This window comes from Staurois parvus, unplaced genomic scaffold (assembly GCF_062004578.1).
Source record: "Staurois parvus isolate SC_StPar_1 unplaced genomic scaffold, SC_StPar_1.0 ptg000221l, whole genome shotgun sequence".
NCBI classification, from domain to species: domain Eukaryota; kingdom Metazoa; phylum Chordata; class Amphibia; order Anura; family Ranidae; genus Staurois; species Staurois parvus.
In genome coordinates, this window is record NW_028318017.1 from 2,946,148 (window position 1) to 3,085,343 (window position 139,196).

Here is a 139,196-nt window from a genome sequence, read left to right on the forward strand (position 1 = left end):
GCCGGGACCGTGACTTCCGGAATCAGATCCGGTAAGAATACGGGGTGGAATCCATAATTCACGAAAAATGGTGATTGCTTTGTAGCCGAATGACTCGCGTTGTTATACGCAAATTCCGCTAGTGGCAGGAGGGACAACCAGTCGTCTTGGAGGAAGGTGGTATAGCACCTGAGGTACTGCTCCAAGGTCTGATTCGTTCGCTCCATCTGGCCATTGGTTTGTGGGTGGTATGCCGAGGAGAACAACAGCTTAATCCCGAGCGTTTCACATAGAGCCTTCCAAAATCTAGATGTGAACTGAACCCCCCTGTCTGACACAATATCCTTAGGAATCCCATGGAGTCTCACTAACTCCCTGATAAAAACCTGGGCTGTTTCAGAGACTGTAGGTGTGTCTTTTAAGGGTACAAAATGGGCCATTTTGGACAAACGGTCCACGATCACAAAGATCGCCGTATGGTCCCGAGAGGGTGGAAGTTCCACAATAAAATCGATGGAGATCATATTCCATGGTCTGTCAGGAATTGGTAATGGGCGTAATAGGCCCCAGGCCTTGCTCCTAGTAGGCTTATTCCTTTGGCAAACGGTGCAAGTCTTAACATATGACTCGCAATCCTTGGCCATATTGGGCCACTAAAATGTACGCTGCAACAGTTCCAGGGTCTTGCATACCCCGAAATGCCCTGCTAATGGGTGGTCATGGCAATATCCAAGTACCATAGTACGGGCTTTCTTGGGAACCACAATCTGATTTTCTTTCCAAAGAAGCCCCTCCCTATTCAATAAGGGGATACCGGGTGGACCTGGCATACCTACGGATGCGGTCTGCAGTCTAGAGTGGAGGTCAGATTGTAGGGCCAGAAAATTTCCCGAGGACAGAATGGTGTCAGGTTTGGGAGTCTCGTCAGGGTCCCCGAACATGCGGGAGAGCGCATCGGGCTTAGTATTTTTTGACCCTGGCCTATAGGTGATGTGAAAGACAAATCGCAAAAAGAAGAGTGCCCACCTGGCCTGACGTGGTCTTTGGCACTTGGCTGTCCTCAAATATTCTAGATTCTTGTGGTCAGTAAATATTAATATTGGGTGTAAGGCCCCCTCTTGTAAATACCTCCATTCCTCTAGTGCTACTTTAATCGCCAGAAGCTCCCAGTCCCCGATATCGTAATTCCTTTCTGCTGAAGTCAGTTTCCTAGAGAAAAGGGCCACTGGGTGCATGAGCTCCTTAATGCCCTTCCTCTGCGACAGAATTGCCCCAACTGCGTTCTCAGACGCATCTACCTCCAGGATATAGGGTAATGATGTGTCAGGATGGGTCAGAATAGGGGCTTCAGTGAACAACTTCTTTAAGGATATGAAGGCTTCCTGCGCTTCCGGCGTCCACTGAAAATGGACCCCCTGTCTGGTCAACTGGGTGATTGGGGAAACTTTCTATAGAAGTTTGCGAAGCCAATGAAGCATTGGACCGCCATTTTGTCAGTAGGTACTGGCCAATCCAAAATAGCCAAGACCTTTTGAGGATCCATGGCTATTCCCGTGGTGGAGATGGTCAGACCCAAAAAAGAGATACTATGCTGTTCAAAACAGCACTTGTCTGCCTTGGCATATAGGCCGTGTTGGCGGAGCCGCTCCAACACGCACCTCACATGACCTCTATGGACCTCAAATGACGGGGAAAAGATCAGGATGTAGTCCAGGTAGACGACAACAAAGATGTCCAGATAGTCCCTGAACACGTCGTTTATGAAGTGCTGGAAGGTGGCAGGCGCATTACAAAGGCCGAATGGCATGACCAAATATTCAAAATGCCCGAACCTGGTACGGAATGCTGTTTTCCATTCGTCCCCCTCTCTGATACGGACTAGATTGTATGCACCCCTCAAATCCAGCTTAGTAAAGACGGAAGCTTACTTCAATCTTTGAAAAAGTTCAGGGACCAGAGGTAGCGGGTAACGATTTTTGACAGTCACTTTATTCATTGCTCAGTAGTCTACACAGGGTCGTAAGGATTTATCTTTCTTCTCCACAAAGAAAATGCCAGCCCCAGCTGGTGATGTGGAGGGCCGAATAAACCCCTTGCGGAGGCTCTCGTCTATATATTCCTTTAGAGCCCCTAACTCCCGTTCGGACAAAGAGAATATTCTCCCAAATGGTATTTCCAAACCTGGGAGAAGATCAAATCGGGCAGTCATATGTTCGGTGCGGGGGGCAGGACATGTCCTGCCCCCCGCTTGCTAAACATGCCCAAGTAGCTGTGGTAGGCCAAAAGAATGATTTGGGCCAGTCCTGCATCTGCATCCAGACATAGCAAGGCCTGCGGCGCCGGGGGCATTCTAGGGAGGCAATGCTGCTGGCAATAGGGTGACTGGAAACAAATTGATCCCGCCTTCCAATCAATCTGTGGGTCGTGGGCTTGTAACCAAGGGAGTCCCAGGATAACCGGGAACAGAGGGGATGCAATGGCATCCAGGCGGAGGAACTCTTGGTGATGGTTTGCTACTGTAGTGCAAATAGGTGGGGTTTCATGGTCCACCACCCCTGACCGAATACAGGAACCGTCAGCTAAAAATATATTTAACTCCACCTCTTTTGTCTGTAAGGGGATCTGCTGCTGAGCTGCAAAGTCAAGATCTATAAAGCAGCTACATGCTCCAGAGTCCACAATTGCCGTGGTTACCACAGTTCTCCCCGGCAGCTGAAGTGAAATAGGCACTGCTAAATAACTGATGTTGCTTCTATTTTTACAAGTAACCGTAGAAAACACAGCAGAGCACTTACCCATCTTGGCTGGACAGGTACGCACTATATGGCCTGCTCCCCCACATTAGAGGCACAGACGGTTTACCTGACGCCTCTGACGTTCCTCAAGCGCAAGTGGTGGCTGAATACTTCCCGATAACCCAAATCCAGATGTATCCGCAACCTCCTGATTCTGGTTGACCCATAGTGACTTAGGCTGGGCTGCAGCATGAGGTGATATCCAGGTTGGTCTCTGATCTTGGTTGGACCTTTCCTGCCTGCGCTCCCACAACCGGCGGTCAATCTGAATACATAAGGTTATCAGGCCCTCAAGAGTATCGGGTATGTCTACTCGGGCCAACTCGTCCTTCAATGTTTCAGCTAAACCCATGCGGAACTGGTGATGCAGGGCCACCTCGTTCCATTGGGTGTCACTACCCCAACACCTGAATTCGGCTGCGTAGTCCTCCACTGCTCGGTGACCTTGCCTCAGTGTATGTAGGGACATCTCGGCCGTTGCGGCCTGTTGTGGGTCATCGTACAAAAGCGCCATTGCTTTAAAAAATAACGTTACCGTTTCTAACTGTGGGTCTCGGGTCTCTAGTAGTTGGTGGGCCCAGTTTTGGGGTTCATCCTGTAATAAGGAAATAATGAACCCGACCCTCGCGGTTTCTGACAAAAACGTTCGAGGCTGGAGGTCGAAGTATAACTGACAGGAAGTACGGAAACTCCTGAATTTACCTCGATCCCCGTTAAAACGTTCCGGTATGGGGACACAGTGTTCCGGTGCAGGTAATGAAACTAGTACTCCCCCAGAGGTGTCCCCAGACTGTCTGGTAGGTGTGGCTAAAGTCTGTATGTGGTCACCCAATTCTGTATAACCCTCCTGCAGGGCCCTAACCCCCTCTGTGAGGGTTACCAAATGTTGACGTATGTCATCCAGAGGGGAAGTTCCCCTTCCAGGCTCAGTCATAGCCGCAAGGTACTGTCAGGCACCGCCCAGCGGAATCTCTAGTCATCCACAGAACGGGATTCCCCAGGACACGGAGTCTAAGTCCCAGTCTGCCTTTTCACCAGAGCCCCTGATGGTGGGGATGGACTTGGTGCGAGACTGAAACCAGGTCACGACCCCTGAGTGCACCCAACTGTGGTAGAGGGGTCCCGCCGAGGGTACGTGCCGGGGGGGGGGGGGGGTGAGCCTGCTGTGAAGAGGCTGACAAGTCCAGGTCCCGAGCGGGATGGATGGATGACAGTCAGGAATGAGCATAGTCAGACTAGCCAGGTCGGTAACGGTGGAGGCAGGTAGGTACCAAACAGTAGACAGAGAGCAGCCGGGCCACGAGCCAAGGTTCAGCAACGGGAGGTCCAATAGTAATATAACAACAGGCAGGAGAGTAGTCAGGGACGAGCCGGGGGTCAGAGCAGGAGAAGGTCAACACAAATCAGGACAAGCAGGATCGGCAACAGGACCACACTTCAGAACACGGGTACAGGAACTAGACCTTGCGGCAACCTAGTCTCCATCTGGCCAGTTTAAATAGTGCGCCCTGCACCGTCATTGGTGCAATTGTCGACGCCCAGGTCCTAGTGCCTGCACATTAGTGCACCTAGGCAATCTGTGTATGTGCAGACCTGTGCGCCGCTGCGAGACCCGCAGTCCCTGACAGGAATCCTTCCCTTTGTTACAGCAGCAGTACGCTAGAAGGTTTTTGTAGGTTTGGAGTTGTTACACATAGCGCGGGTTTTATCCATTTATAGTGATGACATCATTGCCCAAATCTGGGGGTCACCAGCCATTTCCACCCTTTACTCCCAGCTGGGGGGCTTTGTATCCATATACCAGATGTTCTACAGGACTAAATCTGCAATCAATGTTACTGCAAAATCAAAGGGGCCAAAATCCCTCCCCCGAGCAGTCATATATTTCTGTCCCCCTTGGTGGGAGTGGAGGTGACCCCTCTATAAGGATCTACAGTCCATACACACCCAGCACAAGGCCGGGGTCACACTACCAGACGCTTCTCGGGGCTGCAGTTCCTCTGAGCTCCACAAGGTGGTGATCTCACTTCTACCCACACAGAAAGTCTCTATGGAAGACAGACAGGAAGTGATGTCAGGTACAGACAGGAAGTATAGAGGAGACGTTGCTGGAAGTAGCAGCAGAGGAGGTAATAAGATGTTATTTCCTATTTACACCCAGTAACCCCCCCCCCCCGTCATGTCTGTCCTCTTCCTCCATAGTCACGTTTGTCCTCTTCCTCCTTAGTCATATCCGTCCTCTTCCTCCATAGTCACTGTGACATCTTTTATGTCCAGCAGATGATGATACACACATATATAGTGTGGGAACCCAGATGAACCCCTTCAGGGGCAGAACATTCCCCCACTTCCGGGGCCGGAACATTCTCCTCATTGTGGAGATAAATTCTAGTAATATGGTCCTCTAAACAAACAGCACTGACAATAAATAGACAAGACAAGGACCATCCTGACCATACATGGCCTACAAAGGACAATGATGACACTACACAGGCAGCCAATGGGCAATCATTACACTATGCAGCCAACACAATGATGGAGTGCCGGGGTCAGGAGTATGGAGCATAGAGCCCCTTACATTGCTGCTCAGGAGGAAGAAAACATTCCCCAGCCGGCCATGAAGAATATGTTCCATCATTGGTGTCAGAGGGAGGGAAATACTGAGGGGTCTGAGGGAAGTAGAGGAGCTGAGGGGTCTCTCAGGCAGTACTGAGGATGAGGAACTTTGGGGCCTCTGAGGGGGTAGTGAAGCCCAAGGCTCTGAGGAGGTAGAGTAGTTGAAGAACTCTGGGCCCTTGGCGGGCACTCTTCTTAGAGGAGATCTGTTTCTGCAGCATTACCTAAAAGGTAGTCAGGGGTCAGTGCTATACATCTTCAGGAGACAGTCCAATACCTCCCATGACACAGGCTGTCAGGGATCCCCTCGATCCCCGCCGCGATGGTCCTGGCGCAGGCGCAGTGCACCGCCCTGTGCAGGGACATGGGCACTAGGTCCGGGCCGGCCGCGGCGTTCGAGTTCGCGCATGCGCAGTAGAAGCCGCGGCCGCCCGCTGGGCACCAATGGCAGCGCAGGGCGGGATATTTAAATGTCCCTGAGCTGTCATTTCAGTGCCTTCTGGTCTTACTTGTATCCTGCGAATCTGTACCTGTGCCTAGTAAGTTATTTGACCCGGACTGCTCTTGACCTGCTGATTTCTCCTGCCCAGACCCTTGCTTTGCCTGACCTCTCTTCTGAATGCCCCTCATTAGATCTGACCTGCTGTTGCTGACCTGGCGTGTGACCCGACGATTCTCTGTCGGCTCCCTTGTACCATATCGTCCTCTACGTTACCAACTCGGCCCGTCTGACTTCGCACTTGCTCAGCCATCCATCCCATCGGGGTCACCCGACCTCCTCACATCTGGCTCTCCCTGGTTGGAGCCCCTGGCGGACACCCCTACCACTGACAGGTGTGCTCAGTAGTGGCGACCTGGTCCCGGGGTACTCCAAGTCCATCCCCACCATCAGGGGCTCTGGTGAACAAGTACCCTGGGGCTTAGACTCCGCGCTCTGGGCACGCCTGACCAGTGGAGTGCTAGTGGTGCCGCTCGGCGGTCCCTCACACAGGCTCTGGCAGTGCCCGGTGCTGGAATTCAGAGCCCCAGGAACCCACCACCACTCTGTACAATGTCCTGAATACCAGAAAATACTTGGCAACCAAGAGAACCCCCCATTGTCCTCCTACCCACACTGAGCTGCCATTGGAGGGAAGAGAACGGACTCCTCTCCCATAGCTCTATACTCTACCAGCACCATCCTCCTGCTATCCAATCCTTTCTCTTATTGCAGAGAGTGACAGCGACATCACTCCTGTCAGTGAGCAGGCTGCCGGAGATTAGAGCCTTACAGCCGGAGTTCTTCCAATTATCCTGATTATCCAGCAACTCCATCCAAAAGTCATCAAGTTCCCCTTCCTGGACCTCATGATGAGCTGACATTGACCTCACAGCACTGCCTCAGAGCAAACAAGTCATAGGAAGGATCATATTTATCATTCCTTGTCTGCAGATCTAATACTAATCAAAAGCAGTTCAGAAACTAAACAAACCCAACAAAGAAAATAGAATTTCTGATCTGACAGGACAAGAGGGTCTCGGGACCTCAAATATGCATCAAACACTAAACAGTCCAAACTAAATGTGTTTCCAGGAGGACAGAAGTTCTGAACTGGTTCCCACCCGGCCTATTGTACAATGACGGCCGGACAGGACCTCTCTCCTTCTGGAAGGACGTTATATGGCATCTTCCCACTCTTGCTGCACAGGTAGAAGGGGGGCGCAGCATGGTGATTGGTGGTGAGCTGTGTCCCTTGGACACAGTGCATCAGTGATCAGGGAGAGCCAATGATCTTGGCTCTTTACCATGTGATTAACTGTATCCAATCACAGCTGATTGCATGTAAACAAAAGCCGGTTATCAGCATTTCCTCTCCTCAGCGCTGTCACTGTCTGAGGAAAGGAAAGGAAAAACAATAACTGGCTTTCCTGTGACAGGGGAAATTACTGATTATTAGTGCCCACCAGTGCAGCCCCATCAGTGCAGCATATCAGTGCCCATTAGTGCAGCCCCATCAGTGCCGCATATCAGTGCCCACCAGTGTAGCCCCATCAGTGCAGCATATCAGTGCCCATCAGTACAGCCCCATCAGTGCAGCATATCAGTGCCCATCAGTACAGCCCCATCAGTGCAGCATATCAGTGCCCATCAGTACAGCCCCATCAGTACCACATATCAGTGCCCACCAGTGTAGCCCCATCAGTGCAGCATATCAGTGCCCATCAGTGCAGCCCCATCAATGCAGCATATCAGTGCCCATTAGTGAAGCCCCATCAGTGCAGCATATCAGTGCCCATCAGTGTGGCATATTAGTGCAGCATATCAGTGACCATTAGTGCAGCATATCAGTGCCACCTATGAGTGCCTCTTCATCAATGCAGCTACTTCAGTGCCCATCAATGAAGGAGAAAAATAACTTTTTTGCTAAATTTTATAACAAACGAAGAAAATAGTTTTTTTCTTGTTTTGTTTGTTTAGCAATAAATGAACCCCCCTTAGTGGTGAATAAATACTGCACCACCAAATGAAAGCTCTGTCTGTCTAAAAAATGATACAAATGTCATTTGGGTTCAGTGTTGCATGACCACGCAAGGCCACGGGAGGAAACGGAGGTGACACCGGGTTAGGACAGGAAGGGGAAGTGGGCTCGGAGATATGGAGACACACAGTATAAATAAGACCATCTACCACCACCAGCCAATCCTCTTAGAGCCCCCTAGAGGAGGGGAAATGCGTCAGTGACGTCTGCGGTGATGTAATTCCCGAATGGTGGGACTCATGTGGATGGGCCACTTTCAGTCGGACATTTTGCTTGTATATTATGTACAAATGTGAGTGTATATGGTTTGCTGTAAAGGAAGTTTGTAATAAATGGAATGACACCATGTGGGTGATTGTTGTTATCTCCTCCCTGCATACATCATGAGATGAACCATCAGTTGTATGATATATTGGGGGGGAATTGTACACAATCATCCAGGAGGACTACAAGCTCCAGACTAACCAGGACCATGACACAGCACATAGGACTTTTATTCCAGTGTAAGAGTCCACATTCTGTGGGGGAGAGGGGAGCACTGGAGGGGGGGGGACTGGAGGGGGGCACTGGAGGGGGAGCACGGGATCTGCACTTTGATGAAAGGAGAAGCACAAGGCACTTTATTCCGCACGGTTGGTTGGCGCAGTGTGATTGGAGGAGCACAAGGCACATTATTCCGCACGGTCGGTTGGCGCAGTGTGATTGGAGGAGCACAAGGCACTTTATTCCGCACGGTCGGTTGGCGCAGTGTGATTGGAGAGGCACAAGCACATCAACTGATATAAAAGAACTATTAATATTGATGATTTTATTTTTCTATTCAGTATTTCTGAGGGATTTATATTGAATTTGGATGGATTTTCATGCAGTTGGACACGTTGGGAATGGGACACAATTTTTGCACAGACTAGGCAGCGCCTAGAATAGTACTGTATATGACCGCACAATTGTCATCCAAACTGCGACAGCACTGACATCTGAAAAGTGACCTGGTCAGGAAGGGGGTGGAAGTGTCCGGTATTGAGGTGGTTAGATGTCCAGCAACCCTCCTATTCCCCCCTCACATCCACATCCTATTATTGTGTGACCAATACCATCCAAATACACTCACTGGCCACCCTATCAGGTCCACCTGTTCAATTGCTGGGTAACACAAACTGCTAATCAGCCAATCACATGGCAGCAACTCAATGCATTTAGGCATCTAGACGTGGTGAAGACAACTTGCTGAAGTTCAAACTGAGCATCAGAATGGGGAAGAAAGGGGATTTAGGTGACTTTGAATGTGGTGTGGTTGTTGTTGCCAGGCAGGCTGGTCTGCATATTTAAAAAACTGCTAATCTACTGGGAATTTCACCCACATCTATCTGTAGGGTTTCCAAAGAATGGTCCAAAAAAGAGAAAATCTCCAGTGAGCATCAGTTGTGTGAAGGAAAATGCCTTGTTGATGTCAGAGGAGAATGGGCAGACTGGTTGATGCGACATTCAGATGGTAGGGTCAGAATTTGGCATAAACAACATGAAAGCATGGATCCATCCTGCCTTGTATCAACGGTTCAGGCTGGTGGTGGTGGTGTCATGGTGGGGGGGAGATTTTCTTGGCACTAGCAAGGTGGACCTAATAAAGTGGCCGGTGAGTGTAATTCTTACTTTCATTTCCCAAAGTTATCCGTCTACAAGGAGACCTGTATAGATCACATGATGGCACCAATGAGGATGGAGGAGGACCGGAGTCACATGACTGAGAAGATACTAAACCTCACCCTGGAGATCATCTACCTGCTGACCGGAGAGGTGAGGAGGATTCTGGGAGGTCACATGACATCACTCTTGTCTCTATTTACTTCCATACTGGGCACTTTTACCCCCTTCCTGCCCAGGCCAGTTTTCAGGTTTCAGCGCTCTCACACTTTGAATGACAATTGCGCGGTCATACAACATTGTACCCAAACTAAAATTTTATCATTTTCTTCACACAACTAGAGCTTTCTTTTGGTGGTATTTAATCACCGCTGGGGTTTTTATTTTTTTGCTAAATTTACAAAAAAAGACTGAAAATTTTGAAAAACAAAAAACACGTTTTTCTTTGTTTCTGCTATAAAAGTTTGCAAATAAATAATTGTTCTTCATAAATTTAGGCCGAGATGTATTCTGCTACATGTCTTTGGTGAAAATAACCCAAATCAGTATTTATGATTTAGTATGTAGGAAAGTTATAGAGTTCACAAACTATGGGAGATATCTGAAAATCAATCAATCCTGAAGTACTGACTGCCAATCTAATTTCTTGAGGGCCAAAAATGTCAGAACAGTACAGATATCCCCAAATGTCAGGACAGTACAGATATTCCCCAAATGTCAGGACGGTACAGATACCCCCCAAATGTCAGGACAGTACAGATATTCCCCAAATGTCAGGACGGTACAGATACCCCCCAAATGTCAGGACGGTACAGATACCCCCCAAATGTCAGGACAGTACAGATATCCCCAAATGTCAGAACAGGACAGATATCCCCCAAATGTCAGGACAGTACAGATATTCCCCAAATGTCAGGACGGTACAGATACCCCCCAAATGTCAGGACGGTACAGATACCCCCCAAATGTCAGGACGGTACAGATACCCCCCAAATGTCAGGACAGTACAGATATCCCCAAATGTCAGGACAATACAGATATCCCCCAAATGTCAGAACAGTACAGATATCCCCCAAATGTCAGGACAGTACAGATATCCCCCAAATGTCAGGACGGTACAGATATCCCCCAAATGTCAGCACGGTACAGATATCCCCCAAATGTCAGAACAGTACAGATATCCCCCAAATGTCAGGACAGTACAGATATCCCCCAAATGTCAGGACAGGACAGATATCCCCCAAATGTCAGAACGGTACAGATATCCCCCAAATGTCAGGACAGTACAGATATCCCCCAAATGTCAGGACAGTACCGATATCCCCCAAATGTCAGGACAGTACAGATATCCCCCAAATGTCAGAACAGTACAGATATCCCCCAAATGTCAGCACGGTACAGATATCCCCCAAATGTCAGAACGGTACAGATATCCCCCAAATGTCAGCACAGTACAGATATCCCCCAAATGTCAGAATAGTACAGATATCCCCCAAATGTCAGAACGGTACAGATATCCCCCAAATGTCAGCACAGTACAGATATCCCCCAAATGTCATAACGGTACAGATATCCCCCAAATGTCAGGACAGTACCGATATCCCCCAAATGTCAGGACAGTACAGATATCCCCCAAATGTCAGAACAGTACAGATATCCCCCAAATGTCAGCACGGTACAGATATCCCCCAAATGTCAGAACGGTACAGATATCCCCCAAATGTCAGAACGGTACAGATATCCCCCAAATGTCAGCACAGTACAGATATCCCCCAAATGTCAGAATAGTACAGATATCCCCCAAATGTCAGAACGGTACAGATATCCCCCAAATGTCAGAATAGTACAGATATCCCCCAAATGACCCCTTTTTGCAAAGTAGACAGTCTGACGTATTTCATAAGAGGAATGGCGAGTTTTTTGAAGTTGCAATTTTTTTGTCATAATTTTTCAGAAATTGAAATTAAATAAATTATTTTCACAATTTTTTTTACATATTGTCACCAGTGCAGTACAGCGTCATCATATAACTGGCATGGCGTGATCAGGGACACTGACTGGTGACAGTACGAAAAAAAAAAATTGATAATTTTTTTAATTAAATTTTTTCTCTTTTTTTAAGTTTTTTTTTCATATTACACTATGACCAAAGTAGTATAATATTACCATAGTAACATTGTACTACTTTGGAGAAGTGATCAGTATATTTTTTTTTTACACAATTTGATTGCTTATAGCAAATAATTTTTTTTGCTATAAGCAAGCATTTAACTGAATGAAATCGATCCATTCAGGTTTTTTTGTTATGATTAGCTGTGATTGGCCCAGCCTGTGCATGTGATCACTGTGACCATTCATAGCTAGACACACTTGTATACAATAGATGGCATGAAAGGAAGCCATCCATTGTATGCAACTGTCATGTGACCTGCTGTGATTGGTCACAGCAGGTCACATGGTACTGGCAACTGTGTTGGTACACAGATCTGTCATTGTCCGTGTCCGAGGTACACGGCTGGTGACAGATCTCACCAAAACACGGTCCTGAGGGCACGCACAATGCATGATCCGGGAAGGACGTCATGTGACACCATCCCAGAGGAACGAAGTGTTTGCCCGGCTGTTCTTTGATTATAGGTCGGACGGCAACTGGTTAATAATACACAGACCTGACCGGGGAGGTGAGGAGGATTCTGGGAGGTCACATGACATCACCCTTATCTCTATTAATAAAACACAGACCTGACCGGAGAGGTGAGGAGGATTCTGGGAGGTCACATGACATCACTCTTATCTCTATTAATAAAACACAGACCTGACCGGAGAGGTGAGGAGGATTCTGGGAGGTCACATGACATCACTCTTATCTCTATTAATAAAACACAGACCTGACCAGAGAGGTGAGGAGGATTCTGGGCGGTCACATGACATCACTCTCATCTCTATTAATAAAACACAGACCTGATTGGAGAGGTGAGGAGGATTTTGGGAGGTCACATGACATAACTCTTATCTCTTAATAAAACACAGACCTGACCGGAGAGGTGAGGAGGATTCTGGGATTCTAACATGATGTTCCTATTGGTTCTTCAATACAGAGATTTCCTCTTCTGAAGTCAGGTGACCATATGACCATCACAGTGCCTCCATGTGACTCCCTAAACCCCGGGAGACATAACATGCAGAAGATTCTAGAAGTCACCAAGAAGATGATGGAGCTGCTGACAGGAGAGGTGAGCGGTGCCGGGAATTCTGGGACATTCTCCAGTAACAGACAAGGGATGTGTCTGGATGGTGACTGTATCATTGTGTGTGTCAGGTTCCTATAAGGTGTCAGGGTGTCACTGTCTATTTCTCCATGGAGGAGTGGGAGTATTTAGAAGGACACAAGGACCTCTACAAGGACGTCATGATGGACAATCAGCAGACTTTGGGTTTTGTGAAGATTGTAAGGAAGGAATTTCCCCGGAATGAGACGATATTGAAGCTCACCCTGGAGATCCTCAGCCTGCTGACTGGAGAGGTGAGTGTAATGAAGGGGTTAAATCTGACTCGGCTGTACACTGGGAGGTATTCAGAGTCACTTGAAGTCTTCTGATGTTCTGTAATCAATAACGACATCCACACAAGAACTATGAATACATAAAGTGTCCGGACTCTATGAGATTTGGTTATAGCACAAGATGGCGGCATTGGTTATAGAAGAGAGCAATCACAGCTTTAGTCCAATCAGAGAGACCCATGATTACCAGCATGCCACGCCCACTGACCACTAAATCCATGGGTGACATTTCTGGGTGGGTCAGTGAGCCTTACTAGTAAACCATTAGTGACTCTATTATATGACTTCTAGAAGGAGCTATAAATCTGACCCCATTGTCATCATATCATTGGATGGAGATGTCTGTCCTTTGCTGAGTCGGCACATTGTGGCCAATCCCTGGAGAATAAATCTAGAGCTGACCAGAGAAGTGAGGGATTATGGGAGAGCAGGGTACTGCCCAGGGGCCCCTTGATAATCTTGCATTACATTTTACCAATTTTCCGGGATAGTCAGTCAAGCTTTTTACTAAACTGTCCCAAGATGGCCGTGTCCCGGGCAGTGTCCCGGAATCTGGGCTGCGGGTACAGCAGCAGCCTGTCACTGGGCTCCATCTACAATCAGAATGACATCTCCTCCTTCTACTTTCTTCTGCTTTGCAGGAGTTCAGGAACTCTGAGACGGAGCATCTTACTGCTGCTGCTGCTTGTGTGGGCGGGATATGTACAACTCCGATCCCCATGGCCCTCCTCTCCTGTTCATCCCATGTGATCGGAGCAGTACATATCCCGCCCACACAAGCAGCAGCAGTAGTAAGATGCTCCACCTCTTCCTTAACCCCTACAAAGTGCTGGAACTGTGGGAGGAAGGTACAGGTGGGGAGATGTTATTTTGATTGTAAATTTAAAGCAGAACTCAAATCAAACCATTAATTCTCTTTGGTTTCCTGTTTGTAAGACCGATGGCTGCTCCGCCTCCTTTACTCCTAGCCACTGGTCTTGGCACATCCCTTCTGTAGTTCTTTCTGCAGGAAGCAGAGATGTCATTCAGCCCCACTTGCAGTGGTGGGCAGACAGAGACTCTCAGACACATTCAACACATACAGGCCTAGTGTACTCGCCCACATTCACCTGTAATTGATGGGAATTGTAGTTTCCTTTTACTGCAGAGGGAGGAGAGGATATGATGTCATCCCGGCTGTTACACCTCCTCCTTGGCACAGCAGATGATGTTATCTTTTGGGTTACAGAGATGAGGTCATAAAAATTAAGTTAGACTTTTCTCCACAATGGGAAGGATTTTCAACATTTTATGGACTATTTAGTGATTTGTGTAGGGGGGTGTACTATTGGGGGGTTTATTGCCTATCCCAGAGTTCTTTAACCCAGTGACAGGCTGTCAGAACAGGCAAGATCTGTGACAGCAACTTCCCTGTGTTGCTGTGCTTGAGGAGACCATTTCTACTGTATTATACATTACTGCACCCTGTAATGTACCTTCTAACCCCTCTGTACTGTACTCAGCCCTCCATCCCTCCTGTATTGTGACCTCCTGCCCCACGTAGTGTGCCCTCCTGATCCCCCTGTGCTGTGACCTCCTGATCCCCCTGTACTGTGCCCTCCTGCCCCATGTACTGTGCCCTCCTGACCCCCTTGTACTGTGCCCTCCTGATCCCCCTGTACTGTGCCCTTCTGCCCCCCCTCCCCATACTGTGCCCTCCTGCCCCTCTGTACTGTGCCATCCTACTCCCCCTGTACTGTGCCCTCCTGATCCCCCTGTACTATGCCCTTCTGCCCCCCCTCCCCATACTGTGCCCTCCTGCCCCTCTGTACTGTGCCCTCCTGATCCCCCTGTACTGTGCCCTCCTGACCCCCTTGTACAGTGACCTCCTGATCCCCCTGTACTGTGCCCTCCTGACCCCCTTGTACTGTGCCCTCCTGATCCCCCTGTACTATGCCCTTCTGCCCCCCTCCCCATACTGTGCCCTCCTGCCCCCCCCCCCCCTGTACTGTGCCCTTCTGCCCCCCTGTACTGTGCCCTCCTTCCACCTATACTGTGCATTGCTGTCCCCCATACCCTGCACTCCTCTCCCCCGTCTACTGTACTCTCTTGCTTCCCTGTGCACTTCTGCAGCAATCTACTGTGCCCTCCTGATCCCCCCCTCTACTGTGCCCTCCTGCCCCCCCTGTACTGTGCCCTCCTGATCCCCCCTCTACTGTGCCCTCCTGATCCCCCTGTACTGTGCCCTCCTGATCCCCCTGTACTGTGCTCTCCTGCCCCCCTGTACTGTGCCCTCTTGACCCCCTGTACTGTGCCCTCTTGACCCCCTGTACTGTGCCCTCCTGATCCCCCTGTACTGTGCCCTCCTGATCCCCCTGTACTGTGCCCTCCTGATCCCCCTGTACTGTGCTCTCCTGCCCCCCTGTACTGTGCCCTCCTGATCCCCCTGTACTGTGCCCTCCTGATCCCCCTGTACTCTGCCCTCCTGATCCCCCTGTACTGTGCTCTCCTGCCCCCCTGTACTGTGCCCTCCTGATCCCCCTGTACTGTGCCCTCCTGATCCCCCTGTACTCTGCCCTCCTGCCCCCCCTGTACTCTGCCCTCCTGCCCCCCCTGTACTCTGCCCTCCTTTCTCCTGTACTGTGCCCTCTTGCCTCCATGTACCCTCCTGCCCCCCTGTACAGTGCTCTCCTGCCCCCCCTGTACTGTGCCCTCCTGCCCCCCCTGTACTGCGCCTTCCTGATCCCCCTGTACTGTGCCTCTGTCCCCCCTGTACTGTGCCCTCCTGATCCTCCTGTACTGTGCCCTTCTGATCCCCTGTACTGTGCCCTCCTGATCCCCTGTACTGTGCCCTCCTGCCTCCCTGTACTGTGCCCTCCTGCCTCCCTGTACTGTGCCCTCCTGCCTCCCTGTACTGTGCCCTCCTGATTCCCCTGTACTGTGCCCTCCTGATCCCCTGTACTGTGCCCTCCTGCCTCCCTGTACTGTGCCCTCCTGCCTCCCTGTACTGTGCCCTCCTGATCCCCTGTACTGTGCCCTCCTGATCCCCTGTACTGTGCCCTCCTGCCTCCCTGTACTCTGCCCTCCTGCCTCCCTGTACTGTGCCCTCCTGATCCCCCTGTACTGAGTCCACTTGATCCCCCATGTATTGTGCCGTCCAGCCTTCCCTGTACTGTGCCCTCCCCCCTGTACTGTGCCCTCCCCCCTGTACTGTGCCCTGTGTTGATTAGATTTTGGTTTATGCCATGTTTTCTTCTTGTTTAATATTGATTATATTGAAAGTCCTAATAAATATATGTTTCATTCTATCAATTATTTATACTTTACTTTTTGAGAGTATGTGCGGAAATTTGGGCAGTCTGGTAGGGGCCCCAGTGAATGATTTCCTCCAGGGGCCCATGATGTTACATTCCTGTGGGAGAGTGAGATTTCTCTTTGTATCACACAGAACTGTACAGGAGTCATGAAGAAATCTACCGACAATGACACCAGAAGGAGATCTCATCGTATGACCACAAGATCCTCGAGAATCCAGAATCCCATCACCATCCCCCCACCTCCATCCCTGATCCCTACAAGGCAGAAGACACAGAAGATTCTAGAAGTCACCAAGAAGATGATGGAGCTGCTGACAGGAGAGGTGAGCAGTGCCGGGAATTCTGGGACATTCTCCAGTAACAGACAAGGGATGTGTCTGGATGGTGACTGTATCATTGTGTGTGTCAGGTTCCTATAAGGTGTCAGGGTGTCACTGTCTATTTCTCCATGGAGGAGTGGGAGTATTTAGAAGGACACAAGGATCTCTACAAGGACGTCATGATGGACAATCAGCCGCCCCTCACATCACCGGGTAAGAGGAGACTTTATTGTAAAGGAGAGAGCAGTACGGAGGATCCACCTAGATCCCCCATCATCTGATAAACACATAGAAACAATGGATTCAGTCTCAGGAGATGGGAGGCAGCGGTGTGGGACCTCTGCAGCTTGTCTCATGTGGACATCTAGGCCACCACTGAGTGCTGAATATTATGAGTCCTGACCCTTACACTTTATAATTTATATTGTACATTACATACTCCTGACCCCTGCACTATATACTCTATGTTGTACATTACATACTCCTGACCCCTGCACTATATACTCTATGTTGTACATTACATACTCCTGACCCCTGCACTATATACTCTATGTTGTACATTACATACTCCTGACCCTGCACTATATACTCTATGCTGTACATTACATACTCCTGACCCCTGCACTATATACTCTGTGTTGTACATTACATACTCCTGACCCCATCATTCTGATACTATACAGTCCAATCTATTGTATCTTATACAATATGTTGTACATTCCATAGTCCTGACTTCTGCTCTCCACCCTCCACCCACTGCTATACACAGTGAAGGAAATGTGTATTTGATCCCCTGCTGATGTTGAATGTTCGCCCCTCACAAAGAAATGATCGGTCCATTGCCCCGTCCATCGTCGCTTTGATGCGGTGCAGTTGTCCTGTCCCCTTAGCAGAAAAACACCCCCAAAGCAGAATGTTTCCACCACCATGTTTCACAGTTGGGATGGTGTTCTTGGGGTCATAGGCAGCATTCCTCCTCCTCCTCCAAACACGACGAGTTGAGTTGATGCCAAAGAGCTGGATTTTGGTCTCATCTGACCACAACACTTCCCACCAGTCCTCCTCTGCATCATTCCGATGTTCCGTAGCAAACTTCAGACGGGCCTGGACATGTGCTTTCTTGAGCAGAGGGACCTTGCGGGCACTGCAGGATTTCAGTCCTTGTCGGCGTAGTGTGTTACCAATTGTTTTCTTGGTGAATGTGGTCCCAGCTGCCTGGAGATCATTGACAAGATCCTCACGTGTAGTTCTGGGATGATTCCTCACTGTTCTCATGATCATTGACACTCCACGAGGTGAGATCTTGCATGGTGCACCAGACCTAGGGAGACTGACACTTGTTTTGTGTTTCTTCCATTTGTGAATGATTGCACCAACTGTTGTCACCTTCTCACCAAGCTGCTTGGCCATAGTTTGGTAGCCCAGTCCAGCCTTATGTAGGTCTACAATCTTGTCCCTGACATCCTTGGACAGCTCTTTGGTCTTTGCCATGGTGAAGAGTTTGGAATCTGATGGTTTGATTGCTCCTGTGGACAGGTGTCTTTTATACAGGTAACACAATGAGATTAGCAGCACTCCCTTTAAGAGACTGCTTCTAATCTCAGCTTGTTACCTGTATGAAAGACACCTGGTAGCCAGAAATCCTGCTGAATGATAGGGGATCAAATACTTATTTCCCTCATGAACATGCAGATCAGTCATCATTTGTTAGACGCATTTCTGCTGAATTTGTTGTTGCTATTTTGTCTCTCAGTGTTACAATACACCGAACATTCGATTTTTAGACCGATCATGTCTTTGTGAGTGGGCAAACATTAAAAATCAGCAGGGGAGCAAATACACATTTCCTTTACTGTATATAGTGGAGGGTGGAGAGCAGAAGTCAGGACTATAGAATGTACAACATATTGTATAAGATACAACAGATAGGACTGTATAGTATCATAGTATCAGAAAGATGGGGTCAGGACTATGTACTGTACAGCATAGGGTATACACATAATATGGATTCTCTTTTGTTACACCCATTTCCTACCAGCTGGAAATTTTATAACGGATAATTAACAATTTGATTTTTTACACGCTATATGTGGTTAAATACCACTGAATATAAAATTAAAGCAGCCAGCACAGTATCGCAGGTGTCAATACATAAAACTAATAAACAAAAAAGTGCAGCGCTATACATTCAAAAGTACTAATAACCATAAAAAATACATAAAAAATTATAATGTGCAAAAAAATAATAAAAAAATAATAAACAAAAAAAATGAAAGTTCAAAGAATTCCAGAAAAAATTGTGATTCCAAAAAAATATATATGCAAAATATATAAAAATAATGTTTTTAATTTTTTCATTTTCCGAAAAATTATGACAAAAAGAATACAACTTCAAAAAACTCGCCATGCCTCTTATGAAGTACGTCGGACTGTCTACTCTGCAAAAAGGGGTAATTTGGGGGATATCTGTACCGTCCTGACATTTGGGGGATATCTGTCCTGTCCTGACATTTGGGGGATATCTGTCCTGTCCTGACATTTGGGGGATATCTGTCCTGTCCTGACATTTGGGGGATATCTGTACTGTTCTGACATTTGGGGGATATCTGTACTATTCTGACATTTGGGGGATATCTGTATTGTCCTGACATTTGGGGGATATCTGTACCGTCCTGACATTTGGGGGATATCTGTCCTGTTCTGACATTTGGGGGATATCTGTCCTGTTCTGACATTTGGGGGATATCTGTTCTGTCCTGACATTTGGGGGATATCTGTACTGTCCTGACATTTGGGGGATATCTGTACCGTCCTGACATTTGGGGGATATCTGTACTGTCCTGACATTTGGGGGATATCTGTACTGTCCTGACATTTGGGGGGTATCTGTACCGTCCTGACATTTGGGGGATATCTGTACTGTTCTGACATTTGGGGGATATCTGTACTGTCCTGACATTTGGGGGATATCTGTCCTGTTCTGACATTTGGGGGATATCTGTACTGTTCTGACATTTGTAGGATATCTGTTCTGTCCTGACATTTGGGGGATATCTGTCCTGTTCTGACATTTGTAGGATATCTGTTCTGTCCTGACATTTGGGGGATATCTGTACTGTCCTGACATTTGGGGGATATCTGTACCGTCCTGACATTTGGGGGATATCTGTACTGTCCTGACATTTGGGGGATATCTGTACCGTCCTGACATTTGGGGGATATCTGTACTGTCCTGACATTTGGGGGATATCTGTACTGTCCTGACATTTGGGGGGTATCTGTACCGTCCTGACATTTGGGGGATATCTGTACTGTCCTGACATTTGGGGGATATCTGTACCGTCCTGACATTTGGGGGATATCTGTACTGTTCTGACATTTGGGGGATATCTGTACTGTCCTGACATTTGGGGGATATCTGTCCTGTTCTGACATTTGGGGGATATCTGTCCTGTTCTGACATTTGTAGGATATCTGTTCTGTCCTGACATTTGGGGGATATCTGTACTGTCCTGACATTTGGGGGATATCTGTACTGTCCTGACATTTGGGGGATATCTGTACTGTCCTGACATTTGGGGGATATCTGTACCGTCCTGACATTTGGGGGGTATCTGTACTGTCCTGACATTTGGGGGATATCTGTACCGTTCTGACATTTGGGGGATATCTGTACCGTCCTGACATTTGGGGGATATCTGTCCTGTTCTGACATTTGGGGGATATCTGTCCTGTTCTGACATTTGTAGGATATCTGTTCTGTCCTGACATTTGGGGGATATCTGTACCGTCCTGACATTTGGGGGATATCTGTACCGTCCTGACATTTGGGGGATATCTGTACCGTCCTGACATTTGGGGGGTATCTGTACCGTCCTGACATTTGGGGGGTATCTGTACCGTCCTGACATTTGGGGGATATCTGTACCGTTCTGACATTTGGGGGGTATCTGTACCGTCCTGACATTTGGGGGATATCTGTACCGTCCTGACATTTGGGGGATATCTGTACCGTCCTGACATTTGGGGGATATCTGTACTGTTCTGACATTCTTGGACCTCAAGAAATTAGATTGGCTGTCAGTACTTCAGGATTGATCAATAATCAGATCTATACCATAGTTTGTGAACTCTATAACTTCAGACTACAGACTAAATCATAAATACTAATTTGGGTTATTTTCACCAAAGACATGTAGCAGAATACATCTCGGCCTAAATTTATGAAGAACAATTATTTATTTGCAATCATCGATGTTCCTTTTCCAATAGATTATTTGTGGATATTTAGAACCATAAATAACTTCTTCCTCCCATTTGGCCATAAAGAGGTTGGCCATACTCGGGCCAAATTTTCCACCCATGGCCACCCTTTTTTGGAATCACAATTTTTTCTTGAATTATTTGAACTTTAATTTTACACTAAAGACTTTTTGTTTATTTTTTTTTGCACATTAGTGGACATTATACATTTTTATGTATTATTTTTTATGGTTCTTAGTATTTTATATCGGATGATGTGATTGGAGCACAGACTTTTACATGGTGATAATAATGTGATAACATCCTCACACTTTGGACCCTTAAACAGAAAGTGATAATGAGGGAGGAGTCAATACCCCAATGATGGTGGTCTTCAGGATCAGTCCAGTCTTCATCTTGGTTGTTCTCCCCCCATCCTCACTCTCTGACCTCTGGTGGGGCTCAGACCCGCTGTTCTTCATGACTAAATCATGGACTAAATAAGGAAGTGCAGTACTTCTTGTGTTGGGAAGATGGTGATGAGTGATAGAGGGGGTGGGGACCCTCATCCTATAATCCCCTCATCACTGTCCCTCCTATAAAATACAGTTCTGGTTGTGTCCTCACTCTCTGACTAAGGTCCATGAATAAAGAAATGACCTGGTAGGAGATCAGAGGAGCCATTTCCTAGTTCCCTTGAGGGTGGAATTGTAAGCTCCTCAGAGACCAAGCTGCCTGATGTGGGCGGAGTCCTGGTTTGGGGGAACCAATCATCTCCTGTCTAGTAATCCTCTTTGTCTTTGTATTTTAGTCCATGGCCGGGAGATGAGGAAAACCTCCGAGGATTGTCTCACTTTGTCTCCAGACTGGAAAGTAGAAGATGAGGACATCACACAGTATAGTCCAGGAGAAAACCCAGGTCCCTCCAATGTCCATCCGGCACCACCCAGTGTAGATGGACCATCGGATTCCTCGTATCCTGAGGAACTTCAGACTGTGCGGGACCGGGCCGGCCTTCCAACAGGAAAGAGCTTCTCCTGTACTGAATGCGGGAAATGTTTTCGTTCTAAATACAATCTTAATGTGCATAAAAGATCTCACACGGGGGAAAAGCCGTATTCCTGTCTTAAGTGCGGGAAATGTTTCAGTTCTAAATATAACCTTAAAGTTCATAAAAGATCTCACACAGGAGAAAAGCCATATTCCTGTCCTAAGTGCGGGAAATGTTTTGTAATAAAATCAAATCTTGTTGCACATCAAAGGCTTCACACGGGGGAAAAACCATACTCCTGTTCTGTGTGCGGGAAATGTTTTTCAGACAAGTCCTTTTATCACAGACATCAAACATCTCACATGGAGGAGAAGCCACATTCCTGTCCTGAGTGTGGGAAATGTTTTGTACAAAAATCAGAACTTGTCACACATCAGAGATTTCACACGGGAGAAAAGCCGTATTTGTGTCTTGACTGCGGGAAACGTTTTTCAAGAAAGTGCTATCTTTACATACATCAGAGATCTCACACAGGGGAGAAGCCTTATTCCTGTCCTGAGTGTGGGAAATGTTTTTCACAGAAATCCAGTTTTTCCATACATCAGAGATCTCACACAGAGGAGAAGCCGTATTCATGTCCTGAGTGCGGGAAATGTTTTTCAGTGAAGTGCAGTCTTTACAAGCATCAGAGATCTCACACGGGGGAGAAGCCATATTCTTGTCCAGTGTGTGGGAAATGTTTTTCCCAGAAGTCCAATCTTTCCGAACATCAGAGATCTCACACAAGGAAGAAACAACTTTCCTGTGCTGAGTGCGGGAAATGTTTTTTAGTGAAGTCCCATCTTTATACACACCAGAGATCCCACACAGGGGAGCAGACATATTCCTGTTCTGAGTGCGGGAAATGTTTTGTATACAAATCAGAACTTGTTATACATCAGAGATCTCACACAGGAGAGAAGCCGTATTGCTGTCCTGAGTGCGGGAAATGTTATTCACAGAAGTCCCATCTTTCCAGACATCAGAGATCTCACATGAGGGAGAAGCCACTTTCCTATCCTGAGTGAGGGAAATGTTCCTCACTGAAGTCCTGTCTTCCTTTACATCAGGGGTCCCACACAACCCTGGAGGTGTATTAGTGCCTTGAGTGCGGGAAATGTCGTCTAGATGAATGTTGCTGGACATCCCAGCTCTCATGTGGGGAAGAAGCACACCCTGATATACACCTCAGATATACTCCATGGCTGATCTTCATCATGGAAGAAACAGTTGATAAGGAGATCAGAGGTCCCCAAAGACATGGATGAAGTGTGGGACCGGGTTGGCCATTGATAGCAGGAGAAGAAAATGGAGTCATTACTTTCCATCCATTTTGTAAGGTTTTGTAAATATTTAGAGGTCTATTAGGGGCCCCTCCTCCAACTTCTCTGTCCAAAGCAATGGCACAACCATCAACCCATGTCAGGGTGTGAGGGGTCATCCTGGACTCTGAACTCTCCTTTCAGCCCCACATCCAATCCCTGTCCAAATCATGCTGCCTCAACCTCCGCAACATCTCCGGAATATGCCCCTTCCTGACCAATCACACCACAAAGCTTCCGACTCACTCTTCCACTATGGCAACCCCCTCTTCATTGGATGACCTTTACATAGGCCATCCCCCCTCCAGTCCATCATGAATGCTGCCAGACTCCTCCACCTTACCAACCATTCAGTGTCCTCCACCCCTCTCTGCCATTCCTTCCACTGGCCTCCATTTAGTGTCCTCCACCACTCTCTTCCAATCCCTCCACTGGCCTTCATTCAGTGTCCTCCATCCCTCTCTGCCATTCCTTCCACTGGCCTCCATTTAGTGTCCTCCACCACTCTCTTCCAATCCCTCCACTGGCCTTCATTCAGTGTCCTCCACCCCTCTCTGCCAATCCCTCCACTCACCTGCATTTTGTGTCCTCCACCCCTCTCTACTAATCCTAGTAGACACCATTCAGTGTCCTCCACCCCTCTCTTCCAATCCCTCCACTGGCCTCCGTTCAGTGTCCTCCACCCCTCTCTTCCAATCCCTCCACTGGCCTCCATTCCATGTCCTCCACCCCTCTCTGCCAATCCCTCCACTGGCCTCCATTCAGTGTCCTCCACCTCTCTCTGTCAATCCCTCCACTGGCCTCCATTCAGTGTCCTCCACCCCTGTCTGCCAATCCCTGCACTCATCTCCACTCAGTGTCCTCCACCCCTCTCTACCAATCCCTCCGGTGGCTGCCACTCACCAAATAAATTAAATTGAAAATACTAACAACTTACAAATCCATCCACAACTCTTCCCCGGCTACATCACCAACCGAGTCTCAAAATACCAACCAAATAGCGCTTTTCATTCCTCCCAAGGACTCCTGCTCTCTAGTTCTTTTGTCACCTCCTCCCATGCTTGCCTTCAGGACTTCTCCTGAGCTTCTCCCATCCAATGGAATTCCCTACCCCAATCTGACTATCTCCTACTTTGTCCACTTTTAGATCCATGAAAACTCTTCTCTTCAGAGAAACCTATCCTGCCCCCACCTAACAAAAGTAGATGTATCTTCTGCATCAGCCCATCCTCCACACTTGCTACCTTTTCTATCACTTGACCCTCCCCTTTTAGATTGTAAGCTCTAAGGAGCAGGTCCGTCTGATTCCTCCTGTATTGTATTGTAACTGTACTGTCTGCCCTCATGTAGTAAAGTGCTGTGCTAACTGCTGGTGCTATATAAATCCTGTATAATAATCATTAAAATGGATAAATGAATGTTGCTCACATTCCCCCGGACGTGATAAATTTCAGAAGATATTTAGAGAAGAGGTGAAGTTCCAGGGGCCCGAGGGCCTAGGAATACACAGGGGTGCAGTGAATACAATCATCAGGAACATCGATTTGTAGAAACAATACTCAGCAGAATAAAGACCGGTCAAATCTGCTGATATTCAGAGACTGTGATAGGCTGAGAGTCTGGTCTCTATCACCGACATCTCAGAGCGCGGTGGAGGAAAGAACACCCAGGAATCATTGTAGAAAATTGTGTGCTGAGCTGTAGTCTTGGAGGAAAAGACAGGGGAGACAGAGCAGAATTCTCTGGATGGATGAGGACAGTGGGGGGTGATCTTCATCCTTCATCCCAATTCTCCTCTGTGGAGGGATGAGGACAGTGGGGGGTGATCTCCATCCTTCTTCCAAATTCTCCTCTGTGGATGGATGAGGACAGTGGGGGGCGATCTTCATCCTTCATCCCAATTCTCCTCTGTGGAGGGATGAGGACAGTGAGGGGCGATCTCCATCCTTCTTCCCAATTCTCCTCTGTGGAGGGATGAGGACAGTGGGGGGTGATCTTCATCCTTCATCCCAATTCTCCTCTGTGGAGGGATGAGGACAGTGGGGGGTGATCTCCATCCTTCTTCCAAATTCTCCTCTGTGGACGGATGAGGAGAGTGGGGGGCGATCTCCATCCTTCATCCTAATTCTCCTCTGTGGAGGGATGAGGACAGTGGGGGCAATCTCCATCCTTCATCCTAATTCTCCTCTGTGGAGGGATGAGGACAGTGGGGGGTGATCTCCATCCTTCTTCCAAATTCTCCTCTGTGGATGGATGAGGACAGTGGGGGGTGATCTTCATCCCAATTCTCCTCTGTGGAGGGATGAGGACAGTGGGGGGTGATCTCCATCCTTCTTCCAAATTCTCCTCTGTGGATGGATGAGGACAGTGGGGGGTGATCTTCATCCTTCATCCCAATTCTCCTCTGTGGAGGGATGAGGACAGTGAGGGGCGATCTCCATCCTTCTTCCCAATTCTCCTCTGTGGACGGATGAGGAGAGTGGGGGGCGATCTCCATCCTTCATCCTAATTCTCCTCTGTGGACGGATGAGGACAGTGGGGGCAATCTCCATCCTTCATCCTAATTCTCCTCTGTGGAGGGATGAGGACAGTGGGGGGTGATCTTCATCCTTCATCCTAATTCTCCTCTGTGGAGGTATGAGGACAGTGGGGGGTGATCTCCATCCTTCTTCCAAATTCTCCTCTGTGGATGGATGAGGACAGTGAGGGGCGATCTCCATCCTTCTTCCCAATTCTCCTCTGTGGAGGGATGAGGACAGTGGGGGGTGATCTTCATCCTTCATCCCAATTCTCCTCTGTGGAGGGATGAGGACAGTGGGGGGTGATCTCCATCCTTCTTCCAAATTCTCCTCTGTGGACGGATGAGGAGAGTGGGGGGCGATCTCCATCCTTCATCCTAATTCTCCTCTGTGGACGGATGAGGACAGTGGGGGCAATCTCCATCCTTCATCCTAATTCTCATCTGTGGAGTGATGAGGACAGTGGGGGGCGATCTCCATCCTTCATCCTAATTCTCCTCTGTGGATAGATAAGGACAGTGGGGGGTGATCTCCATTCTTCATCCCAATTCTCCTCTGTGGAGGAATGAGGACAGTGGGGGGTGATCTCCATCCTTCATCCCAATTCTCCTCTGTGGAGGGATGAGGACAGTTGGGGGGGGGTGATCTCCATCCTTCATCCTAATTCTCCTCTGTGGAGGGATGAGGACAGTGGGGCGATCTCCATCTTTCATCCTAATTCTCCTCTGTGGGGGGATAAGGACAGTGGGGGTGATCTCCATCTTTCATCCTAATTCTCTTCTGTGGATAGATGAGGACAGTGGGGGGCAATTTCCATCCTTCATCCCAATTCTCCTCTGTGGATGGATGAGGACAGTGGGGGCGATTTCCATCATTCATCCCAATTCTCCTCTGTGAACGGATAAGGACAGTGGGGGGCGATCTCCATCCTTCTTCCCAATTCTCCTCAGTGGAGGGATGAGGACAGTGAGGGGCGATCTCCATCCTTCATCCCAATTCTTCTCTGTGGATGGATGAGGACAGTCGGGGGTGAAATCCATCCTTCATCCTAATTCTCTTCTGTGGAGGGATGAGGACAGTGGGGGGTGAAATCCATCCTTCATCCTAATTCTCCTCTGTGTATAGATAAGGACAGTGGGGGGTGATCTCCATCCTTCATCCTAATTCTGCTCTGATGATGGATGAGGACAGTGGGGGGCTATTTCCATCCTTCATCCCAATTCTCCTAAGTGGATGGATGAGGACAGTGGGGGGGCGATCTCCATCCTTCATCCCAATTCTTCTCTGTGGAGGGATGAGGACAGTGGGAGGTGCTCTCCATCATTCATCCCAATTCTCCTCTGTGGAGGGATGAGGACAGTGGGGGGTGAAATCCATCCTTCATCCTAATTCTCCTCTGTGGATAGATAAGGACAGTGGGGGTGATCTCCATCCTTCATCCTAATTCTGCTCTGTGGATAGATAAGGACAGTGGGGGTGATCTCCATCCTTCATCCTAATTCTGCTCTGTGGATGGATGAGGACAGTGGGGGGCAATCTCCATCCTTCATCCCAATTCTTCTCTGTGGATGGATGAGGACAGGGGGGGCGATCTCCATCCTTCATCCCAATTCTCCTCTGTGGATGGATGAGGACACACCGAAATTTCTTCTTGGATCTGAAGAAGCTCCAACCACCAGTCTCTGTATTCCTTTACAGAGGTCTACGAAATACAAGTCCCACCCATAGAACAATATTGGAGATAACAGCAGTACTGTCCTCACCAATCACAGCCCAGATATTTCCCAGTACAGGTCAGGAGGGGTTATAGTACAATAAGGGGCCCATAGACATGACAGAGACCCTCATAGATACGAATTTCTCATCTGATCTATCAGGAAATAACCAGATTGGAGGACAGTCTCATGTCTGGGGGGTACCACACACAGTGGGGGCTCCTCAGGGGATATTGTGATTGGACAGGGCAGAATACCCTATAGGTCCTCTCATAAACCAACAAGGTGTTTGCCTAAGGCGGCAGTTTACAGGGGGCGGCACGCCCCCCCAGGCAGAAGGAACACTGTGTGTGCAGGGCCAAGGGATCGACTGCAGAGGAGAGTGGAGTTGTGGGCGGATCCCCGGTGTGCGCTCAGAGGGTGTGAGGGCCGGGGCCCACTGTCAGTGTGCTGGGATGTGCAGGATGGCCAGAAGGTGCCACAGAGGAGGAAGAAGAGGACAAGGTCAGGATGGAGGAGCCCCCCGCTCTTTTGCAGCCACCACCAGAGATCCTGGGGAAGATGGAACACAGGCGCCCCTCCTTGAGTGATGCTGACACCATCTGGAGGAGCCCCTGCTGGACAGGTAAGTGCTTGGAGGACTGGTGCTTCCCCACTCCTGTCTCACTGTCCCCCCGACACACTGCCCCCCACCTGTTCTACTTCCCCACTCCTGTCTCACTGTCCCCCGACACACTGCCCCCACCTGTCACCCTGCCCCACACCTGTTCCACTCCCCCCTCCTGTCCCTAACATTGTCCCACTACCCCCCATCTCTCCCCACTACCCCCCACCTGTCCCTCTGCACTCTTCCTGTCCCACTGCCCTTATCCTGTCCCATGCCCCCTGTCACGCTGCCCCCCACCTGTCCCTCTGCGCTCCTCCTGTCCCACTACCCCTCACCTCTCCCTCTGCGTTACTCTTGTCCCACTGCCCCTATCCTGTCCCATGCCCCCCATCATGCTGCCCCCCACCTGTCCCTCTGTGCTCCTCCTGTCCCACTGCCTTAATCCTGTCCTATGCCCCCCATCTGTCCATCTACGCTCCTGTCCCATATCCCCCATCACGCTATCCCCCACCTGTCCCTCTGTGCTCCTCCTGTCCTGCTGCCTCAGTCTTGTCCCATGCCCCCGTCACACTGCTCCCACCTTTCCCTCTGTGCTCCTCCTCTCCCACTGCCCCCACCTATCCCTCTGCACTCCTCCTGTCCCACTGCCCCTTACCTGTTCCTCTGCGCTCCTTCTCTCTCACTGCCCCCACCTATCCCTCTGCACTCCTCCTGTCCCACTGCCCCTTACCTGTTCCTCTGCGCTCCTCCTCTCTCACTGCCCCCACCTATCCCTCTGCACTCCTCCTGTCCCACTGCCTTGATCTTGTCCCATATCCCCATCACACTTTCCCTGACCTGTCCCTCTGTGCTCCTCCTGTCCCACTGCCCATCACCTGTCCCTTTGTGCTCCTCCTGTCCCGCTGCCTCAGTCCTGTCCCATGACCCTCACCTGTCCCTCTGCGCTCCTCCTGTCCCACTGCCTCAATCTTGTCCCATATCCCCATCATGCTGCCCCCCACCTTTCCCTCTGTGCTCCTCCTGTCCCACTGCCCCTCACCTGTCCCTCTGTGCTCTCCCTGTCCCACTGCCCATCACCTGTCCCTTTGCACTCCTCTTGTCCCGCTGCCCCTATCCTGTCCCATGCCCCCCATCATGCTGCCCACCACCTGTCCCTCTGTGCTCCTCCTGTCCCACTGCCTTAATCCTGTCCTATGCCCCCCATCTGTCCATCTACGCTCCTGTCCCATATCCCCCATCACGCTATCCCCCACCTGTCCCTCTGTGCTCCTCCTGTCCTGCTGCCTCAGTCTTGTCCCATGCCCCCGTCACACTGCTCCCACCTTTCCCTCTGTGCTCCTCCTCTCCCACTGCCCCCACCTATCCCTCTGCACTCCTCCTGTCCCACTGCCCCTTACCTGTTCCTCTGCGCTCCTCCTCTCTCACTGCCCCCACCTATCCCTCTGCACTCCTCCTGTCCCACTGCCCCTTACCTGTTCCTCTGCGCTCCTCCTCTCTCACTGCCCCCACCTATCCCTCTGCACTCCTCCTGTCCCACTGCCTTGATCTTGTCCCATATCCCCATCACACTTTCCCTGACCTGTCCCTCTGTGCTCCTCCTGTCCCACTGCCCATCACCTGTCCCTTTGTGCTCCTCCTGTCCCGCTGCCTCAGTCCTGTCCCATGACCCTCACCTGTCCCTCTGCGCTCCTCCTGTCCCACTGCCTCAATCTTGTCCCATATCCCCATCATGCTGCCCCCCACCTTTCCCTCTGTGCTCCTCCTGTCCCACTGCCCCTCACCTGTCCCTCTGTGCTCTCCCTGTCCCACTGCCCATCACCTGTCCCTTTGCACTCCTCTTGTCCCGCTGCCCCTATCCTGTCCCATGCCCCCCATCATGCTGCCCACCACCTGTCCCTCTGTGCTCCTCCTGTCCCACTGCCCCTCACCTGTCCCTCTGTGCTCTCCCTGTCCCACTGCCCATCACCTGTCCCTTTGCACTCCTCTTGTCCCGCTGCCCCTATCCTGTCCCATGCCCCCCATCATGCTGCCCACCACCTGTCCCTCTGTGCTCCTCCTGTCCCACTGCCCCTCACCTGTCCCTCTGTGCTCCTCCTGTCCCAGTGCCCCTCACCTGTCCCTCTGCACTCCTCCTGTCCCACTGCCCCTCACCTGTCCCTCTGCGCTCCTCCTCCTGTCCTGTGCCCCCTGTCATGCTGCCCCTCACCTGTAACTCTGCCCCCCACCGAGCACACTGCCCCCCATAATGCTGCCCTCCCCCTGTCATGCTGCCTCCCTCTTGTCCTGCTACCCTCCTACCTTTCCCAATGGCCTACTCCTGTCCTGATATCCCCCGTCATGCTGCCCCCCCTCCTATCCCACTTTCCCTTCCTGTCCTGCAGCCCCCATCATGCTGCCTCCCTCCTGTCCCACGACACCGCCCCATGTCACACTGCCCTCCATTATGCTTCTGTCCTGAAGAGGTGGATCTTAAACAGCAAAGGGAGGGACACATTTAGATGGGGGTGCCTGATTTCAATCTTGCCTAGGGCAGCACAAAACCAAAATATGCCACGGACTGGGAGGAGTCTGTATACTCCTCCCCCTCCCCTCTGCATACAATTAAAGTAGACCTGTCATGAGAGTAATATGAAGAAATCCTCCAAACCATCAGGAGACAGGAAAAGAGGATAGAAGACCATGGGAGAGATGGGACTGAGTGTAGTGATGGATACCAGAAGGTGGGAGATGGTTCTAGAAGATGGGGAGAAGTACGGTGCATGTACTCACATCTGGGAGGTTGTGGGGAACCCATCCAGGGATCAGACAACCTATCTGAGGACTTGTGGAGAATATGTCTGTCTCCTCACTGAAGTCAATGGGTGGTCACCCTCCATGGTCATCGGGGAATTCCGGATCATCATATACTAAGCAGGATTTGGATCCCGGTGGAGAACTTTCACCCCAAGAAAAAATGAGGGTGAGGTCAGCAGAGGAGCCCATAGTAAAGGAGGAAACTCTGAAATGTTTTCTTCAGAAGGTCGGTGTTTACTGGACAAGTGAATGTAAAATACACCATCAACGCGTTTCATGGCTTCAAAGTGTCACTTCATCAGGACAGGTGTAAGAAGACGATATAAAAATAGGGAATGAAGTAACAGTCCAGTATATGGTATTATAAAGACCCGAGTCACATACAATTCATGGACAGGACTGAGATTTATAGCATTCAGGATTTGTATGATGTTAGACAAGGTGAAGAGATATATGGAGAGGATGATCAATACATGGAGAAATCAATCTATTCTATCATAGAAGGGAATCAATAGATCAATCAATGACATCAACCAATCAATAAGAGCCATTTCATGGGATAGATTTATCATTCTGTGCACTGGTTATGTTGGAGGATCAAACCGTGATCACTGGATATTGGAAACATTCCTATTGATCTGATGATTGCTGGCATGGATTCCTGATTGATTATTGCTGGGAATAAAGTCCAATAAACACGCAGATTTGATGGGATTATTGATAGAAAAATCTCTTCATATTCCATGGAATAAATATGTGTAGAATAGTTTGGATTTGATGGAATAAATCTCTATAAAAAGACTTTGTGGGGTTTGTTGGTTCTTTTCTATTCCTCTCTAGGTCTGGATTTGAGGAAGAAGAAACAATTCCTCCAATTTCTAGTGGATGGTGAGGAGGGGAGAGATTTGGGGGAGTTTTGTACATACAGGAGGTAATAGAGAGAATCCGACTAGTAATTGATGAGAGATTTCACTGGAGAGTTCCATTGGTGAGAATTCAGGGCTGGGGGCACTGCTGGGGCCTGGAGGGTTCTGATTGGACCACCAGTACATGTGTCATATAAATCTGGGGGTGTGCACTGCTGGGACCTGGAGGGTTCTGATTGGACCACCAGTACATGTGACGTATTAATCTGGGGGTGTGCACAGCTGGGGCCTGGAGGGTTCTGATTGGATCACCAGTACATGTGACGTATTAATCTGGGGGTGTGCACAGCTGGGGCCTGGAGGGTTCTGATTGGACCACCAGTACGTGACGTATTTATCTGGGGGCACTGCTAGGGCCTGGAGGGTTCTGATTGGACCACCAGTACATGTGACGTATTAATCTGGGGGCACTGCTAGGGCCTGGAGGGTCCTGATTGGACCACCAGTACATGTGACGTATTAATCTGGGGGGGTGCACAGCTGGGGCCTGGAGGGTTCTGATTGGACCACCAGTACACGTGTCGTATTACTCTGGCAGTGTGCGTTCCATCAGTGGAATGATTCAGGCTACAGGCAGTTGAATGGTTGATTTAAAGGCCAAGGTCAGTTCAGGTGGAAGGCAGAAAAGTGGTCAATACACAGGCCAGGGTCAGTTCAGGCAGCAGGCAGAGGCATGGTCAGTGCAGGCAGCAGGCAAATGATCATTGTGACAGACCCAACCGGGACAGGGGCTTTTGGAAGAGACTAGAGGCTAGCCTTCTGCCCACTGATTATGGCCCATGGAGAGTACAGACCACTCTCTAATGATGGACAGCATGATGAACACTGACAGCGAGGCTGGGAGGAATTCTCTGCATAAAGAAAATAAATCTTCCCCTCAGGAGTGAATGGAAAGATGTCATATTAATCTTGTACAGGTTAAAGGTCAGAGGAAATATAGTGGCCCTCGTGCTGACTGGGTTGGAGAAGATCCTTTATTTGGGGCAGAAATATCTATCAACAATCTCCCTCAAGAAATTTATGAAGCTAGAGTAATTCCACTCTTCAGACTGTTGGAATATTGTACGAGTTTTGTCTGATGATGGACAGATTATACAAGTGATAGACAGCATGGATAATGGACGTGGTGTATTCAGGGGTGGGTTTGTTGTCGGGCTGTCTGGGGTGGGCTCTCTGATTAATCAAAGCATTGACTGAATATCTGTGATGTTTATCTCAATGTGTAACATTTGTTTTATTGTTCATGTGGGGGCTGCCCCTATTTCTGGATTGTATAAAAACCTGTGTTTTCTGTTCAATAAAGAGTTCCAGTTTGGCATCTAAGCTGGTGTCATCTAGTCTTGGGTGCAACGCCTGGCTGTAATACCTCGGTCCTGTGTCCTAGCAGTGAGGAAGCGGTTCTCTGATGGAATCACCTAATCGGAGTGACAGGCAATCCATCACAATCATCACAGAGGACATTGGAAATGAGGAAATGGCAGGCTGTCAGAAATACGCTCACCATACCTCCTATAATATCTTCGTGATGGGTAGTAATGTCTGAAGTAGTCACCTATGCATAGGCCCAGTTGGGAGGGACATTCGGGACAATGGAGACTGTGCCTCGCCTAACTCCCCCTCGGCTGCATACCTGACATCTTTTTTGGTGTCTTCGGCCTGTTTCTGTGGGTGGAATATTCTTTGGGAAATGTCATGAAGTCACAGCATCAGAGAGAATGTTTTCTTGTATTTGTTCACTAGCTGGTGCTAAATCCTAAGATACTCGGCGCCACCTAATGGCCAAATGCAATTTACAATTTTAAATCAATGGTTGGTTTAAGTTTGATTAACTTTGAATGTCCTTCAGCGTCCATGGTACTCACAAGTGCGGGAGTATGACCTATTAGTATGAAACCGTGCCTGGCGAAGGAAACTAAGGGGGCTACTTACAGAAAATTCATTGGACAAATGTGACAATCATTCATCCAGTCGTTACAAATTCTGGCCTTAACCACTTGCCGCCCTGCCACTGTAGAAATACAGCGGCAGGGCGGCACTGGCAGGCAAAACCACGTTTTAAAATGCGTGTTTTGTAAACAGATAGGGGGCGCGCGCGAGGCGCGCTGCTGCTCTATCTGTCCCGCCAATCACCGCTGCGGATGTCAGTCGCCGGGTCACAGCCGGTCTTTACCGGCTGTTTCCCGGCGATCGGCGGCAAACAGTGACAGACAGCACAGCTGCAGTAGCTGTGCTGTCTGTCACTTCCCTGACAGCTCGAGGACGAGCTGATCGAGAAAGAACAGTTTCTCTCTCCCGATCAGTGGTGTCCCATCCAGCACACACCCCGCCCCCTAGTAAAACACTCCCCCTCACACAGTTAACCCTTTCCCTGCAAAATAAAGTTAACCCCTTCCTCCCCAGTGCCATTAGTACAGTGTCAGTGTTTTTTTTTTTGCACTGATCACTGTATTAGTGTTTTTGGGGATGTCAGTGACCCCAAGTCAGTACCCCCCAATGTCATAATGTCCGCCGCAGTCCCGCCATAAGTCGCTGGTCACTGCCATAAGTCCCTGATCGCCGCCATAAGTCGCTGATCGCCGCCATTATTAGTATAAAAAAAAAACTAAAAATCCCAGTATCTTTCCCGCCATTTGTAAACGCTATAACTTTCACGTAAACCAATTAATTTACACGTATTGGGGTTTTTTTTTAGCAAAGACATGTCGCAGAATGCATTTTGGTAGAAATTTATGACTAAATTTGATTTTTGCATTTTTTTTTACTGGACATGTTTTATAGCAAAAAGTCCAAAATATTGTTTTTTTTTCTTCAAAATTGTCAGCCTTTCTTTTTATAGCGCAAAAAATAAAAAGTGCACAGGCGATCAAATACCACCAAAAGAAAGCTCAATTTGTGGGAAAAAAAAGGATGTAAATTTCATTTATGTACCGTATTGCATGACCGCGCAATTGCCCGTTAAACTAGCACAGCGCTGTATAGCAGAAAAATGGTGTAAATTGCAGTATCTATACCATAGTTTGTAGACGCTATAACTTCCACACAAAGCAATCAATATACACTTACTGGGATTTTTTTTACCAAAAACATGGAGCAGAATACATTTTGGCCTAAATTTATAACCAACTTTGAGTTTACTATATATTTTTTATAGCTGAAAGTAAAAAATATTGTTTTTCTTCAAAATGTTTGGCTTTTTTTTGTTTATAGCGTGAAAAATAAAAAGCGCACAGGTGATCAAATACCACTGAAAGAAAGCTCTATTTGTGTGAAAAAAAGGACGTAAATTTAGTTTGGGTGCAGCATTGCATGACCGCGCAATTATCAGTTGAATTAGTGCAGCGCCGAGTAGCAAAAAGAGGCGTGGTCATTAAGGGGGGTAAATCCTCAGGAGGTCAAGTGGTTAATTTACCAGAGTGATTTCCTATGACAGGGGTAGGCAACCTGAGAGCCGCAGGACTACAAGTTCCATCATGCCTCTGCAAGTCATAGCTGTAACTGTCAGTTTTGTCATCTTTGCAATGCCTCATGGGAAATGTAGTTCCACAACAGCTAGAGAGCCACAGGTTGCCTACCCCTGTCCTATGATCATCAGTTCCATCTAGTGGCCATGATCTGGTATTTTTCCTGAAATGCCTCCATCAGTAAAAGTAGCACAATACACAATTATGGCCACTAGATGGAGCCAATGATCCTATGAAATAAAATATGGCAAAAACTCATCACAGCTGGGCGCATGCTGATTACATTTGTTCAACTTTTTTTTTTTAAATAGACCTCTAAATGTTTGAGAAATCTTCCACCACAAAATGTACAATGAAAGGTAATTACTTCATTTTTATTGTTCTCCTGCAATCAATCGCTAACCCGGTCCCACACTTCATCCATGTCTTTGGTGACCTCTGATCTCATGGACTGTTTCTTCCATGATGAAGATCAGCCATGAAGTATATCTGAGGTGTATATCAGGGTGTGCTTCTTCCCCACATGAGAGCTGGGATGTCCAGCAACATTCCTCTAGAAGACATTTCCCGCACTCAAGGCACTAATACACCTTCAGGGTTCTGTGGGCCTCCTGATGTACAGGAAGACAGGACTTCAGTGAGGAACATTTCCCTCACTCAGGACAGGAAAGTGGCTTCTCCTCCGCGTGCAATCTCTGATGTCTGTAAAGACTGGACATCTGTGAAAAACATTTCCCGCACTCAGGACAGGAATAAGGCTTCTCCCCAGTGTGCAACCTCTGATGTCGATAAAGACCGGACTTTTGTGAAAAAAATTTCCCGCACGCTGGACAGGAATATGACTTCTCTCCTGTGTGCGATCTTTGATGTCTGTAAAGATGGGATTTGCTTGAAAAATATTTACTGCACTCAGGACAGGAATACAGCTTCTCCCCTGTGTGAGATCTCTGATGTCTGTGAAGATTTGACTTTTGTGAAAATATTTTCCCGCACTCAGGACAGGAATGCTGCTTCTTCCCCGTGTGAGATCTCTGATGTGTGTAAAAACTGGACTTGTCTGAAAAACATTTCCCGCACTCAGGACAGGAATATTGTGTCTCACTCATGTGCAATCTCTGATGTGTAACAAGTTGTGATTTTAGTAGAAAATATTTCCCGCACTCAGGACAGGGATACGGCTTCTCCCCCGTGTGAGATTTCTGATGTATGGAAAGATTAGACTTCTGTGAAAAACATTTCCCGCACTCAGGACAGGAATACGGCTTCTCTCCTGTGTGAGATCTTTTATGCACATTAAGTTTGGATATATAACGGAAACTCTTCCCGCACTCAGTACAGAAGAAGCTCTTCCCTGTTGGAAGGCCGGCCCGGTCCCACACAGTCTGAGGTTCCTCAGGATACGAGGAATCCGATGGTCCATCTACACTGGGTGGTGCCGGATGGACATTGGAGGGAGCCGGGTTTTCTCCTGGACTATACTGTGTGATGTCCTCATCTTCTACTTTCCAGTCTGGAGACAAAGTGAGACAATCCTCGGAGGTTTTCCTCATCTCCCGGCCATGGACTAAAATACAAAGACAAAGAGGATTACTAGACAGGAGCTGATTGGTTCCCCCAACCAGGACTCTGCCCACATCAGGCAGGATGGGGAACACAGCTCAGAAAAGTGACCAGGGGATTACAGGCTGATATCACCCAGTCCCCGCCCTACTCTGGACCAATCAGTGAGCAGTATGGGTGGAGGAATGGATTTAGTGTTCATGACCCACCTGTGCTGATCTCTGTAGGAGTGTCCTCCTCTATAAATGTCCCCGTTATTCCATCCTCCTCCATAGACTGCTGATCATCCCTCACATACGCCTCTTCTTCTTCTGCTTTCACCTCAACTTTTATATCTATCAGATCTTCACCCTAAACCAAGAGAATGAGAGAAAATATCATCTATAAAATATAAGCTTACATAAAAAATCCACACATTGTCTCTACAAGTCCATGTTCTAGATGCTCCATCCCACCAACCTTGTAATGATGAGGGATGGTGTGACCTTCCTGTGTGGAATCCCAGGAATACAGAGGACGGGGACATCTCTCTGGTGGGTTCCTGGTATTAGGTGGCTCCATCATATCCTTGTGTCCTTCTGAAAACTCCTCCATCACTCCATACTCCTCATCCTCCTCTTTATACTCTTCTTTAACATCAATATTCTCATCCCCGAGGATTCCACTCTGAAAGATATAATAAAACATTCATTGTAACAAACATGCTGTGTATAAATCACAACTACCAATAATTGTCATCATCTACCTGATGATGGTGAGGGATGGTGTGACCTTCCTGTGTGGAATCCCAGGAATACAGAGGACGGGGACATCTCTCTGGTGGGTTCCTGTAGCTGGATGACTCCACCATGGTGTCCTGGTACAGATCTTTGTGTTCTTTAGTGATATCTGGCTCCTCCATCACCCACTCTTCATCATTTTCCTCTTTTATCTCTTCTTTAACCTCAACTTTAGGATCTCTCAGGTTTCCACTCTGAATATATAATAAAATGCCATCAATGGTAACAATGCAGATAATGTACGGATCCTAATGATACTATCAGTGATTGTTCCTCATCTACCTGATGATGGTGAGGGATGGTGTGACCTTCCTGTGTGGAATCCCGGGAATACAGAGGACGGGGACATCTCTCTGGTGGGTTCCCATGACTGGATCCATCTACCTGATGATGGTGAGGGATGGTGTGACCTTCCTGTGTGGAATCCCGGGAATACAGAGGACGGGGACATCTCTCTGGTGGGTTCCCATGACTGGATCCATCTACCTGATGATGGTGAGGGGTGGTGTGACCTTCCTGTGTGGAATCCCGGGAATACAGAGGACGGGGACATCTCTCTGGTGGGTTCCCATGACTGGATCCATCTACCTGATGATGGTGAGGGATGGTGTGACCTTCCTGTGTGGAATCCCGGGAATACAGAGGACGGGGACATCTCTCTGGTGGGTTCCCATGACTGGATCCATCTACCTGATGATGGTGAGGGGTGGTGTGACCTTCCTGTGTGGAATCCCGGGAATACAGAGGACGGGGACATCTCTCTGGTGGGTTCCCATGACTGGATCCATCTGTAGGAAACACACACACTGACTGAATCCATTGTTTCTATGTGTTTATCAGATGATGGGGGATCTAGGTGGATCCTCCGTACTGCTCTCTCCTTTACAATAAAGTCTCCTCTTACCCGGTGATGTGAGGGGCGGCTGATTGTCCATCATGACGTCCTTGTAGAGATCCTTGTGTCCTTCTAAATACTCCCACTCCTCCATGGAGAAATAGACAGTGACATCCTGACACCTTATAGGAACCTGACACACACAATGATACAGTCACCATCCAGACACATCCCTTGTCTGTTACTGGAGAATGTCCCAGAATTCCCGGCACCGCTCACCTCTCCTGTCAGCAGCTCAGTGATCTCTCTGGTGACTTCTAGAATCTTCTTCTTCTTTCTCTCTTCTATCAGGGAGGGAGGTGGAGGCAATGTGATGTCATATGATCTCCAGACTTCACAGGAGGAAAACTCTACATCTGAACACAAATAGTAAAATCAAATGATATTCCCAGAATCCTCCTCACCTCTCCATTCAGGTCTCCATTTTATTAAAGCCCCACTTCAGGCTGAGGTATAATTCCCCCCACAGGACCCCCACACTACGCAGGTAAAAGTTTATTCTGACTGTTGAGAATGCCAAGGGACCCCCACATCCTAAGAGCATCAGAAAAAAAAGCCAGACGAAGGGACATTGGGAGAAGGAGCTGTGAGGTCAGTGTGATGTCATAGGATTCTCTGACTCTGGATGGAGGGACATTGGGAGAAGGAGCTGTGAGGTCAGTGTGATGTCATAGGATTCTCTGGTTCTGGATGGAGGGACATTGGGGGAGGAGCTGTGAGGTCAGTGTGATGTCATAGGATTATCTGACTCTGGTTGGAGGGACATTGGCAGGAGGAGCTGTGAGGTCAGTGTGATGTCATAGGATTATCTGACTCTGGTTGGAGGGACATTGGGAGGAGGAGCTGTGAGGTCAGTGTGATGTCATATGACATATAGACTCTGGATGGAGGGACATTTGGATGGGGAGATTTGAGGGGTCCTCTATATGAGGCTCCCATGAAAACCAAATCCTTGTTCCTGGGTGCGTCCTACCTCTCCTAAACTGAAGAGTGAACTTTGACCTTTACCATCCAGAAATCTGTCCGGAATCTGTGGAAGTAAGCTGTCATGTGATCAGGTGACGTGCGGAGGAATGTATTGTAAATAGAAGACAATTGTCTCCAGAGCTCCTAATGGTGGGGATGGATTTGGCGGCGTGCTGGTGCCAAGTTTCCACCCCCCAGTGGCCACTCCCCCAGCAGCTGCAGCCAATAGCTTCAGTGCTGATCTGTGTATTCTGAGAGCGGAGGAGTCCCCCCATTATCACAATACAAGAGTGCAGCGGGGAGGATTCCCCCATCCACCTCCAATGTGTGGATGGGGGAATTGGTTCAGTTCTGCTGGCTGAACGATAAAACTGAACCATGTAGGCCAGCTTTGGGAGCAAATATATTATCATCAACTCCTCCCCCTGAAGGGGTTAATCTGAGTTTTCACACTATATATGTGTGTATCAGCATCTGCCCAACCTTTACTTATCATTTCATTCCCCCCACATACAATGTCTGGAACCGGCATTTCATGACATCAATACCCCCCCTTGTGGTACAGATGTGAAATTCTCTCATTTGAATATATGTGGTTAATATGGGTTCCCACACTATATATGTGTGTATCATCATCTGCTGGAGATGACTATGGAGGAAGAGGACGGACGTGACTATGGAGGAAGAGGACGGACGTGACTATGGAGGAAGAGGACGGACATGACTATGGGGGAAGAGGACGGACGTGACTATGGAGGAAGAGGACGGACGTGACTATGGAGGAAGAGGACGGACAGGACTATGGAGGAAGAGGACGGACTTGATTATGAAGGAAGAGGACGGACATGACTATGGAGGAAGAGGACGGACAGGACGGGGGGTTACTGGGTGTAAATAGAACATAACATCTTATTACCTCCTCTGCTGCCACTTCCACCAACGTCTCCTCTCTACTTCCTGTCTGTACCTGACATCACTTCCTGTCTGTACCTGACATCACTTCCTGTATCCCATAGAGACTTCCTGTCTGGGTAGAAGTGAGATCCCCACCTTGTGGAGATCAGAGGAACTGCAGCCCCGAGAAGCGTCTGGTAGTGTGACCCCGGCCTTGTGCTGGGTGTGTATGGACTGTAGATCCTTATAGAGGGGTCACCTCCACTCCCACCAAGGGGGACAGAAATATATGACTGCTCGGGGGAGGGGTTTTGGCCCCTCTGATTTTGCAGTAAAATGTAATTGCAGATTTTGTCATGTCACAAATCTGTTATATGGATACAAGGAACCTCAGTTGAGAAATGGCCCCGATCCTCATATTACATCAGATTTTTCCTTTCAGTGGGCATCAGACTTCATGATTGACATTGATGTACAGCATAGGACATTTTTGATCATTCTTTTTCTTTAAAATTTATGTTTTTGTGAGTGAATAGAAGTATAGAGGAAGAGACCCTTGCCCTTGTCCCCCCTCGCAAGTTCTCCCCATGTTGAGGGCATGTCACCTGGTATGGTCCAAGTGGGAGGACTTACACCCCCCCTCCCCTTTCCTAGCCTGGCCAGCATGCTCAGATAAGGGTCTGGTATGGAATGTTGGCAGAACCTTCTGGAACATAGCTCAGATAGTCTCTGTAAGGTGACCATAGACATGGAGGACACCAGCAATGGTTGGGATGTAACATCCCCTGTAAAGGTGGCATGATATGACAGATATTCCTGGAATTCAATGTTCAGTATTACAGATACAGTGTTCTCTTCATCTAGTGGTCAGTAGAAGACAAATGTTCACAACTCATAAATCTGAATAGTTGGCTCTGGGGTGTGAAGATTGGAGGAATGAACACCTAGATGGCAATAATGATCTGACATCCCTGTAGACATAGATACGGATGAATGATCCGTCACCTCGCTGAGCCTCAAAGGAAATATTTTGATGTGTTGACTATGACCTCAGTGGGGAGAAGAGATTTGTGCACATTGGGCTCCCCACTGGCTGAAAAGGATTGTCCTTCTTATATAAAATGGTATTTGCCGGGAGTACAGAATCCCATAGGGGCCCCCAACATGGTTCTATGGGGTCTGCTCATGACAGCCATGCTGTGAATGAATATGTTGTGATCAGACTGAAGCAATGGTGTTGGAAATCACATCACCAACCCAGACACCAGAAACGGTGAGTCCATGTAGCCCATGGCACCTTCAGAAGACAGAACCAACCCCAGGGCTGAGGAGGGAACACCCCCCAGAGGTGATTGGATAGGGTTAGAGCCCCCATACTTATCTCTATAAATTAGGAAGCATGAGATATGGACTTGGTCTCCTGTGTTCTCATCTGTGACTATACCGTCTACAAGAAGATGAAGAGTCACACTCCGTAATCAGCCCATTCTTCATATTTTATTCTGTGTGTCACCCCAATGGGCTCGTTCACAAGGATAGAGTGGCCCCAACCCTACTCTATGTGAGCGAGCCCATATGGGTGAAACATATTTCAGGAGGTAGAGATTATGTGTATGGAGTTATTTCATCATCAACAGAATGAAATATCAAGATGGAGATAATTACAGAGTGCAGCTCTTCATCTTTCTGTTCCTATTCATGATTTCATGTTGGAGAGAAGACGGGCTACAAGTGCTATCACCTGGATGGTCCGTGGTCAATAGGAGGTGCAGGCTGGAGTGGTGCCGTGGATTTGGGTTCCTATTATACGGTCTACACTCATCATCTGTGATCTAGGAATCCCTCATACAATGTCTTCGGATGGAAACAGATGTATAGATATATATTTATTTATGACTATAGTGTAGAGTAAGCTTTATGGATGAGAATCCTTCATGTGACAAGTCACCTCCAGGTCCAACTATGGCCCCCGGTGTAGGAAATATGTTAATAGTTTTTTGTTATTCTTAAGAAAGATGGAAGCCATGGGACATTGCTGCTGAGTTATGGAGGATTTAATAGGCTGATTGCCATCATATGGATCAGATTGGATAAACCAGGTCTGTAACTTCCCCACAAAGGATAGTTAAAGGGTAAATGTTACAATAAAAAATTCAAAAAGCTGAACTCATAGCTCAAGGCCATGTTCAGAGAGACATTTCTCTAGGCTGCAGTTCCTCTGAGCTCCACAAGGTGATGTTCTCGCTTATACACAAACAGGAAGACTGTATGGTAGACAGGAAGTGATGTCAGGTAGACAGGAAGTGATGTCAGGTACAGACAGGAAGTTCCATGTGGTAGGAAGCAGAGAGGAGACATTGGTAGAAGTGGCAGCAGAGGAGGTAATAAAATGTTATTTTCTATTTACATCCAGTAACCCCCGTCACGTCCGTCCTCTTCCTCCATAGTCACGTCCGTCCTCTTCCCCCATAGTCACGTCCGTCCTCTTCCGCCATAGTCACGTCCGTCCTCTTCCTCCATAGTCACGTCCGTCCTCTTCCGCCATAGTCACGTCCGTCCTCTTCCGCCATAGTCACGTCCGTCCTCTTCCGCCATAGTCACGTCCGTCCTCTTCCCCCATAGTCACGTCCGTCCTCTTCCCCCATAGTCACGTCCGTCCTCTTCCTCCATAGTCACGTCCGTCCTCTTCCGCCATAGTCACGTCCGTCCTCTTCCGCCATAGTCACGTCCGTCCTCTTCCTCCATAGTCACGTCCGTCCTCTTCCTCCATAGTCACGTCCGTCCTCTTCCTCCATAGTCACGTCCGTCCTCTTCCTCCATAGTCACGTCCGTCCTCTTCCTCCATAGTCACGTCCGTCCTCTTCCTCCATAGTCACGTCCGTCCTCTTCCTCCATAGTCACGTCCGTCCTCTTCCGCCATAGTCACGTCCGTCCTCTTCCGCCATAGTCACGTCCGTCCTCTTCCTCCATAGTCACGTCCGTCCTCTTCCTCCATAGTCACGTCCGTCCTCTTCCGCCATAGTCACGTCCGTCCTCTTCCGCCATAGTCACGTCCGTCCTCTTCCTCCATAGTCACGTCCGTCCTCTTCCTCCATAGTCACGTCCGTCCTCTTCCGCCGTAGTCACGTCCGTCCTCTTCCGCCATAGTCACGTCCGTCCTCTTCCGCCGTAGTCACGTCCGTCCTCTTCCTCCATAGTCACGTCCGTCCTCTTCCTCCATAGTCACTGGGAGTTGTCATCCATGGTGAGTAGTCTCTGGAAATAGACCGTGTTGGTGGTCAGCATGTGTTTTCTCAGTGGACATCGTTCATTATTAATGATGTAGATCTGCATTGTTGGATGAGTGACGAGGGATTACTTTGGGGGAATCTTTGTTTATTAATAAAGGACGAGTCATGTGATGCGGGTGACGTCTTTATTTACTATTTACATTATTTCTTTATGATTGAGTAATGGTTACACATTCATGTGGGGGAGGTAGCTGAGATCCATCTTATTTGAAGGGGGATTCCAGATTCCAATATGTCCCCCACCAAGAGACCCCCAGCCAGGGTTGTGGGGAAGAGGTCCTTTACAAGATACGCTCCCCATACTGAGGGCACATGGCCTGGCATGGTTTAGGGGAGGGGCTGCGTGATCTGGGGGGACCCCAGGCCTTCTTTATTGTGTGGGCTTCCCCCATTTATATCTATACCAGACTCCCATCCAGGATAAGGGTCTGCTATGTAATTTAGAGACAACCCCACACAATGTAATGTTTTTAGTTTCAGTTTCCTATTACCATGTATAGCAGATCCTCATCTTGGACAAGGGTCCGGTATGGATACAAGAATCCCAGATCGCTCTGTTTACAAACCAGACTGAACCGGGTACATTTGTCTCCTCAATACCTTTCACTATCACCAGCTCCAATGTACTGACATCATGGCTGCTCTCAGACCCCCCACCAGGTATAGGGACCCCCTGTGATGTCTGCAGCTTCTGACTCTGTATTTAGCCTGTTGTTGCTTCATACAAATATACTGTATATGTATATATCACCCCAAACAATATATATCAATGTAAACACGCAATATCATCAGCATCACGTGACAAATCAAAAGTGTCCTAAATTATGTAAAAAGCTTTCAATATTTATTTTTATTATTTTTCAGGTACTTATATAGCGCCATCAATTTACACAGCACTTTACATATATATATATGTATATAAATGATGTATATAAAATATGTATGTTTATACAGAGATATGCAGATCCCCTGCAGCCTATTAGCACCAATTTCCCTTTCTATGGGTGCTAATAGGCTGCAGGAGATCCGCTGACACATAGAGAGGGAAATGGGTGCTAATAGGCTGCAGGAGATCCGCTGAGACATAGAGAGGGAAATGGGTGCTAATAAGCTGCAGGAGATCCGCTCAGACATAGAGAGGGAAATGAGAGCTAATAGGCTGCAGGAGACCTGCTGAGACATAGAGACGGAAATGGGAGCTAATAGGCTGCAGGACATCTGCTGAGACATAGAGAGGGAAATGGGTTCTAATAGGCTGCAGGAGATCCACTGAGGCATAGAGAGCGAAATGGGTTCTAATAGGCTGCAAGAGATCCGCTGAGACATAGAGAGGGAAATGGGAGCTAATAGGCTGCAGGGGATCCGCTGAGACATAGAGAGGGAAATGGGTGCTAATAGGCGCAGGAGATCCGCTGAGACATAGAAAGGAAAATGGGCGCTAATAGGCTGCAGGAGATCCGCTGAGACATAGAAAGGGAAATGGGAGCTAATAGGCTGCAAGAGATCCGCTGAGACATAGAGAGCGAAATGGGCGCTAATAGGCTGCAGGGGATCCGCTGAGACAGAAAGGTAAATGGGTGCTAATAGGTTGCAGGAGATCTGCTGAGACGTAGAGAGGGAAATGGGAGCTAATAAGCTGCAGGAGATCCACTGAGACATAGAGAGGGAAATGGGTGTTAATAGGCTGCAGGAGATCTGCTGAGACATAGAGAGCGAATTGGGCGCTAATAGGCTGCAGGAGATCCGCTGAGACATAGAAAGGGAAATGGGCGCTAATAGGCTGCAGGGGATCCGCTGAGACATAGAGAGCGAAATGAGTGCTAATAGGCTGCAGGAGATCCGCTGAGACAGAAAGGGAAATGGGCGCTAATAGGCTGCAGGAGATTTGCTGAGACATAGAGCGCAAAATGGGTTCTAATAGGCTGCAGGAGATCCGCTGAGACATAGAGAGCGAATTGGGCGCTAATAGGCTGCAGGAGATCCGCTGAGACATAGAAAGGGAAATGGGCGCTAATAGGCTGCAGGGGATCCGCTGAGACATAGAGAGCGAAATGGGTGTTAATAGGCTGCAGGAGATCCGCTGAGACAGAAAGGGAAATGGGCGCTAATAGGCTGCAGGAGATCTGCTGAGACGTAGAGAGGGAAATGGGCGCTAATAGACTGCGGGAGATCCGCTGAGACATAGAGAGGGAAATGGGTGTTAATAGGCTGCAGGAGATCCGCTGAGACATAGAGAGCGAAATGGGTGTTAATAGGCTGCAGGAGATCCGCTGAGGCATAGAAATGGAAATGGGTGCTAATAGGCTGCAGGAGATCTGCTGAGACATAGAGAGGGAAATGGGAGCTAATAGGCTGCAGGAGATCTGCTGAGACATAGAGAGGGAAATGGGAGCTAATAGGCTGCAGGAGATCCGCTGAGATGTAGAAAGGGAAATGGGTGCTAATAGGCTGCAGGGGATCTGCTGAGACATAGAGAGGGAAATGGGTGCTAATAGGCTGCAGGAGATTTGCTGAGACATAGAGAGGGAAATGGGTGCTAATAGGCTGCAGGAGATCTGCTGAGACGTAGAGAGGGAAATGGGAGCTAATAGGCTGCAGGAGATCCGCTGAGACATAGAGAGGGAAATGGGCGCTAATAGGCTGCAGGAGATCCGCTGAGACATAGAGAGGGAAATGGGAGCTAATAGGCTGCAGGAGATCTGCTGAGACATAGAGAGGGAAATGGGCGCTAATAGGCTGCAGGAGATCCACTGAGACATAGAGAGCGAAATGGGCGCTAATAGGCTGCAGGAGATCTGCTGAGTCATAGAGAGCGAATTGGGCGCTAATAGGCTGCAGGAGATCCGCTGAGACATAGAAAGGGAAATGGGCGCTAATAGGCTGCAGGGGATCTGCTGAGACATAGAGAGGGAAATGGGTGCTAATAGGCTGCAAGAGATCTGCTGAGACATAGAGAGGGAAATGGGCGCTAATAGGTTGCAGGAGATCTGCTGAGACATAGAGAGCGAATTGGGCGCTAATAGGCTGCAGGAGATCCGCTGAGACATAGAAATGGAAATAGGAGCTAATAGGCTGCAGGGGATCTGCTGAGACATAGAGAGCGAAATGAGTGCTAATAGGCTGCAGGAGATCCGCTGAGACATAGAGAGGGAAATGGGCGCTAATAGGCTGCAGGGGATCCGCTGAGACATAGAGAGCGAAATGGGTGTTAATAGGCTGCAGGAGATCCGCTGAGACAGAAAGGGAAATGGGCGCTAATAGGCTGCAGGAGATCTGCTGAGACGTAGAGAGGGAAATGGGCGCTAATAGGCTGCGGGAGATCCGCTGAGACGTAGAAAGGGAAATGGGAGCTAATAGACTGCGGGAGATCCGCTGAGACATAGAGAGGGAAATGGGTGTTAATAGGCTGCAGGAGATCCGCTGAGGCATAGAAATGGAAATGGGTGCTAATAGGCTGCAGGAGATCTGCTGAGACATAGAGAGGGAAATGGGAGCTAATAGGCTGCAGGAGATCTGCTGAGACATAGAGAGGGAAATGGGAGCTAATAGGCTGCAGGAGATCCGCTGAGATGTAGAAAGGGAAATGGGTGCTAATAGGCTGCAGGGGATCTGCTGAGACGTAGAGAGGGAAATGGGCGCTAATAGGCTGCAGGAGATCTGCTGAGACATAGAGAGGGAAATGGGCGCTAATAGGCTGCAGGAGATCCACTGAGACATAGAGAGCGAAATGGGCGCTAATAGGCTGCAGGAGATCTGCTGAGTCATAGAGAGCGAATTGGGCGCTAATAGGCTGCAGGAGATCCGCTGAGACATAGAAATGGAAATAGGAGCTAATAGGCTGCAGGGGATCTGCTGAGACATAGAGAGCGAAATGAGTGCTAATAGGCTGCAGGAGATCCGCTGAGACATAGAGAGGGAAATGGGAGCTAATAGGCTGCAGGAGATCCGCTGAGACATAGAGAGGGAAATGGGAGCTAATAGGCTGCAGGGGATCTGCTGAGACATAGAGAGGGAAATGGGTGCTAATAGGCTGCAAGAGATCTGCTGAGACATAGAGAGGGAAATGGGCGCTAATAGGTTGCAGGAGATCTGCTGAGACATAGAGAGCGAATTGGGCGCTAATAGGCTGCAGGAGATCCGCTGAGACATAGAAATGGAAATAGGAGCTAATAGGTTGCAGGAGATCTGCTGAGACATAGAGAGCGAAATGAGTGCTAATAGGCTGCAGGAGATCCGCTGAGACATAGAGAGGGAAATGGGAGCTAATAGGCTGCAGGAGATCCGCTGAGACATAGAGAGGGAAATGGGAGCTAATAGGCTGCAGGGGATCTGCTGAGACATAGAGAGCAAAATGGGTGCTAATAGGCTGCAGGAGATCCGCTGAGACATAGAGAGGGAAATGGGCGCTAATAGGCTGCAGGAGATCTGCTGAGACATAGAGAGCGAAATGAGTGCTAATAGGCTGCAGGGGATCCGCTGAGACATAGAGAGCGAAATGAGTGCTAATAGGCTGCAGGAGATCTGCTGAGACGTAGAGAGGGAAATGGGCGCTAATAGGCTGCAGGAGATCCGCTCAGACATAGAAATGGAAATAGGAGCTAATAGGCTGCAGGAGATCTGCTGAGACATAGAGAGGGAAATGGGCGCTAATAGGCTGCAGGAGATCCGCTGAGACATAGAGAGGGAAATGGGTGCTAATAGGCTGCGGGAGATCTGCTGAGACATAGAGAGGGAAATGAGTTCTAATAGGCTGCAGGAGATTTGCTGAGACATAGAGAGGGAAATGGGAGCTAATAGGCTGCAGGAGATCCGCTGAGATGTAGAAAGGGAAATGGGCGCTAATAGGCTGCAGGAGATCTGCTGAGACATAGAGAGGGAAATGGGCGCTAATAGGCTGCAGGAGATCTGCTGAGACATAGAGAGCAAAATGGGTGTTAATAGGCTGCAGGAGATCCGCTGAGACATAGAGAGCGAAATGGGCGCTAATAGGTTGCAGGAGATCTGCTGAGACAGAAAGGGAAATGGGCGCTAATAGGCTGCAGGAGATCCGCTGAGACGTAGAAAGGGAAATGGGAGCTAATAGGCTGCGGGAGATCCGCTGAGACATAGAGAGGGAAATGGGTGTTAATAGGCTGCAGGAGATCCGCTGAGACATAGAGAGCGAAATGGGTGTTAATAGGCTGCAGGAGATCTGCTGAGACATAGAGAGCGAAATGGGTGTTAATAGGCTGCAGGAGATCCGCTGAGACATAGAGAGCGAAATGGGCGCTAATAGGTTGCAGGAGATCTGCTGAGACATAGAGAGGGAAATGGTTCTAATAGGCTGCAGGTGATCCGCTGAGACATAGAAATGGAAATAGGAGCTAATAGGCTGCAAGAGATCCGCTGAGACATAGAGAGGGAAATGGGCGCTAATAGGCTGCAGGAGATCCGCTGAGACAGAGAGCGAAATGGGTGCTAATAGGCTGCAGGAGATCCGCTGAGACATAGAAATGGAAATAGGAGCTAATAGGCTGCAGGGGATCTGCTGAGACATAGAGAGCGAAATGGGAGCTAATAGGCTGCAGGAGATCCGCTGAGACATAGAGAGGGAAATGGGAGCTAATAGGCTGCAGGAGATCTGCTGAGACATAGAGAGCGAAATGGGTGCTAATAGGCTGCAGGAGATCTGCTGAGACATAGAGAGGGAAATGGGTGCTAATAGGCTGCAGGTGATCCGCTGAGACATAGAGAGGGAAATGGTTCTAATAGGCTGCAGGTGATCCGCTGAGACATAGAAATGGAAATAGGAGCTAATAGGCTGCAAGAGATCCGCTGAGACATAGAGAGGGAAATGGGCGCTAATAGGCTGCAGGTGATCCGCTGAGACAGAGAGCGAAATGGGCGCTAATAGGCTGCAGGAGATCTGCTGAGACATAGAGAGGGAAATGGGTGCTAATAGGCTGCAGGAGATCTGCTGAGACATAGAGAGGGAAATGGGCGCTAATAGGTTGCAGGAGATCTGCTGAGACATAGAGAGGGAAATGGTTCTAATAGGCTGCAGGTGATCTGCTGAGACATAGAGAGGGAAATGGGAGCTAATAGGCTGCAAGAGATCTGCTGAGACATAGAGAGCGAATTGGGCGCTAATAGGCTGCGGGAGATCTGCTGAGACATAGAGAGGGAAATGAGTTCTAATAGGCTGCAGGAGATCCGCTGAGACATAGAAATGGAAATAGGAGCTAATAGGCTGCAGGGGATCTGCTGAGACATAGAAATGGAAATAGGAGCTAATAGGCTGCAGGGGATCTGCTGAGACATAGAGAGGGAAATGGGCGCTAATAGGCTGCAGGAGATCCGCTGAGACAGAGAGAGGGAAATGGGCGCTAATAGGCTGCGGGAGATCCGCTGAGACATAGAGAGGGAAATGGTTCTAATAGGCTGCAGGAGATCCGCTGAGACATAGAGAGCGAAATGGGCGCTAATAGGCTGCAGGTGATCCGCTGAGACATAGAAATGGAAATAGGAGCTAATAGGCTGCAGGGGATCTGCTGAGACATAGAGAGGGAAATGGGCGCTAATAGGCTGCGGGAGATCCGCTGAGACATAGAGAGGGAAATGGTTCTAATAGGCTGCAGGAGATCCGCTGAGACATAGAGAGCGAAATGGGCGCTAATAGGCTGCAGGAGATCCGCTGAGACATAGAAATGGAAATAGGAGCTAATAGGCTGCAGGAGATCCGCTGAGACATAGAAATGGAAATAGGAGCTAATAGGCTGCAGGGGATCTGCTGAGACATAGAGAGCGAAATGGGAGCTAATAGGCTGCAGGTGATCCGCTGAGACATAGAAATGGAAATAGGAGCTAATAGGCTGCAGGAGATCCGCTGAGACATAGAAATGGAAATAGGAGCTAATAGGCTGCAGGAGATCCGCTGAGACATAGAGAGGGAAATGAGTGCTAATAGGCTGCAGGTGATCCGCTGAGACATAGAAATGGAAATAGGAGCTAATAGGCTGCAGGAGATCCGCTGAGACATAGAAATGGAAATAGGAGCTAATAGGCTGCAGGGGATCTGCTGAGACATAGAGAGCGAAATGGGAGCTAATAGGCTGCAGGAGATCTGCTGAGACATAGAGAGGGAAATGGGAGCTAATAGGCTGCAGGAGATCTGCTGAGACATAGAGAGGGAAATGGGAGCTAATAGGCTGCAGGAGATCCGCTGAGACATAGAGAGGGAAATGAGTGCTAATAGGCTGCGGGAGATCCGCTGAGACATAGAGAGGGAAATGAGTGCTAATAGGCTGCGGGAGATCCGCTGAGACATAGAAATGGAAATAGGAGCTAATAGGCTGCAGGAGATCCGCTGAGACATAGAGAGGGAAATGGGCGCTAATAGGCTGCAGGAGATCCGCTGAGACATAGAAATGGAAATAGGAGCTAATAGGCTGCAGGGGATCTGCTGAGACATAGAGAGCAAAATGGGTGCTAATAGGCTGCAGGAGATCCGCTGAGGCATAGAAAAGGAAATGGGCGCTAATAGACTGCAAGAGATCCGCTGAGACATAGAGAGGGAAATGGGCGCTAATAGGCTGCAGGAGATCTGCTGAGACATAGAGAGCGAAATAGAAGCTAATAGGCTGCAGGAGATCTGCTGAGACAGAGAGCGAAATGGGAGCTAATAGGCTGCAGGAGATCTGCTGAGACATAGAGAGCGAAATAGAAGCTAATAGGCTGCAGGAGATCTGCTGAGACATAGAGAGGGAAATGGGTGCTAATAGGCTGCAGGAGATTTGCTGAGACATAGAGAGGGAAATGGGTGCTAATAGGCTGCAGGAGATCCGCTGAGACATAGAGAGCGAAATGGGCGCTAATAGGCTGCAGGAGATCCGCTGAGACATAGAGAGGGAAATGGGTGCTAAAAGGCTGCAGGAGATCTGCTGAGACATAGAGAGCGAAATGGAAGCTAATAGGCTGCAGGGGATCTGCTGAGACATAGAGAGGGAAATGAGTGCTAATAGGCTGCGGGAGATCCGCTGAGACATAGAGAGGGAAATGGTTCTAATAGGCTGCAGGAGATCTGCTGAGACATAGAAATGGAAATAGGAGCTAATAGGCTGCAAGAGATCCGCTGAGACAGAGAGCGAAATGGGCGCTAATAGGCTGCAGGGGATCTGCTGAGACATAGAGAGGGAAATGAGTTCTAATAGGCTGCAGGAGATCTGCTGAGACATAGAGAGCGAAATGGAAGCTAATAGGCTGCAGGAGATCTGCTGAGACACAGAGAGGGAAATGGGCGCTAATAGGCTGCAGGAGATCTGCTGAGACATAGAGAGGGAAATGGGTGCTAATAGGCTGCAAGAGATCTGCTGAGACATAGAGAGCGAAATGGAAGCTAATAGGCTGCAAGAGATCTGCTGAGACATAGAGAGGGAAATGGGCGCTAATAGGCTGCAAGAGATCTGCTGAGATGTAGAAAGGGAAATGGGTGCTAATAGGCTGCAGGAGATCCGCTGAGACATAGAGAGGGAAATGGGCGCTAATAGGCTGCAAGAGATCTGCTGAGACATAGAGAGGGAAATGGGTGCTAATAGGCTGCAAGAGATCTGCTGAGACATAGAGAGGGAAATGGGTGCTAATAGGCTGCAAGAGATCTGCTGAGACATAGAGAGCGAAATGGAAGCTAATAGGCTGCAAGAGATCTGCTGAGACATAGAGAGGGAAATGGGCGCTAATAGGCTGCAAGAGATCTGCTGAGATGTAGAAAGGGAAATGGGTGCTAATAGGCTGCAGGAGATCCGCTGAGACATAGAGAGGGAAATGGGCGCTAATAGGCTGCAAGAGATCTGCTGAGATGTAGAAAGGGAAATGGGTGCTAATAGGCTGCAGGAGATCTGCTGAGACATAGAGAGCGAAATGAGTGCTAATAGGCTGCGGGAGATCCGCTGAGACATAGAGAGGGAAATGGTTCTAATAGGCTGCAGGAGATCCGCTGAGACATAGAGAGGGAAATGGGAGCTAATAGGCTGCAGGAGATCCGCTGAGACATAGAGAGGGAAATGGGAGCTAATAGGCTGCAGGAGATCCGCTGAGACATAGAGAGGGAAATGGTTCTAATAGGCTGCAGGAGATCCGCTGAGACATAGAGAGGGAAATGGGAGCTAATAGGTTGCAGGAGATCCGCTGAGACATAGAGAGGGAAATGGGAGCTAATAGGCTGCAGGAGATCCGCTGAGACATAGAGAGGGAAATGGGAGCTAATAGGCTGCAGGAGATCCGCTGAGACATAGAGAGCGAAATGGGCGCTAATAGGCTGCAGGAGATCTGCTGAGACATAGAGAGCGAATTGGGCGCTAATAGGCTGCAGGAGATCCGCTGAGACATAGAAATGGAAATAGGAGCTAATAGGCTGCAGGTGATCCGCTGAGACATAGAAATGGAAATAGGAGCTAATAGGCTGCAGGGGATCTGCTGAGACATAGAGAGCGAATTGGGCGCTAATAGGCTGCAGGTGATCCGCTGAGACATAGAGAGGGAAATGGGAGCTAATAGGCTGCAGGAGATCTGCTGAGACATAGAGAGGGAAATGGGAGCTAATAGGCTGCAGGAGATCCGCTGAGACATAGAGAGGGAAATGGGAGCTAATAGGCTGCAGGGGATCTGCTGAGACATAGAGAGGGAAATGGGAGCTAATAGGCTGCAGGAGATCCGCTGAGACATAGAGAGGGAAATGGGTGCTAATAGGCTGCAGGAGATTTGCTGAGACATAGAGAGGGAAATGGGTGCTAATAGGCTGCAGGAGATTTGCTGAGACATAGAGAGGGAAATGGGAGCTAATAGGCTGCAGGAGATCCGCTGAGATGTAGAAAGGGAAATGGGTGCTAATAGGCTGCAGGAGATCTGCTGAGACATAGAGAGCGAAATGGGCGCTAATAGGCTGCAGGAGATCTGCTGAGACAGAGAGGGAAATGGGCGCTAATAGGCTGCAGGGGATCTGCTGAGACATAGAGAGGGAAATGAGTGCTAATAGGCTGCGGGAGATCTGCTGAGACATATAAAGGGAAATGGGTGCTAATAGGCTGCAGGAGATCCGCTGAGACATAGAGAGGGAAATGGTTCTAATAGGCTGCAGGAGATCTGCTGAGACATAGAGAGCGAATTGGGCGCTAATAGGCTGCAGGTGATCCGCTGAGACATAGAAATGGAAATAGGAGCTAATAGGCTGCAAGAGATCCGCTGAGACATAGAGAGGGAAATGGGCGCTAATAGGCTGCAGGAGATCCGCTGAGACAGAGAGCGAAATGGGCGCTAATAGGCTGCAGGAGATCCGCTGAGACATAGAAATGGAAATAGGAGCTAATAGGCTGCAGGGGATCTGCTGAGACATAGAGAGCGAAATGGAAGCTAATAGGCTGCAGGAGATCCGCTGAGATGTAGAAAGGGAAATGGGTGCTAATAGGCTGCAGGAGATCCGCTGAGACATAGAGAGGGAAATGGGAGCTAATAGGCTGCAGGAGATCCGCTGAGACATAGAGAGGGAAATGGGAGCTAATAGGCTGCAGGAGATCTGCTGAGACATAGAGAGGGAAATGGGAGCTAATAGGCTGCAGGAGATCCGCTGAGACATAGAGAGGGAAATGGGCGCTAATAGGCTGCAGGAGATCTGCTGAGACATAGAGAGCGAATTGGGCGCTAATAGGCTGCAGGAGATCCGCTGAGACAGAGAGGGAAATGGGAGCTAATAGGCTGTAGGGGATCCACTGAGACATAGAGAGGGAAATGGGTGTTAATAGGCTGCAGGAGATCCGCTGAGGCATAGAAAAGGAAATGGGCGCTAATAGGCTGCAAGAGATCTGCTGAGACATAGAGAGGGAAATGAGTGCTAATAGGCTGCAGGAGATCTGCTGAGACAGAGAGGGAAATGGGTGCTAATAGGTTGCAGGAGATCTGCTGAGACATAGAGAGGGAAATGGGCGCTAATAGGCTGCAGGAGATCTGCTGAGACATAGAGAGGGAAATAGGAGCTAATAGGCTGCAGGAGATCCGGTGAGACATAGAGAGGGAAATGGGCGCTAATAGGCTGCAGGAGATCCGGTGAGACATAGAGAGGGAAATGGGAGCTAATAGGCTGCAGGAGATCCACTGAGACATAGAGAGCAAAATGGGTTCTAATAGGCTGCGGGAGATCTGTTGAGACATAGAGAGGGAACAGGGAGCTAATAGGCTGCAGGAGATCCGCTGAGACATAGAGAGCGAAATGGGAGCTAATAGGCTGCAGGAGATCTGCTGAGACATAGAGAGGGAAATGGGTGCTAATAGGCTGCAGGAGATCTGCTGAGACATAGAGAGCAAAATGGGTTCTAATAGGCTGCAGGAGATCCGCTGAGACAGAGAGCGAAATGGGCGCTAATAGACTGCAAGAGATCCGCTGAGACATAGAAAGGGAAATGGGCGCTAATAGGCTGCAGGAGATCCGCTGAGACATAGAGAGGGAAATGGGAGCTAATAGGCTGCAGGAGATCCGCTGAGATATAGAGAGGGAAATGGGAGCTAATAGGCTGCAGGAGATCCGCTGAGATATAGAGAGGGAAATGGGAGCTAATAAGCTGCAGGAGATCCGCTGAGACAGAGAGGGAAATGGGTGCTAATAGGCTGCAGGAGATCTGCTGAGATAGAGAGCAAAATGGGTGCTAATAGGCTGCGGGAGATCCGCTGAGACATAGAGAGTGAAATGGGAGCTAATAGGCTGCAGGAGATCCGCTGAGACATAGAGAGTGAAATGGGAGCTAATAGGCTGCAGGAGATCTGCTGAGACGTAGAGAGGGAAATGGGAGCTAATAGGCTGCAGGAGATCCGCTGAGACGTAATAAGGGAAATGGGTGCTAATAGGCTGCGGGAGATCCGCTGAGACATAGAAATGGAAATAGGAGCTAATAGGCTGCAGGAGATCCGCTGAGACAGAGAGGGAAATGGGTGCTAAAAGGCTGCAGGAGATCTGCTGAGATAGAGAGCGAAATGGGAGCTAATAGGCTGCAGGAGATCCGCTGAGACATAGAGAGTGAAATGGGAGCTAATAGGCTGCGGGAGATCCGCTGAGACATAGAGAGCAAAATGGAAGCTAATAGGCTGCAGGAGATCTGCTGAGACATAGAGAGGGAAATGGGAGCTAATAGGCTGCGGGAGATCCGCTGAGACATAGAGAGCGAAATGGAAGCTAATAGGCTGCAGGAGATCCGCTGAGACATAGAGAGGGAAATGAGAGCTAATAGGCTGCAGGAGATCCGCTGAGACAGAGAGGGAAATGGGTGCTAAAAGGCTGCAGGAGATCTGCTGAGATAGAGAGCGAAATGGGAGCTAATAGGCTGCAGGAGATCTGCTGTGACATAGAAATGGAAATAGGAGCTAATAGGCTGCAGGAGATCTGCTGAGACATAGAGAGGGAAATGGGAGCTAATAGGCTGCAGGAGATCCGCTGAGACGTAATAAGGGAAATGGGTGCTAATAGGCTGCGGGAGATCCGCTGAGACATAGAAATGGAAATAGGAGCTAATAGGCTGCGGGAGATCCGCTGAGACATAGAGAGCGAAATGGAAGCTAATAGGCTGCGGGAGATCCGCTGAGACATAGAGAGGGAAATGAGAGCTAATAGGCTGCAGGAGATCTGCTGAGACATAGAAAGGGAAATGGGTGCTAATAGGCTGCAGGAGATCCGCTGAGACATAGAGAGGGAAATGGGTGCTAATAGGCTGCAGGAGATCCGCTGAGACAGAGAGGGAAATGGGAGCTAATAGGCTGCAGGAGATCCGCTGAGACATAGAAATGGAAATAGGAGCTAATAGGCTGCGGGAGATCCGCTGAGACATAGAGAGCGAAATGGAAGCTAATAGGCTGCAGGAGATCTGCTGAGACATAGACAGGGAAATGAGAGCTAATAGGCTGCAATAGATCTGCTGAGACATAGAGAGGGAAATGGGAGCTAATAGGCTGCAGGAGATCCGCTGAGACATAGAGAGGGAAATGGGAGCTAATAGGCTGCAGGGGATCTGCTGAGACATAGAAAGGGAAATGGGAGCTAATAGGCTGCAGGGGATCTGCTGAGACATAGAGAGCAAAATGGGTGCTAATAGGCTGAAGGAGATCCGCTGAGGCATAGAAAAGGAAATGGGCGCTAATAGGCTGCAGGGGATCTGCTGAGACAGAGAGCGAAATGGGTGCTAATAGGCGGCAGGAGATCCGCTGAGACATAGAGAGCGAAATGGCTTCTAATAGGCTGCAGGAGATCTGCTGAGACATAGAGAGGGAAATGGGAGCTAATGGGCTGCAAGAGATCCGCTGAGACATAGAGAGGGAAATGGGAGCTAATAGGCTGCAAGAGATCCGCTGAGACATAGAGAGGGAAATGGGTTCTATTAGGCTGCAGGAGATCTGCTGAGACATAGAGAGGGAAATGGGAGCTAATAGGCTGCAGGAGATCCGCTGAGACATAGAAAGGGAAATGGGTGCTAATAGGCTGCGGGAGATCCGCTTAGACATAGAAAGGGAAATGGGTGCTAATAGGCTGCAGGAGATCCGCTGAGACATAGAAAGGGAAATGGTGGTAGTTCCCCTTTTTTATACCACTTTTTTTATGTCACATGATATTAGTGCAATGATTTAGGAATATTTGAGACAATAACACACTGAAGGTAATTTTCGGGCCCCAGACACAATAAATGACCCAATTCATGGATCCCCAACATGTGCAGGTTGAGATTTGTGGTGACAGACTGCAGTCCTCTATATCCTCCATAGGGGGCACTATAGAAGCCTCTCCAGGTCCCTCAGTGTAGAGATAACTGTGGTTAATGGGCTGAGATTTATTATCACTCTGGGGTGTGTGCTGATAGGTGACGTGTAGGATGATCGCTAGTTTGGTTTTTAGGCGTGCCCAGTGTGTGTATTTGTATGTAGCGGGGCTAAAATCATTTTTTTAGGGGATTTTAAATGCTTGGGTGGAGTTTCAATTTTTCAGTTTTACTAAACTCCTCTTCATCTCATTGGAGACAAAATGTCCGATGCGATAATTGTTTGGTGACAGGTTCTGTTTAATGAGACCTCTGGGATTCCTGATATCTTTCCTGTCCTCCAATGAAGCTGATGGACCTCTGATGTCTCCCCTGTCCTCTGATGAAGATGAAGGACCTCTGATGTCTCCCCTGTCCTCTGATGAAGATGAAGGACCTCTGATGTCTCCCCTGTCCTCTGATGAAGATGAAGGACCTCTGATGTCTCCCCTGTCCTCTGAAGATGAAGGACCTCTGATGTCTCCCCTGTCCTCTGATGAAGATGAAGGACCTCTGATGTCTCCCCTGTCCTCTGATGAAGATGAAGGACCTCTGATGTCTCCCCTGTCCTCTGATGAAGATGAAGGACCTCTGATGTCTCCCCTGTCCTCTGATGAAGATGAAGGACCTCTGATGTCTCCCGTCCTCTGAAGATGAAGGACCGCTGATATCTCCCCTATCCTTCAATAAAGCTGATGGACCTCAGATGTCTCTATTCTCCACTGATGGAGCTCATGGAGCTCAGATGCCTCCCCTGTCTTCCAGTTAAGCTGATGGACCTCTGATGTCTCCCCATCCTCCAGTAAAGCTGATTGTCCTCTGTCTCCCGATCCTATGATGAAGCTGATGGACCCCTGATGTCTCCCCTGTCCTCTGATAAAGTTGATGGACCTCTAATGTATCCCTTGTCCTACGATGAAGCTGATGGACTGCAATGTCTCCCCATCATCTGATGAAGCTGATGGACCGTTAATGTCTCCCCTGTCCTCTGATGAAGCTGATGTAACTCTGATGTCTCCCCATCCTCCAGTGAAGTTGATGGACCTCTAATGTCTCCCCATCCTATAATGAAGTTGATGGATCCCTGATGTCTCCCCTGTCCTCTGATAAAATTAATGGACCTCTAATGTATCCCTTGTCCTACAAAGAAGCTGATGGACCTCTAATGTCTCCCCATCCTATGATGAAGCTGATGGACCCCTGATGTCTCCCCTGTCCTCTGATGGACCTCTAATGTCTCCCCTGTCCTCTGATGAAGCTGATGGACCTCTAATGTCTCCCCATCCTATGATGAAGCTGATGGACCCCTGATGTCTCCCCTGTCCTCTGATAAAATTAATGTATCCCTTGTCCTACAAAAAAGCTGATGGACCTCTAATGTCTCCCCATCCTATGATGAAGCTGATGGACCCCTGATGTCTCCCCTGTCCTCTGATAAAATTAATGTATCCCTTGTCCTACAAAAAAGCTGATGGACCTCTAATGTCTCCCCTGTCCTCTGATGAAGCTGATGGACCTCTAATGTCTCCCCATCCTATGATGAAGCTGATGGACCCCTGATGTCTCCCCTGTCCTCTGATAAAATTAATGTATCCCTTGTCCTACAAAAAAGCTGATGGACCTCTAATGTCTCCCCTGTCCTCTAATGAAGCTGATGGACCTCTAATGTCTCCTGTCCTGTGATGAAGCTGATGGACCTCTGATGTCTTCTCATCCTCTGAGATCCCCCAGCAAATGTTCACTGAAGGAAGGGGGAACCAGGGGCAAATGTTCACTAAAGCAAGGGGATATGCAGGAGCAAATGTTCACTGAAGGAAGAGGAGATCTAAGAGTGAATGTTCACCCAGGGAGCGGGAAATCTAGGAGCGAATGTTCACCATGGGAAGTGAAAATCCAGGAGCAAATTTTCACTGAAGGAAGGGGAGATCAAGGAGTGAATGTCCACCTATCTCCCTCCCCTCTTAACTGGCATCACCCCCTGTGCCAATCCTAGGTCTGCTGATGGGCTCATGGCAGGGGTGTGGGGGAACCCACCTTTACCAGGGTGTGCGGTTGAAACCACCATTACTGGGGGGTGCAGGGGGAAGTCAAGTTCCCCTTCATATTCATATTAAACCTAATGCCGGATGAAGGTCAGGTATGGATAGTAAAGGAGAACCATAACGTACATGTAAGGTTTGAGTAGCTGAGATGTGACCTGTAGAAAATATGACAATGTAGATTTAGCATTCCATGTTATAATAATATAAGATGTGTTCAGAATTAAGTCAGAGACATATGGTCATCCATTAGCATCTGAAAGGGACAGAGCTTCCTCTGGAAGGAGGTGACACCTGGATGTCAATAAGATTTGTCACCTTCTGGGAAATTTGGAAGGAAAAGACTGGAGACAGTTCGGCTTCATGACACAGTGGGAGACCAGAGGTGGTTCTGATGTGTCTGGGGGCTTTGAAGTATATCAGCAGATCTCTCATAAAAGCTAAAATGTTAGTTGCAGAGAGATGAAAATACCGCCTTCTGATTGGACACACTGTAGGCTACGCCTGCATATAAAACTGTATTTGTAGCCTATGTAGAATTCCAGAGAAATGCAGAAAATGGCTGTATGGCGCCTGATTGTGACAGCTGAACAGTGATTGGTACTGTCGCTATCGGACTGATGCGCTGGTGTCGGAAATTCTATTCCCTGCCTTGGTGATTCAAACCGTTCCTGGTCCAATCGACTTTGGGCATTTTAGTACCCAGAACGTCCTGTGGGCTGGTACAGGATCACCCCCCAGAGTCGATTGGCCAAAGGCTAATGTCCATCCTACATCCATATTCCCATAAATTGAGGACCTGAGATATGAACGTGGTGATTTGTACAGAGCCGGTTCTATTTGACTGACGGATTGCGGACTTTCTCTGACTATCTCCAGTCGCAGGATAAATCTTGGTAAAAGTTTTATTTCTGTTTTTATTTCCCTTTTATTTTATAGCCAATTTTGTCTCTTGTTTTGTATTTCTGTAATTTTTTATACTTTGTACATATTTTATGCACTGCCCACTTTCGGGATATTAAATCATAAAATTAATAAGCGACTTCTGGGTACTAAGCTCGGGCTCATATCTCCGGAGAGATTCTATTGTATTGTAGTGTCTTTATATGCTCGGTCAAGTTCATTGCCAATCTGTATGCAATTGCACTGCGTATTGGCAGATTGCATGCAGATTGTAAAGGTAACAGGTCTGCCAGACGGAGATCTGTGTGTGTGTGTGTGGTGGCCCAGCAGGCCAGTAAAACTGTTGGGGGGTGACAAGCTACCATTTGTGTGTGTCTGGTGTGGGGGTGTGAACAGTGGAAGAGTGATTAACATCGGGGTTCTAGCTTGTAGGATAGCTGGAGGAATCCTAGAAGGGTGTGAAATTACTAAGCTGCTCCTCAACCCTTAGAGTGCACCAGACTGTATATAAGATTTGTATCTGCCTGTGTGTGTGGTCAGCCAGCTGGATTGGAGTGGAGTCTCCCTCTAGTGGTGGCCAGAGGTAGTGTGGGCTGTGAAAGTGTATCACGGTCAGTCTTATATATGTATATCTATTCAAATTAAGTCCCCCTTATTCCCTCTTATTCCAAGTCACAGCCGGACGTACTCGGTTAGCTAGTCGCTGTTGGCGTGTGCATGTGGGTTGGATCCGTGACAGGAACCCCACACTTTTATTTAGTTTTGAAGCAGAGTTTCCCTTTATATTGATGTTAGACAGCTGAGCTGCACTTTTACTGTCCCCTTTATCTGCAGAGACAGTGGGTAGTGTGTACACAAGAGTGATGGTTATCTTTGCAGTCACAGCAGCAATTAACCACGGGGGTGTCACTTTTGGTGGGTGTAGCTCCTGCTGAATGTGACTTACTGAAGTGAATGAGGCTGTTCTGTGACTGCCCAACAAGTGCATGCAATGTATGTGGTTGTAGCACACTAGTGCGGGGTTCAAGTTGGTGGTGAGAAGGTGATACAACTCCGACCCACCCTGCCCAATGATCTCTGAGGAATGATCTGAACACAGATCACTCTTCTCACAGGAAAGCACGAGGCTAAAAGTAAGGAATTCATTCATAAAGAGTGTGATACCGGTCTGCAGTGTGCCGAGGAGCATGACACAGGAGGGCTTATCAAAGTGGGATCCTCCATAGGAACAGGCAGAGCTCTGTGGGGGCAGGACTTGGGAGGGCAGGGCACTGTGGGGGCAGGACTTGGGAGGGTAGGGCACTGTGGGGGAAGGACTTGGGAGGGTAGGGCACTGTGGGGGAAGGACTTGGGAGGGTAGGGCACTGTGGGAGCAGGACTTGGGAGGGTAGGGCACTGTGGGGGAAGGACTTGGGAGGGCAGGGCACTGTGGGAGCAGGACTTGGGAGGGTAGGGCACTGTGGGGGAAGGACTTGGGAGGGTAGGGCACTGTGGGGGAAGGACTTGGGAGGGTAGGGCACTGTGGGGGAAGGACTTGGGAGGGTAGGGCACTGTGGGGGCAGAACTTAGGATGGCATGACTCTGTGGGGGCTGGACTCAGGAGGGCAGGGAACTGTGAGGGCTGAACTTGGGAGGTCAGGGCACTGTGGGGGCAGGACTTGGGAAGGCAGGGCTCTGTGGAGGCGAGATTATGATTAGATTTACTATTTCATTAATTTTCTGCTCATATTAATATGGAATTCAGATTTAAAGATGGGAAGTATGTAGCAGTAAATGAATAGACCTCTTAGCAGTGTTATTACCAGGCTGCAGCTAGGGGGAGCTCTAATGTTTAGAGTGTGACCACAGGAGACTGGTCCCATCTAGCCCACATTAACCCTTTCACTGCCAGAGCTGAGTTTTTTCCCCCCATTCTATAGGAGTCTGGCGTGCATTTTGTTGAGGTGGGGGAGGGGGTTATGAATTGTTTCCATTCTCACTGTAGAATGTGCTCCAGCAAAAGTGGCGTTAAGGCTCCTCCCACACTGATCTGCGGGACACACGTATGACTTTTTGCTGTATTTTTCCTGCATTTGCATTTTTTAAAAGACGTGATTCAAAAACTGCAAAAAAAAAAAAAAACAAGGCAGGTGCATTTTTGATGAGTTTTTGCCATGTTTTCCATTTATTTCAATGGGAGGTGTGTTTTGGGTGTTTTCTTTTACCACACCAAACCTGCACTAAAAATGCAACAAGCAGGACTTTGAAAAATGCAGCGGCCCCGCATCGGCTGAGTGTGAAGAGTTCCAGGAATACACGGTCACATGATGTTCTTCTACTAACACAAACCTGGGAGAACACCGGATGGGGTGACAGCAGAGTGACCGATAATGACACACATTGAGCTGCCAATAAAACTTCATTTCCACACACACCCCTTCACAGTCCCCCCACAATACACGAGGGGGCGCTATGTACTGCGGGGTCTGGGGGATGTTTCTTCTTGTTAGAATGGAATCCGGGAGGGAAATGTCATCTGCAGAACATTTCAAACTCCTCTAGATCTGTAAATGTCAGCGACGTGCGATGAGTGACACCCCCTTACCCAGATAATGGGGACTTGTAATCTGACAGATTCACACAGGAATTGTTCATTGCTGAAGGAACCCCGAGAAACCTTTGGAGGACCCCTGGCTGAGAAAGGCTGGACTAGGCAGTCATATATTTCTGTCCCCCTTGGTGGGAGTGGAGGTGACCCCTCTATAAGGATCTACAGTCCATACACACCCAGCACAAGGCCGGGGTCACACTACCAGACGCTTCTCGGGGCTGCAGTTCCTCTGAGCTCCACAAGGTAGTAATCTCACCTCCGCCCATACAGAAAGTCTCTATGGAAGACAGGAAGTGATGTCAGGTACAGACAGGAAGTGATGTAACATACACACAGGAAGTTCTGGGTGAGAGGTGAGGTGGGAGGAAGTAGAGAGAAGATGGTGGAAGTGGCAGCAGAGGAGGTAATAAGATGTTATTTCCTATTTACACCCAGTAACCCCCCGTCATGTCCGTCCTCTTCCTCCATAGTCACGTCCGTCCTCTTCCTCCATAGTCACGTCCGTCCTCTTCCTCCATAGTCACGTCCGTCCTCTTCCTCCATAGTCATGTCCGTCCTCTTCCTCCATAGTCACTGTGATGTCTTTTATCTCCAGCAGATGATGATACACACATATATAGTGTGGGAACCCAGATTAACCCCTTCAGGGGCACAACATTCCCCCACTTCCGGGGCCGGAACATTCTCCTCATTGTGGAGATGGGTCACCTTCTCACCTTGGTAGTCTATACCATTGGATTATACCACTTTAAAAAGTGGTGGGGGATTGGAGAATTTTATGACATCACATGGACCTCACAGCTCCTCCTCCCAATGTCCCTCCATCCAGAGTCAGAGAATCCTATGACATCACACTGACCTCACAGCTCCTCCCCCCAATGTCCCTCAATCCAGAGTCAGAGAATCCTATGACATCACAGTGACCTCACAGCTCCTCTTCCCAATGTCCCTCCATCCGGAGTCAGAGAATCCTATGACATCACACTGACCTCACAGCTCCTCCTCCCAATGTCCCTCCATCTGGATCCTTTTGTTTATATTCAGTAGGGATGTGGGGAACCCTTGGCATCCTCATAAGCAAAACAGAACTGTAGATCCTGCGTTGTGTGTAATGACAACAGAATTCCTTTTCCGTGCCTAGTGTGGGGGTCCTGTGGGGGGAAATTATACCTCAGCCTGAAGTGGGGCTTTAATAAAATGGAGACCTGAATGGAGAGGTGAGGAGGATTCTGGGAATATCATTTGATTTGACTCTTTGTGTTCAGATGTAGTTTTCCTCCTGTGAAGTCTGGAGATCATATGACATCACATTGCCTCCACCTCCCTCCCTGATAGAAGAGAGAAAGAAGAAGAAGATTCTAGAAGTCACCAGAGAGATCACTGAGCTGCTGACAGGAGAGGTGAGCGGTGCCGGGAATTCTGGGACATTCTCCAGTAACAGACAAGGGATGTGTCTGGATGGTGACTGTATCATTGTGTGTGTCAGGTTCCTATAAGGTGTCAGGGTGTCACTGTCTATTTCTCCATGGAGGAGTGGGAGTATTTAGAAGGACACAAGGATCTCTACAAGGACGTCATGATGGACAATCAGCCGCCCCTCACATCACCGGGTAAGAGGAGACTTTATTGTAAAGGAGAGAGCAGTACGGAGGATCCACCTAGATCCCCCATCATCTGATAAACACATAGAAACAATGGATTCAGTCAGTGTGTGTGTTTCCTACAGATGGATCCAGTCATGGGAACCCACCAGAGAGATGTCCCCGTCCTCTGTATTCCCGGGATTCCACACAGGAAGGTCACACCATCCCTCACCATCATCAGGTAGATGAGGAACCATCACTGATAGTATCATTAGGATCTGTACATTATCTGCATTGTTACCATTGATGGCATTTTTATTATATATTCAGAGTGGAAACCTGAGAGATCCTAAAGTTGAGGTTAAAGAAGAGATAAAAGAGGATGAGGATGGGGTGATGGAGGAGTCAGAGGTTCCAGAAGAACACAAAGATCTGTACCAGGACACCATGGTGGAGTCATCCAGCTACAGGAACCCACCAGAGAGATGTCCCCGTCCTCTGTATTCCGGGGATTCCACACAGGAAGGTCACACCATCCCTCACCATCATCAGGTAGATGATGACAATTATTGGTAGTTGTGATTTATACACAGCATGTTTGTTACAATGAATGTTTTATTATATCTTTCAGAGTGGAATCCCCGGGGATGATAATATTGATGTTAAAGAAGAGTATAAAGAGGAGGATGAGGAGTATGGAGTGATGGAGGAGTTTTCAGAAGGACACAAGGATATGATGGAGCCACCTAATACCAGGAACCCACCAGAGAGATGTCCCCGTCCTCTGTATTCCTGGGATTCCACACAGGAAGATCACACCATCCCTCACCATTACAAGGTTGGTGGGATGGAGCTTATAAAGAATAGACTCATGGAGACAATGTGTGGATTGTTTAAGTGGTTTCACATTAATAAAGCTTGTCTTACAGATGATATTTTCTCTCATTTCCTTGATTTAGAGTGGAGATCCAATCGATATAGAATTTGAGGTGAAATCAGAAGAAGAAGAGGAGTATGTGAGGGATGATCAGCAGTCTATGGAGGAGGATGGAATAACGGGGACATTTATAGAGGAGGACACTCCTACAGAGATCAGCACAGGTGGGTCATGAACACTAAATCCATTCCTCCACCCATACTGCTCACTGATTGGTCCAGAGTAGGGCGGGGACTGGGTGATATCAGCCTGTAATCCCCTGGTCACTTTCCTGAGCTGTGTTCCCCGTCCTGTATTCCTGGATTTCTCTCGGATAATCTTCCTTCTCTGTGCTGCAGACACAATTTATGTATCTAGACTGGATTTATGGAGATTCTGGGGTTCAGCTGGCAGAAAAATGTTGATTTTTTTGTTGATAAGCGATACTCAAACTAAGCATGTGTCTAGGGTCTCCCTCCCCAATCCTGATTTCTGACAGCATTTCTCCCAGGGTTCCTTGCTCTGTTATTTGCTGGCTGTGCCGGGTGGAGGGATATGTCTGTATAGTCTCAGACCCAAGTCACTGAGTGCAGTCTCAGGAGATGGGAGGCAGCGGTGTGGGACCTCTGCAACTTGTCTACAGTAAACATGTAAACTGCCACTGATTACTGAATACCAATATCTTGAGTCCTGACCCTTACACTGTATAATTTATATTATGCATTACATACTCCTGATCCCTGCACTATATACTCTATGTTGTATATTCCATTGTCCTGACTTCTGCTCTCCCCCCTCCCCCACTGCTATATTTACACATAATATGGATTCTCTTTTGTTACCCCCATTTCTTACCACCTGGACATTTTATATCGGATGATGTGATTGGAGCACAGACTTTTACATGGTGATAATAATGTGATAACATCCTCCAACTTTGGACCCTTAAACAGAAAGTGATAATGAGGGAGGAGTCAATACCCCAATGATGGTGGTCTTCAGGATCAGTCCAGTCTTCATCTTGGTTGTTCTCCCCCCATCCTCACTCTCTGACCTCTGGTGGGGCTCAGCCCCGCTGTTCTTCATGACTAAATCATGGACTAAATAAGGAAATGCAGTACTTCTTGTGTTGGGAAGATGGCGATGAGTGATAGAGGGGGTGGGGACCCTCGTCCTATAATCCCCTCATCACTGTCCCTCCTATAAAAGACAGTTCTGGTTGTTTCCTCACTCTCTGACTAAGGTCCATGAATAAAGAAATGACCTGGTAGGAGATCAGAGGAGCCATTTCCTAGTTCCCTTGAGGGTGGAATTGTAAGCTCCTCAGAGACCAAGCTGCCTGATGTGGGCGGAGTCCTGGTTTGGGGGAACCAATCAGCTCCTGTCTAGTAATCCTCTTTGTCTTTGTATTTTAGTCCATGGCCGGGAGATGAGGAAAACCTCCGAGGATTGTCTCACTTTGTCTCCAGACTGGAAAGTAGAAGATGAGGACATCACACAGTATAGTCCAGGAGAAAACCCGGCTCCCTCCAATGTCCATCCGGCACCACCCAGTGTAGATGGACCATCGGATTCCTCGTATCCTGAGGAACCTCAGACTGTGCGGGACCAGGCCAGCCTTCCAACAGGGAAGAGCTTCCCTTGTACTGAGTGCGAGAAAAGTTTCTGTTTTAAATCCACACTTAATGCGCATATAAGATCTCACACGGGGGAAAAGCCGTTTTGCTGTCATGAGTGTGGAAAATGTTTTTCACATAAGTGCAATCTTTATAGGCATCAGAGATCTCACACAGGGGAAAAGCCATATTCCTGTCATGAGTGTGGGAAATGTTTTTCATTAAATTCCAAGCTTTACAGACATCAAAGATCTCACACAGGGGAGAAGCCGTATTCCTGTTCTGAGTGTGGGAAATGTTTTGTAAACAAATCAGGACTTGTTATGCATCAGAGATCTCACACCAGTGAAAAGCCGTATTCTTGTCCTGAGTGCGGGAAATGTTTTTCAGTGATGTCCAATTTTTACAAACATCAGAAATCTCACACAGGAGAGAAGCCGTATTCCTGTCCTGAGTGTGGGAAATGTTTTTCAGCAAAGTCCAATCTTTACAAACATCAGAAATCTCACACAGGGGAGAAGCCGTATTCCTGTCCTGAGTGCGGGAAATGTTTTTCAGAGAAGTCCAGTCTTTACACACATCAGAGATCTCACACAGGGGATAAGCCGTATTCCTGTACTGAGTGCGGGAAATGTTTTTCACAGAAGTCCAATCTTTCCAGACATCAGAGATCTCATACGGGGGAGAAACCACTTTTCTGTCCTGAGTGTGGGAAATGTTTTTCACAGAAATCTAATCTGCACAAACATCTGGGATCTCACACAGGGGAGAAGCCATTTTCCTGTTCTGAGTGTGGGAAATGTTTTTCACAGAAATCCCATCTTAATATACATCAGGGATCTCACACAGGGGAGAAGCCACATTTCTGTGCTGAGTGCGGGAAATGTTTTTCACAGAAGTCCAATCTTTACAGACATCAGAGATGTCACACGGGGGAGAAGCCGTATTCCTGTTCTGAGTGAGGGATTTGTTCCTCACTGAAGTTCTGTCTTCCTGTACATCAGGGGACCCACACAACCCTGGAGGTGTATTAGTGCCTTGAGTGCGGGAAATGTCTTCTAGATGAATTTTGCTGGACATCCCAGCTCTCCTGTGGGGAAGAAGCACTCCCTGATATACACCTCAGATACAGTGAAGGAAATCATATTTGATCCCCTGCTAAAGTTGAATGTTTGCCCACTCACAAAAAAATGATCGGTCTAAAAATCGAATGTTCGGTGTATTGTAACACTGAGAGACAGAATAGCAACAACAAATTCAGCAGAAATGCGTCTAACAAATGATGACTGATCTGCATGTTCATGAGGGAAATAAGTATTTGATCCCTTCACAGAACATGACTTAGTACTTGGTGGCAAATCCCTTGTTGGCAATCACAGAGGTCAGATGTTTCCTGTAGTTGGCCCCCAGGTTTGCACACATCTCAGGAGGGATTTTGGCCCACTCCTCTTGGCAGATCCTCTCCAAGTCATTAAGGTTTGGTGGCTGATGTTTGGCAACTCGAACTTTCAGCTCCCCCCACAGATTTTCAATGGGATTAAGGTCTGGAGACTGGCTAGGCCACTCCAGGACCTTAATGTGCTTCTTCTTGAGCCACTCCTTTGTTGCCTTGGCCATGTGTTTTGGGTCTTTGTCATGCTGGAACACCCATCCACGACCCATTTTCAATGCCCTGGCTGAGGGAAGAAGGTTCTCACCCAAGATTTGATGGTACATTGCCCCGTCCATCGTTCCTTTGATGCGGTGCAGTTGTCCTGTCCCCTTAGCAGAAAAACACCCCCAAAGCAGAATGTTTCCACCACCATGTTTCACAGTTGGGATGGTGTTCTGGGGTCATAGGCAGCAATCCTCCTCCTCCAAACACGGCGAGTTGAGTTGATGCCAAAGAGCTGGATTTTGGTCTCATCTGACCACAACACTTTCCACCAGTCCTCCTCTGCATCATTCAGATGTTCAGTGGCAAACTTCAGACGGGCCTGGACATGTGCTTTCTGGAGCAGAGGGACCTTGTGGGCACTGCAGGATTTCAATCCTTGTCGGCGTAGTGTGTTACCAATTGTTTTCTTGGTGACTGTGGTCCCAGCTGCCTGGAGATCATTGACAAGATCCTCACGTGTAGCTCTGGGATGATTCCTCACTGTTCTCATGATCATTGACACTCCACGAGGTGAGATCTTGCATGGTGCACCAGACCTAGGGAGACAGACACTTGTTTTGTGTTTCTTCCATTTGTGAATGATTGCACCAACTGTTGTCACCTTCTCACCAAGCTGCTTGGCCATAGTTTGGTAGCCCGGTCCAGCCTTGTGTAGGTCTACAATCTCTACATCTTTGCCATGGTGGAGAGTTTGGAGTTTGATCATTTCTTTGTGAGTAGGCAAATATTTAAAATCAGCAGAGGATCAAATACATATTATTTTATTATACAGGATTTATATAGTGCCAAACGTTTGCTCAACACTTTACAATATAATGGGACACATTACAGTTCAATACAAGAGGAATAGGAGGGCCCTGATCCTGGCAGCTTACAATCTAGGAGGGAGGGGCTAGTGGTACAAAAGGTATTAACTGTGGGGGATGGACTGGTAGGAAGAGGAGAAGATTCCAGTATTAGCTGAGGGCAGGATAGGCTTCCCTGAAGAGAGAGGTTTTCAAAGATCTCCTAAAAGTGAGCAGAGTAGGCGATAGTCTGATAAATTGGGGTAGAGGTGGCTGATCTTTGGTGCGGACTAGGATTTGGGCTCACCAGGGTGCCGCTGCCCTGACTCTCGGACCCACGGGGAGAGCCCTAAGTTGCCACCTGACCCCCCCTTCCAGGCACCAGAGGCTGAGGCTTGTTAGGGCCTACATGCCAACAAAGCCTGTGCGCCCCCCTCTGGAGTGGCACGGCCCTCACTAGGCCCGGGGCCCTGCCTTGGATTACTGCTACCTGGGGGGGAGAATCCAGACTCTACACCCCCTCTGAGATTCTGGTGACCAAAATCTGCTGAGGCCTAGCCAGTAATGGCCCCTGTGCCCTGCCTGACAGTACAACTGGAGCTGGGATGTCTGGAGACTATGTACACCAAACTGGCCGCTAAATATCAGTCGGAGCTCCATAAAAGTACAAACGTCCTTTCTCAGGAGATAGCTGCACTAGGTTTTAGAACTGACCACTTAGAAACAAAACACGAGCTAGGCTCATGGCAAACTCTCCAAGGATCATGACATCTGCAAACGGACTTTGCACAGATGCAGGCGCAGGTTGAAGATCTCGATAACCGTAACTGCAGGAATAATCTACGTGTTCTGGAGACGGTGACTGATCTTTTACGGGCTACAACTAAATTGTTCAAATCCCTTCTCCCAGACCAAGATGCTAGATACTTTCCGTGCGACCATATACATAGAGCTCTGTGTCCTAAGCCTCCTAATGATAAACCGGCTTGGGACATTGTTCTTTGTATGAAGGATTTTCTGATTAACCTCCTTGGCGGTATTCCCGAGTGTAGCTCGGGGTAAAATTTCAATACCAAAAGCGGTAACCCCGAGCTACACTCGGGCTTACCATGCGGCGTTGCTCAGGGGGTCCCTGCAGCACTTACCTTGTCCTTCGCTCCCACAATGGGTCCCCTGCAGCGTCCCCGGCCATCTCCTCCGGCCGATGCCGGCATCTGGCTTCCGTGTTCCGGTCCCTGTGACGTCGGGACATACGGGCGCCGGAACCGGCGGGAAATTTGAAATTTTTAAAAAATGACATTTTTGCTGTCATTGCTGTTTCAATGCATTTCACATACATTTTATCCCCACTGCTTTGTCCTGTGCCCTGCCTGCATTTTGACTGTTCTTTCTGCGTGGAAAATTAGAAAAGTCCATGGCGGCCAAAAAGCGTCCCTTTACGTCAAAAGCGGTTTTAGACCGGCTAGAGAACAGCGATAGTAAATCAGAACCACTTGCAGAATTGAGTGATAATGATTCGTGGGTGAAATTCGTCATCAGACACTGAAAACGATTTTGCGACTTTGCTCAGCGATGTGCGAATTTGCCTCTGTATTTCAAATTTCAGTGTTTTTGGTTTGATTATATTATTGAATTAAATTTATTATTATTATATTATTATTTTTTATGATTATTTATGAAATTATAATTTATGATTTCGTGTTTCAAGTTTTATCAGATCCGGAATGTTTAATAGACTCTTTTTCGGACAGATTTCAGTGAGTTATTCCTAAAAATTACAGCGTACAATAAAAAACTACATATTTCCATGCAAAAAAATGGTACCGCTTTCAGCACAAAAAATCGGAAAGAATCAGAACGCCGAGGAGGTTAAAGAAGATATTCTTAGAGCGGCTCGCAATACTCCTGTGATTTCTTTTGAGGGCTCAACTGTACAAATTTTTCCCGATGTCTCTCCGGCCACATTGGAAAAATGTAGGAGATCACGTCTGCTCTTTCCTCGGCTCAAATTCGCTACAAATGGAGTTTTCTCTTTAAGATGATAGTTCCACACAATAGCAGCACTTACACAAGTATCTCCTAGGGGCAAGAAATCCTGGCAAAGTTGGGCCTGGCAGACGCTCCTACACCTCAACATCCACCTTCTACCCATCGGTGATCTCCCATCTGGAACACTTCATCTCCACGACGTGATAGGAGGAGAATCGGACAAAAACCGGGATGAATGGGATTTGCTCATTTGATGACCACTTTCTATTTTGATATGATATTGAGACTGGCTTCTGACGCATTATATTTACCTGTGTCTATTAATTTTGGGTTTACCCAGGGGCTGACTAACCATTTGGAAAGTCGGCACTTCCCGAGGGCCCAGGGTCAGTAGGGGGTCCCATGAGATGCCTCTGGTACCTTTTTCATAGGCTTTTTTGAGTTTGGGCAAGGACACAGGGGCCCCATGAGTTGTCAGTCCGCCCCTGGGTTTACCCCCTAATTATCTGGACGTGCTAACATTTTTGCATGGGATATTAGACCCATAATTTATGGCCCCCATGCTGTTTCAGTGGCAATTGTTGATACGCGACCCCACATTGTTGCTGGGCATGGTCGGAGAGGTCACCGTTCTGTTGTGGAGTGGCAACTCTGCTCTCCATATTTTACGGTGACGGGGTTTGGGCCCTGTTGGCCCTTTGATATTATGTTTCAGCTTGTCTACCTAATCCATGGTTTGTTGTGTTTTCTTTAGTTTTAGGGGCTCTTTGGGCCCTGTTTTATGATTTTGTTTTTTTTTAATATTTCAGTACATGAGGGTAGTCATATGCAGTGTTATGGATCTTCTTGCTACATCTTTGTGGCGTGGATATTCCATAAAATACTAGCAGATTTCACCTTACGAGTTGCAGATCTGGGGACTCCAATAGTAAGACCAAAGACTTCTGATGCAGATGAGATTGACACGATAATGTTGTCAGACACTATTTTTCTTGCATTTAGCCATGGTGATTCATTGCATCTCACATGATGTCCAAGGTTTCAATTCTCCAAATAAGCGCAAAACTGCCTTTCTCCAATATAGACGACTAAGGGAGAAGATTATTCTACTACAAGAGGCCCATTTGGCAGCGGCTAAACATCCCACATTTGTTCACAGATCATATAAACAGGGGTTTTACACCTTACACTCTGCTACGAGCAGGGGGCTAGCAATTTTTCTTCATATAAATATAAAGGAGATGTGAGCTCTCTAAAAATTCAATAAAAGCCACTATGCACAAAGGTAACCAAAAACCCTTAATGAAAGCAATGTAAAATAGGTGCAGCTCTAAAAGAAATGAATAAGCCTAATAAAACAAGTATGTTACAAAAATTCCAGATCATCAACAGTTCAGAGAAATGATTAAAGTGCTCTTTAAGGTGCTTGCTTCCTGGAGACCGGTGTCTGTGCAATAGTAATATAGAGAATGCGCACTCACCAGACGCGCATATATAATCGCCTGTATCAGTAACTCCAAAGGACATCAAAGCAAGCCTGGAATGGGAATGTCTTCCCTCTAACGGATGGATGGTCATCAAAGGGATCCCAAGGTTCTTAAATGGTGATCCGCATCAGCCAGAGTACCCCCCAAGAGGTTAAATGGGTGCTGCTCCCTGGATGAGAGATCCCCTCTCTGGATTAAGGATGGCTGGGTGTCTGCAAATTAAAAACTCCCCTAGGGAGTTAAAACAGGGAACCCTTTTATTTAGTTTTGAAGCAGAGTTTCCCTTTATATTGATGTTAGACAGTTGAGCTGCACTTTTACTGTCCCCTTTATCTGCAGAGACAGTGGGAAGTGTGTACACAAGAGTGATGGTTATCTTTGCAGTCACAGCCGGAATTATCCACGGGGGTGTCACTTTTGGTGGGTGTAGCTCCTGCTAAATGTGACTTATTGAAGTGAATGAGGCTGTTCTGTGACTGCCCAACAAGTGCATGCAATGTATGTGGTTGTAGCACACTAGTATGGGGTTCAAGGGGTTAAAGTTGGTGGTGAGAAGGTGATACAACTCCGACCCACCCTGCCCAATGATCTCTGAGGAATGATCTGAACACAGATCACTCTTTTCAGAGGAAAGCACGAGGCTAAAGTAAGGAATTCATTAATAAAGAGTGTGACACCGATCTGCAGTGTGCCGAGGAGCATGACACAGGAGGGCTCAGGGAGGGCTTTTCAAGGTGGGATCCTCCATAGCAGCGGTTCTCAACCTGGGGGTCGCACGACCATTTCCCAGGGGTCGCCTAAGACCATCGGAAAACACATATTTCCGATGGTCTTAGGAACCGAGACACCGCTCCTCTCTCCAGGGATGTGTGGGCGGGATGATACGCTGCTCCTGTCACCTGGCCACACCTCCGGGATTGCTCAGCAGCTCCGCCTCCTCGCCGCTGATTGGCCACCGGAACTGTAGCTCAGGAGAGGCACACAGGCGGCCAATCACCGGCGAGGAGGTGGAGCTTGGAGAGGAGGAGCCGAGCGGCAGCGCGCGTACATCAAAGAAGATCGAGGGAGCTGCCGGAGCGAGTGAAGAGGAGAGCGGCCAGAGAAAGAAGACAGCTGACAGGTAAGTGAGAGAGCGAGCCCAGGCTGTCACTAATACCAACGATGGGACACTATTCCTCCCCCCCACTGACACCAACGATGGGGCACTATTCCTCCCCCCACTGACACCAACGATGGGGCACTATTCCTCCCCCCACTGACACCAACGATGGGACACTATTTTCCCCCCCACTGACACCAACGATGGGACACTATTTCCCCCCCCCCTGACCCCAATGATGGGGCACTATTCTCCCCTCCACCACACTGACATCAATGATGGGGCACTATTCCTCCCACTGACACCAATGATGGGGCACTATTCCTCCCCCCACTGACACCAACGATGGGACACTATTTCCCCCCCCCCCCGACCCCAATGATGGGGCACTATTCTCCCCTCCACCACACTGACATCAATGATGGGGCACTATTCCTCCCACTGACACCAATGATGGGACACTATTCCTCCCACTGACACCAATGATGGGGCACTATTCCTCCCACTGACACCAATGATGGGGCACTATTCCTCCCACTGACACCAATGATGTGGCACTATTCCTCCCACTGACACCAATGATGTGGCACTATTCCTCCCACTGACACCAGTGATGGGGCACTACTCCCCCCACTGACACCAGTGATGGGGCACTACTCCCCCCACTGACACCAGTGATGGAGCACTATTCCTCCCACTGACACCAATGATGGGGCACTACTCCCCCCACTGACACCAATGATGGGGCACTACTCCCCCCACTGACACCAATGATGGGGCACTACTCCTCCCACCGACACCAATGATGGGGCACTACTCCTCCCACCGACACCAATGATGGGGCACTACTCCTCCCACTGACACCAGTGATGGGGCACTACTCCCCCCACTGACACCAGTGATGGAGCACTACTCCCCCCACTGACACCAATGATGGGGCACTACTCCCCCCACTGACACCAATGATGGGGCACTATTCCTCCCACTGACAGCAATGATGGGGCACTATTCCTCCCACTGACACCAATGATGGGGCACTATTCCTCCCACTGACACCAATAATGGGGCACTATTCCTCCCACTGACACCAACGATGGGGCACTATTCCTCCCACTGATACCAACGATGGGGCACTATTTCTCCCACTGATACCAACGATGGGGCACTATTCCTCCCACTGACACCAACGATGGGGCACTATTCCTCCCACTGATACCAATGATGGGACACTATTCCTCCCACTGATACCAATGATGGGGCACTATTCCTCCCACTGACACCAGTGATGGGGCACTATTCCTCCCACTGATACCAACGATGGGGCACTATTCATCCCACTGACATTAGTGATGGGACACTACTCCTTCCACTGACACCAATGACATGGCACTACTCCTCCCACTGCAAAATTACAGTTATGAAGTAGCAACGAAAATAATTTTATGGTTGGGGGTCACCACAACATGAGGAACTGTATTAAGGGGTCGCGGCATTAGAAAGGTTGAGAACCACTGCTCCATAGGAACAGGCAGGGCTCTGTGAGGGCAGGACTTGGGAGGGTAGGGCAATGTGGGGGCCGGACTTGGAAGGATAGGGCTCTGTGGGGGCATGACTTGGGAATGCAGGACACTGTTGGGGCTAGGGTGGATAAAAATCAATGATTTTTAAAAATAAAAATCAAAAAAATCGGATTGTTTTGATTTAAATCGGATTTTTTTTATTTAAATCGGATTTTTGTAAATAAAATGCTTTTTGAGAAAAATATATTCCCATCCAAAGGTTATTCCATCATGAAATAAAGATTCGTTTTGTAATTATGTAGAATAAGGCTGTATATGTTTAATTTTTTTGGTAAATAAATTCCATGAATCCATTCACAATGTCATGCTCTTCCAGAGGTCTTTGTAAGATTATTGGGCAGTTTCTCTGCCTACAAGATATTATCACAGATGATTGGTTTACTTTTGCAGTTCTCAAAACTGAATTTGACTCAGCGGAGATCACATGCCTCTTCTTCACAGCAAAAATGTTATAACATGAACAGAGTTAAGAAAAAGACCTTCATCCTAACTTCTACAAACCTATGAATACAGAATCAACCCCTTCAGTGCTAAGTTTCAAGAAGTTCAGTGAATAGAATAGAAACAATATTTTTCTGATTGTTTGGAGTGGAATAGATCTGCACAAGAAGAAAGTGAAGCTACGTGTGAGGAGGAAGGGGCTGACAGTGTGAGGAGGGAGGGGCTGACAGTGCGAGGAGGGAGGGGCTGACAGTGCGATGAGGGAGGGGCCAACAGTGTGAGGAGGGAGGGGCCAACAGTGTGAGGAGGGAGGGGCCGACAGTCTAAGTTTCTTAAAATATATATATTTTGTTTAGACAAATTAGTTACCAAACATGGATGTTTAAGCAAATCACATCTGCTGGAATGTTATTGTTTCAGATGAATAAATCTATTTAAATTGTTATTATTAAGGTAATGATTATTTTTCTCCTTCCTAAGTACAACAGAAAAGTTGTCCAAATATGAATGATTAACCTATTAAACTGGGGATAAAAAAACTAATATGAAAAGTTGTTATTCTAAAAATCTTCATCTACTTGTATATTAAAGTTATATCAGCAAGAATTAGTCTTTATGTAGAAAACTAGGATTTACATCAAGCCTTACTGACTAGTGATTTAAATTGTGATTTAAATCAGTTTGATTTAAATCAAATCCACCCTGGTTGGGGCAGAACTTAGGAGGGCATGACTCTGTGGGGGCAGGACTTGGGAAGGCAGGGCACTGTTGGGGCAGAACTTGGGAGGGCATGACTCTGTGGGGGCCGGACTTGGGAGGGCAGGGCTCTGTGGGGGCCGGACTTGGGAGGGCAGGGCTCTGTGGAGGCGAGATTATGATTAGATTTACTATTTCATTAATTTTCTGCTCATATTAAGATGGAATTCAGATTTAAAGATGGGAAGTATGTAGCAGTAAACGAATAGACCTCTTAGCAGTGTTATTACCAGGCTGCAGCTAGGGGGAGCTCTAATGTTTAGAGTGTGACCACAGGAGACTGGTCCCATCTAGCCCACATTAACCCTTTCACTGCCAGAGCTGTGTTTTTTTTTTTTTTCATTCTATAGGAGTCTGGCATGCATTTTGTTGAGGTGGGGGAGGGGTTTTTGAATTGTTTCCATTCTCACTGTAGAATGTGCTGCAACAAAAGTGACGTTAAGGCTCCTCCCACACTGATCTGCGGGACACACATATGCCTTTTTGCTGTATTTTTCCTGCATTTGCATTTTTTAAAGGACATGTGACTCAAAAACTGCAAAAAAAAAACACAAGGCAGGTGCATTTTTGATGAGTTTTTGCCATGTTTTCCATTTATTTCAATGGGAGGTGTGTTTTGGGTGTTTTGTTTTACCACACCAAACCTGCACTAAAAATGCAACAAGCAGGACTTTGAAAAATGCAGCGGCCCCGCATCGGCTGAGTGTGAAGAGTTCCAGGAATACACGGTCACATGATGTTCTTCTACTAACACAAACCTGGGAGAACACCGGATGGGGTGACAGCAGAGTGACCGATAATGACACACATTCAGCTGCCGATAAAACTTAATTTCCAGAGTCCCCCCACAATACAGGAGGGGGCGCTATGTACTGTGGGGTCTGGGGGAAGGAATCCGGGAGGGAAATGTCATCTGCAGAACATTTCATACTCTGCTCTAGATTTATAAATGTCAGCGACGTGCGATGATTGACACCCCCTTACCCAGGTAATGGGGACTTGTAATCTGACAGATTCACACAGGAACTGCTCATTGCTGAAGGAGCCCCGAGAAACCTTTGGAGGACCCCTGACTGAGAAAGGCTGGACTAGGCAGTCATATATTTCTGTCCCCCTTGGTGGGAGTGGAGGTGACCCCTCTATAAGGATCTACAGTCCATACACACCCAGCACAAGGCCGGGGTCACACTACCAGACGCTTCTCGGGGCTGCAGTTCCTCTGAGCTCAACTAGGTAGTAATCTCACCTCCGCCCACACAGAAAGTCTCTATGGAAGACAGACAGGAAGTGATGTAACATACACACAGGAAGTTCTGGGTGAGAGGTGAGGTGGGAGGAAGTAGAGAGAAGATGGTGGAAGTGGCAGCAGAGGAGGTAATAAGATGTTATTTCCTATTTACACCCAGTAACCCCCCATCATGTCCGTCCTCTTCCTCCATAGTCATGTCTGTCCTCTTCCTCCATAGTCACGTCCGTCCTCTCCCTCCATAGTCACGTCCATTCTCTTCCCCCATAGTCACGTCCGTCCTCTTCCCCCATAGTCACGTCTGTCCTCTTCCTCCATAGTTATGTCCGTCCTCTTCCTCCATAGTCATGTCCATCCTCTTCCTCCATAGTCATGTCCGTCCTCTTCCCCCATAGTCACGTCCGTCCTCTTCCTCCATAGTCATGTCTGTCCTCTTCCTCCATAGTCACGTCCGTCCTCTCCCTCCATAGTCACGTCCGTCCTCTCCCTCCATAGTCACGTCCGTCCTCTTCCTCCATAGTCACTGTGACGTCTTTTATCTCCAGCAGATGATGATACACACATATATAGTGTGGGAACCCAGATTAACCCCTTCAGGGGCACAACATTCCCCCACTTCCGGGGCCGGAACATTCTCCTCATTGTGGAGATGGGTCACCTTCTCACCTTGGTAGTCTATACCATTGGATTATACCACTTTAAAAAGTGGTGGGGGATTGGAGAATCTTATGACATCACATGGACCTCACAGCTCCTCCTCCCAATGTCCCTCCATCCAGAGTCAGAGAATCCTATGACATCACACTGACCTCACAGCTCCTCCTCCCAATGTCCCTCAATCCAGAGTCAGAGAATCCTATGACATCACACCGACCTCACAGCTCCTCCCCAAATGTCCCTCAATCTGGATCCTTCTGTTTATATTCAGTAGGGATGTGGGGAACCCTTGGCATCCTCATAAGCAAAACAGAACTGTAGATCCTGCGTTGTGTGTAATGACAACAGAATTCCTTTTTCCCTGCATAGTGTGGGGGTCCTGTGGGGGGAAATTATACCTCAGCCTGAAGTGGGGCTTTAATAAAATGGAGACCTGAATGGAGAGGTGAGGAGGATTCTGGGAATATCATTTGATGTGACTATTTGTGTTCAGATGTAGAGTTTTCCTCCTGTGAAGTCTGGAGATCATATGACATCACATTGCCTCCACCTCCCTCCCTGATAGAAGAGAGAAAGAAGAAGAAGATTCTAGAAGTCACCAGAGAGATCACTGAGCTGCTGACAGGAGAGGTGAGCGGTGCCGGGAATTCTGGGACATTCTCCAGTAACAGACAAGGGATGTGTCTGGATGGTGACTGTATCATTGTGTGTGTCAGGTTCCTATAAGGTGTCAGGGTGTCACTGTCTATTTCTCCATGGAGGAGTGGGAGTATTTAGAAGGACACAAGGATCTCTACAAGGACGTCATGATGGACAATCAGCCGCCCCTCACATCACCGGGTAAGAGGAGACTTTATTGTAAAGGAGAGAGCAGTACGGAGGATCCACCTAGATCCCCCATCATCTGATAAACACATAGAAACAATGGATTCAGTCAGTGTGTGTGTTTCCTACAGATGGATCCAGTCATGGGAACCCACCAGAGAGATGTCCCCGTCCTCTGTATTCCCGGGATTCCACACAGGAAGGTCACACCATCCCTCACCATCATCAGGTAGATGAGGAACAATCACTGATAGTATCATTAGGATCTGTACATTATCTGCATTGTTACCATTGATGGCATTTTTATTATATATTCAGAGTGGAAACCTGAGAGATCCTAAAGTTGAGGTTAAAGAAGAGATAAAAGAGGAGGAGGATGAGGATGGGGGGATGGAGGAGTCGGAGTTTCCTAAAGGACACACAGATCTGTACAAGGACACCATGGTGGAGTCATCCAGCTACAGGAACCCACCAGAGAGATGTCCCCATCCTCTGTATTCCCGGGATTCCACACAGGAAGGTCACACCATCCCTCACCATCATCAGGTAGATGATGACAATTATTGGTAGTTGTGATTTATACACAGCATGTTTGTTACAATGAATGTTTTATTATATCTTTCAGAGTGGAATCCTCGGGGATGATAATATTGATGTTAAAGAAGAGTATAAAGAGGAGGATGAGGAGTATGGAGTGATGGAGGAGTTTTCAGAAGGACACAAGGATATGATGGAGCCACCTAATACCAGGAACCCACCAGAGAGATGTCCCCGTCCTCTGTATTCCCAGGATTCCACACAGGAAGGTCACACCATCCCTCACCATCATCAGGTAGATGAGGAACAATCACTGATAGTATCATTAGGATCTGTACATTATCTGCATTGTTACCATTGATGTCATTTTTATTAAATATTCAGAGTGGAAACCTGAGAGATCCTAAAGTTGAGGTGAAATCAGAAGAAGAAGAGGAGTATGTGAGGGATGATCAGCAGTCTATGGAGGAGGATGGAATAACGGGGACATTTATAGAGGAGGACACTCCTACAGAGATCAGCACAGGTGGGTCATGAACACTAAATCCATTCCTCCAGCCATACTGCTCACTGATTGGTCCAGAGTAGGGCGGGGACTGGGTGATATCAGCCTGTAATCCCCTGGTCACTTTCCTGAGCTGTGTTCCCCGTCCTGTATTCCTGGATTTCTCTCGGATAATCTTCCTTCTCTGTGCTGCAGACACAATTTATGTATCTAGGCTGGATTTATGGACATTCTGGGGTTCAGCTGGCAGAAAAATGTTGATTTTTTTGTTGATAAGCGATACTCAAACTAAGCATGTGTCTAGGGTCTCCCTCCCCAATCCTGATCTCTGACAGAACAATTCTCCCAGGGTTACTTGTCCTGTTATTTGCTGGCTGTGCCGGGTGGAGGGATATGTCTGTATAGTCTCAGACACAAGTCACTGAGTGCAGTCTCAGGAGATGGGAGGCAGCGGTGTGGGATCTCTGCAACTTGTCTACAGTAAACATTTAAACTGCCACTGATTACTGAATACCAATATCTTGAGTCCTGACCATTACGCTATATAATTTATATTGTACATTACATACTCCTGACCCCTGCACTATATACTCTATGTTGTACATTACATACTCCTGACCCCTGCACTATATACTCTATGTTGTACATTACATACTCCTGACCCCTGCACTATATACTCTATGTTGTACATTCCATAGTCCTGAGTTCTGCTCTCCCCCCTCCCCCACTGCTATATATACATGACTAAATCATGGACTAAATAAGGAAGTGCAGAACTTCTTGTGTTGGGAAGATGGTGATGAGTGATAGAGGGGGTGGGGACCCTCGTCCTATAATCCCCTCATCACTGTCCCTCCTATAAAAGACAGTTCTGGTTGTTTCCTCACTCTCTGACTAAGGTCCATGAATAAAGAAATGACCTGGTAGGAGACCAGAGGAGCCATTTCCTAGTTCCCTTGAGGGTGGAATTGTAAGCTCCTCAGAGACCAAGCTGCCTGATGTGGGCGGAGTCCTGGTTTGGGGGAACCAATCAGCTCCTGTCTAGTAATCCTCTTTGTCTTTGTATTTTAGTCCATGGCCGGGAGATGAGGAAAACCTCCGAGGATTGTCTCACTTTGTCTCCAGACTGGAAAGTAGAAGATGAGGACATCACACAGTATAGTCCAGGAGAAAACCCGGCTCCCTCCAATGTCCATCCGGCACCACCCAGTGTAGATGGACCATCGGATTCCTCGTATCCTGAGGAACCTCAGACTGTGCGGGACCGGGCCGGCCTTCCAACAGAGAAGAACTTCTCTTGTACTGAGTGCGGGAAAAGTTTCTGTTTTAAATCCAAACTTAATGCGCATATAAGATCTCACACGGGGGAAAAGCCGTTTTGCTGTTCTGAGTGCGGAAAATGTTTTTCACATAAGTGCAATCTTTATATGCATCAGAGAGCTCACACAGGGGAAAAGCCATATTCCTGTCATGAGTGTGGGAAATGTTTTTCACTAAATTCCAAGCTTTACAGACATCAAAGATCTCACACAGGGGAGAAGCCGTATTCCTGCCCCGAGTGTGGGGAATGCTTTTTACAGAAGTTGAATCTATACAAACATCAGAGCTCTCACACGAGGGAGAAGTCACATTCCTGTTCTGAGTGTGGGAAATGTTTTGTATACAAATCAGGACTTGTTATGCATCAGAGATCTCACACCAGTGAAAAGCCATATTCTTGTCCTGAATGCGGGAAATGTTTTTCAGTGATGTCCAATTTTTACAAACATCAGAAATCTCACACAGGAGAGAAGCCGTATTCCTGTCCTGAGTGTGGGAAATGTTTTTCAGCAAAGTCCAATCTTTACAAACATCAGAAATCTCACACAGGGGAGAAGCCGTATTCCTGTCTTGAGTGCGGGAAATGTTTTTCAGAGAAGTCCATTCTTTACACACATCAGAGATCTCACACAGGGGATAAGCCGTATTCGTGTACTGAGTGCGGGAAATGTTTTTCACAGAAGTCCAATCTTTCCAGACATCAGAGATCTCATACGGGGGAGAAACCACTTTTCTGTCCTGAGTGTGGGAAATGTTTTTCACAGAAGTCTAATCTTCACAAACATCTGGGATCTCACACGGGGGAGAAGCCATTTTCCTGTTCTGAGTGTGGGAAATGTTTTTCACAGAAATCCCATCTTAATATACATCAGGGATCTCACACAGGGGAGAAGCCACATTCCTGTGCTGAGTGCGGGAAATGTTTTTCACAGAAGTCCAATCTTTACAGACACCAGAGATGTCACACGGAGAGAAGCCGTATTCCTGTCCTGAGTGAGGGATCTGTTCCTCACTGAAGTCCTGTCTTCCTGTACATCGGGGGTCCCACACAACCCTCGAGGTGTATTAGAGCCTTGAGTGCGGGAAATGTCTTCTAGATGAATGTTGCTGGACATCCCAGTTCTCATGTGGGGAAGAAGCACACCCTGATATACACCTCAGATACAGTGAAGGAAATGCGTATTTGCTCCCCTGCTGATTTTGAATTTATGCCCCTCACAAAGAAATGATCGGTCTAAAAATCGAATGTTCGGTGTATTGTAACACTGAGAGACAGAATAGCAACAACAAATTCAGCAGAAATGCGTCTAACAAATGATGACTGATTTGCATGTTCATGAGGGAAATAAGTATTTGATCCCTTCACAAAACATGACTTAGTACTTGGTGGCCAATCCCTTGTTGGCAATCACAGAGGTCAGATGTTTCCTGTAGTTGGCCCCCAGGTTTGCACACATCTCAGGAGGGATTTTGGCCCACTCCTCTTGGCAGATCCTCTCCAAGTCATTAAGGTTTGGTGGCTGACGTTTGGCAACTAGAACTTTCAGCTCCCTCCACAGATTTTCAATCGGATTAAGGTCTGGAGACTGGCTAGGCCACTCCAGGACCTTAATGTGCTTCTTCTTGAACCACTCCTTTGTTGCCTTGGCCATGTGTTTTGGGTCATTGTCATGCTGGAACACCCATCCACGACCCATTTTCAATGCCCTGGCTGAGGGAAGAAGGTTCTCACCCAAGATTTGACGGTACATTGCCCCGTCCATCGTCCCTTTGATGCGGTGCAGTTGTCCTGTCCCCTTAGCAGAAAAACACCCCCAAAGCAGAATGTTTCCACCACCATGTTTCACATTTGGGATGGTGTTCTTGGGGTCATAGGCAGCATTCCTCCTCCTCCAAACACAGCGAGTTGAGTTGATGGCAAAGAGCTGGATTTTGGTCTCATCTGACCACAACACTTTCCACCAGTCCTCCTCTGCATCATTCAGATGTTCAGTGGCAGACTTCAGACTGGCCTGGACATGTGCTTTCTTGAGCAGAGGGACCTTGTGGGCACTGCAGGATTTCAGTCCTTGTCGGCGTAGTGTGTTACCAATTGTTTTCTTGGTGAATGTGGTCCCAGCTGCCTGGAGATCATTGACAAGATCCTCACGTGTAGTTCTGGGATGATTCCTCGCTGTTCTCATGATCATTGACACTCCACGAGGTGAGATCTTGCATGGTGCACCAGACCTAGGGAGACTGACACTTGTTTTGTGTTTCTTCCATTTGTGAATGATTGCACCAACTGTTGTCACCTTCTCACCAAGCTGCTTGGCCATAGTTTGGTAGCCGAGTCCAGCCTTGTGTAGATCTACAATCTCTACATCTTTGCCATGGTGGAGAGTTTGGAGTTTGATCATTTCTTTGTGAGTAGGCAAACATTTAAAATCAGCAGGGGATCAAACACTTAATATTTTATTATACAGGATTTATATAGTGCCAAAAGTTTGCTCAGCGCTTTACAATATAATGGGACACATTACAGTTCAATACAAGAGGGTTAAGAGGGCCCTGATCCTGGGAGCTTACAATCTAGGAAGGAGGGGGTAGTGGTACAAAAGGTAGTAACTGTGGGAGATGGACTGGTTGGAAGAGTAGAAGATTCCATTATTAGCTGAGGGCAGGATAGGCTTCCCTGAAGAGAGAGGTTTTCAAAAATCTAAAAGTGAGCAGAGTAGGCGATAGTCTGATAAATTGGGGTAGAGGTGGCTGATCCTTGGCGCAGACTGGGATTTGGGCTCACTAGGGTGCCGCTGCCCTGACTCTCGGACCCACAGGGAGAGCCCTAAGTTGCCACCTGACCCCCCCTTCCAGGGTCTAGAGGCTGAGGCTTGTTAGGGCCTACATGCCAGCCAGCAAAGCCCGCACGCCCCCCTCTGGAGTGGCACGACCCTCACTAGGCCTGGGGCCCTGCCTTGGATTACTGCTACCTGGGGAGGAGAATCCAGGCTCTCTACACCCCCTCCGAGATTCTGGTGACCATAATCTGCTGAGGCCTAGGCAGTAATGGCCCCTGTGCCCTGCCTGACAGTACAACTGGAGCTGGGATGGCTGGAGACTATGCACACCAAACTGGCCGCTAAATATCAGTCGGAGCTCCATAAAACGTCCTTTCTCAGGAAATAGCTGCGCTAGGTTCTAGAACTGACCACTTAGAAACAAAACACGAGCTAGGCTCATGGCGAGCTCTCCAAGGATCATGACAACTGCAAATGGACTTTACACAGATGCAGGTTGAAGATCTCGATAACCGTAACCGCAGGAATAATCTACGTGTTCGTGGAGTTCTGGCGACGGTGACTGATCTTTTATGGGCTACAACTAAATTGTTCAAATCCCTTCTCCCAGACCAAGATGCTAGATACTTTACATGCGACCATATACATAGAGTTCTGTGTCCTAAGCCTCCTAATGATAAACCGCCTTGGGACATTGTTCTGTGTATGAAGGATTTTCTGATTAAAGAAGATATACTTAGAGCGGCTCGCAATACTCCTGTGATTTCTTTTGAGGGCTCAACTGTACAAATTTTTCCAGATGTCTCTCCGGCCACATTGGAAAAATGTAGGAGATCACGTTTGCTCTTTCCTCGACTCAAATTCGCTACAAATGGAGATTTTTCTTTAAGATGATAGTTCCACACAATAGCAGCACTTACACAAGTATCTCCTAGGGGCAAGAAATCCTGGCAAAGTTGGGCCTGGTAGACGCTCCTACACCTCAACGTCCACCTTCTACCCATCGGGGATCTCCCATCTGGAACACTTCATCTCCACGACATGATAGGAGGAGAATCGGACAAAAACCGGGATGAATGGGATTTGCTCATTTGATTACCACTTTCTGTTTTGATATGATATTGAGACTGGCTGCTGACGCATTATATTTACCTGTGTCTATTAATTTTGGGTTTACCCAGGAGCGGACTAACCATTTGGAAACTCGGCACTTCCCGAGGGCCCAGGGTCAGTAGGGGGTCCCATGAGATGCCCCTAGTACCTTTTTCATAGGCTTTTTTGAGTTTGGGCAAGAACACAGGGGCCCCATGATCCCCTATTGCCCGGGGGCCCCATGAGTTGTCAGTCCGCCCCTGGGTTTACCCCTTAATTATCTGGACGTGCTAACATTTTTGAATGGGATATTAGACTCATAATTTATGGCCCCCATGCTGTTTCAGTGGCAATTGTTGATACGCGACCCCACACTGTTGCTGGGCATGGTCGGAGAGGTCACCGTTCTGTTGTGGAGTGGCAACTCTGCTCTCCATATTTTACGGTGACGGGGTTTGGGCCCTGTTGGCCCTTTGATATTATGTTTCAGCTTGTCTACCTAATCCATGATTTGTTGTGTTTTCTTTGGGTCCTGTTTTATGATTTTGTTTTTTATTATTTCAGTACATGAGGGTAGTCATATGCACTGTTATCTCCTTGCCGCATCTTTGTGGCGTGGATATTCCATAAAATACTAGCAGATTTCACCTTACGTGTTGCAGATCTGGGGACTCCAATAGTAAGACCAGAGACTTCTGATGCAGATCAGATTGACACGATAATGTTGTCACACTATTTTTCTTGCATTTAGCCATGGTGATTCATTGCATCTCACATAATGTCCAAGGTTTCAATTCTCCAAATAAGCGCAAAACTGCCTTTCTCCAATATAGACGACTAAGGGAGAAGATTATTCTACTACAAGTGGCCCATTTGGCAGCGGCTAAACATCCCGCATTTGTTGACAGAGTATATATAAAGAGGTTTTACACCTTACACTCCGCTACGAGCAGGGGGCTAGCAATTCTTCATATAAATATAAAGGAGATGTGAGCGCTCTAAAAATTCAATAAAAGCCACTATGCACAAAGGTAACCAAAAATCCTTAATAAAAGCAATGTAAAATAGGTGCAGCGCTAAAAGAAATTAATACACCTAATAAAACAAGTATGTTACAAAAATTCCAGATCATCAACAGTTCAGAGAAATGATTAAAGTGCTCTTTAACCACATGCTGCCCCGCCCATGTATAAATACGTCGGCAGGGCGGCACGGGCAGGCAAAACCACATTTTAAAACGTGTGTTTTGTAAACAGGTAGGAGGTGCGCCGCCCTACCTGTCCCGCCGATCACAGCCACGGATGTCAGTTGCCGGGTCACAGCCAGTCCTTACCGGCTATCTCCCTGCGATCGGCGGCAATCAGTGACAGACAGCACAGCTACAGTAGCTGTGCTTTCTGTTACTTCCCTGACAGCTCCAGGACAAGCTGATCAGGACAGAAGAGTTTCTCTCTCCCGATCAGCCTGTCCCCATCCAGCACACACCCCCGCCCCCTAGTAAAACACTCCCCTCACACAGATAACCCTTCCCTGAAAAATAAAGTTAACCCCTCCCTCCCCCATGCCATTAGTACAGTGTCAGTGTTTTTTTTTTTGCACTGATCACTGTATTGGTGTCATTGGGGATGTCAGTGACCCCAAGTCAGTCCACCCCCCCAGTGTCAGAATGTCCGCCGCAGTCCCGCCATAATTCGCTGATCGCCTACATAATTAGTATTAAAAAAAAACCTAAAAATCCCAGTATCTTTCCCGCCATTTGTAAACGCTATAACTTTCACATAAACCAATTAATCTACACGTATTGGGTTTTTTTTTAGCAAAGACATGTTGCAGAATGCATTGTGGCAGAAATTTATGACTATATTTGATTTTTAAATTTTTTTTTTACTGGACGTTTTATAGCAAAAAGTCCAAAATATTTTTTTGTTTCCTCAAAATTGTCAGCCTTTTTTTTTATAGCGCAAAAAATAAAACCGCACAGGCGATCAAATACCACCGAAAGAAAGCTCAATTTGTGTGAAAAAAAAGGATGTAAATTTCATTTATGTACAATATTGCATGACCGCGCAATTGTCCGTTAAACTAGCGCAGCGCTGTATAGCAAAAAAATGGTGTAAATTGCAGTATCTATACCATAGTTTGTAGACGCTATAACTTCCACACAAAGCAATCAATATACACTTATTGGGATTTTTTTACCAAAAACATGGAGCAGAATACATTTTGGCCTAAATTTATAACCAACTTTGAGTTTACTATATATGTTTTATAGCTCAAAGTAAAAAATATTGTTTTTCTTCAAAATTTTTGGCCTTTTTTTGTTTATAGCGTGAAAAATAAAAAGTGCACAGGTGATCAAATACCACCGAAAGGAAGCTCTATTTGTGTGAAAAAAAGGACGTAAATTTCGTTTGGGTGCAGCATTGCATGACCGTGCAATTATCAGTTGAATTAGTGCAGCGCTGAGTAGCAAAAAGAGGCGTGGTCATTAAGGGGGGTAAATCCTCTGGAGGTCAAGTGGTTAAGGTGCTTGCCTCCTGGAGACCGGTGTCTGTGCAATAGTAATATAGAGAATGCGCACTCACCGGAAGCGCATATATACTGCGCCTGTATCAGTAACTCCAAAGGACATCAAAGCAAGCCTGGAATGGGAATGTCTTCCCTCTAAGGGATGGATGGTCATCAAAGGGATCCCAAGGTTCTTAAATGGTGATCCGCATCAGCCAGAGTACCCCCCAAGGGGTTAAATGGGTGCTGCTCCCTGGAAGAGAGATCCCCTCTCTGGATTAAGGATGGCTGGGTGTCTGCAAATTAAAAACTCCCCCAGGGAGTTAAAACAGGGACATACCCATAGTGTAGTAGGATTGTAAATTAATTTATTCCAATAAAGATTAAAACCGATGCATCAGAGTATATGGTATGAAAAGCATGTACACAGGACTAACTGTCCAAGTTCTAAGATGGCCGCTGGAGCTCCACGTTGCTCCGGTGGCATGACGTCACATCGTGATGTGGCTCCTCCTTACACGTTTCATGCGCACGCACATCTTCAGATGGGAACCGCCAGGCTTCATAACTCGTCTCCCTTTGAGGCACAACATGTCTACCGTGACCCAGAGAGCAGATTTATTCTTATTAAAGGCACCCTTTTGGGGCGTGGATTTACAATAGCCAATATTTATGCACCGAATTCAGCTCAAGCAACTTCTTTTTCACGTTTTTATTTATATTCTTGATACGTTCCTGTCCCCCCAACTACTGGTGGGAGGTGACTTTAATCTGGTGGCCAACCCCTTGCTGGATAGAAGTTCATCCTCACCTTCTTCCCCGGCCTTCCCTAAATCTCTTACTAAAAGATTAGAAGAACTTCAGCTGATGGACTCCTGGAGAGCACACAATGTGGGAGCAAGGGAGTGTTCATTTTACTCTCATCAGCATGACTCTTATGCTAGGCTGGATTATACCTATTGCTACACTTACCTGCTAGCCAACTCCGCAAAGGCGAGAATACATTTGTGTTCTTGGTCAGATCATCATATTGTAGCGCTGTCAATCACCATTATAGGTCTAGCGCACGGGTGTCAAACTGGCGGCCCTCCAGCTGTTGCCAAACTACAAGGCCCATGAGGCATTGCAAGATTGACAGTTGCAAGCATGACTCCTAAAGGGCAGAGGCATGATGGGACTTGTGGTTTTGCAACAACTGGAGGGCCGCCAGTTTGACACCCCTGGTCTAGCGTCTACTCCCTACTCTTGGCGGTTGAATGACTCTATGCTTACAGACATTAACGCCCGTCAAAAAGTAGCTACTTCCATCCATGAATATTTTCAGCTGAACACAATTTCTGACATCTCTTCAGCTACGTTATGGGTGGCCCACAAGGCGGTTCTGCGAGGCCCTCTTATCTCAATGGTGGCAGTCAGCAATAGGGAGCGTTGGAAACAAATTCAGAACTTTACTAGGGAGTTGGAAACACATTACAGAACTCATATAGGCAACCCGTCTCTCCTGAATAGAAACATGATATCGCAAAAGCGATACTTTACTTTCCCAAAAAACTGAGAAAGCTTTGCGCTGGTCTAAGGCTTCCTTTTTATTACATAGCAATTCAGCATCAACTATGTTCGTACGGAAACTTAACCTCTATCTGGACTCCAACCTATCCTTCCAGCCCCAAGTCCAATCTTTAACAAACTCGTGCAGACTCCACCTCCGCAACATCGCCAAAATCCGCACGTTCCTAACTCCAGAAACCACTAAACAGCTCATCCACTCCCTCATCATATCACAACTCGACTACTGCAACTCCCTCCTCACTGGCCTGCCTCGCCGCTGGCTATCCCCGCTTCAGTCCATCCTGAATACGGCTGCCAGACTCATTCACCTTTCCAACCGCTCCGTTTCCACCACCCCCCTCTGCCAATCCCTCCACTGGCTTCCAATTGCGCAACAGATCAAATTCAAAATCCTAACACTGACGTACAAAGCCGTCCACCATACTGCCCCGAACTACATCACTGACCTAATATCCAAGTACCACCCAACACGCACACTCCGCTCCTCACAAGACCTCCTTCTCTCTAGTACCCTGGTCTCCTCCTCTCATGTCCACCTCCAGGACTTCTCCAGGGTGTCACCCATCCTCTGGAACTCCCTGCCCCAACCCATCAGATTATCACCTACTCTCCTCTCCTTTAGGTGCACCCTGAAAACCCATCACTTCAGGGAAGCCTACCCCACCCCCTGCTAACTTGCCGACCTCCTCCACTCTTCCTACCACTCCATCCCCCACAGCTATCTCCTCCTGTGCCACCATCCCCTCCCTCCTAGATTGTAAGCTCCAAAGAGCAGGGCCCTCGATCCCCTCATGTTTTGCATTGTATTGGTATTGTTCTGTCACATGTTCTGTCCCCCTTTGTAATGTACAGCGCTGAGCGAACTATTGGCGCTTTATAAATACTGTATAATAATATACGGCCCCCACATATCTATAAGCTACCTACTAAGCATGGTAACGTTTCCTCTCTGCCTCATGAAGTTCTGAAAACCTTTAAAGAATTTTACTCCTCCCTGTTAGCTCCCCCACAAACGAATCCTTCTCCCCTTGAAAGCTCATGGCTTGATTCTTTACCCCTCCCTGCTCTTACACATCTCAGATATCTTCACTTAATGTCCCATGCACTCTGGAGGAAATAACCTGAGTGATTAGAGCACTGAGAACTTCTACGGCACCAGGCCCAGATGGGTTCATGGCTAGTTATTATAAGCATTTTGCCCCCTCTGGTATCTCTGTTCAATGATATCTTGCAGGGCGGCACATTTCCTGAGATGCTTTTGGCTAACATGTCTATGTTACCTAAACCCTTAAAAGATCATCTTTTACCTCAAAACTGTAGACCCATTTCTGTGATGAGCAACGATTTAAAGATATATAAAAGAGTGCAGCGCTAAATTGAGCAAAGACAAATAAATATAAAATGAATGGGTATGGATAAATATGGATAAATATCCCTTAACCAATCCAAATACATACATGAATATATATATAAAAAAGTTCAAATGATAATTTGGTCCCAAATAAAGTGACTCTTGTGCTCTGGTGACTCTAGGGTCCGGTATCCGTGCAATAGTGGTGAAGGTAATGCGCACTCACCGGAAGCGCATGTTAAAAGCGCTTTGTGTAAAATAATCCAGATGTCATCAGATAGTGGGTGGTCCTCCCTCTAATGCTAGGTAGTGTAAAGCTGGTGTAGGTGGTCCTCTTCCTTTAGGGATCCCCCTGTAATCCTGGTGGGTGGTATCCCTCTGGGTGGGCAGACCTTCACTGTGCAGCAATGATCCATGCAGGAAAACGGTCTGTGGGTTAAAGCACTCCCCCAGGGGCCAACAGAGATACTCCCATAGTGTAGTAGGTGTTAAAATACTTTATTGTGATGCATCAAGGTAAGATATCAGAATGATTGCAGACAGAGATTGATGAGGACTAACCATTTGATAAAGTAAGATGGCCACCGGAGCTCTATGTTGCTCCGGCGACGTGACGTCACGGCGTGGTGTGGCTCCTCCTGACGCGTATCATGCTCAAGCATGTCCTCAGGGGGGTCTTTAACAATTTAAAGATATTTAGCCGTATCTTAGCAGATAGATTGGCCCCTGTTATCTCCTCTTTGGTCTCACCTGACCAGTCGGGATTTATTCACAGACAACATACTCCTTACATTAAAAATTATTCAGGATGCCAATTTGCACTCTAACGAAGTGTTGTTACTGAGCCTAGACCAGGGGTGGACTGACAATTCATGGGGCCCCTGGCCAATAGGGGCTCATGGGGCCCCTGTGTCCTCACACACACTCAAACCACACCCAAAAAAGCCTATGAAAGGTACCAGGGACATCTCATGGGGCCCCCTACTGACCCCAGGCCCTAGGGCAGTGCCCGAGTTCCCAAATGTTCAGTCTGCCCCTGGCCTAGACATTAATAAGGCCATTGATAGTGTCCTCTGGCCCTATCTGTTTTCACTGTTGCAGAAACTGGGCTTCAGTGATGAATTTTTATCTTTGGTATGAGCTCTGTATGCCTCCCCCCAACAAGAATTAGACTCCCAGGCTGTAATTCTGACTTTTTTACGTTGGGCAGAGGTCCCCGTCAGGAATGTCCGCTTTCACCCCTACTATTTGTGCTTGTTTTGGAACCCTTGGCTGTTGCTATAAGATCACGCCTGGATATTTCGGGGTACCCACTTTTGGTCTCACAATTCAAGTTATGTATGTATGCTGACAATGTCATGCTTTTTTCTTACTAACCCATTAGTATCTTTGCCTAATTTATGTACGTTGCTGAATGATTTTTCATCCATATCGGGTCTCACAGTAAACTTTACTAAATCAGTTGTCATGCCTGTTAATGTCACTGAATCCTTGGGGGAATCCCTCCGTGGTTCTTTCCCATTCTGCTGAGCTACGAACCGGATACTATATTTGGGTATCTACCTTACACCCAGGAACTCTGGACTATTTGCAGCCAATTATCCACCATGTGTGTCTCGCCTTTCTACTTTGCTAAAGATCTGGCATGGGAACCCTATCTCATTTTTGGGTAGGGTCACGGCGGTGAAAATGAATGTTTTACCTAAATTACTTTATTTATTCCGAGCACTCCCGATTTCGGTTTCTAAAACATTCCTTAATCATTTTCAACGGGTGATTAATAATTTTATCTGGTGTATTAAACATCCACGTTTTTCTTCATCCATTCTGTATAAGATGCAACGCACAGGTGGCCTCGGCCTTCCCAATTTTTTGCTCTATTACTTATCTGCCCGCTGCTCAAAATTAGCACAATGGGCGACTATTAACTCCCAGACCCCTTGGGTTAGATTTGAATCTCAATCACAGCCTTGAGAACACGAAGGGAAAATCTACTTCAGTACAAAGAGAAAAAAAAACAAACAACCGTGTACCTCTAGTAACCACATACAACCCGGCACTAGAAGGGATAAGAAAAATAATCAAAGATATACAACCCATCATAACAGAGGATGGAACTCTGAAAGAAATATTCCAGCAACCCCCAATACTGGGCTTCAGACAACCCCCCAATACTGGCCTTCAGACAACCCCCCAATACTGGCCTTCAGACAACCCCCCCAATACTGGCCTTCAGACAACCCCCCAAATACTGGCCTTCAGACAACCCCCCCAATACTGGCCTTCAGACAACCCCCCAACCTCAGAAATAAACTAATCAGTAGGAAACTTCCTTCTGATTATGATATCACAAATACTGGAAGCAAACCCTGCAATACAAAACGCTGCAAACTGTGCAACCAAATCCATCGAAAAGTGTCCGACACTCAAAAGGGATCTTCAATATCTCCGGATCATACAGCTGCACCTCCAGTCATGTTGTGTACCTCATCCAGTGCAGAAAGTGTAGCAAAGGATCCTATGTTGGCAAAACAGGACAGAAGTTGCAAACAATGATGAATTTGCACAGACATACCATCAAGGAACATAAAGAAGATGACTTTTGCACACCTGTGGGACACCATTTCACACAACCAGACCACACTATGGAAGACCTCAATGTTTTAGTTCTTAAAGGAAATTTCAAATCCATTCAGGAAAGAAAAACTTTTGAACTAAGAATGATAATTCTATTTGACACAAGAGATAGGGGCCTGAATTTGGACATGGGATTCCTCAATCATTATCCAACAGTTTTATGACTCCCTCTGTGAGTGTTGTTCTCCCCCCAGTCTTTGCTTTTGCTTTGCTGTGTCTTATCTCTCGTGTAACCCTAGGCTTGTGTTTCTTTCTGCTTTTTTTTTTTTTTTCTCATCCCCCACATCTCTTCTAACATTCTGCTAAAACATTGTAATAGTACTGCCTGGACCTTGAAGAAGGGGACATTCCCCGAAAGTTTGTCCTCAAAATTGTATGTTAGTGCAAATAAAAAAAGTATCACGGACAGTACACAATTGTTTCAATCTCAATCTATACGCCCATTTTATTTACCGGGTTTATTATGGATGAAATTCCCCCTAGCTCGTTGTTGACCTACAATTTGATTGTCGCCCACTCATTGATACTTTGGTTCCGCTACAAATCTAAATTGGGCCTTGTCTCTTCTGTTTCACCGGGTTTGTCATTTTTTGGTGACCCAAATTTTGTCACAGCGTTTTCATCTCCACAGGCGTTTCGCTGGTGGTACGATTGAGCCCTTATCTGATTTTTAGAGGGGTGGGTCTTATACCTTTTGAGATGTTATAAACACTTTTTGATATCCCACTTCGCGAACACTATTGTTATCGCCAATTAAGACACTTTTTTTAGGTCACATTTTGGACTGACACCTTCGTCCCCAATCACGTTTTTTGAACGCATTAGTCGTGACTCTCCTAGGGGTAGGGGTCTTATTTCGGACTTACTTACCCCCCTGTATAGACAGAAATGAGAGGCTGATTGTGGTATCACTTTTTCTGAAGAGGACTGGGACTCCATGGTGGATAACATACGTAAGAGCTCTAGATCTTTATTGGTCTGTGAGATGGCTCTTAAGGTCTTAACCCATTGGTATTATACCCCCTCTAGACTACATATCATATTTCCAGGGATGCCTCCCCTCTGCTTCCAGGGTTGCTGCCTTGCTGGTACCAGGAGCGGACTTACAACTCATGGGGCCCCCAGGCAATAGGGGATCATGGGGCCGCTGGGCAATAGGGGATCATGGGGCCGCTGGGCAATAGGGGATCATGGGGACCCAGGGAAATAGGGGAACATGGGGCCCCTGTGTCCTCACCCACACTTAAACCACACCCAAAAAAGCCTATGAAAGGTACCAGGGGCATCTCATGGGGCCCCTTACTGACCCCGGGCCCTCAGGCAGTGCCCGAGTTTCCAAATGGTCAGTCCGCCCCTGGCTGGTACCCTTGTGCATATGTTTTGGGTCTGTCCGGCCTTTCATTGGTCTGGCATAAAGTTTCTGTGGTGGCTGATGCCCCGTTGCATTTGTCTATGCAGATTTGCTTACTAGGAGCCCCTATCTCAGAGATACAGACAAATGATATGAGGCTAATTCACACCATCTGTCTCAACCCTATGGGCCATAGCCCTACATTGGAAGTCACCAGTAGTACCTTTGGCCTCGGTTCTATGGAGAGTTGATATGGTGATGCTTTAGGAATGTGTTAATTACACGTTGCAGGATAGGATGCACTTATGTGACAGAAAGTGGGGTGGTTGGAAAAATCATGGGCAGGGGTGGACTGACAACTCATGGGGCCCCTAGGCAATAGGGGATCATGGGGCCCCTGTCCTTGCCCAAACTCAAAAAAGCCTATGAATAAGGTATCAGGGGCATCTCATGGGGCCCTCTACTGACCCCGGGCCCTCGGGCAGTACCCGAGTTTCCAAATGGTCAGTCCGCCCCTGCTCATCGGCATCTATTGTTTGATTGATGGATTATTAGGGTTTGCTTGATACTGTTCCTTTGTTGGTAGTATTGTTACTCTGCATATTTTTCTGCCAACCGTGTTCATGTACTTGACATATACAGTCAGGTCCATAAATATTGGGACATCAACACAATTCTAACATTTTTGGCTCTATACACCACCACAATGGATTTGAAATGAAACGAACAAGATGTGCTTTAACTGCAGACGGTCAGCTTTAATTTGAGGGTATTACATCCAAATCAGGTGAACGGTGTAGGAATTACAACAGTTTGCATATGTGCCTCCCACTTGTTAAGGGACAGAATAATAATCATAAATCAAAAACTTTCACTTTTTAATACTTGGTTGCAAATCCTTTGCAGTCAATTACAGCCTGAAGTGTGGAACGCATAGACATCACCAGACGCTGGGTTTCATCCCTGGTGATGCTCTGCCAGGCCTCTACTGCAACTGTCTTCAGTTCCTGCTTGTTCTTGGGGCATTTTCCCTTCAGTTTTGTCTTCAGCAAGTGAAATGCTCAATCGGATTCAGGTCAGGTGATTGACTTGGCCATTGCATAACATTCCACTTCTTTTACCTTAAAAAACTCTTTGGTTGCTTTTGCAGTCTGCTTTGGGTCATTGTCCATCTGCACTGTGAAGCGTCCAATGAGTTGTGAAGCATTTGGCTGAATATGAGCAGATAATATTGCCCAAAACACTTCAGAATTCATCCGGCTGCTTTTGTCAGCAGTCACATCATCAATAAATACAAGAGAAGCAGTTCCATTGGCAGCCATACATGCCCACGCCATGACACTACCACCACCATGATCACTGATGAGGTGGTATGCTTAGGATCATGAGCAGTTCCTTTCCTTCTCCATACTCTTCTCTTCCCATCACTCTGGTACAAGTTGATCTCGGTCTCATCTGTCCATAGGATGTTGTTCCAGAACTGTGAAGGCTTTTTTAGATGTCGTTTGGCAAACTCTAATCTGGCCTTCCTGTTTTTGAGGCTCACCAATGGTTTCCATCTTGTGGTGAACCCTCTGTATTCACTCTGGTGAAGTCTTCTCTTGATTGTTGACTTTGACACACATACACCTACCTCCTGGAGAGTGTTCTTGATCTGGCCAACTGTTGTGAAGGGTGTTTTCTTCACCAGGGAAATGAATTCTTCGGTCATCCACCACAGTTTTCCGTGGTCTTCTGGGTCTTTTGGTGTTGCTGAGCTCACCGGTGCGTTCCTTCTTTTTAAGAATGTTCCAAACAGTTGTTTTGGCCACGCCTAATGTTTTTGCTATCTCTCTGATGGGTTTGTTTTGTTTTTTTCAGCCTAATTATGGCTTGCTTCAATGATAGTGACAACTCTTTGGATCTCATCTTGAGAGTTGACAGCAACAGATTCCAAATGCAAAGAGCACACTTGAAATGAACTCTGGACCTTTTATCTGCTCATTGTAATTGGGATAATGAGGGAATAACACACACCTGGCCATGGAACAGCTGAGAAGCCATCTGTCCCATTACTTTTGGTCCCTTAACAAGTGGGAGGCACATATGCAAACTGTTGTAATTCCTACACCGTTCACCTGATTTGGATGTAAATACCCTCAAATTAAAGCTGACAGTCTGCAGTTAAAGCACATCTTGTTAGTTTCATTTCAAATCCATTGTGGTGGTGTATAGAGCCAAAAATGTCAGAATTGTGTTGATGTCCCAATATTTATGGACCTGACTGTATTTCTTACATGATTGAACTTTATTAAGATGATTATTACTTATGTGCCTTTTTCCTGTTGTATATGTGCCTTTGTCCTATTGCATGCTATTCTTCATGTTGCTATGCTGTTCTTTCAGTCTTTTCCTTAAAAAAAAAACATTTGTAAAAAAAAAAATTTAATTCAATGAATAGGTTTCTGCCTTTGTTGGTAAAAGTACATTTGCATGTGAAACATCGTCGTTTGTGGCACTGGTACATACCTTTGATTGCAAGGAATATGGATGAAGGTTCTATTCTATGTTTTTAATTTGCTAGGGACCAATTTACTTTTGATGTTCCGTGCTTTGCGGTATGATATCTTAGGCTTACCTGATAGGGATTTTTTTTGTTTTTTTTTAACTTTAACATTTTTTTTATTTTGAAGACAATAGGAACAATCTTATTTGCTGCTTCATCGATACAGTACAATGAAATATCCCGATAAACAAGTTGTTGCTATACCTAGAACACATAAGATAATAGGTATAGATCAGGAAATATGAAGCAAAAGAAAGAAACACCTGAGAAGAAGTTCTGTTAAAGTCCTCTTTTATGAGGGTCAAGCCTATCCCCCCATATGGGCTCTCACTGTGAATAGGCTTTTAAATCTGGGCAGCACAGTGGCTAAATGGTTAGCAGTTCCGCCTGGCAGTGCTAGGGTTGTTGGTTCAAATCCCAGCCACCGCACCACCTGTGTGGAGTTTGCATGTTCTCCCTGTGCCTGCGTGGGTTTTCCTCTGGGTACTCCGGTTTCCTCCCACACTCCAAAGACATGCTGGTAGGTTACCTGGATCCTGTCTAAATTGGCCCTAATATGTGTATGTATGAATGTAACTTAGGGACCTTAGATTGTACACCCCTTGAGGGTTAGGGACTGATGTGAATGTACAATATATATGTAAAGTGCTGCGTAAATTGATGGCGCTATATAAGTACCTGAAATAAATAAATAAATAATACATCTCAAAGGGCCTAAAACAGACCTTAACAAGTACCAACAATGCTTACCATACCAGTATAAGGCACTACAAGGGAATTCATTATACTATATATCCCCTAACCAGTAATATAGTTCCCAACCAATAGTTTATGGCAACTTCAGAGTTATCAACTCAACAACTTCATTACCTAAATTGTTGTTCTATTCTATATGTTGGGCAAGCTATTATTGTGTCTAATCTTGGGATATTTGTGGATTTCCATTCTTTAGCAATATAAATTCATGCGGCAAAAAGGATATGTATGACAATTGTCCTAACTGCTTCCTATACTCAAAATGGCCATAGCTGGTGTAAGCGGGACGTAGAGATCTGAGACATCAGTTATAAGGGAGGAAACCTCCTTCCAGAGTCTTTTAACCCCTCGCCTACCATTCACTTATACCCCATTCCTTACCAGGCCAATTTTCAGCTTTCAGCGCTGTCGCACTTTGAATGATAATTGCGCGGTCATGCCACATTGTATCCATATGAAAATTTTATCATTTTTTTCAAAAAAATAGAGCTTTCTTATCTTACTCACCGCTAGGTGTTTTTTTTTGTGTGTTTTAATCAAAAAAAGAGCAAAAATTTTGAAAAAAAAATGTTTGCTTTGTTTCTATTATAACATTTTGCAAACAGGTAATTTTTCTCCTTGATGTTCATTGATGAGGCTGCACTGATAGGTAGCACTGATGGGCACTGATAGGCAGGACTGATGGGCGGCACTGATGAGCTGGCATTGATAGGTGGCATGGATAGGCAGCACTGATGGGCACTGATAGGTGGAACTGATGGGCGGCACTGATGAGCACTGCTGGGTGGCACTGATGGGCACTGGTGGGTGGCACTACTAGGTACTGATGTGCACAGTTGGGTGGCACTGATGGACACAGTTGGGTAGCACTGCTGGGCACTTATCATTAGGGCACTGATGATTGGTGCCGATCCCTTCTCTGACAATTTCCAGTTATCGGCAGCACTTTCCTCATGCTGTGATAGCGTGAGTAAAGTGCAGCCGATAACCAGCAACTGCATTTACCAGTGATCTGCTGTCATTGGACATGGCTGATCACGTGGTAAAAGGCCAATCACAGCGGCCTTTTACCGCGTGATCAGCCATGTCCAATGGTCCGTAGGACACAGGCGATCACGGAGATCACCGGGTGCATGCCCCCAGGGCACGTTCTGGGAGGACATCATATGACGCCCTCCCAGAACTGGCCGGCCGCAGTGAAGCAATCATTCGGCTATCTGCGGTCGGCAAGTGGTTAAGGATATCACAGCACCATAATACATGTACAAGTTACCTGGTTGTTTGCTATTCCTCCAACAAAGGGGTGAGCAGTCGGGATAGGTCTTATGTAGTCTCACAGGGGTCATACACCACCTATGAAATATCTTCTGTGAGTTATCCCAATGATCAGCCCAGGCTGAGGACTTGCTATTAATCTCAATGGCTCATTCCCATTGCGCTAATGTAAAAGATTGGCTAAGCTCCGCCTTCCATTTAAGCATAGGGCAGACGTTTTTTTCATTAAATGGTAGTTACAATATCTATAGCAGAATGATATACCTTTGATTGAATGTGTATAATTAGTTTCCACACTTTTTGAGGAATCAGTATTTTGTGGGAAGGGCTGGAAGATCGATAATGTGCAATCTGGTTGGCTCTATAAGGATCAGCTACCTCTAAATCATCCATGCCTTTCGAAGTAAAATTTATGCTTTCCTTAGCTCAGTGTTTGGTTGAAAAGAAAAGTATAAGATACTCATACGCTTTCAATGGAATTCTCATTACGCAAGTGATTTCTTCAGCAAACTTTGATCCAACCAATATAGAACAAGCGTTTACAGTGGTTTGAATAGTGGGGTATTCTGTAATCAGTGGTTTATGGTGAAGGCTCGAGGCCACTGTTAGAGCGGAAAGGTAATGCCCTGGAGTAACTGCTTGTTCTAATTCAGCCCATAATTTATTGTCCTGAGAAGAGAACCAATAGCAGAGTTGGTCCAAGAGTGGCCTGGTAGTATGCTTTTGGGTGCCCTAAGACTCCAAATTTCCTATGAGTATATAGCGATGATAAGGGGACTCTGGGTTTCTTCTCCATCCAAATAAAGTTCCTTAGCATAGCCACCAAGTGAGAGAAAAATTGCAGAGGAATAAGGATGGGAAGGGATGTAAAATAGTATAACATTTTGGGTAATATTTGCAGCAATTCTTCCTATCCATCACCATTGAACTTTGCCAATCATTGTCATTTCCTTGGATGTTTGATCCAATAGATTGGGGAAGTTAAATGAATAAAGATTAGAAGTTGGGGAGGTCAATTGTAGGCCTAAATAGGTAATAGATGGAGCATCCCAACCCCCGGACCCTGCATTCACTATATCTGAATGGGAAAGTGTAAAATATAAAATAGGGCTAGGCTCCCAAAAAGTCTTGACATTTCAAAGCCATTGTTTCAGATGAGTTCCACATTCAGCTCAACACGATTGTTCAGGAAAAACCCAGCAGGCTGGAACCAAAGCTTGTCACCTGGGAAAAATTTGGGAATCTGCATGTACGGTAGGACCACGGCTACCGGAGTGGGGTAACTCTGATGACTACACTGCCCTTTTGAAGATTTCATTCCTTTGCTGTGAAATAGCTGTTTAGGCTGTGGAATAGATACTGGAAGAGCGTAGCATTTTGATGTGTTCACTTTATATAATGAGGCCCTTCCAAATTTTCCTAGAATCTCTTGAACCGCAGGTAATTATGAGAGTTCCAGATTAGACAATGACAAGGTTCTACCACTAAGGCAAAGATTATCGGGGAGAGTGGGCATCCCTGTCTGGTTCCATTGGATATGCTGAATCTGTTAGACAACATGTCAGATGAGAATACCTGGGCTGTATGGTTAGAGCATAATGACATCATTGCAGAGTGTATAAATCCTTATGTCACGATCAGGGGTCAGGCTTGAAGACCAGATGCTATAGCAGTGGAAAGGCTCACACCGAAACCAGCAGGATAGGTGCACTGTGGTGGAGGAGTGGGTTCACCTGAGGTGTGGAGTCTAAGTACTAACCAGTGTTCACCAGAGCTCCTGATGGTGGAGATTTTGCTGCGTGTTAGTACCAGGTAGCGGTCCTCAGGATCACCCCACCAGGAGGTGAGCAAGCGGAGGTCCCGTAGCGTATTAAGAAGGTAAGGATTGAATGGAAGCGTGATCAGTAAACAACCCAAGGTCGGTAATGAGCAGTCGCAGGTTGGGAACAGGCAGAAGCGTAGTCGAGAACAAGCCAAGGTCGGTAATGAGCAGTCGCAGGTTGGGTTCAGGCAGAAGCGTAGTCAAGAACAAGCCAAGGTCGGTAATGAGCAGTTGCAGGTTGGGATCAGGCAGAAGAGTAGTCGAGAACAAGCCAAGGGTCAATAATGAGCAGTCGCAGGTTGGGATCAGGCAGAAGAGTAGTCGAGAACAAGCCAAGGTCGGTAATGGCCAGTCGCAGGCTGGGATCAGGCAGAAGCATAGTCGAGAACAAGCCAAGGTCGGTAATGACCAGTCGCAGGTTGGGTTCAGGCAGAAGCATAGTCAAGAACAAGCCAAGGTCAGTAATGAGCAGTCACAGGTTGGGTTCAGGCAGAAACATAGTCAAGATCAAGCCAAGGGTCAATAATGAGTGGTAGCAAAATATGGATGACAGCAGAGAAGGCAAGAAGCAAGTACTGGCTGGAGATTACAATAATCTGGCAAACAGGAAGTGCAGAGACATGGCTTATATCAGGAAGTTCATGGGAGGAGCAAGGGGTTCAAGGTTCATGACAAACAAGGTCAAGGCAGGGTCATCCAAATAATTGTCAAAGGAGCTGTCCAGCATTCCAGATGGCACATCAAGAAGAAACATTGCCACTCAGGCCCAGGTTCAAACCCAGGCTCTGTCACCTAAGAGGCCGAATTTCAACAGAGTTTGGGAAAGATACCCCCAGCTTCTTCTGCATCCAGAGCTAAAAAAACCCACAAGGTTCATGTTTTAATTCTGTATACCATATCAAGTTAATCATTCTTCGTGTTCCATCAGGAGCCTCACTCAATATATACAGGCACAGGGTGATTTACACATAAGATGGATATGGGGAGCTGAGACAGGGGTCTCCCCACCTCTCCAAAGTGAGCTGGGTTCCATGGGCCCCCACCCAAAGTGACTCCCGTCACATATCTCCCCTTTTGGAAGTGGACTAACACAGGAGACCCCAGACGGGTTGACTTTAAAGTTAGTCTGTACTTCCAGTCCCCCAATGCCAGCACCCACACAGTACCCCAAGCAAATTGTCCCACACAAAGCATTACTCACCCAGCCAACCTCTGCCTCTCTTGTAGAACATATCCACTGCTGGGGAGAAGTACGGACTGATCCTTCTCCCTGAAGTCCTCTCAGCCGCTGGAGAGAAGACAGTGTGGCTGGGCTGACTCCATCATGCTGTTGGGGATCTGGGCTGACTCCATCATGCTGTTGGGGATCTGGGCCGACTGCCCAGCATCCCTGGGGTATCCAGGTGGTGACTGTAGTCTCATCCACTTTGGTTAGTTGAGGGCAGAGTGAAATCACATAGATGGTCAACCTGATTTCCATTCTTGACTTCTTGACTGCAAGGGGTAGTTGTCCTCAGTCGGGGTGGGGTAAAGGTCTCTGACTCTCTGTCCGGCTGCCAGCACTTCGGCTGTATGATTTTAAACATTCTGGAGCTCAGTCTGCTGCTGGGGAGAGCAGCCAATCGCCCCAGCCTCCCTGATGCTGTGGAGACACTGTACTTGCTAGGCAGAGGCCAGCGGCACTCTGTCCTGTTGCCACCACTTCTGCTGGGGGCCCCACATCTGCTCCGGCTAACCGTTGGGGAGGGAGGCCGGCTTCCTCAACTCTGGCTGACTGTGGGGGAGGAAGGACAACAACCTCCTCTCCCTTCTCCCCCTGGGCCTCTGAAATTACTGCAGGTGTGGGGCAGAGATCCTGGACCCTCTGTCCGGTTATCAGCGCTTCAGATGGAGAAGTTTCTTTTACCTCCAAAGATGCTGCTGGCAGGAAATCCCATGTCCCGGTCAGTGGTGTAGGAGAAAGGCCGGCCGCCTCTTCTCTCAGGGAGACTGAAGCTTCTGTTGGTGCTGGGTAGAGCTCAGGAATGTTTGGCCCTGTTGCCAGCTATTCTGCTGGAGGCTCACCAGGTGGTTTTTCCTCAGCAGAGAAGTCTATCAAATCCCCAGTCTCTGGAATGGCTAAATGTCCAGGGCACGGGCTGGTGGCCCTTGGGATCAGTGCCAGTACTTTGGCAGGTGACTTATCACCCATAATATCCTCCAGAGAAAAATCCATTAGATCCATACATCCTGGGATCTGTAATTGGAGGGATGAGCCGACTGCTCCATCTTCCATACCCTCATCCAGTTGTTGGACAGATGCATTCCTCCATCCAAGCTCGTCCCGTGCAGAAACAGGATTGTCTAGATAAGCCAGCACTTGCTGCATCCGCCATAAGACCTCCATTTCCATAGCTGTGGGTGGTATCTGTCTCTCCTCTCCTGCTATCCGAACCTTGGATCCCAATGAAGGTTTGGATGTGTTCACATCCAGGAAGCACAATCCCACCGCTTGCCACCAATGTCACGGAACCAACAGAGACTGTGCTTGAGTACTTCCTTTAGAATGCCGCTTCCCCATCTGAACACCAACAACAGACACCACAGCCGACCATACAAGACTAGATGATGCCAGTCTTGAAGTAAACCAGGAGGTAGATATAATGACAATCTACATTTAGTAACAAGAGACACACAGGTATTCAAACCTCTCACCAGCAGACAGTCCCATCAGGAGGGAGGGCTGCTGGAAACATCCCCCCCACTAAGCTAATACACACAAACACATACATCCCATAATAGTTTGCTCCTAAACATGTCTACACAGTCTGAGACAAAGCCCACACAATATTAGGACAGATCACCCTGTACCCCTAACAGGCACATGGTGATTTACACATAAGAGGGATATGGGGAGCTGATACAGGGGTCTCCCCATCTCTCCAAAGTGAGCTGGGTTCCATGGGCCCCCACCCAAAGTGACTCCCATCACATATCTCCCCTTTCAGCAGGGGACTAACACAGGAGGAGACCCCAGACAGGTTGACTCCGAAGTTAGTCTGTACTTCCAGTCCCCCAATGCCAGCACCCACACAGTACCCCAAGCAAATTGCCCCACACAAAGCATTACTCTCCCAGCCAACCTCTGTCTCTCTCATAGAACATACCCGCCAATGGGGTGAAGTACGGACTGATCGTTCTCCCTGAAGTCCTCTCAGCCACTGGAGAGAAGACAGGGTGGCTGGGCTGACTCCATCATGCTGTTGGGGATCTGGGCTGACTGCATCATGCTTTTGGGGATCTGGGCTGACTGCCCAGCATCCCTGGGGTATCCAGATGGGGACTGTAGTCTCATCCACTTTGGTTAGTTGAGGGCAGAGTGAAATCACATAGATGGTCAACCTGATTTCCATTCTTGACTTCTTGACTGCAAGGGGTAGTTGTCCTCAGTGGGGGTGGGGTAAAGGTCTCTGACTCTCTGTCCAGCTGCCAGCACTTCAGCTGTATGATTTTAAACATTCTGGATCTCAGTCTGCTGCTGGGGAGAGAAGCCAATTGCCCCAGCCTCCATGATGCTGTGGAGACAGTGTAGTTGCTAGGCAGAGGCCAGCGGCACTCTGTCCTGTTGCCAGCACTTCTGCTGGGGACCCCACATCTGCCGTGGGGGAGGGAGGCCAGCTTCCTCCACTCTGGCTGACATCCTCCATGATGCTGTGGAGACACTGTAGTTGCTAGGCATAAGAGGGATATAGGGAACTGAGACAGGGCTCTCCCCACCTCTCCAAAGTGAGCTGGGTTCCATGGGCCCCCCACCCAAAGTGACTCCCGTCACATTGTCATCTAGTGGTTGACACAAGGTACATTAAGATATAAGAAGGGGATATTTCTGAGTGATTCAAGAACAGAGTCCATTTTAGTAAAGTAACTGAAAAGACCAAAATATGGGCAAAACATAGAAAAGCTGAGAAAAAATATAAAGTTATTATTATTATACAGGATTTATATAGCACCAACAGTTTGCGCAGCGCTTTACAAAATGAAGGTAGACATTACAGTTACAATACAACTTGGTACAAGAGGAAACAGAGGGCCCCTCTTGTTAGAGCTTACAATCTAGGAGGAAGAATTGAGTGATACAAAAGGTAATAGCTGTGGGGGATGAGCTGATGGAGGCAATAAATGGAGGTTTACTAGTTAGAGAAAAGGGTTTTCAGGGATCGTCTAAAGGTGGATAGATTAGGAGATAGCTGAACAGATTGGGGTAGGTAGTTCCATAGGATGGGAGAAGCTCAGAAGTCCTGGAGGCGGGCATGAAGGAGGTGACATGGGAACTAGAGAGCAGAAGGTCTTGGGAGGATCAAAGAGAGCAGTTTGGTTAATATTTTGAGACCAGGTTAGTGATGTAGCTGTGGGCCGAGTTGTGGATGGCTTTGTAAGTTGTTAGTATTTTGAATTTTATTTGTTGGGTGAGTGGAAGCCAGTGGAGGTATTGGCAGAGAGGGGTGGAGAACACTGAGTGGAAGCCAGTGGAGGGCTTGGCAGAGAGGGGTGGAGGACACTGAGTGGAAGCCAGTGGAGGGATTGGCAGAGAGGGGTGGAGGACACTGAGTGGAGGCCAGTGGAGGGATTGGCAGAGAGGGGTGGAGGACACTGAGTGGAGGGATTGGCAGAGAGGGGTGGAGGACACTGAGTGGAGGGATTGGCAGAGAGGGGTGGAGGACACTGAGTGGAAGCCAGTGGAGGGCTTGGCAGAGAGGGGTGGAGGACACTGAGTGGAAGCCAGTGGAGGGATTGGCAGAGAGGGGTGGAGGACACTGAGTGGAGGCCAGTGGAGGGATTGGCAGAGAGGGGTGGAGGACACTGAGTGGAGGGATTGGCAGAGAGGGGTGGAGGACACTGAGTGGAGGGATTGGCAGAGAGGGGTGGAGGACACTGAGTGGAAGCCAGAGGAGGGATTGGCAGAGAGGGGTGGAGGACACTGAATGGAGGCCAGTGGAGAGATTGGCAGAGAGAGGTGGAGGACACTGAGTGGAAGCCAGTGGAGGGATTGGCAGAGAGGAGTAGCAGGCACTAAATGATTGGTAAGGTGGATGAGTCTGGCAGCAGTATTCATGATGGACTGGAGGGGGGATAGCCTATGTAAAGGTCATCCAATGAGGAAGGAGTTGCAGTGGTCGAGGCGAGAAATAACCAGGGAGTGAATTAGGAGCTTTGTGGTATCATTGGTTAAGAAGGGGTGTATTCTGGAGATGTTGTGGAGGTTGAGGTGGCATAATTTGGACAGAGATTGGATGTTGGCCTGAAAGGATAGTTCAAAATCCACGGTTCCCCTAGTACCCTGGCATGCAGGGACAGGTTGATAGTTGTGCCATTGATCCTGACTGAGAAATCAGGGGAAGAGGCATGTGGGGGAGGAAATATTATGAGCTCAGTTTTGGATAGAGTGAGTTTTAAGAAGTGGTGTGACATCCAGTCTGATATGTCTGTTAGTAAATCAGTGATACGTGTGGAAACTGATGGGGTGAGCTGAGGAGTAGAGAGATAGATTTGTGTGTCATAAGCACAAAAATGGTATTGGAAACCATAGGGAGCTATCAGCTAACCCAGGGAAGAGGTATAGATCAAAAATAGGAGAGGTCCAAGGACAGGACCTTGGGGGACCCCAACAGTAAGAGGAGTAGCAGAGGAGGAAGTAGAGTTGTAAGTGAGACTGAAGGTGAGGTTCATAGGTAAGATTCGAACCAAAAAAGAGTACAGTCATGGAGGCCAAGTAAATAGAGTTTTTTGAGGAGGAAGGGGTGGTTTACTGTGTCAAAAGCAGCGGAGAGGTCCAAGAGTACGAGTACGGAATAGTGACCATTGGTTTTAGCTGTTAGTAAGTTGTTTGTAAGTTTTAGGAGAGCAGTTTTTGTGAAGTGTTGTAGGCAAAATCCAGACTGAAGAGGATCGAGAAGGTTATCCTCAATGAGGTGGCAGCTCCAGCCGGTTGTATACTAGATTTTCAAGGAGTTTGGAAGCAAAAGGGAGTAAGGAGATGGAGGGTCTTAGGTTGTTAAGATTGGTGGGGTCCAGTGACGCCTTTTTAAGTATGAGGGTGACTAGCTCATGTTTTAGAGAGTTGGGGAAGATGCCAGTAAAAAGGGAGAGACTGAAGATATGAGTTAGAGAGTGTAGGATAGAACCAGAGGGTGACCGTAGTATTTGCCAGGGAACAGGGTCCAGGGGACAGGGGGACATTAGAAAAAAGTTTAGTGACTTCCTCTATAGAATCTGGGTTAAATGAGGGAAGTATTATTATCCTATTTTAGAAGTGATTAGTGATCTCCTGGGCAGCAAGTGAGGTAGTGGGTGGAGTCAGTGGAGGACGAAGTAGAGAGTTGAAGGTAGAAAAGAGTTGACGGGGACTGCGTGAGTGGGGGTTAATGAGAGTGATAAAATAGGTCTGGTTGGCAGTGTGAAGGCAGGAATTGTATTTTTGGAGGGCAGATTTATATTGGTTGAAGTCTTGCTGGGACATAGTCATACACCACAGACGCTCGAGAGCACGGCTACATTTTTGAGGCATGTAATATTGCCTATTTAAAATAACCAAGTAAATAAAGTGCAGCGCTAAGATATATAAATTGTAAAAATAATCTCCAAGATAAATAGTTCATAAGTGATAATTATGATGATCCATTTCTATAGCAGAATTCCAGGACAGGTATTAGAGCAGGAACCAATAATAGAATTGCGCACTCACCAGACGCGCATGGATAATGCGCATATAATCAATATCCACCAGGATCTCTATGGTAGGCAGAATGGGTGATCTTCCATCTATGGGTAGATCGTCCTGCCTTGGAAAGTGTATGGTAAAGCTGCTAGGTCCAGAGGTCCCCTTAAGGTTGGATGGGGGCTCAGCCTGGATACAGGGCTCCCTCCCCCTGGTGGTTGTGGATCAGATTACGGGTATCCTGCGAATTAATTAGCTCCAAATAGGAGCCAAAAAACTGTGTAGTATGGTTGAATTTTATTAAATAAAAAATCAATAAAAATACAGGGTAGTAAAACCAATGCAGAGTATGGGCAGTGATACTGACCCCTTAGTTAAAAATGGCCACCGGGCCTCCTCGTGGCTCCGGGCGGATGTGACATCATGCTCTGTTGGTTCCTCCTAAGGCCTTTCATGCCCAAGCACATCATCAGAGGGGAGACCAACCTATTGCCTGTTTGCCAGGGTTGTAGCAGTGGGGCCACATTCTGTGTGTAGTAAGGGGGCCAATGCGTCCACGGTGGATGACACTGAACTGTAGACAGAAGTGGCCAGGTTGGGGCAGGACAGGGCTGAGATTTTGTCATAGAGACAATCTGTTGCCGAAAAAAGAAGAGAAGGGTTAAGATGGTGAAGGTTTCTATGGGTAACTGTTAGGTGGTCGGAAGACAAGGAGGAGGAAGACAAGGAGAGAGTGAAGCTGATAAGGGAGTGATTGGAAAGAGGAAAAGGAATGTTGAAGAGGATACAAGGAGTGTATAAGTATGAGAATACGAGGTCAAGGCAGTTGTTATTAGAGTGGGTAGAAGCATGCGTCCATTGTTTTAGGTCAAAAGAGGAGGTTAGGCTCAGAAGCAAAGGTGGACTGACCATTTAGAAACTGCCCAAGGGCCCAGGGTCAGTAGGGGGCCCCATGAGATGTCCCTGGTACCTTTTTCATAGGCTTTTTTGAGTTTGGGTAAGGACACAGGGGCCCCATGATCCCCTATTGCCCGGGGGCCCCATGAGTTGTCAGTCTGCCTTTGGTCCCTCCCCCAAGCAGTCATATATTTCTGTCCCCCTTGGTGGGAGTGGAGGTGACCCCTCTATAAGGATCTACAGTCCATACACACCCAGCACAAGGCCGGGGTCACACTACCAGACGCTTTTCGGGGCTGCAGTTCCTCTGAGCTCCACAAGGTGGGGATCTCACTTCTACCCAGACAGGAAGTCTCTATGAAAGACAGACAGGAAGTGATGTCAGGTGCAGACAGGAAGTTCCATGTGGAAGGGAAGTAGAGAGGAAGCATTACTGGATCTTGCGGCAGAGGAGGTAATATATAGATTAACCCCTTCAGGGGGAGGAGTTGATGATAATATATTTGCTCCCAAAGCTGGCCTACATGGTTCAGTTGTATCGTTCAGCCAGCGGGATGACCATAAATACTGAAGCGATTCCCCCATCCACACATTGGAGGTGGATGGGGGAATCCTCCCCGCTGCACTCTTGTATTCTGACAATGGGGGGACTCCTCAACTCTCAGAATACACAGATCAGCACTGAAGCTATTGGCTGCAGCTGCTGGGGGAGTGGCTTTTATCCGGCAGTGGCCACACATGGATGGAAATGTGAGCGATCCCTGCTGAACCAGCTGAATTTCCATGGATCTATGGTCACCTTCAGTGACTTCCTCCCCTCCCCCTCATCTCCTTCATGATGGAAGTCATGCTGAGATCATCTCCCATTGGCTGAGCAATATTCTCATTTGTCTCTCAGCTCCTTCTTGCTATTCCTCGTCCTGCCTGTTGTTTCCTTGGATTGATTTTCTGTGTAGTGACCCCGGCTTGGTCTCTTGGATGCGCTCGTCTGTTGCTTTCCCTGACCTTTCTCCTGATTCCTGGATCTCCTCCTCATCTCTCCTCCATATCCTCTTACACAGCTTTTCTCCACACCTGCAGTGACCCTGGGGGGTGGAAACTTGGCACCAGCACGCCGCCAAATCCATCCCCACCATTAGGGGCTCTGGAGACAATTGTCTGCTATTTACACTCCGTTCCTCCGCACGTCACCTGATCACATGACAGCTTATTTCCACAGATTCCGGACAGATTTCTGGATGGTAAAGGTCAAAGTTCACTCTTCAGTTTAGGTGAGGTAGGACGTTCCCAGGAACAAGGATTTGGTTTATACAGGAGCCCCATATAGAGGACCCCTCAAATCTCCCCATCCAAATGTCCATCCAACCAGAGTCTGTGTCCTATGACATCACACTGACCTCACAGATCCTCCCCCAATGTCCCTCCATCCAGAGTCTATATGTCCTATGACATCACACTGACCTCACTGCTCCTCCCCCCATTGTTCCTCCATTCAGAGTCAGAGAATCCTATGACATCACACTGACCTCACAGCTTCTCCCAATGTCTCTCCATCTGACTTTTTTCTGATGCTCTTAGGATCTGGGGTCCCTTGGTATCCTCACATGTAAAGTGGGACTGTTGGTCCTGCGTTGTATGTAATGACATCAGAATGCTGCAACAAGCCTATACCCTGCGTAGTGTGGGGGTCCTGTGGGGGGGAATTATACCTCAGTCTGAAGTGGGGCTTTAATAAAATGGAGACCTGAATGGAGAGGTGAGGAGGATTCTGGGAATATCATTTGATGTGACTATTTGTGTTCAGATGTAGAGTTTTCCTCCTGTGAAGTCTGGAGATCATATGACATCACATTGCCTCCACCTCCCTCCCTGATAGAAGAGAGAAAGAAGAAGAAGATTCTAGAAGTCACCAGAGAGATCACTGAGCTGCTGACAGGAGAGGTGAGCGGTGCCGGGAATTCTGGGACATTCTCCAGTAACAGACAAGGGATGTGTCTGGATGGTGACTGTATCATTGTGTGTGTCAGGTTCCTATAAGGTGTCAGGGTGTCACTGTCTATTTCTCCATGGAGGAGTGGGAGTATTTAGAAGGACACAAGGATCTCTACAAGGACGTCATGATGGACAATCAGCCGCCCCTCACATCACCGGGTAAGAGGAGACTTTATTGTAAAGGAGAGAGCAGTACGGAGGATCCACCTAGATCCCCCATCATCTGATAAACACATAGAAACAATGGATTCAGTCAGTGTGTGTGTTTCCTACAGATGGATCCAGTCATGGGAACCCACCAGAGAGATGTCCCCGTCCTCTGTATTCCCGGGATTCTACACAGGGAGGTCACACCATCCCTCACCATCATCAGGTAGATGAGGAACAATCACTGATAGTATCATTAGGATCTGTACATTATCTGCATTGTTACCATTGATGGCATTTTTATTATATATTCAGAGTGGAATCCTCGGGGATGATAATATTGATATTAAAGAAGAGTATAAAGAGGAGGATGAGGAGTATGGAGTGATGGAAGAGTCAGAGCTTCTAAAAGAACACAAAGATCTGTACCAGGACACCATGGTGGAATCATCCAGCAACAGAAACCCACCAGAGAGATGTCCCCGTCCTCTGTATTCCCGGGATTCCACACAGGAAGGTCACACCATCCCTCACCATCATCAGGTAGATGATGACAATTATTGGTAGTTGTGATTTATACACAGCATGTTTGTTACAATGAATGTTTTATTATATCTTTCAGAGTGGAATCCTCGGGGATGATAATATTGATGTTAAAGAAGAGTATAAAGAGGAGGATGAGGAGTATGGAGTGATGGAGGAGTTTTCAGAAGGACACAAGGATATGATGGAGCCACCTAATACCAGGAACCCACCAGAGAGATGTCCCCGTCCTCTGTATTCCCGGGATTCCACACAGGAAGGTCACACCATCCCTCACCATCATCAGGTAGATGAGGAACAATTATTGGTAGTTGTGATTTATACACAGCATGTTTGTTACAATGAATGTTTTATTATATCTTTCAGAGTGGAATCCTCGGGGATTATAATATTATTGTTAAGGAAGAGTATAAAGAGGAGGATGAGGAGTATGGAGTGATGGAGGAGTTTTCAGAAGGACACAAGGATATGATGGAGCCATCTAATACCAGGAACCCCCCAGAGAGATGTCCCCGTCCTCTGTATTCCCGGGATTCTACACAGGAAGGTGACACCATCCCTCACCATTACAAGGTTGGTGGGATAGAGAATCTAAAACATGGACTGTGGATTTTTTATGTGATGTCACAAAATTAATGCTTATATTTTCCAAATTATATTTTCTCTCATTTTCTTGGTTTAGGGTGAAGATCTGATAGATATAAAAGTTGAGGTTAAATCAGAAGAAGAAGAGGCGTATGTGAGGGAGGATGGAATAACGGGGACATTTATAGAGGAGGACACTCCTACAGAGATCAGCACAGGTGGGTCATGAACACTAAATCCATTCCTCCACCCATACTGCTCACTGATTGGTCCAGAGTAGGGCGGGGACTGGGTGATATCAGCCTGTAATCCCCTGGTCACTTTCCTGAGCTGTGTTCCCCGTCCTGTATTCCTGGATTTCTCTCGGATAATCTTCCTTCTCTGTGCTGCAGACAATTTATGTATCTAGACCCTGCCTGCACTCCTGGATACTTCCCCATGCGGAGTGCCCCCATAGCAAGCCACTTGCTATGGTGGTGAGCTATACGTGCTCACTCCAAAGTCCTACTCTGTGTGTCCGTAAAACAGAGTGTGACACAGCCCTGCCCCCCACTCCCTCCTCACTGGCTCTGTCTGAGCCAATGAGGAGGGAGAGCCAGGAGTGCCGAAGCTCTCAAGCACATCACTGGACCGAGATTGGGCTCAGGTGAGTATTAGGGGGTCTGGGGGTGGAGCTGCATAAGGTTTTTTTACCTTCATGCATTCTTCAGCCTTTAGAGCCACTTTAAGCCACCACTGATTATTGGACAACACTTGTAGCGCTCACCCCGGATGGGCCATCTGATATTTCCTCAGGCTCTTTTTCAAAGCTCGCCCAGTGGCAGCCAGGCACACAAGATGGAAAGATGGCGCTGGACCCGTAGGGTTATCTTCCTGGTATTTTTCTATGAAGGCATTGATGTTGGTGTAAATGATCTGGTTCCTGGGCAGGTGACTTCTACACCCCCGAGGATCTCCACATCTTCATCTCCCTGGCTTGTAGTGTAAGGCAACGAGAACTGAGATTGAAGCTCCACACCACTGCTAAGAGGTCCAGATACAATTTTAATTCCAGTAAAAGCCGGTTTAGGGGGTCAGAGCGCAGCCTTCATCAGGGCTTGACTGGCAACAATGGGAACAAACCAGAGGTTTGGCGGCCACACAAGATGCTTGTATTTCACAATGCACAAAAAACACAATTGTAGGTCCAGTTCACTTTGATGCCAGTCAAGCCCTGATGAAGGCAGCGCTCGGACCCTCGAATCGCATTGGCTACTTCTTGGATTGTACCCCTAACTGTTAATGAATAAAGTTGCATCTGGACCTCTTAGCAGTGGTGTGGTGCTTCAATTTCAGTTCTTGTTCCATCCCAGTCACTCTTCTGGCTCCATGAACAGTCTAGGAATATCCCTGTATAGATGATGTATTATGGGGTGACCTGGGATATGGTGCAGGGGGGCTGTGGGGTACTCCAGTAGTAGTGTAGTAACATGGGGACACTATGACTTTCTCACACTTCTCAGTACGGTCCTTCCAGCAGTGACTAAGGGACTGAGTGACATGAAGACACTGTAGGAAATGTCCCTCTGTAAGTCAGCTCTAGCATCACACAGTCACTAGGATCCTACACACTGGTCTGTACTCACAATGTCCCTGGGTACTTAGATGTCTCCTTCCAATATCAGCCAGACATTCCTCCCATGAACCCTCCAGACTAGATTCTCAATCCGTTCTAGCAAGGTTCAGTACAATAGGCCCCTCAGCTCCAGCATAGCTGGGACCTCGATCAGCACATTTACAACCACAGCTGGACTGCCCAGAATGGACGCAGCTCTTCAGGCTGGGAACTTCTCCTCCTGGACAAGAACAGGGCTGCCTCAGACCCTAGGCTATTTATGCACTCCCTGGTCACCTACTGGGCATCATCCTCCAGGGATTGGCTAAGACAATAAATATGCAGGCTGTGGATCTGCCTTTTCCAGCCCACTATAACTTATAATACTCCAGAAGGCAGGGGAAGCAGTTGAACCTGAAGCCAGTGAAGCCTAGAACAGTCCAAAACAATCAAACACTGATTACAGGGGGAGCCAAAAAGAACTAAAGGTACCTAGGCTATCTAGTAACCTGTCTAGAAGGGTGCTCTGCACTATATAATTTATATTACATCTTGACCTCTGCACTATATACTGTATGTTGTACATTACATACTCCTGACCCCTGCACTATATACTCTATGTTGTACATTACATACTCCTGACCCCTGCACTATATACTGTATGTTGTACATTACATACTCCTGACCCCTGCACTATATACTCTATGTTGTACATTACATACTCCTGACCCCTGCACTATATACTGTATGTTGTACATTACATACTCCTGACCCCTGCACTATATACTGTATGTTGTACATTACATACTCCTGACCCCTGCACTATATACTGTATGTTGTACATTACATACTCCTGACCCCTGCACTATATATACTATGTTGTACATTACATACTCCTGACCCCTATACTATATACACTATGTTGTACATTACATACTCCTGACCCCTGCACTATATACACTATGTTGTACATTACATACTCCTGACCCCTGCACTATATACTCTATGTTGTACATTACATACTCCTGACCCCTGCACTATATACACTATGTTGTACATTACATACTCCTGACCCCTGCACTATATACTCCATGTTGTACATTACATACTCCTGACCCCTGCACTATATACTCTATATTGTACATTACATACTCCTGACCCCTGCACTATATACTCTATGTTGTACATTATATACTCCTGACCCCTGCACTATATACTCTATGTTGTACATTATATACTCCTGACCCCTGCACTCTATACTCTATGTTGTACATTACATACTCCTGACCCCTGCACTATATACTCTATATTGTACATTACATACTCCTGACCCCTGCACTATACTATGTTGTACATTACATACTCCTGACCCCTGCACTATATACTCTGTTGTACATTACATCCTCCTGACCCCTGCACTATATACTCTATGTTGTACATTACATACTCCTGACCCCTGCACTATATATACACTATGTTGTACATTACATACTCCTGACCCCTGCACTATATAATCTATAGTGTTTTTTTTTTTGCCTTTAGCCCTGCTGTTGGACAAGCAGCAGAGCTCACCTGTCAGGTGGAAGCATTCGGGCAGCAGCACTGCCACCCGATTGCTTCCACACAGCCCACAGTCTCAGCCTCTCTCCTGCTATATATCATGGGCTCTGCGGGCCCCAGACTGGTTCGGTGGGTGCTGTGGGATGTGGTATAGGGGAGGGAGGAGGAGAGTGGACACATCCACTCCCCTCCCCTTCTTCTGATCCGTAAGTAATGCATCGCTTTCGGGTCCCCGTTCGATAGATTCCCTGTCATTGAGGCTGGGAAAGAATGTAATGCGTTGCGATGTGCACCGCATTACATTCAGTGTAGTAAAGGGGAGACATTGGGGGTGATGAGAGCGATAATTCTAGCAGCAGACCTCCTCTGTACACTATACTGATGACCTACAAGGAGCTATAAGAGTGCTATAGAAAATATAGGGCACTGAAGTTTGTTGCCGTTTCATGAGCGCACGCAGATTTAAGGTTTGACATGTGCAATGTTAAAAATATTAAACGTTTAAGTTGCTATAAAGCCCCTTTTGTTTTTAAAAACCCCACACATTACTTAAAGCAGATTTAAATACACTTTTAGTTAAAACGTATGTTTTTTTTACAAGGACAAGTAGATTGTCATGAGAGACAAGTAGATTGAGACACCGATTTAGTTCCTGGACAAGTAGTTTTTTAAAAAATTTCAACACCCCTGATGTACATTCCATACTCCTGACCCCTGCACTATATACTTTGTTGTACATTACATACTCCTGACCCCTGCACTATATACTCTATGTTGTACATTACATACTCCTGACCCCTGCACTATATACTCTGTTGTACATTACATACTCCTGACTTCTGCTCTCCCCTTCCCCCCACTGCTATATATACACATAATATGGATTCTCTTTTGTTACACCCATTTCCTCCCAGCTGGACATTTTATATCGGATGATGTGATTGGAGCACAGACTTTTACATGGTGATAATAATGTGATAACATCCTTCAACTTTGGACTCTTAAACAGAAAGTGATAATGAGGGAGGAGTCAATACCCCAATGATGGTGGTCTTCAGGATCAGTCCAGTCTTCATCTTGGTTGTTCTCCCCCCATCCTCACTCTCTGACCTCTGGTGGGGCTCAGCCCCGCTGTTCTTCATGACAAAGTCATGGACTAAATAAGGAAGTGCAGTACTTCTTGTGTTGGGAAGATGGCGATGAGTAATAGAGGGGGTGGGGACCCTCGTCCTATAATCCCCTCATCACTGTCCCTCCTATAAAAGACAGTTCTGGTTGTTTCCTCACTCTCTGACTAAGGTCCATGAATAAAGAAATGACCTGGTAGGAGATCAGAGGAGCCATTTCCTAGTTCCCTTGAGGGTGGAATTGTAAGCTCCTCAGAGCCCAAGCTGCCTGATGTGGGCGGAGTCCTGGTTTGGGGGAACCAATCCGCTCCTGTCTAGTAATCCTCTTTGTCTTTGTATTTTAGTCCATGGCCGGGAGATGAGGAAAACCTCAGAGGATTGTCTCACTTTGTCTCCAGACTGGAAAGTAGAAGATGAGGACATCACACAGTATAGTCAAGGTGAAAACCCAGCTCCCTCCAATGTCCATCCAGCTCCATACAGTGTAGATGGACCATCGTATTCCTCATATCCTGAGGACCCTCAGACTGTGCGGGACCAGGCCGGCCTTCCAATAGGGAAGAGCTTCCCCTGTAGTGAGTGCGGGGAAATGTTTCCATTCTAAATCCCGTCTTAATAGGCATAAAAGATCTCACATGGGGGAGAAGCCGTACTCCTGTACTGAGTGCGGGAAATGTTTCCATTTTAAATTCAATCTCAATGAGCATAAAAGATCTCACACAGGGGAGAAATCACATTCCTGTCCTGAGTGCGGGAAATGTTTTTCAAGGAAGTCCAATCTTTATAGACATCAGAAATTTCATACAAGTGAGAAACCGTATTCCTGTTCTGAATGCGGGAAATGTTTTGCAATAAAATCTGGACTTGCCATACATCAGAGATCTCACACCGGGGAGAGGCCATTTTCCTGTCCAGAGTGCGGGAAATGTTTTTCATTGAAGTCCCATCTTAGCAAACATCAGAGATCTCACACGGGGGAAAAGCCGTTTTCCTGTCCTGAATGTGGGAAATGTTTTTCAGATAAGTCCAATTTTAATAATCACCAGAAATTGCACACAGGTGAGAAGCCATATTCCTGTCCTGAGTGTGGGAAATGTTTTGTACGAAAATCAGAACTTGTCACACATCAAATGTGTCACTCCGGGCAAAAACCGTATTCCTGTTCTGAGTGCGGAAGAAGGTTTGTACGAAAATCACTACTTGTCACACATCAGAGATGTCACACGGGGGAGAAACCGTATTCCTGTCCTGAGTGCGGGAAATGTTTTTCACAGAAATCCTATCTTTCCAGACATCAGAGATCTCACACGAGGGAGAAGCCACTTTCCTGCCCTAGTGAGGGAAATGTTCCTCTCTGAAGTCCTGTGTTCTTGTACATCGGGTCCCACACAACCCTCAAGGTGTATTAGTGCCTTGAGTGTGGGAAATGTCTTCTATATGAATGTTGCTGGACATCCCAGCTCTCATGTTCGGAAGAAGCACATAAAAGCAAATAAAAATGGAGTTGTCACCTTTCCGTTGGCTCAGTAAATGTTGTGGTTGTAGAAACTTGGAGGTCTATAGTTGATGGAATACGGCAGCTGATTGCCCAGCCATGATGAATATTGGCCATATTTGATGGATTTTCTATGATCATTGGCTCCATCTAGTGTCAGAAATTCTGTATTGTCATATTTTTACAGACGGAAGTAGTAATCTGTCATTCTGGCCACTAGACGGAGCTGATGTTCATAGGAAAACACTTTATGAATTGATATCCAGAGTTGATCACAGCGGGGCGAATGCTCATCACATGCGTGCAGCAAATGTTCTGTATATTGCCCCCTTGGTTTCTGTCATCAGACATGGAGGGATATCAGAGCCTGGAAAACATGGCTGGGGGTCCATGGAGGTGATCCAGCCTTGTATAGACTTTAAAGCACCCCCCTGTGACCATGTCTGAGAATGCGTCTATTCTTTTCCAGAAGGTCCTGCTGGTCTCTGGAACAAATGATCCCACCATTGTAGGAAGGTTGGGGAAGGTTTTCCTGAACATCCATGGAGGGGATCGAGTGGATTTATAGACCACCGCCCTGTGACCATGTCTGAGAACGCTCCTATTTTTCTCCAGAATGTTCTAGAAGGTCCTACTGGTCTCGGACAAATGATTCCACCATTATAGAAAGGTTGGGGAAGGTTTCTCGGAAACATCAAGAATTGGTGTTTGGCAATTTCCACCATTGGCCATGTCTGTAAAATATCCAATCCTCGTGTTTGCTGATCCTCTGATACCAGACTGATGAGATCAGAGATATCCAGAATCAGGAGGCATCCATATCATGTCCAATCAGGAAGCAGATTTCTGGTCTTACTCAAAGCTTTACTGTCAGATCTAGAGGATCCACCAATAGGCTCCAGGCAGTACAGTACAGGGACAAAGGGATTCTATTTCCTGGGGGGTTCAGCCTTGGGTACCCAGAAGAGAAGGAATAGACGGGGCACTGCAGTGAATTGTGGGTGTGGCAACATTGTGCTGCCAGTGGGAGGGGCCTAAATCTTGAGTTTACCCGTAGTGCACAGGGTAGGATCTACCACAGTCCTTGTACCCACAACATATAATTCAGTGACTGAGCCACCAGGGGGCGTCTAACAGACAAATTTCAGTACAGTCATTGGGGAAAAGAGAACTCTTCCATCACATCTGCTTTCCTTCACTCACCCGACCTTCAGGAAGATCTTCAATAACATACTGACTACTGAGCAACTGTTGTACAATATGGCATACAGAGTCAGGAGTATGTCCTATACAGCCCTATGTACAGAATGCAGTGGTCAGGAGTATGTCCTATACAACCTAGGATACAGAGTGCAGTGGTCAGGAGTATGTCCTATACAGCCCAGGGTACAGAGTGCAGTGGTTCAGGAGTATGTCCTATACAACCCAGGGTACAGAGTGCAGTGGTCAGGAGTATGTCCTATACAACCCAGGGTACAGAGTGCAGTGGTCAGGAGTATGTCCTATACAACCCAGGGTAAAGAGTGCAGTGGTACTGTGGCAATGTGATGGAACGCCTGTCACCTGATTGGGTGATTCCATCATAGAACTGCTTCCTTTCCACTGGGACCCAAGAACAAGGTTATATGGCTGCGGCGGGCACTGGAAAAGGGACTGAGTGGCAGCATGGAGGAGGAGCTGGGATCCTGGATCCCTCGGAAGGACTGGCGTCAGCACCAGCTGACGAAGCAGTTCCTCGGAACACAGGAGGTGATGAGAGAGAGGAGGTATCTGAGCGGGGAGGCTGCTGAGCATGAGCGCTTCCGATGCCTGCTATGGAGAAGGGGCCTGACTTATACTGTCCACCCAGTACACTTACCCGGTCTTGCTGTCCATGGTTGAGGCCATGCAGTGTCCTCCCTGTTGCAGGTTACGTGGCGGCGGCGGGCCCTGGAAAAGGGACTTAGTGGCAGCATGGAGGAGGAGCTGGAATCCCGGATCCCCCGAAGGGACCGGCGTCGGTGCCAGCTGACGAGGAAGTTCCTTGGAGCACAGGAGGTGACGGGAGAGAGGAGGTATCTGAGCAGGGAGGCTGCTGAGCATTAGAGCTCCTGATGCCCTCCATGCAGACGTCACTGGGGCCAGTCCACTGAGAGTGTACTTGACCTAGAGAACTCATCTGATCTGGCATGAGATCCTCCCCGACCTGGTACAGATTGGAGCTTTGTGAATGCGGGGACCATACGGAGGCCGGCAGTGGAGGTGAGCACAGGGAGACAGAGTGAGCAGCCGTGGAGTGGGGCTCAGATCCCAGAGCCCTGCAGGGATCAAAACAGACTAGTGGAGGCACTTCCTACTCTGGCTGGTTGGAAGACACATTGTAGAGATCTGGAGGCCAGGAGATACCAGAGAATGCAGGATACAGGACACCTTGACCTTCTGCCCAGAACCCCTCTCAGGTGATACCCCAACCTGGGATATAAGACCCCAATGGGGGCAGAGGAGAGCATAGCACAGAGACATATGGACCCAGAACTTCAGGCTCAGATATCCCTGAACAACAGGGAGCCATATCACAAATCCCCACAAAAACAGAGATGGAGGAAATGTTTCCAAATTGGAATTTTCTATAAAAAGGAAATGGCGGTGATCCATAAAGATCTTGGACAAATGCTAACATGGGTTGAAGAAGTGTAGGAGAAAATGGAGACACAGGCCCACCAGATTTGTAACCTGGAAAGGCATTTGGAGGAGATGCGAAGGGAACAGAGGAAGTTGTCATACAAATTGGAGGTCCAAGAAAATAGAGTGTCACGTACCTGACAGAATTCTGAATTGACATGGTCAGCCTCTCTTGTATCTCCAACCCAGGCCCCACTGAAGGTGGAACAGATGGTGCTGAGGGACAGGAGAAACACGAGTACCTGTGGATATTGATGGCAGAACTTGTGGCTGGAGGGGTAACCTCGGTAAGTCGAGCAGGGCATCCAGTCAGGAACAGAGGAGATGCTGGAACGGCCAGCTGAGGTTAAGGAAGCACTCCACTGGAACTGCAAGATCTGGGTATGTGGTTTGTCAGAACTTCTGATAGGTGTGAGGCCGGAACACACCGTGACAACCGGAGCTGATATAATGGATAGTCAGGATAAGCTCTTGGCAGGACTGTAGAGCCAAACTGGAGCCGGAAGTGTAGTCAGAGTAATAGCCAGGGTCAGCAACAAGCAGGCGATGAGGTACCGGAACATCAGACAGGGACAAGGTCAGGAGGAGGCCAGGGTCAGAAACCAATGAGTAGATGCATAAACAGAATCCAAGAGCAGGTCAATGACAATCCAGGTCAGAAACGGATACACACAGGATACAGCAGGACACAGGGAATTAGCTGAAGACCAGTCAGCACTGACAGAGAGTAAGAGCTTCCTTTAAATAGTCTGTCTGGCGCCAGAAACTGTGGGCATGCTCCCGCGTGCGTGCACCCGTGTGCGTGCATTCTTGCATACATGCATGAGCCTATGCTCCTTTTTATTAGCAATGCACCTGTGCTCATTTCTATGCGTAATGTTGCGCGCATGCGCATTTCTATGCGCCAGTCGCTGTACAGGAATTCCCTTTCAAAGAGAAGAAATAATTTAAGGGTTAGGGGCCTCCCAGAAGATACACATGAAGAGGACCTCCGGGTCCATTGACAGGTAGATTAGCCACAGAGCCTTTGAAGATCGAGAGAATTCATAGATTAAGACCCTCACCAGGAGTAGCATTATACACTCCTAGAGAAGTGATTGTTTGATTCCATGATTATAAGGACAGAGATAGAATATGGAAAAAGTATAGAGAAACAAATCTACAAGTCTTTGCAGACATTTCTTCTGAGTCATTAGCTAGAAGAAGATTGCTGAAACCTTTATTGGATCAGAAGAAGGAAAAAAGAATTTGATACAATTGGGGGTTCCCGGCATGTTTGATCCGGTGGAAAGACGGTGTGACGGAGGAAAGGCAGGACAGAACACACAGAGTGGATGACAGACGCACAAAGCTTTATTGAGACAAACAGTCCTTCAATACGGGGGGTGGCAGAGAGGGTGGATTTGCCACTAAAGGGTAACGAGGGGCCCCCACCCACTTATAGTCCACTAGAAGAGCCAAGGGGGTGTCCCTGTAACAGGGGTAGTCTGACACAGGAGAGGGGTGCGAGGAGTCACCACTGCAACAGTTCAGGTAACAGTGGGGAAGCAGGTACTCACGGATCCAACAGGGTGCCTGGTCTCCCAGGGGTAGAAGCAGAACGCAGGTACCTGTGGAGTCCGGATCAGGCGGGTGGGCTCTGGCAGGCAGGCTGTGATAGTCTCTCCCCCTTCTGTGGGGTCTCTCGCAATCGCAGGCTGTGATAGTCTCTCCCCCTTCTGTGGGGTCTCTCGCAATTGCAGGCAAGCTTTCTCTGGCCACCTCTTCCCTCCTGTGGGGTCTCTGTGAGGCTGGGGAGTAGACTTGCAGAGTCTAGTCAGAAAGGTCTCGCCGAAGCTTGAGATCCTTTGCTGACTGCACAATGGAATGAATAACGGAGCTCCTAGCATCATCCTCTTAAACTGCTGCAGGACGCTCCCTGGTCACCTTGGCAACCGGGAGGGGGGAAGGTAACACTAGACCCCAGGGAGAATCAGGCTTGTTACTGGGACATCCTGGGGAGCAGGGATGATGTCTGCATAGATGAAAAGCAAGTTGGGAGATGTGCAGAGAGCTCCCAGCCAGCTGGCCGGGAGGGAGGGGGCCCAGAGTAGTTTGATTAGGCCATTGAATTAGGCCATTTGGCCTAGTGACACAGGGGACAATTGGAACAATACAGAGCAGGACTCTGAGGGCATGTGATACAAGGCATTAATAAGGGGATTAATAATTGGCAGGCTCTCATACCGTGACAGACGGGAATTCAGCAAGGCTAAGATTCCCAGAAGAACTCAGTGACTTTTATAAAAGTTAGAACTGCAGAATGTGGGAATTGTGGGGTGGTTAGAGGGATCAAATGAAAGTGAAAGGGTAAGATCAAAAAAAGAGAAGTGACAGCCAGCAAATAAAAAGAGTAAATAGACTGAAATGGGGGGTTAGTGGGAGAGAGATATGGGGCTATGGGGGATGCATTGTTGTCCCCTTTCTTCCCCCCCTTTTTTTTTTCGCTCCCTCCCCCCCCACCTCTCCTGTGCTGTTCAGCGGGTTCTCAAGTAAAATAAGCAGAGTTGGGGTGTCAGAAGGCCAAACAACAATTCAAACACTCAAACCCCATGCTGAGGATGGGGGGTAGGAGCGGGTGTTCATGTTCAGAGTGTTACCCCAACTTAGGAATCAACAGTGGGGGAATTCCATGTCAGATTCCAAGGCAATATATAGGCCAAGGGTTCTTTTGTAACTTGGGTGGGTGGGATGGAGAGTTCATGGAAGGGGTGGGATTGGAGGAAGGTCCTTGAGATGGGTAGTCTATACTATTCTCCCCTTTGAACAAGAAAGTGGAAATATTAGCCAGCTATGAGCCTGATTAATTTAATGACTTATAATGTGAAAGGTTTAAATTCTCTTACAAAAAGACAAAAGATACTCAGCGAAGTTCATAAACTCTCCGCAGACGTGTTCTTACAAGAGACAGACTTATCATATGATACTAATTTTAAACTACACTCAAGGTACTATCCAACTTGGTATTAAGCGGACTCACCAATAAAGAGGGCTAAAGGAGTAGCGATTGGGTTCTCAAAAAACATGGGTTTTGATGTGGAGGAGAGATTAGTAGACCCAGAGGGATGGTTTCTATATTTAAGAAAGAAATTGCGGGGACAAAGCTATACCTTGGTCAATATTTACTGCCCGAATCAAAATCCAGAGGTATTTCTGTACGGAGTGTTGGGGAAAATTATTGAGTTTAAAAGGGGGATTCTGGTCTTGGCAGGAGATTTACATTTTTGTCTTGATCCATGGATGGATACGTCTTTGAGTGCGCAGAGAGGAGGTAAAAAATTAGGAATGTTGAAAAAGAGGTTACATCAAAGTCAGCTAATGGATGCTTGGAGGGTGAAACATCCCAGAGAAAGAGATTATACCTTCTTCTCCCTGGCGCATAGATCATACTCACGGTTGGAATATATTATGGTCAAGCATAGACAACTGGATTCACTGGTTAAATCCAATTATAGAAGTTATGTCTATTTCAGATCATGCTCCTGTCGCGGTGAGACTAAAGTTAGGAGGAGAAGGAAACAAAAGGGCAATGGAGAGTGAATGAAATGCTTATACAGGACCCTGAAGTAGAGAGGAGGTTAAGGGAGGAAATAAAGCAATTTTTGCAGCTGAATGAAACTGAGGAAGTCTCTATAGCCACCATTTGGGAAGCACATAAGGTGTTCGGGAGGGGAATCCTGATAGCCGCAGGAACAAAAAAGAAGAAAGATTGGGAGAGAAAAGTAAAGGAGATGACGGAGGATTTGTATAGGTTAGAACAGGCACATAAAAAGAGACAGGATACAGAGGTCCATTCAAAGATCATACTTAAAAGAGAAGAGTTAAAAGACCTACTGGAACAGGAATCAAGGGAGATCCTCAATAGGGTCTCAAAGGAAAAATATTAGTGGGGGAATAAACCAGGAAAATATTCAATGAAAAGACTTAAGGAGAAGAAATCAAAGAATAATATTGAAAAAATTTAAGCTGAAAAAGGAGAACTGGTATACTCCAACACTGATATTGCTGAAACATTCCAAAAATGTCATAGTAGGTTGTACAATATAATACCTAGGAACCCGAAAGTTTCAGAGGAAGAAAAAAGGAGGAAACAACTGGAATTTTTAAATGTGGCAGACCTCCCAAAAATATCAAAAGAAAAATTTGCATTGTTAGAACACACGATTTCCCAAGAGGAAATTAATATGGCCCTGAAGAATACAGCAGGAGGAAAAAGTCCAGGACCCAATGGGTATACAGTGGGTTATTATAAGAAATTTGGAGACTTATTGGTCCCTAAACTTTGTACATATATTAACGCCTTAGGAGAGGGAATTGAAATGAGAGCTGAATCGCTACAAACTTATATAACTATCATCTTAAAAGAAGGAAAGGATAGTTCACAGTGTGCTAGCTATAGACCTACAGTGAAGGAAATGCGTATTTGCTCCCCTGCTGATTTTGAATGTTTGCCCACTCACAAAGACATGATCGGTCTAAAAATCGATTGGTAGGTGTATTGTAACACAGAGAGAGATTAGCAATAAAAAATTCAACAGCAATGCATGTCTAACAAATGATGACTGATCTGCATGTTCATGAGGGAAATAAGCATTTGATCCCCTTTACAAAACATGACTTAGTACTTGGTGGCAAATCCCTTGTTGGCAATCACAGAGGTCAGACATTTCCTGGAGTTGGCCCCCAGGTTCGCACACATCTCAGGAGGGATTTTGGCCCACTCTTCTTGCCAGATCCTCTCCAAGTCATTAAGGTTTGGTGGCTGACATTTGGCAACTCAAACTTTCAGCTCCCTCCACAGATTTTCAATCGGATTAAGGTCTGCAGACTGGCTAGGCCACTCCAGGACCTTAATGTGCTTCTTCTTGAGCCACTCCTTTGTTGCCTTGGCCATGTGTTTTGGGTCATTGTCATGCTGGAACACCCATCCACGACCCATTTTCAATGCCCTGGTTGAGGGAAGAAGGTTTTCACCCAAGATTTGACAGTACATTGCCCCGTCCATCATCCCTTTGATGCAGTGCAGTTGTCCTGTCCCCTTAGCAGAAAAACACCCCCAAAGCATAATGTTTGACAGTTGGGATGACGTTCTTGGGGTCATAGGCAGCATTCCTCCTCCTCCAAACATGGCGAGTTGAGTTGATGCCAAAGAGCTGGATTTTAGTCTCATCTGACCACAACACTTTCATCCAGTCCTCCTCTGCTTCATTCAGATGTTCAGTGGCAGACTTCAGACGGGCCTGGACATGTGCTTTCTTGAGCAGAGGAACCTTGCGGGCACTGCAGGATTTCAGTCCTTGTCGGCGTAGTGTGTTATCAATTGTTTTCTTGGTGACTGTGGTCCCAGCTGCCTGGAGATCATTGACAAGATCCTCACGTGTAGTTCTGGGATGATTCCTCACTGTTCTCATGATCATTGACACTCCATGAGGTGAGATCTTGCATGGTGCACCAGACCTAGGGAGACTGACACTTGTTTTGTGTTTCTTTCATTTGTGAATGATTGCACCAACTGTTGTCACCTTCTCACCAAGCTGCTTGGCAATAATTTTGTAGCCCAGTCCAGCCTTGTGTAGGTCTACAATCTTGTCCCTGACATCCTTGGACAGCTCTTTGGTCTTTGCCATGGTGGAGAGTTTGGAATCTGATTGTTTGATTGCTCCTGTGGACAGGTGTCTTTTATACAGGTAACAAAATTAGATTAGCAGCACTCCCTTTAAGAGACTGCTTCTAATCTCAGCTTGTTACCTGTATGAAAGACACCTGGGAGCCAGGAATCCTGCTGAATGATAGGGGATCAAATACTTATTTCCCTCATGAACATGCAAATCAGTCATCATTTGTTAGACATGTATTTCTGCTGAATTTTTTGTTGCTATTCTGTCGCACTGATAGGTGGCACTGATTGGCATTGATAGGTGGCACTGACTGGCACTGATGGGTGACACTGAAAGGCAGCTCAGATGGGCACTAATATGTGGCATTGATGTGCACTGGTAGGTACTGATATGTGGCATTGATGTGGCACTGATGGGCACTGGCACAAGGCACTGATGAGCACTGACACAAGGCACTGATGGACACTGACAGGTGGCGCTGCTGGGGCTACACTGATCATCAGGGCACACTGATCATCAGTGCTCTGATGATCTGTGTAGATGTCCCCTCTCTCCGGCTTTCCTCACCTCTGTCAGCATGACAGCTCGAGAGGAGAGAAATGCCTATAACCGGCATTTCCCTGTTTACATGTGATCAGCTATGATTGGACACAGCTGATCACATGACCGAGCCAATATCGTCGGCTCTTTCCATGATCGGTGATCCGCTGTGTCCAAGGGACACAGCGCACCACTGATCGCCGTGCTGTGCGCTCCCTGAGCCACGCATGCGCAATGAGAATGGGAGGACATCATATGATGTCCTCCCAGAACAAGAGAACCACCTTGCGTCCGTCATATTACTATATGGTGGGCAGGAGGTGGTTAAAGATGTAGATGCACATTTGGGGGATATAGTAGCTAAAGGGGGGTACTTTTGCAAGATTTAAAGAGTAAAAAAGAGCTATCTATGTTATTAGATGAATTGAGATATTGTCAGTTAAAACATTTAGTTGCAAAGTTGCCCAAACCACTAAGGATGATGGAGGACCTGCTCCCGTTTGAAAAGATGTTGGGTTCCAGGATGGCATCAAAACATGCTTGGACACAGCGCACCACTGATCACCGCGCTGTGCGCTCCCTGAGCCGCGCATGCGCGGAGAGAATGGGAGGACATCATATGATGTCCTCCCAGAACGATAGAACCACCTTGCGTCCATCATATACAGTCATGGCCGAAATTGTTGGCACCCTTGATATTTTTCCTGAAAATCAAGTATTTCACACAAAAAAGGTATTGCATTAACACATGTTTTGCTATACACATGTTTATTCCCTTTGTATGTATTGGAACAAATATAAAACAGAGGCAGAAAAGCAAATATGACATAATGTCACACAAAACCCCAAAAATGGGCTGGACAAAAGTATTGGCACCCTTAACTTAATATTTGGTTGCACACCCTTTGGAAAACATAACTGAAATCAGTCGCTTCCTATAACCATCAATAAGCTTCTGACACCTCTCACCCGGAATTTTGGACCACTCTTCCTTTGCAAACAGCTCCAGGTCTCTCTTATTGGAAGGACACCTTTTCCCAACAGCAATTTTAAGATCTCTCCACAGGTTTTAAATGGGATTTAGATCTGGGCTCATTGCTGGCCACTTCAGAACTCTCCAGCGCTTCTTTGCCATCCATTTCTGAGTGCTTTTTGACGTATGTTTGGGGTCATTGTCCTGCTGGAAGACCCAGGATCTTGGACGCAAACCCAGCTTTCTGACACTGGGCCCTACAGTGCGACCCAAAATCCTTTGGTAATCCTCAGATTTCATGATGCCTTGCACACAGTCAAGGCACCCAGTGCCAGAGGCAGCAAAACAACCCCAAAACATCATTGAACCTCCACCATATTTTACCGTAGGTACTGTGTTTTGTTCTTTGTAGGCCTCATTCCGTTTTCGGTAAACAGTAGAATGATGTGCTTTACCGAAAAGCTCTATCTTGGTCTCATCTGTCCACAAGACGTTTTCCCAGAAGGCTTTTGGCTTACTCAAGTACATTTTGGCAAACTGTAGTCTTGCTTTTTTATGTCTCTGTGTCAGCAGTGGGGTCCTCCTGGGTCTCCTGCCATAGCGTTTCATTTCATTTAAATGTCGACGGATAGTTCGCGCTGACACTGATGCTCCCTGAGCCTGCAGGACAGCTTGAATGTCTTTGGAACATGTTTGGGGCTGCTTATCCACCATCCGGACTATTCTGCGTTGCAATCTTTCATCAATTTTCCTCATCCGTCCACGACCAGGGAGATTAGCTACAGTGCCATGGGTTGCAAACTTCTTGATAATGTTGCGCACTGTGGACAAAGGCAAATCTAGTTCTCTGGAGATGGACTTGTAACCTTGAGATTGTTGATATTTTGCCACAATTTTGGTTCTCAGGTCCTCAGACAGTTCTCGTCTCCTCTTTCTGTTGTCCATGCTTAGTGTGGCACAGACAGACACACAATGCAAAGGTTAAGTGAACGTCTCTCCTTTTTATCTGCTTTCAGGTGTGATTTCTATATTGCCCACACCTGTTACTTGCCCCAGGTGAGTTTACAGGAGCATCACATGCTTGTAACATTCTTATTTATCCGCAGTTGTGAAAGGGTGCCAATACTTTTGTCCAGCCCATTTTTGGAGGTTTGTGTGACATTATGTCGAATTTGCTTTCTTTCCTCCCTTTTTTTGTTTTGTCCCAATACACACAAAGGGAATAAACATGTGTATAGCAAAACATGTGTTAATGCAATACGTTTCGTGAGAAATACATGATTTCCTGGAGAAATATCAAGGGTGCCAACAATTTCGGCCATGACTGTAACTATATGGTGGGCGGGAGGTGGTTAAAGATGTAGATGCACATTTGGGGGATATAGTAGCTAAAGTGAAGTTGGGTACTTTTCAAGATTTAAAGAGTAAAAAAGAGCTATCTAGGTTATTAGATGAATTGAGATATTGTCAGTTAAAACATTTAGTTGCAAAGTTGCCCAAACCACTAAGGATGATGGAGGAAATGCACCCGTTTGAAAAGATGTTGGGTTCCAGGATGGCATCAAAACATTCTACTTCTGGGATAGATAAGATTCTTGTTGAATTGGGGGGGGGGGGGGGGCAAGTCCTCCTCTGTTCTTAGAGAAATGGGAAAGGGAACTGGGAACAAAAATTAATGAATCACAGAAAAGTGAAATGTTTAAATGAACACATGAGTCGATTAATATGAACACGGTTGAAATGAATTATAAATGTTTAATGAGGTGGTATTTGACACCGAGTGTTGTACGTAAACAACGAGTAGAAGTCTCATCGTTCTGTAGGAGGGGATGTGGATCTAAGGGAACAATGGCACATATATGGTGGGACTGTCCAAAAATACAGAGGTATGACAAGATGTAATCTAATTCATACAAGAGATATTGGGGACAACTGTACAGAAGGATCTGTGGGTGTATTTGCTTTACAGGAAAGAAGTACCAGTGAAGCAGTATACAAATAGTGTATTATGCCACCTAATCAGTGCGGCTAAAGGGCTTATTCCAAAATTCCGGAGGTCACAGGAGCCCCCAACAATGAAGGACTGGTTAGACAGGGTGGAATATATAAATAGGATGAAGATGTTATACCATACAAAGGTAATATGACTACATTTAGAAAAGATTGGGGAAGATGGTCTGACTTCAAGGCATCTGAAAAATACATTAACCACTTGCCCTCCTGAGGATTTACCCCCCTTCCTGACCAGGCCTCTTTTTGATACTCGGCGCTGCACTAATTCAACTGATAATTGCGCGGTCATGCAATGCTGCACCCAAACAAAATTTACGTCCTTTTTTTCATACAAATAGAGCTTTCTTTCGGTGGTATTTGATCACCTGTGCGCTTTTTATTTTTCACGCAATAAACAAAAAAAGACCAAAAATTTGGAAGAAAAACAATATTTTTTACTTTCAGCTATAAAAAATATATAGTAAACTCAAAGTTGGTTATAAATTTAGGCCAAAATGTATTCTGCTCCATGTTTTTGGTAAAAAAAATCCCAATAAGTGTATATTGATTGCTTTGTGTGGAAGTTATAGCGTCTACAAACTATGGTATAGATACTGCAATTTACGCCATTTTTCTGCTATACAGCGCTGCGCTAGTTTAACGGACAATTGCGCGGTCATGCAATACGGTACATAAATGAAATTTACATCCTTTTTTCCCCACAAATTGAGCTTTCTTTCGGTGGTATTTGATCGCCTGTGCATTTTTTATTTTTTGCACTATAAAAAAAAAAGTCTGACAATTTTGAGAAAAAAAAACAATATTTTGTACTTTTTGCTTTAAAACATGTCCAGTAAAAAAAAATAAAAAAATCAAATTTCGGCCAAAATGCATTCTGCGACATGTCTTTGCTAGAAAAAAAACCCAATATGTGTAAATTAATTGGTTTACGTGAAAGTTATAGCGTTTACAAATGGAGGGAAAGATACTGGGATTTTTTATTTTTTTATACTAATAATGGCGGCGATCAGCGACTTATGGCGGCGATCAGCGACTTATGGTGGCGATCAGTGACTTATGGCAGGACTGCGGGACTGCGGCGGACATTCTGACACTGGAGGGAACTGACTTGGGGTCACTGACATCCCCAGTGACACCAATACAGTGATCAGTGCAAAAAAAAAACACTGACACTGTACTAATGGCACTTTGGAAAAAGGGATTCACTTTTTTTTGCACTAAAAGGGTTAACTGTGTGAGGGGAGTGTTTTACTAGGGGGCGGGGGTGTACTGCAGGGAGATACGCAGATCTGGACAGAGAAACTCATTTCTCCTGGTCTGCGTGTCAGGAACTGTCAGGGAAGTGACAGAAAGCAGAGCTACTGCAGCCCTGCTCTCTGTCACTGATTGCCGCAAATCGCTGGAACACAGCTGATAACAACCGGATGTGACCCGGCGACTGACACCCGCGGCTGAGATCAGCGGTGAAGGTAGGGCGGCGGCACACCTCACGCACTCCCCCTATCTGTTTTGAAACAGAACGTTTTAAAATGTGCTTTTGCCCAGCCGTGCCGCCCTGCCGCCGTATTTATACAGTGGCTGGGCGACAAGTAGTTAAAGTAGTGGGAGGCCCAGGGATCTGATTGGAGGTAGGAGAATAATGGAAATGATTTGTAAGGCAATAGCAGGAATAAGGAGAAGGGAAAAGATAGGCTGGAGGGAACGGAATAATAGTAAGAAAAAGAAAGTCAGAAGTGAGGACAGAGGAGAAAGATCACAGGTATAGAATGGAAAGTTGGAAAGAGAAGGGAAGAGCTATATGGACCGGGGTAGATTATTAGAGGGTTTGGGTGAGGAGGTGGGATTGTAAAATTTAGGGGGATGGTTGTATTTTGGATGTAAATGATATTTTGCTGTGCTTTTGTAAGGAAAAAAATGTATTCAAAGATTTAAATTAAAAAAAAAAACATTAAGGCCCAAAAAAAAGGTGACTCCATTAGCTCCATGTCACGTACCTCATTGATGAACCTGGCATGCAGAGGAATATTACTCTGGCTCAAGGTCCACTGAGGGTGGAAGAGCAACCATGAGAGAATGGTGGGGAGTGAGTGCCTGATCAGTCTGGTAGTCTGTGTGGAAGTGGTTGGCACCTTGCTGGATGGATGATGCAGCAAAGAAGGTTGGCAACAGGTGGCACCATGCAGCAGGATGGTAGCAGGCAGGTGGCACAGCAGAGCAGGCTGGTAGCAGCAGGCAGTGTCAGACGAGTCGGGTCAGTAACAGACGGGCAGATCATGCATAGACGGCAGACAGAAGAGAAGCCAGGTCACAGGCAGTTGTCGGCAGCAGAGGAGGCAGATCAGACAGAGACAGGAGCAGAATCCAGGAAACAAGCCAAGGTCAGTGCAGGTAGCGTTCAAGTGAGGCCAGGGCAAGCCGGGTCAATCACGAGTATCAGACACAGGAACACAGGGGGAGCAGAAGATCAGACAGCAGCAAGCTATATAGACCACCAGCTTTAGTGGTGAATGCGTGCATGCGCATATGCGTGCACATATGTTCGCATCTCTGCACAGCTGAAGAGGCACCCGCAGGACCATGCATGCGCATTTGCATGCACCTGAACACTTTGACTATGCCATGGCCAGTGCGTCCTTGACAGCGCCAAAGTGATAGCAAACAGGTGGACATCTGAGGCATTCTTCTTATCCAGGGGCACACGTCAAGGTTGCCCTCTATCACCCCTCCTATATGCACTTGCAGTTGAACGCTTGGCCAAGGTTTTACAATCCAGCCCAGATGTTCAGGGCCTAACCCCGTGGGATCATTGGCTGAGAAGGTAGGACTATGCAGATGACATGCTCCTTTACTTAGCAGACTCAAATCCCTCATTACTATCCGCCCTCTGCATTATTGAACACTTCGGTCAAAATTAAGGTCTCAAAATTAACTGGAATCAATCACAAATTCTCCACATTGATGTATTCCCACCATCAGCAGGGCAGATAGATTTCCTGCTAGTTTGGGTTCACTCCTTTAAATATCTTGGTATACAGATTTCTAGATCCCTCCCCGACTACCTTGGTCTAAATGTAAAGCCTTGCACCTCCGATTAAAACTTAAACCCAAGTTTGGCCAAAACTGCCCCTCGGAGTTATGGGCAGAATAGGTTTTGTGAAAATTATATTGCTCCCCAGACTTCTATACATTCTCTGGCACTCCCCCAGATATATTCCGTTTAGATATTTCAAAATGATTGACTCTATCCTCCAGTCATTTATTTGGGGAAGCAGCCCTCATAAACTGTGTAACGGAACCGGTACCCGACCGCACTTGGGTATATTCCGTTATACTGCAGCTTCCCTTGTCCGAACACCATCCACGGACCACACCCTTGAAATCCCTCAGGAAAAAGACAGCACCCAGCTCTTCTTAATACAGGAAGCCAACCACTTTTATTGTACACAAACAACATGTTTTATACAGAGGGCGGGGAAAGACAACCAGGGACAGGAAACACATCATCAGCCCACCCTATCAGTGGGAAGGGCTACAGTATAGGCAGGAAACACCTCATCACCCCTCCCCATCCAACCAAGACACAGAACAATGGGATGCAGCCATGCAGCAAAGGACATTGACCAACCCCCACACCAATACACAAACAGTACATCCCATAATAGTTTGCTGGACAGGAAGGCACAGCACCATCGGGGGGAGCACATGGCAAACAAACAATGGACAGCCATGTGGCCTAGACAAAGGACAACACACAAATGCACAATACTGGGACATTCACATGTACACCCTGTACCCTTAAACAGGCACAGGGTGGGTTAAACATAATGATTTGGGGAGATGATACAGGGGTCCCCCCACCCCCAAAAGTCGCTCCCGTCACAAACTGTCCTGGAAATCCTTAAAGAACCCTACCACATTGGGAGGTGCTGCTCTCCCCGAATAGTGAATATACTATTTAGCAGCTCAATTGTCTCACTTATATCATTTCAATAAATCTGATGGGCAGAGGTATGTCTCTTTGGTTTGCGGTCCTTCACATTCGGCTTTCCCACATCCATTTTGTGACATCTTAAGAGGACTAAAAGGATCCCATGTTGCTGCTGCTCACCACAGCCGTCCTTTTCATTACTGATGGATCTGGGACCATGTAATGTCTAAAACCCAATCCTTCATTTATCATAGCGACACCCCCTTATGGTATAACAGAACATTACATGAATTACTGCAGATCCCATGTTATCTCATGTACTTAGAGGTGGATCACTTAAAACATTTGATCAATTGAAAGCCAAATTTAATTTGCCAAATTATATGTTGTTTTGATATCTTCAACTTCAGCATGCCCTGCAAACTCAATTTCTTGGTGGTTTCCCTACGGTGTCCCTCCTGGAGATACTAGAAGTGAACTATGGTGATGAACCTCACAAATTGATCTCTACACTTTATGACATATTGCTGTCCCCAGCGGCATATCAATTAGCATACTCCCTTCAGTCACATTGGGAAGAGGATACTGGTACTATGGAAGATTGAGGATACTGGTACTATGGAAGATGAGGATACTGGTACTATGGAAGATGAGGATACTGGTACTATGGAAGATGAGGATACTGGTACTATGGAAAATGAAGATACTGGTACTATGGAAGATGAGGATACTGGTACTATGGAAGATGAGGATACTGGTACTATGGAAAATGAAGATACTGGTACTATGGAAGATTGAGGATACTGGTACTATGGAAGATGAGGATACTGGTACTATGGAAGATGAGGATACTGGCACTATGGAAGATGAGAATACTGGTACTATGGAAGATGAGGATACTGGCACTATGGAAGATGAGGATACTGGTACTATGGAAGATGAGGATACTGGTACTATGGAAGATGAGGATACTGGTACTATGGAAGATGAGGATACTGGTACTATCGAAGATTGAGGATACTGGTAATATGGAATATGAGGATACCGGTACTAACGAAGATTGAGGATACTGGTACTATGGAAGATGAGGATACTGGTACTATCGAAGATTGAGGATACTGGTACTATGGAAGATGAAGATACCGGTACTATCAAAGATTGAGGATACTGGTACTATGGAAGATGAAGATACTGGTACTATGGAAGATGAGGATACTGGTACTATCGAAGATTGAGGATACTGGTACTATGGAAGATGAGGATACTGGTACTATGGAAGATGAGGATACTGGTACTATCGAAGACTGAGGATACTGGTACTATGGAAGATGAGGATACTGGTACTATCGAAGACTGAGGATACTGGTACTATGGAAGATGAGGATACTGGTACTATGGAAGATGAGGATACTGGTACTATTGAAGATACTGGTACTATGGAAGATGAGAATACTGGTACTATGGAAGATGAGGATACTGGTACTATCGAAGATTGAGGATACTGGTACTATGGAAGATGAAGATACCGGTACTATCGAAGATTAAGGATACTGGTACTATGGAAGATGAGGATACTGGTACTATGGAAGATGAGGATACTGGTACTATCGAAGACTGAGGATACTGGTTCTATCGAAGATTGAGGATACTGGTACTATGGAAGATGAGGATACTGGTACTATTGAAGATACTGGTACTATGGAAGATGAGAATACTGGTACTATGGAAGATGAGGATACTGGTACTATGGAAGATGAGGATACTGGTACTATGAAAGATGAGGATACTGGTACTATGGAAGATGAGGATACTGGTACTATCAAAGATTGAGGATACTGGTACTATGGAAGATGAGGATACTGGTACTATCGAAGATTGAGGATACTGGTACTATGGAAGATGAGGATACTGGTACTATCAAAGATTGAGGATACTGGTACTATGGAAAATGAGGATACTGGTACTATCGAAGATTGAGGATACTGGTACTATGGAAGATGAGGATACTGGTACTATCGAAGATTGAGGATACTGGTACTATGGAAGATGAGGATACTGGTACTATGGAAGATGAGGATACCGGTACTATGGAAGATGAGGATACCGGTACTATGGAAGATGAGGATACTGGTACTATCGAAGATTGAGGACTGGGGTGAAATACTAGAGGCCTTCTAAATAGGTATCCCCCAAGGTATGGGATCATCTTAGGCAATTATACATTAATCACTCCACTACACTTGGTGAAATTCTGCCCATCTCATACTATATGGTGTCCTAAATGCTTGATTACTCCTGGCACGTTCAGTCACCAAATCTGGCCATGTCCCCGGATCCAGAGCTTCTGGAAACAAGTTGTTCAGTTAGTTCATGATCACATGGGTTCCCCACTCAAACTAGACCCCAAGCAATGCCTCTTAGCCTTTTTTCCAGAATCTGATATGGATAAACACTGTAACATTTTTACACAAAACTCTCTTTGCAGCCAGGAAGTTGATATCTAGAGGTTGGTTTCCGGCTGCGCCTCCCACTATACAAGGTTGGATGTCCCAAATGAATAATACTTCACCCTACAAGAAAGTTGTCTATATTACAGAGGCTGCCCCAACAATGACCATAGGATCTGGGAGAGGTGGTCACAGGCCAATACATGTACCTCCTAACAAATATAGGTGGCCTAGATCAGGGGCGGACTGACAACTCATGGGGCCCCCAGGCAATAGGGGATCATGGGGCCCCTGTGTCCTTGCCAAAACTCAAAAAAGCCTATGAAAAAGGTACCAGTGGCATCTCATGGGGCCCCCTACTGACCCCGGGCCCTCGGGCAGTGCCCGAGTTTCCAAATGGTCAGCCCGCCCCTTTCCTAGATACCCATCAATATGGGGTCATATTTTCTGCAGAGATATTCATGTTATCCCTGTTATTGCTACCCATTCATTGGTGGGGAATCTGGGATTTATGTATCATGCACACTGTACTGCTGTGTATTGTGTATCTTAATCACTCTTGATGTCTCTTTCACTTTACGTGCTTACTGTAACTGTGACAGAAGTTTCCATGCCATGCCGAAAGAAAAGAATCTGATGACCAAATATGACAACACCACTCACTGAATGACAGCTCTCTGAGCTATAATCTGCAATATACGGGAAGGGGGGAGGGGATAGTGGTGACATCATTGGGGATCAGGAGCCATTTCCATCCTTTACTGTCAGCTGAGCAGTAATATACGGAGTTTCTCTCCCCCTTGGTGGGAGTGGAGGTGACCCCTCTATAAGGATCTACAGTCCATACACACCCAGCACAAGGCCGGGGTCACACTACCAGACGCTTCTCGGGGCTGCAGTTCCTCTGAGCTCCACAAGGTGCTGATCTTACTTATACCCAGACGGGAAGTGATGTCAGGGACAGACAGGAAGTAATGTCAATTACAGACAGGAAGTGATGTCAGGCAGAAGTAGAGAGGAGACATTGTTGAATCTGGCAGCAGAGGAGGTAATACGTAGATTAACCCCTTCAGGGGAAGGAGTTGATGATAATATATTTGCTCCCAAAGCTGGCCTACATGGTTCAGTTTTATCGTTCAGCCAGCGGGATTAGCAGAAAACCTGATCAGTACTGAAGCTATTGGCTGCAGCCGCTGGGGGAGTGGCTTTTATCCGGCAGTGGCCACACATGGATGGAAATGTGAGCGATCCCTGCTGAACCAGCTGAATTTCCATGGATCTATGGTCACCTTCAGTGACTTCCTCCCCTCCCCCTCATCTCCTTCATGATGGAAGTCATGCTGAGATCATCTCCCATTGGCTGAGCAATATTCTCATTTGTCTCTCAGCTCCTTCTTGCTATTCCTTGTCCTGCCTGTTGTTTCCTTGGATTGATTTTCTGTGTAGTGACCCCGGCTTGGTCTCTTGGATGCGCTCGTCTGTTGCTTGCCCTGACCTTTCTCCTGATTCCTGGATCTCCTCCTCATCTCTCCTCCATATCCTCTTACACAGCTTTTCTCCACACCTGCAGTGACCCTGGGGGGAGGAAACTTGGCACCAGCACGCCGCCAAATCCATCCCCACCATTAGGGGCTCTGGAGACAATTGTCTGCTATTTACACTCCGTTCCTCCGCACGTCACCTGATCACATGACAGCTTACTTCCACAGATTCCGGACAGATTTCTGGATGGTAAAGGTCAAAGTTCACTCTTCAGTTTAGGAGAGGTAGGACGCACCCAGGAACAAGGATTTGGTTTATACAGGAGCCTCATATAGAGGACCCCTCAAATCTCCCCATCCAAATGTCCCTCCATCCAGAGTCTATATGTCCTATGACATCACACTGACCTCACAGCTCCTCCTCCCAATGTCCCTCCATCCAGAGTCAGAGAATCCTATGACATCACACTGACCTCACGGCTCCTCCCCCCAATGTCCCTCCATCCAGAGTCAGAGAATCCTATGACATCACACTGACCTCACGGCTCCTCCTCCCAATGTCCCTCCATCCAGAGTCCGAGAATCCTATGACATCACACTGACCTCACGGCTCCTCCTCCCAATGTCCCTCCATCCAGAGTCCAAGAATCCTATGACATCACACTGACCTCACGGCTCCTCCTCCCAATGTCCCTCCATCCAGAGTCCAAGAATCCTATGACATCACACTGACCTCACAGCTCCTCCTCCCAATGTCCCTCCATCTGATTTTTTCTGATGCTCTTAGGATGTGGGGCCCCTTGGTATCCTCACATGTAAAGTGGGACTGTTGGTCCTGCGTTGTATGTAATGACATCAGAATGCTGCAACAAGCCTATACCCTGCGTAGTGTGGGGGTCCTGTGGGGGGGAATTATACCTCAGCCTGAAGTGGGGCTTTAATAAAAAAAGAGACCTGAATGGAGAGGTGAGGAGGATTCTGGGAATATCATTTGATGTGACTATTTGTGTTCAGATGTAGAGTTTTCCTCCTGTGAAGTCTGGAGATCATATGACATCACATTGCCTCCACCTCCCTCCCTGATAGAAGAGAGAAAGAAGAAGAAGATTCTAGAAGTCA

The 139,196-nt window shown here is 47.2% G+C and overlaps 4 protein-coding genes across 4 annotated transcripts; 3 read left to right on the plus strand and 1 right to left on the minus strand.

Annotated features, from left to right (window-relative positions):
• Positions 1-3,502: 3,502 nt before the first annotated feature.
• Positions 3,503-88,830, plus strand: LOC149460784 (uncharacterized). Its single transcript, XM_089679244.1, has 8 exons — positions 3,503-3,571; positions 12,649-12,783; positions 12,870-13,073; positions 16,540-16,725; positions 16,839-16,934; positions 21,694-22,995; positions 67,266-68,037; positions 82,370-88,830. Exons 1-8 carry the CDS (start codon positions 3,503-3,505, stop codon positions 83,074-83,076), a joined length of 3,471 nt encoding a protein of 1,156 aa, XP_089535370.1. The 3' UTR covers positions 83,077-88,830.
• LOC149460785 (uncharacterized) lies at positions 36,991-41,729 on the minus strand. Its single transcript, XM_089679206.1, has 4 exons — positions 41,691-41,729; positions 37,649-37,876; positions 37,363-37,569; positions 36,991-37,254 (listed from the first exon to the last, which is right to left on the minus strand). The coding sequence occupies exons 1-4, from the start codon at positions 41,727-41,729 to the stop codon at positions 37,102-37,104; spliced, it is 627 nt and encodes a 208-aa protein (XP_089535332.1). The 3' UTR covers positions 36,991-37,101.
• Positions 59,649-65,577, plus strand: LOC149460786 (uncharacterized). Its single transcript, XM_089679208.1, has 4 exons — positions 59,649-59,666; positions 64,975-65,196; positions 65,276-65,526; positions 65,574-65,577. Exons 1-4 carry the CDS (start codon positions 59,649-59,651, stop codon positions 65,575-65,577), a joined length of 495 nt encoding a protein of 164 aa, XP_089535334.1.
• A 22,776-nt stretch (positions 88,831-111,606) lies between the features above and the next one.
• On the plus strand, positions 111,607-117,636 carry LOC149460787 (uncharacterized). Its single transcript, XM_089679300.1, has 6 exons — positions 111,607-111,699; positions 111,789-112,016; positions 112,096-112,302; positions 112,383-112,589; positions 112,699-112,819; positions 117,227-117,636. Exons 2-6 carry the CDS (start codon positions 111,861-111,863, stop codon positions 117,484-117,486), a joined length of 951 nt encoding a protein of 316 aa, XP_089535426.1. The 5' UTR covers positions 111,607-111,699; positions 111,789-111,860; the 3' UTR covers positions 117,487-117,636.
• The last annotated feature ends 21,560 nt before the right edge of the window (positions 117,637-139,196 follow it).

What these genes read in the sequence shown, in the direction of transcription:
- LOC149460784 (XM_089679244.1), top strand. Translation starts at nt 3,503, where the DNA reads ATGGGGACACAGTGTTCCGGTGCAGGTAATGAAACTAGTACTCCCCCA. An exon ending in AGGTGTCCCCAGACTGTCTG is followed by an intron (nt 3,572 to 12,648) that starts GTAGGTGTGGCT and finishes TCTTCAATACAG; the next exon opens with AGATTTCCTCTTCTGAAGTC. An exon ending in CCAGACATCAGAGATCTCAC is followed by an intron (nt 22,996 to 67,265) that starts ATGAGGGAGAAG and finishes ATAAGATCTCAC; the next exon opens with ACGGGGGAAAAGCCGTTTTG.
- LOC149460785 (XM_089679206.1), bottom strand. Translation starts at nt 41,729, where the DNA reads ATGGGCTACATGGACTCACCGTTTCTGGTGTCTGGGTTG. An exon ending in CGTTTCTGGTGTCTGGGTTG is followed by an intron (nt 37,877 to 41,690) that starts GTGATGTGATTT and finishes TTATATATTCAG; the next exon opens with AGTGGAAACCTGAGAGATCC. An exon ending in CCATCCCTCACCATCATCAG is followed by an intron (nt 37,570 to 37,648) that starts GTAGATGATGAC and finishes TATATCTTTCAG; the next exon opens with AGTGGAATCCTCGGGGATGA.
- LOC149460786 (XM_089679208.1), top strand. An exon ending in CCATCCCTCACCATCATCAG is followed by an intron (nt 65,197 to 65,275) that starts GTAGATGATGAC and finishes TATATCTTTCAG; the next exon opens with AGTGGAATCCCCGGGGATGA.
- LOC149460787 (XM_089679300.1), top strand. Translation starts at nt 111,861, where the DNA reads ATGGAAGAGTCAGAGCTTCTAAAAGAACACAAAGATCTGTACCAGGAC. An exon ending in CCATCCCTCACCATTACAAG is followed by an intron (nt 112,590 to 112,698) that starts GTTGGTGGGATA and finishes TTCTTGGTTTAG; the next exon opens with GGTGAAGATCTGATAGATAT. An exon ending in TCCTACAGAGATCAGCACAG is followed by an intron (nt 112,820 to 117,226) that starts GTGGGTCATGAA and finishes TTTGTATTTTAG; the next exon opens with TCCATGGCCGGGAGATGAGG.